This window comes from Tachypleus tridentatus, chromosome 12 (assembly GCF_004210375.1).
Source record: "Tachypleus tridentatus isolate NWPU-2018 chromosome 12, ASM421037v1, whole genome shotgun sequence".
In the NCBI taxonomy this organism is placed as follows: domain Eukaryota; kingdom Metazoa; phylum Arthropoda; class Merostomata; order Xiphosura; family Limulidae; genus Tachypleus; species Tachypleus tridentatus.
Window position 1 is genome coordinate 122,387,362 of NC_134836.1, and position 144,179 is coordinate 122,531,540.

The following is a 144,179-nucleotide window of genomic DNA, read 5'->3' on the forward strand; positions in this document are numbered from 1 at the left end:
ACCAAAGAAAGATTGTTGTTTATTTGATGGTGAACTAAAAGTCAAACAATATTTCTTCAGCGCAGGCTAGGAACGCAACAACAAATGTCTCTACATCTTTAAATTTGGTCATTGTTGGTTTCCATGCCAACCGTTAAGAATGAGCTGGCGCTGATGTGTATCTTAGCAACAGTTACTTATGGAGAGTGGGTATTGATATATTTATTTTAGATCTTATAGATTTTTAGAAAATTATTGCCTTTAAGGGGTGGATCGTGGATGTGAAAAGGAAAGCATGATCATGAATAATGGAAGCTCAACTCGGTGAAGGCACCCTTCGTTATTAGGTGGAAAAACACCTATTTGTCAACAATCATATTTATCGAATAGAAAATTCGTTATTCTGGATTTAATAGTAGTGAAATATGGTGAATAGGTCGGAAAATAACTTGTATAATTGAAAGACTGACATGGAAAAAAAACTGTTTTTTATGTTTTAATAATGCCAGCAATCAACGAGTATCAAAACCCGGATTTTAGCATTATAAGCCGTCCAACTTTAGTCTTACACTCTACAACAGTGTGGTCCAATATTTTACTTATGGTAGCTGGATTGTATGGGGTGGAACTATTGAATGTTTTTAGCTTGTGGCTCATGTGACTGGAATTTAAGTTTCTAATTAGCATTTATTTAAGAGTGACTTTTTAATGAGTAAACTAGAAACTTTAAAATTTCATTAATACCACAGGCCTGACATGGCCTTACTGTCTTGAAGTATTTATATGTTCTACAGTAATAAATGTACGTATATTTCATAAAACGTGATATGTATTTTTACATGAGTGAATCAATGTTATTGAAATTGAGTCACACTTTATTATGTTTAAAATACTGACAACCAATGGCTACAGATTTCTCCAGACCAATCGCAACGTAATTGTCTTATCGATGGTTCTAGAACCTAAACATACCAAATATAATAATAAAATGTGTTCTTTGTGGTAAATTAAATAATAATTTGATCTAAGTAAGAGTTTTTCTTCACAATTTCTAAACTCTCCTTACGTGAAACAAAATATGAATGTTATTTTCGCAAACTGCTTGAATTAGTAGAACCAAAACGACTTTTAATGAAGTTTAAATTCGCAACCGTGTCTACTTATGATCGGAGGTCACGAGGCTTAGACCGCTAGTTACATACTGACTTTCTTCATATGATTATGCATTGAAATTATATCATTTTCGCTTTGGGTGTAATTACACTCGAAGTAATTATTGTTATCTATTGAGATGATGCCAACAAAATTAGAATTACTCTTGGTTTACCTGAGAGTACTTAAACAATGTTTAGCATTAGAAGACTGCTGTTTTTCCAAAGTGCTACTTCGAGAACAAATGTAGCTTGTGCTTGGTGCTTATGTTCTTGTAATCAAATAATTTAGATTTCGAGTGAGCGCCACTTGCGAGGTAAAAATTGTATCGTTCAGATAATTTACGACATGAGCTACGAACTAAACATATGTTTCCTCTTACCATAACACCAAACGCGCATTAATTGTTCAAACCTTAGAAAAGGAATCATTAATGTTCACATTTCTGTCATATCTTTAGAAAACTCACATCAGTGCAACGTTACGTGGGATGGAGTATCCTGCTGGCCTCCGACCAAGGCAGGATCCGAAGCTGAGATCTCGTGTTTTCCCGAACTGAAAGGGATCAGTTACGACACAACTCGTAAGTTTTGTATCGACAAGTTTCAACTTCTACTGGACCAATGTAATTTGACCAAAGATCTTTCATAGCAATGGTTCATATTTCCTAAATTATAGCGATCGTTGCAAACACATAGTTGTCGTTAGGGTGAATCGTATTACTATTTTATACCAAGTCTTTAAAACAGTAACTACGTTAGCTAAGCACTGTGAGTATGGGAGTTATGTTAGCTAAGTTCTGTGAGTATAAGAGTTACGTTATCTAAGCACTGTGAGTAATGGAGTTACGTTAGCTGAGAACTGTGAGTATAGGAGTTACGTTAGCTGAGAACTGTGAGTATAGGAGTTACGTTAGCTAAGCACTGTGAGTATGGGAGTTACGTTAGCTAAGCACTGTGAGTACAGGAGTTACGTTATCTAAGCATTGTGAGTAATGGAGTTATGTTAGCTGAGAACTGTGAGTAATGGAGTTACGTTAGCTAAGCACTGTGAGTATAGGAGTTACGTTAGCTAAGCACTGTGAGTATAGGAGTTACGCTAGCTAAGCACTGTGAGTAATGGAATTACGTTAGCTAAGCACTGTGAGTATAGGAGTTACGTTATCTAAGCACTGTGAATAATGGAGTTACGTTAGCTGAGAACTGTGAGTATAGGAGTTACGCTAGCTAAGCACTGTGAGTAATGGAGTTACGTTAGCTAAGCACTGTGAGTATAGGAGTTACGTTAGCTAAGCACTGTGAGTATAGGAGTTACGTTAGCTAAGCACTGTGAGTACAGGAGTTACGTTAGCTAAGCACTGTGAGTATAGGAGTTACGTTAGCTAAGCACTGTGAGTATAGGAGTTACGTTAGCTAAGCACTGTGAGTATAGGAGTTACGTTAGCTAAGCACTGTGAGTATGGGAGTTACGTTAGCTAAGCACTGTGAGTATAGGAGTTACGTTAGCTAAGCACTGTGAGTATAGGAGTTACGTTAGCTAAGCACTGTGAGTATAGGAGTTACGTTAGCTAAGCACTGTGAGTACAGGAGTTACGTTAGCTAAGCACTGTGAGTACGGGAGTTACGTTAGCTAAGCACTTGAGTAATGGAGTTACGTTAGCTAAGCACTGTGAGTATAGGAGTTACGTTAGCTAAGCACTGTGATTAATGGAGTTACGTTAGCTAAGCACTGTGAGTATAGGAGTTACGTTAGCTAAGCACTGTGAGTATGGGAGTTACGTTAGCTAAGCACTGTGAGTATGGGAGTTACGTTAGCTAAGCACTGTGAGTATAGGAGTTACGTTAGCTAAGCACTGTGAGTAATGGAGTTACGTTAGCTAAGCACTGTGAGTATAGGAGTTACGCTAGCTAAGCACTGTGAGTAATGGAATTACGTTAGCTAAGCACTGTGAGTATAGGAGTTACGTTAGCTAAGCACTGTGAGTATAGGAGTTACGCTAGCTAAGCACTGTGAGTAATGGAATTACGTTAGCTAAGCACTGTGAGTAATGGAATTACGTTAGCTAAGCACTGTGAGTATAGGAGTTACGTTAGCTAAGCACTGTGAGTATAGGAGTTACGTTAGCTAAGCACTGTGAGTAATGGAGTTATGTTAGCTAAGCACTGTGAGTATAGGAGTTACGCTAGCTAAGCACTGTGAGTATAGGAGTTACGTTAGCTAAGCACTGTGAGTACAGGAGTTACGTTAGCTAAGCACTGTGAGTACGGGAGTTACATTAGCTAAGCACTGTGAGTACAGGAGTTACGTTATCTAAGCATTGTGAGTAATGGAGTTATGTTAGCTAAGCACTATGAATATGGGAGTTACGTTAGCTAAGCACTGTGAGTATAGGAGTTACGTTAGCTAAGCACTGTGAGTGATGGAGTTATGTTAGCTGAGCACTGTGAGTATAGGAGTTACGTCAGCTAAGCACTGTGAGTATAGGAGTTACGTTAGCTAAGCACTGTGAGTATAGGAGTTACGTTAGCTAAGCACTGTGAGTATAGGAGTTACGTTAGCTGAGAACTGTGAGTATAGGAGTTACGTCAGCTAAGCACTGTGAGTATAGGAGTTACGTTAGCTAAGTACTGTGAGCATAGCATTACACTTCTAGAACACTGAATAGTTATAGCTTTTAAAAACAGATGTGTTAAAGATAGAGTTAAAAACACATAGAATATGAAAGTGAACTGAACCATAAAACACAGATATATATGGACTTCGACGTTTTTAAACGACGTAAAAAGAACTGTAAAAAATTAAGCCTTTTTTCAAATAAAACAATGTGTTTGTTTGTTTGTTCTGAAGTAAGTACAAAGCTACACAACAGGGTATCTGTATTCTGCCCACCGGTATCGAAACCCGATTTTTAGCGGTGTGAGTCTCCAGACATGCCGCTGTGCCACTAGGGAGCAAAATTATGTGAACGATCTTTACTTTTTTAATAAACAAGTTTGATTTTTAAATACTTTCTCGACTTTGAGTCCAAACTATGTTTTAATTCAAATTTGATGACGATGAACTCACTTGTTTTTTTTTATATATAAAAGAAAGATTCGAGCCTGCTTGAATTGGTAGTAGAAAAAACATTATTACGAACCTACAACGTTTCATCATCTAATAAGATTGTCGAAACGTTGTATAAATCGTCTCTAAACTTTCATGTTTTATTTCTTTAGATATAAAATTTCGAAACTGCTCCATTCTACTTACGGAAAAGGCTTAAACACGGGCAATTCATAAACAAAAGTAAAAAAAGAAAAGGAAAAGCCTAAAAATATGTGTAAAATTGTTTGTACGTTGTGTAATAAAATATGCTCATTTCTTACTGATTAAGAAACATCAATCTATTCGACATCTTGATTCTACGACGCGGCCCTGTTGTAGAGCTCCAGATTTCTTATCTTAGCGGTAGATGATAGGGTGATTGCTGTTAATTAGTTGCTTTATTTTTGGCTGATAATTCAGAATTAGGACAGCGGTAGATAAGATAGTCTTCGTATCTGTGACGTAACTACAAAACACTAATATCCTTACTTCTCTTTGATAAAAAAAATCACTGATTCTATTCGTGGACGTTGAATTGGAAAAACAGATTTCAAATATTTACTTAATAATCACAGTGATTTATATACATTTTTTATCCTTTGTTTTAAAATTTATAAAAAAAATATCTATTGTTTTTCCTTAAAAATAACCTTATCTTAGCTAATTGGTCATTTTCGTAATATAATAATGGTTTCTATTGTATTCGATACTATAAATGCATATTTTAGTATTATTGCGAACAACCAACTTTGCTCTTGCTAAGAAGCCAGTTATTTTCCTGCTGTTTCTATGTAATGTAAAAACACACGAATTACGTATAACCAGAGTTCTTTGATAATCACCATTTAAGGTTATGGCGAGCTGAAACATTGTACTGACCTACGTTCTGTGAGCATGACAAATAAGATACGATGTATCTTAATCTTCTGTCATAACGGTGGGGTATTAAGTGATGGGGCGTTAAGTGACGGGTATTAAGCAGATCTGAGAAGAAAACATTTCTTATTAAATCCACGATGTGATCTGACAGTCTGTTTGTCTGATTGTCTTTCTATAATTGTTCGTTTGTTTAGAATTTCGCGCAAAGCTACAGAAGGACTATCTGTGCTAGCCGTCCCTAATTTAGCAGTATAAAACTGGAGGAAAGGCAGCTAGTTATCACCACCCACCGCCAACTTTTGGGCTACGTATTTACCTATAAATAGTGGGATTGCCAGTCACATTTCTTATGCTAAAGCCACATCGGGCTATCTGCTGTGTCCACCAAGGGAAGTCGAGCCCCTGATTTAGTGTTGCAAACCTGTAGACTTAACACTGTCCCAGCGGGAGACATTACATATTGTGATTTAACCTCTCGTTGCTATCTTCTTACTCACGTGTAACAAACGTCGATGACTGTATCAGTTAATCAAATTTATGTCAAATTAGATTTTGGAACTTCGACTTTCTCTGACTTTCCACCCCTAGTTTTATAACATCAGGTCTCTCTATCCCTTTATCAGTGATGACCGTTTCATTTAATTTAAGACATTTTTCAAAACATGCACATACGTATAAGTTTAATTACTTTTATGTTTATTACACTGGTTTATAAGTAAACCCATTTAGAGTAAAAGAATCTTCAATAATAAAACTTCGAAAAAATAAGAAAGAATATAAAGTAGGACTGTTGAAATGAATAGATTAAAAGAGGTTAAGGTCAGTGCTAAAACATTAATACAACGTTTATTTTCTAAAAATGGTTTATAAGAACCTATACTATTTTGGGCATCTGAGTAAAAAAACCAACATGGACGCGACTGGGAATAAACAGGCAATAATGTTCATCGTTTAAACCGTATATTGTCTGCATCAGTTTTCGATTTTGGTCTTTATAATATTCAAAGAAATGTAAACTAGAGCAAGATATCAAAATGATTATTGTGGTAGGTGAAGGATTGATAAAGATACAAAACTAGATTATGATGTCAGAATGATTATAGTGGTAGGTGAAGGTTTGATAAATATACAAAACTAGATCAAGATGTCAGAATGATTATTGTGGTAGGTGAACGTTTGATAAAGGTACAAAACTAGATCAAGATGTCAGAATGATTATTATGGTAGGTGAACGTTTGATAAAGGTACAAAACTAGATCAAGATATCAGAATGATTATAATGGTAGGTGAACGTTTGATAAAGGTACAAAACTAGATCAAGATATCAGAATGATTATAGAGGTAAATGAACGTTTGATAAAGGTACAAAACTAGATCAAGATGTCAGAATGATTATAGTGGTAGGTGAACGTTTGATAAAGGTACAAAACTAGATCAAGATGTCAGAATGATTATTGTGGTAGGTGAACGTTTGATAAAGGTACAAAACTAGATCAAGATATCAGAGTATTTAATATCAAGGCTAACAACACTCTATAAAACGCCATCCCAGGTTCAGTGTTTCTCTTTTTGTTTCTGTTGTGACAAGTTTCAGCGAAGATGGCAAACTTTCCCTTGTACGTGGACGTCGTGTTCCAAAGCAACGTTTGAACAGATCAAAGATAAACTAGTTTATTGGTTCCCTGAGTCTGAACATTAAAAAGAAATGCAGTGATTCCAGTTTCTTTCGCCATCTTTCTCACAAAAGGAACCGTTAATTTATAGGTGTTATTTTGATAGCTTCAGTATCTGTATCAAGTTCAAACACGTTTTTACTTCTTGTTCAGAATATGAGAGTCGGAAGGTTCTTTTTCGTAACTATGACTTTTGCATGCAGGTTATGATGACTTGAGGAAGATTTCGGAGCCCATCGTCTTCCTAAAACTCTGATTTATGACTTTTTTCTACCACAGAGAACACAGATACCTCGTTCTTCAATATGTTGTAGCTTTGTGTTTCAACATTATAATTAAATGAATATTTATTTTGGAAAAGGCTTCTCAAAACCTATCAAGTCATGTTCTGTATATTTCCCCGTGAATCAAACTTATTGGTGCTAATTTCGCTCGTGGCACAGTAATTGTCATCACCACTGATCTCCACTGTACAATATACGAATAGTTTAAACAACATGTGATTAATTCTCCGTTCTTAAAAAAAAACGTTTTAATTATACTTAATATATATACAGGTCTTTCAATTTAAAACTCCAATTAAACATGTTTTATTTAATACAAACAGTCAATGTTAAGTCCTACGCATTTTAATTTCGAGTTCTGTTTAATAATCTTCAAACAGCCAAGTATATACGTTAGTCAGGAAATGGTAAAGGCGTGACAGTATTAGACAATTAAAATACTTACAAAATGATGTATCCCAAAACCAAATAATGATACATACCAAAACTGAATAATGATGCATACCAAAACTGAATAATAATGCATACCAAAACCGAATAATGATGCATACCAAAACTGAATAATAATGCATACCAAAACTGAATAATGATGCATACCAAAACCGAATAATGATGCATACCAAAACTGAATAATGACGCATACCAAAACCGAATAATGATGCATACCAAAACTGAATAATGATGCATACCAAAACTGAATAATGATGCATACCAAAACCGAATAATGATGCATACCAAAACCGAATAATGATGCATACCAAAACCGAATAATGATGCATACCTAAACCGAATAATGATGCATACCAAAACCGAATAATGATGCATACCAAAACCGAATAATGACGCATACCAAAACCGAACAATGATGCATACCAAAACCGAATAATGATGCATACCTAAACCGAATAATGATGCATACCAAAACCGAATAATGATGCATACCAAAACCGAATAATGATGCATACCAAAACCGAATAATGATGCATACCAAAATCGAATAATGATGCATACCAAAACCGAATAATGATGCATACCTAAACCGAATAATGATGCATACCAAAACCGAATAATGATGCATACCAAAACTGAATAATGATGCATACCAAAACTGAATAATGATGCATACCAAAACTGAATAATGATGCATACCAAAACTGAATAATGATGCATACCAAAACCGAATAATGATGCATACCAAAACTGAATAATGATGCATACCAAAACCGAATAATGATGCATACCAAAACCGAATAATGATTTATTTACGACCAACATCAACATTACATCATCTCAGCTAGGTTCATGAAGACGTGTCATCTTCATTTATGATAGATTTACATTTGAATAAGTGTACATAGAGCTCTTCAATATTCAAATTACTGGCTGATACAACACACATAAAGCTCCTTAATATCCACCTAACTGGTTGATGTAACACATATATAGCTCCTTAATATCCACTTAAATGGCTGATACAACACACATAAAGCTAATTAATATCCACTTAAATGGCTGATACAACACACATAAAGCTAATTAATATCGACATAACTGGTTGATATAACACACATAAAGCTAATTGATATCGACATAACTGGTTGATACAACACACATAAAGCTAATTAATATCGACATAACTGGTTGATATAACACACATAAAGCTAATTAATATCGACATAACTGGTTGATATAACACACATAAAGCTAATTAATATCGACATAACTGGTTGATACAACACACATATAGCTGTTTAATATCGACATAACATGTTGATATAACACACATATAGCTAATTAATATCGACATAACTGGTTGATATAACACACATAAAACTAATTAATATCGACATAACTGGTTGATATAACACACATAAAGCTAATTAATATCGACATAACTGGTTGATATAACACACATAAAGCTAATTAATATCGACATAACTGGTTGATATAACACACATAAAGCTAATTAATATCGACATAACTGGTTGATACAACACACATAAAACTAATTAATATCGACATAACTGGTTGATATAACACACATAAAGCTAATTAATATCGACATAACTGGTTGATACAATACACATAAAACTAATTAATATCGACATAACTGGTTGATACAACACACATAAAGCTAATTAATATCGACATAACTGGTTGATATAACACACATAAAGCTAATTAATATCGACATAACTGGTTGATACAACACACATAAAGCTAATTAATATCGACATAACTGGTTGATATAACACACATAAAGCTAATTAATATCGACATAACTGGTTGATATAACACACATAAAGCTAATTAATATCGACATAACTGGTTGATACAACACACATATAGCTGTTTAATATCGACATAACATGTTGATATAACACACATATAGCTAATTAATATCGACATAACTGGTTGATATAACACACATAAAACTAATTAATATCGACATAACTGGTTGATATAACACACATAAAGCTAATTAATATCGACATAACTGGTTGATATAACACACATAAAGCTAATTAATATCGACATAACTGGTTGATATAACACACATAAAGCTAATTAATATCGACATAACTGGTTGATACAACACACATAAAACTAATTAATATCGACATAACTGGTTGATATAACACACATAAAGCTAATTAATATCGACATAACTGGTTGATATAACACACATAAAACTAATTAATATCGACATAACTGGTTGATATAACACACATAAAGCTAATTAATATCGACATAACTGGTTGATATAACACACATAAAACTAATTAATATCGACATAACTGGTTGATATAACACACATATAGCTAATTAATATCGACATAACTGGTTGATATAACACACATAAAGCTAATTAATATCGACATAACTGGTTGATATAACACATATATAGCTGTTTAATATCGACTTAACTGGTTCCTCGCCTCAAAATCGCGCTCCGCATTTTGGGGCCGTAGATTCACTATACGAGCGGTATTCAAGTTCCACTCTTTGACTGGAGTAAACGCAAGATTTGTTGTCAGGTGTAGATGCTTTTCTGTTGTTTATCAGTTCAAAATTAGGGACAACGAGTGCAAATAGGCCTCTTGTATCATTGCGACAATGTGTGAAACAAATTATGAAATACACAACTTTTATCTCACCTAATCTCTTACAATTACAAACATTGCACACTTCGCTTTTGACAATTTTTATTTTGCATAATTGTTTATAGTTACATACATCGCATAAACTGTTATTTTACAGAATTTTCTAAAGTTATGTACTTAGCTGAGGACTAATTTCTTTATCGAATTTTTACAGAGAACGCTACTCGGTTGTGCTATGAAAATGGATCTTGGGCAGAGAAATCCAACTACTCACAGTGTAAACCAGTGTTAAGTGAAAACGAAATGCTACAGGTGAGTTTGTATTTTGTCTTTCTTGTGTTCTGAAAATATAAACACGCTGACACGTTATAAATTTTTTTAAAAAGTTACTAATTACTCTTCTGATTGGTTCCTGAGTGATTTGTTAACAATCAAAGCAAGAACAAACAAGAGATGATTGGATTTCAAAATACGAATCTTGGAACGTTGGGAAGGAATGCGTCTCTTTTTATACTATACTGTAATCTCTTTATAAACCAGTTAGTGCTCTAAAATATATTTTTCACACACGTTAATTCATTACAGGCTTGATCAGTTTTCATTGCCTTTTCAGAGTTTTCTTTCGTCTCTCTGTTTGAAAATAAGTTTTCTTTTTGAAACATAACTGAATGTAAGAGACTGTTGTCAGTGATAGTTCTGTAACAAAACCAATTACACCCTGGGTTCTTTGAGGGAATATAATACCACACTTTTAACAGAAAACAACAACACGTAAAAACAAACGAATAATTAATCCTCGCAGGAGAAAGTAATCTATAAAATAACTTTCTTTTTCTTAAATCTTTCAGGGTAACAACTAAAAAACAATGTTGAAAACGATCGAAATAAAACCGACATATACTGAGTTATTGTAGGAAAATAAAACAAGCATTCGGTTACTTCTTTGTTTTGGAAAGTTCGCGAAAGTCTCCAGGAAAGTCAATCTGCGCTAGCCGTCTCTAATTTAGAAATGATAGGCTAGAGGGAAAACAGCTAGTCAAAACCACCTACTGCCACTCTTGGCCTACTCTTTTATTGAGGAAGATTGTGATTGACTGTAACGTTATAACGCTCTAACGGCTCAAAGGGCGAGAATGTTCGGTGTGATGGAGATTCAAACCCGCATCCCCCAGACTGGAATTTGGGTGTCTTAACCACTGTTATGTCTTTGGGTTCTCATAAAACACTTGTTATCGAGTAACAACAAAACTCAGACGTGCCGCAGCTTCCTGTACTTTATTTAGAATAGCCTCGCACATACAAAATACTAAGTGCTGATTGGCTAATAATGTCACATACATAACATCTCCCCTTTTTATTTTTTTTAACAATTAAGACAATTAACTATTGTTACATAAATTTGGATTTACATATCTTATAGTTATAACATCAAAAGACATAATAAACTATGTTGTTATTAATGTCTATTTTGGTAATATGATAAATGTATTTTTCTTTTAATATGATAAGTGTAAATACACAGAAAATTAAATTTTTCTTTAACATTAAAAACAGGGCCTTTTTTTTTTACTAACTACATAACACATTATATCAGTCAGATATAACAAATAATAATATATAAAATGAAGTAAAAAAAATTCTACCCAATTTCTACACAAATACAAGAGTATTTTAACTCTTACAAATACAAAAGTATTCTTTCTTTTACAACTCTTATTCTCAATCATTAAGTATTACATTTTTCTTGTAACATTCTTGCTCATTTTAACAATTCACATAACAAAATCTCTTAGTTTTGTAGGAGCTTTAGAAATTCTACCTGTTATTGTTACAATTTTACTCTTTTGAGCAGGAGCAATATTTTGCATTTGATTTTTATTTTTAGCATGTGTAATACTTTGTTTCAATTGTGGAGATTCACATATATGGCTAGCTGTGGGTGACCCTGATTGAGACATATTTTGTCTTGGGGTGTTTTAGGGATATTTGGCACATTTTCTGGGACAGACTCTTCTGCAATCAAATCATCTTGTGATTTTCTTCTAAGATATCTCTGTCGAGCACTGTGATAGACATCATCTTCATTTGTTTGCAATAAATGTCTACGATTTCTACAAATCATCCTGCCTGCTGGTGTTTGTAATGTGTAGTTTCGGGGTTTCTCAGCTTGCCCTAATAACTGAGCTGGCATCCACTTGTTTTCATGTCTGTATCTTACACATTTTTCAAGATCCAGTGGTTTTGAATTCTGATCATATCTTGATTTACTTTTCTGTTTCTGAATGTCGATTTCTGATGTCACTTTATCACTTGTGGAATAAGCAACTTCTCATTTGTCGGTAACCTCGTTCTGGTTCTACGACTCGTGCACTGGTGATCCAATGTTTGCATCTTTTGGTGTATTTCGGTAGTCTAACAATACTAAACAACTAGAAATTAAATTTTTCTTCCTTTCTGACCTGATAAAGTAGTTTAGTTCCTTATAATAACAATAAAGTAGTTTAGTTCCTAGTAATAACAATAAAGTAGTTTATTTCCTGGTGATAACAATAAAGTAGTTTAGTTCCTTGTAACAACAATAAAGTAGTTTATTTCCTAGTAATAACAATAAAGTAGTTTATTTCCTGGTGATAACAATAAAGTAGTTTAGTTCCTGGTGATAACAATAAAGTAGTTTAGTTCCTTGTAACAACAATAAAGTAGTTTAGTTCCTAGTAATAACAATAAAGTAGTTTATTTCCTGGTAATAACAATAAAGTAGTTTAGTTCCTAGTAATAACAATAAAGTAGTTTATTCTGGTAATAACAATAAAGTAGTTTATTCCTGGTGATAACAATAAAGTAGTTTATTTCCTGATAATAACAATAAAGGAGTTTAGTTCCTGGTAATAACAATAAAGTAGTTTAGTTCCTGGTAATAACAATAAAGTAGTTTAGTTCCTGGTGATAACAATAAAGTAGTTTAGTTCCTGGTGATAACAACAAAGTAGTTTATTTCCTAGTAATAACAATAAAGTAGTTTAGTTCCTAGTAATAACAATAAAGTAGTTTATTCCTGGTAATAACAATAAAGTAGTTTATTCTGGTGATAACAATAAAGTAGTTTATTCTGATAATAACAATAAAGTAGTTTAGTTCCTGGTAATAACAATAAAGTAGTTTAGTTCCTGGTAATAACAATAAAGTAGTTTAGTTCCTGGTGAGAACAATAAAGTAGTTTAGTTCCTGGTGATAACAACAAAGTAGTTTATTTCCTGGTAATAACAATAAAGTAGTTTAGTTCCTGGTAATAACAATAAAGTAGTTTATTCCTGGTGATAACAACAAAGTAGTTTAGTTCCTGGTAATAACAATAAAGTAGTTTATTCCTGATAATAACAATAAAGTAGTTTAGTTCCTAGTAATAACAATAAAGTAGTTTATTCCTGGTAATAACAATAAAGTAGTTTATTCCTGGTGATAACAATAAAGTAGTTTATTTCCTGATAATAACAATAAAGTAGTTTATTTCCTGGTAATAACAATAAAGTAGTTTAGTTCCTTGTAACAACAATAAAGTAGTTTAGTTCCTAGTAATAACAATAAAGTAGTTTATTCTGGTAATAACAATAAAGTAGTTTAGTTCCTAGTAATAACAATAAAGTAGTTTATTCTGGTAATAACAATAAAGTAGTTTATTCCTGGTGATAACAATAAAGTAGTTTATTTCCTGATAATAACAATAAAGTAGTTTATTTCCTGGTAATAACAATAAAGTAGTTTAGTTCCTAGTTATAACAACAAAGTAGTTTATTTCCTGGTGATAATAATAAAGTAGTTTAGTTCCTAGTAATAACAATAAAGTAGTTTATTTCCTGGTAATAACAATAAAGTAGTTTAGTTCCTAGTAATAACAATAAAGTAGTTTATTCTGGTAATAACAATAAAGTAGTTTATTCCTGGTGATAACAATAAAGTAGTTTATTTCCTGGTGATAACAATAAAGTAGTTTAGTTCCTTGTAACAACAATAAAGTAGTTTAGTTCCTAGTAATAACAATAAAGTAGTTTATTTCCTGGTAATAACAATAAAGTAGTTTAGTTCCTAGTAATAACAATAAAGTAGTTTATTCTGGTAATAACAATAAAGTAGTTTATTTCCTGGTGATAACAATAAAGTAGTTTATTTCCTGATAATAACAATAAAGTAGTTTATTTCCTGGTAATAACAATAAAGTAGTTTAGTTCCTAGTTATAACAACAAAGTAGTTTATGTCCTGGTGATAATAATAAAGTAGTTTAGTTCCTAGTAATAACAATAAAGTAGTTTATTCTGGTAATAACAATAAAGTAGTTTAGTTCCTAGTAATAACAATAAAGTAGTTTATTCCTGGTAATAACAATAAAGTAGTTTATTCTGGTGATAACAATAAAGTAGTTTATTTCCTGATAATAACAATAAAGTAGTTTATTTCCTGGTAATAACAATAAAGTAGTTTAGTTCCTAGTAATAACAATAAAGTAGTTTATTTCCTGGTGATAACAATAAAGTAGTTTAGTTCCTTGTAACAACAATAAAGTAGTTTAGTTCCTAGTAATAACAATAAAGTAGTTTATTCCTGGTAATAACAATAAAGTAGTTTAGTTCCTAGTAATAACAATAAAGTAGTTTATTCCTGGTAATAACAATAAAGTAGTTTAGTTTCTGGTGATAACAATAAAGTAGTTTATTTCCTGATAATAACAATAAAGTAGTTTATTTCCTGGTAATAACAATAAAGTAGTTTAGTTCCTAGTTATAACAACAAAGTAGTTTATTTCCTGGTGATAATAATAAAGTAGTTTAGTTCCTAGTAATAACAATAAAGTAGTTTATTTCTGGTAATAACAATAAAGTAGTTTAGTTCCTAGTAATAACAATAAAGTAGTTTATTCTGGTAATAACAATAAAGTAGTTTATTCTGGTGATAACAATAAAGTAGTTTATTTCCTGATAATAACAATAAAGTAGTTTATTTCCTGGTAATAACAATAAAGTAGTTTAGTTCCTAGTTATAACAACAAAGTAGTTTATTTCCTGGTGATAATAATAAAGTAGTTTAGTTCCTTGTAACAACAATAAAGTAGTTTAGTTCCTAGTAATAACAATAAAGTAGTTTATTTCCTGGTAATAACAATAAAGTAGTTTAGTTCCTAGTAATAACAATAAAGTAGTTTATTCTGGTAATAACAATAAAGTAGTTTATTCCTGGTGATAACAATAAAGTAGTTTATTCCTGATAATAACAATAAAGTAGTTTATTCTGATAATAACAATAAAGTAGTTTATTTCCTGGTAATAACAATAAAGTAGTTTAGTTCCTAGTTATAACAACAAAGTAGTTTATTTCCTGGTGATAATAATAAAGTAGTTTAGTTCCTAGTAATAACAATAAAGTAGTTTATTTCCTGGTAATAACAATAAAGTAGTTTAGTTCCTAGTAATAACAATAAAGTAGTTTATTCTGGTAATAACAATAAAGTAGTTTATTCTGGTGATAACAATAAAGTAGTTTATTCTGATAATAACAATAAAGTAGTTTAGTTCCTAGTAATAACAATAAAGTAGTTTAGTTCCTGGTGATAACAACAAAGTAGTTTATTCCTGGTGATAACAATAAAGTAGTTTAGTTCCTAGTAATAACAATAAAGTAGTTTATTCTGGTGATAATAATAAAGTAGTTTAGTTCCTTATAATAACAATAAAGTAGTTTAGTTCCTAGTAATAACAATAAAGTAGTTTAGTTCCTTGTAACAACAATAAAGTAGTTTAGTTCCTAGTAATAACAATAAAGTAGTTTATTTCCTCGTAATAACAATAAAGTAGTTTAGTTCCTAGTAATAACAATAAAGTAGTTTATTCTGGTAATAACAATAAAGTAGTTTATTCTGGTGATAACAATAAAGTAGTTTATTCTGATAATAACAATAAAGGAGTTTAGTTCCTAGTAATAACAATAAAGTAGTTTAGTTCCTGGTGATAACAACAAAGTAGTTTATTCTGGTGATAATAATAAAGTAGTTTAGTTCCTAGTAATAACAATAAAGTAGTTTATTTCCTGGTGATAATAATAAAGTAGTTTAGTTCCTTATAATAACAATAAAGTAGTTTAGTTCCTAGTAATAACAATAAAGTAGTTTAGTTCCTTGTAACAACAATAAAGTAGTTTAGTTCCTAGTAATAACAATAAAGTAGTTTATTCCTGGTAATAACAATAAAGTAGTTTAGTTCCTAGTAATAACAATAAAGTAGTTTATTCCTGGTAATAACAATAAAGTAGTTTATTCCTGGTGATAACAATAAAGTAGTTTATTCTGATAATAACAATAAAGGAGTTTAGTTCCTGGTAATAACAATAAAGTAGTTTAGTTCCTGGTAATAACAATAAAGTAGTTTAGTTCCTGGTGATAACAATAAAGTAGTTTAGTTCCTGGTGATAACAACAAAGTAGTTTATTCTAGTAATAACAATAAAGTAGTTTAGTTCCTAGTAATAACAATAAAGTAGTTTAGTTCCTGGTAATAACAATAAAGTAGTTTATTCCTGGTGATAACAATAAAGTAGTTTATTTCCTGATAATAACAATAAAGGAGTTTAGTTCCTGGTAATAACAATAAAGTAGTTTAGTTCCTGGTAATAACAATAAAGTAGTTTAGTTCCTGGTGAGAACAATAAAGTAGTTTAGTTCCTGGTGATAACAACAAAGTAGTTTATTTCCTGGTAATAACAATAAAGTAGTTTAGTTCCTGGTAATAACAATAAAGTAGTTTATTTCCTGGTGATAACAACAAAGTAGTTTAGTTCCTGGTAATAACAATAAAGTAGTTTATTTCCTGATAATAACAATAAAGTAGTTTAGTTCCTAGTAATAACAATAAAGTAATTTAGTTCCTTGTAATAACAATAAAGTAGTTTAGTTCCTAGTAATAACAATAAAGTAGTTTAGTTCCTGGTAATAACAATAAAGTAGTTTAGTTCCTGGAAATAACAACAAAGTAGTTTAGTTCCTGATGATAACAATAAAGTAGTTTAGTTCCTGGTAATAACAATAAAGTAGTTTAGTTCCTTGTAATAACAATAAAGTAGTTTAGTTCCTGGTAATAACAGTAAAGTAGTTTAGTTCCTAGTATAACAATAAAGTAGTTTAATTCATGGTAATAACAATATAGTAATTTATTTCCTGGTGATAACAATAAAGTAGTTTAGTTCCTGGTGATAACAATAAAGTAGTTTAGCTCCTGGTAATAAACAATAAAGTAGTTTAGTTCCTGGTGATAACAATAAAGTAGATTAGGTCCTGTTAATAACAATAAAGTAGGTTAGTTCCTGGTAATAACAGTAAAGTAGTTTAGTTTCTGGTAATAACAATAAGGCCTGGCATGGCCAAGCGCGTAAGGCGTGCGACTCGTAATCAGAGAGTCGCGGGTTCGCTCCCGCGTCGCGCTAAACATGCTCGCTCCCCCCCCCAGCCGTGGGGGTGTATAATGTGACGGTCAATCCCACTATTCGTTGGTAAAAGGGTAGCCCAAGAGTTGGCGGTGGGTAGTGATGACTAGTTGCCTTCCCTCTAGTCTTACACTGCTAAATTAGGGACGGCTAGCACAGATAGCCCTCGAGTAGCTAGTAATAACAATAAAGTAGTTTATTTCCTGGTAATAACAATAAAGTAGTTTATTCCTGGTGATAACAATAAAGTAGTTTATTTCTGATAATAACAATAAAGGAGTTTAGTTCCTAGTAATAACAATAAAGTAGTTTATTTCCTGATAATAACAATAAAGTAGTTTAGTTCCTGGTGATTACAATAAAGTGGTTTAGTTCCTGGTGATAACAACAAAGTAGTTTATTCCTGGTAATAACAATAAAGTAGTTTAGTTCCTGGTAATAACAATAAAGTAGTTTATTTCCTGGTGATAACAACAAAGTAGTTTAGTTCCTGGTAATAACAATAAAGTAGTTTATTCTGATAATAACAATAAAGTAGTTTAGTTCCTGGTAATAACAATAAAGTAGTTTATTCTGATAATAACAATAAAGTAGTTTAGTTCCTGGTAATAACAATAAAGTAGTTTATTCTGATAATAACAATAAAGGAGTTTAGTTCCTGGTAATAACAATAAAGTAGTTTATTCCTGATAATAACAATAAAGTAGTTTAGTTCCTGGTAATAACAATAAAGTAGTTTATTTCTGATAATAACAATAAAGTAGTTTAGTTCCTAGTAATAACAATAAAGTAATTTAGTTCCTAGTAATAACAATAAAGTAGTTTAGTTCCTGCTGATAACAACAAAGTAGTTTATTTCCTGGTGATAATAATAAAGTAGTTTAGTTCCTAGTAATAACAATAAAGTAGTTTATTTCCTGGTAATAACAATAAAGTAGTTTAGTTCCTAGTAATAACAATAAAGTAGTATATTCTGGTAATAACAATAAAGTAGTTTATTCCTGGTGATAACAATAAAGTAGTTTATTCTGATAATAACAATAAAGGAGTTTAGTTCCTAGTAATAACAATAAAGTAGTATAGTTCCTGGTGATAACAACAAAGTAGTATATTTCCTGGTGATAATAATAAAGTAGTTTAGTTCCTAGTAATAACAATAAAGTAGTTTATTTCCTGGTAATAACAATAAAGTAGTTTAGTTCCTAGTAATAACAATAAAGTAGTTTATTTCCTGGTAATAACAAAAGTAGTTTATTTCTGGTGATAACAATAAAGTAGTTTATTCTGATAATAACAATAAAGGAGTTTAGTTCCTGGTAATAACAATAAAGTAGTTTAGTTCCTGGTAATAACAATAAAGTAGTTTAGTTCCTGGTGATAACAACAAAGTAGTTTATTTCCTGGTAATAACAATAAAGTAGTTTAGTTCCTGGTAATAACAATAAAGTAGTTTATTTCTGGTGATAACAACAAAGTAGTTTAGTCCTGGTAATAACAATAAAGTAGTTTATTCTGATAATAACAATAAAGTAGTTTAGTCTCTAGTAATAACAATAAAGTAATTTAGTTCCTTGTAATAACAATAAAGTAGTTTAGTTCCTAGTAATAACAATAAAGTAGTTTAGTTCCTGGTAATAACAATAAAGTAGTTTAGTTCCTGGAAATAACAACAAAGTAGTTTAGTTCCTGATGATAACAATAAAGTAGTTTAGTTCCTGGTAATAACAATAAAGTAGTTTAGTTCCTTGTAATAACAATAAAGTAGTTTAGTTCCTGGTAATAACAGTAAAGTAGTTTAGTTCCTAGTAATAACAATAAAGTAGTTTAATTCCTGGTAATAACAATAAAGTAATTTATTTCTGGTGATAACAATAAAGTAGTTTAGTTCCTGGTGATAACAATAAAGTAGTTTAGCTCCTGGTAATAAACAATAAAGTAGTTTAGTTCCTGGTGATAACAATAAAGTAGATTAGGTCCTGGTAATAACAGTAAAGTAGTTTAGTTTCTGGTAATAACAATAAGGCCTGGCATGGCCAAGGCGTAAGGCGTGCGACCTGTAATCAGAGAGTCGCGGGTTCGCCCCGCGTCGCGCTAAACATGCTCGCTCCCCCCCCCAGCCGTGGGGGTGTATAATGTGACGGTCAATCCCACTATTCGTTGGTAAAAGGGTAGCCCAAGAGTTGGCGGTGGGTAGTGATGACTAGTTGCCTTCCCTCTAGTCTTACACTGCTAAATTAGACGCGGCTAGCACAGATAGCCCTCGAGTAGCTAGTAATAACAATAAAGTAATTTATTTCCTGGTAATAACAATAAAGTAGTTTATTTCCTGGTGATAACAATAAAGTAGTTTATTTCCTGATAATAACAATAAAGGAGTTTAGTTCTAGTAATAACAATAAAGTAGTTTATTCTGATAATAACAATAAAGTAGTTTAGTTCCTGGTGATAACAATAAAGTAGTTTAGTTCCTGGTGATAACAACAAAGTAGTTTATTTCCTGGTAATAACAATAAAGTAGTTTAGTTCCTGGTAATAACAATAAAGTAGTTTATTTCCTGGTGATAACAACAAAGTAGTTTAGTTCCTGGTAATAACAATAAAGTAGTTTATTTCCTGATAATAACAATAAAGTAGTTTAGTTCCTGGCAATAACAATAAAGTAGTTTATTCTGATAATAACAATAAAGTAGTTTAGTTCCTGGTAATAACAATAAAGTAGTTTATTCTGATAATAACAATAAAGTAGTTTAGTTCCTGGTAATAACAATAAAGTAGTTTATTCTGATAATAACAATAAAGTAGTTTATTTCCTGATAATAACAATAAAGTAGTTTAGTTCTGGTGATAACAACAAAGTAGTTTATTCCTGGTAATAACAATAAAGTAGTTTAGTTCCTGGTAATAACAATAAAGTAGTTTATTTCCTGGTGAGAACAACAAAGTAGTTTAGTTCCTGGTAATAACAATAAAGTAGTTTATTCTGATAATAACAATAAAGTAGTTTAGTTCCTGGTAATAACAATAAAGTAGTTTATTTCTGGTGATAATAATAAAGTAGTTTAGTTCCTTATAATAACAATAAAGTAGTTTAGTTCCTAGTAATAACAATAAAGTAATTTAGTTCCTTGTAACAACAATAAAGTAGTTTAGTTCCTAGTAATAACAATAAAGTAGTTTATTTCCTCGTAATAACAATAAAGTAGTTTAGTTCCTAGTAATAACAATAAAGTAGTTTATTCTGGTAATAACAATAAAGTAGTTTATTCTGGTGATAACAATAAAGTAGTTTATTCCTGATAATAACAATAAAGGAGTTTAGTTCCTAGTAATAACAATAAAGTAGTTTAGTTCCTGGTGATAACAACAAAGTAGTTTATTTCCTGGTGATAATAATAAAGTAGTTTAGTTCCTAGTAATAACAATAAAGTAGTTTATTTCCTGGTGATAATAATAAAGTAGTTTAGTTCCTTATAATAACAATAAAGTAGTTTAGTTCCTAGTAATAACAATAAAGTAATTTAGTTCCTTGTAACAACAATAAAGTAGTTTAGTTCCTAGTAATAACAATAAAGTAGTTTATTCTGGTAATAACAATAAAGTAGTTTAGTCTCTAGTAATAACAATAAAGTAGTTTATTTCCTGGTAATAACAATAAACTAGTTTATTTCCTGGTGATAACAATAAAGTAGTTTATTCTGATAATAACAATAAAGGAGTTTAGTTCCTGGTAATAACAATAAAGTAGTTTAGTTCCTGGTAATAACAATAAAGTAGTTTAGTTCCTGGTGATAACAATAAAGTAGTTTAGTTCCTGGTGATAACAACAAAGTAGTTTATTTCTAGTAATAACAATAAAGTAGTTTAGTTCCTAGTAATAACAATAAAGTAGTTTATTCCTGGTAATAACAATAAAGTAGTTTATTCTGGTAATAACAATAAAGTAGTTTAGTTCCTGGTAATAACAATAAAGTAGTTTATTTCTGGTGAGAACAACAAAGTAGTTTAGTTCCTGGTAATAACAATAAAGTAGTTTATTCTGATAATAACAATAAAGTAGTTTAGTTCCTGGTAATAACAATAAAGTAGTTTATTCCTGGTGATAATAATAAAGTAGTTTAGTTCCTTATAATAACAATAAAGTAGTTTAGTTCCTAGTAATAACAATAAAGTAATTTAGTTCCTTGTAACAACAATAAAGTAGTTTATTCCTGGTAATAACAATAAAGTAGTTTATTTCCTGGTAATAACAATAAAGTAGTTTAGTTCCTGGTAATAACAATAAAGTAGTTTATTCCTAGTAATAACAATAAAGTAGTTTAGTTCCTGGTGATAACAACAAAGTAGTTTATTTCCTGGTGATAATAATAAAGTAGTTTAGTTCCTAGTAATAACAATAAAGTAGTTTATTCTGGTGATAATAATAAAGTAGTTTAGTTCCTTATCATAACAATAAAGTAGTTTAGTTCCTAGTAATAACAATAAAGTAATTTAGTTCCTTGTAACAACAATAAAGTAGTTTAGTTCCTAGTAATAACAATAAAGTAGTTTATTCTGGTAATAACAATAAAGTAGTTTAGTTCCTAGTAATAACAATAAAGTAGTTTATTCTGGTAATAACAATAAAGTAGTTTATTCCTGGTGATAACAATAAAGTAGTTTATTCTGATAATAACAATAAAGGAGTTTCTGTTCCTGGTAATAACAATAAAGTAGTTTAGTTCCTGGTAATAACAATAAAGTAGTTTAGTTCCTAGTAATAACAATAAAGTAGTTTATTCCTGGTAATAACAATAAAGTAGTTTATTCCTGGTGATAACAATAAAGTAGTTTATTTCCTGATAATAACAATAAAGGAGTTTAGTTCCTAGTAATAACAATAAAGTAGTTTAGTTCCTGGTGATAACAACAAAGTAGTTTATTTCTGGTGATAATAATAAAGTAGTTTAGTTCCTAGTAATAACAATAAAGTAGTTTATTCCTGGTGATAATAATAAAGTAGTTTAGTTCCTTATAATAACAATAAAGTAGTTTAGTTCCTAGTAATAACAATAAAGTAATTTAGTTCCTTGTAACAACAATAAAGTAGTTTAGTTCCTAGTAATAACAATAAAGTAGTTTATTCTCGTAATAACAATAAAGTAGTTTAGTTCCTAGTAATAACAATAAAGTAGTTTATTCCTGGTAATAACAATAAAGTAGTTTATTCCTGGTGATAACAATAAAGTAGTTTATTCCTGATAATAACAATAAAGGAGTTTAGTTCCTAGTAATAACAATAAAGTAGTTTAGTTCCTGGTGATAACAACAAAGTAGTTTATTTCCTGGTGATAATAATAAAGTAGTTTAGTTCCTAGTAATAACAATAAAGTAGTTTATTCTGGTGATAATAATAAAGTAGTTTAGTTCCTTATAATAACAATAAAGTAGTTTAGTTCCTAGTAATAACAATAAAGTAATTTAGTTCCTTGTAACAACAATAAAGTAGTTTAGTTCCTAGTAATAACAATAAAGTAGTTTATTCTGGTAATAACAATAAAGTAGTTTAGTTCCTAGTAATAACAATAAAGTAGTTTATTCCTGGTAATAACAATAAAGTAGTTTATTTCTGGTGATAACAATAAAGTAGTTTTATTCTGATAATAACAATAAAGGAGTTTAGTCCTGGTAATAACAATAAAGTAGTTTAGTTCCTGGTAATAACAATAAAGTAGTTTAGTTCCTGGTGATAACAATAAAGTAGTTTAGTTCTGGTGATAACAACAAAGTAGTTTATTCTAGTAATAACAATAAAGTAGTTTAGTTCCTAGTAATAACAATAAAGTAGTTTATTTCCTGGTAATAACAATAAAGTAGTTTATTCCTGGTGATAACAATAAAGTAGTTTATTCTGATAATAACAATAAAGGAGTTTAGTTCCTGGTAATAACAATAAAGTAGTTTAGTTCCTGGTAATAACAATAAAGTAGTTTAGTTCCTGCTGAGAACAATAAAGTAGTTTAGTTCCTGGTGATAACAACAAAGTAGTTTATTCTGGTAATAACAATAAAGTAGTTTAGTCCTGGTAATAACAATAAAGTAGTTTATTCTGGTGATAACAAAGTAGTTTAGTTCCTGGTAATAACAATAAAGTAGTTTATTCTGATAATAACAATAAAGTAGTTTAGTTCCTAGTAATAACAATAAAGTAATTTAGTTCCTTGTAATAACAATAAAGTAGTTTAGTTCCTAGTAATAACAATAAAGTAGTTTAGTTCCTGGTAATAACAATAAAGTAGTTTAGTTCCTGGAAATAACAACAAAGTAGTTTAGTTCCTGATGATAACAATAAAGTAGTTTAGTTCCTGGTAATAACAATAAAGTAGTTTAGTTCCTTGTAATAACAATAAAGTAGTTTAGTTCCTGGTAATAACAGTAAAGTAGTTTAGTTCCTAGTATAACAATAAAGTAGTTTATTTCCTGGTGATAACAACAAAGTAGTTTAGTTCCTGGTAATAACAATAAAGTAGTTTATTTCCTGATAATAACAATAAAGTAGTTTAGTTCCTAGTAATAACAATAAAGTAATTTAGTTCCTTGTAATAACAATAAAGTAGTTTAGTTCTAGTAATAACAATAAAGTAGTTTAGTTCCTGGTAATAACAATATAGTAATTTATTTCCTGGTGATAACAATAAAGTAGTTTAGTTCCTGGTGATAACAATAAAGTAGTTTAGCCCTGGTAATAAACAATAAAGTAGTTTAGTTCCTGGTGATAACAATAAAGTAGATTAGGTCCTGTTAATAACAATAAAGTAGGTTAGTTCCTGGTAATAACAGTAAAGTAGTTTAGTTTCTGGTAATAACAATAAGGTCTGGCATGGCCAAGCGCGTAAGGCGTGCGACTCGTAATCAGAGAGTCGCGGGTTCGCTCCCGCGTCGCGCTAAACATGTTGCCCTCTCCCGCCGTGGGGTGTATAATGTGACGGTCAATCCCACTATTCGTTGGTAAAAGGGTAGCCCAAGAGTTGGCGGTGGGTAGTGATGACCAGTTGCCTCCCCCAGTCTTACACTGCTAAATTAGGGACGGCTAGCACAGATAGCCCCTGAGTAGCTAGTAATAACAATAAAGTAGTTTATTCCTGGTAATAACAATAAAGTAGTTTATTTCCTGGTGATAACAATAAAGTAGTTTATTTCTGATAATAACAATAAAGGAGTTTAGTTCCTAGTAATAACAATAAAGTAGTTTATTCCTGATAATAACAATAAAGTAGTTTAGTTCCTGGTGATTACAATAAAGTAGTTTAGTTCCTGGTGATAACAACAAAGTAGTTTATTTCTGGTAATAACAATAAAGTAGTTTAGTTCCTGGTAATAACAATAAAGTAGTTTATTTCCTGGTGATAACAACAAAGTAGTTTAGTTCCTGGTAATAACAATAAAGTAGTTTATTCTGATAATAACAATAAAGTAGTTTAGTTCCTGGTAATAACAATAAAGTAGTTTATTTCCTGATAATAACAATAAAGTAGTTTAGTTCCTGGTAATAACAATAAAGTAGTTTATTTCCTGATAATAACAATAAAGGAGTTTAGTTCCTGGTAATACAATAAAGTAGTTTATTTCCTGATAATAACAATAAAGTAGTTTAGTTCCTGGTAATAACAATAAAGTAGTTTATTTCCTGATAATAACAATAAAGTAGTTTAGTTCCTAGTAATAACAATAAAGTAATTTAGTTCCTAGTAATAACAATAAAGTAGTTTAGTTCCTGCTGATAACAACAAAGTAGTTTATTTCCTGGTGATAATAATAAAGTAGTTTAGTTCCTAGTAATAACAATAAAGTAGTTTATTTCCTGGTAATAACAATAAAGTAGTTTAGTTCCTAGTAATAACAATAAAGTAGTATATTTCCTGGTAATAACAATAAAGTAGTTTATTTCCTGGTGATAACAATAAAGTAGTTTATTTCCTGATAATAACAATAAAGGAGTTTAGTTCCTAGTAATAACAATAAAGTAGTATAGTTCCTGGTGATAACAACAAAGTAGTATATTTCCTGGTGATAATAATAAAGTAGTTTAGTTCCTAGTAATAACAATAAAGTAGTTTATTTCCTGGTAATAACAATAAAGTAGTTTAGTTCCTAGTAATAACAATAAAGTAGTTTATTCCTGGTAATAACAAAAAAGTAGTTTATTTCCTGGTGATAACAATAAAGTAGTTTATTTCCTGATAATAACAATAAAGGAGTTTAGTTCCTGGTAATAACAATAAAGTAGTTTAGTTCCTGGTAATAACAATAAAGTAGTTTAGTTCCTGGTGATAACAACAAAGTAGTTTATTCTGGTAATAACAATAAAGTAGTTTAGTTCCTGGTAATAACAATAAAGTAGTTTATTTCCTGGTGATAACAACAAAGTAGTTTAGTTCCTGGTAATAACAATAAAGTAGTTTATTTCCTGATAATAACAATAAAGTAGTTTAGTTCCTAGTAATAACAATAAAGTAATTTAGTTCCTTGTAATAACAATAAAGTAGTTTAGTTCCTAGTAATAACAATAAAGTAGTTTAGTTCCTGGTAATAACAATAAAGTAGTTTAGTTCCTGGAAATAACAACAAAGTAGTTTAGTTCCTGATGATAACAATAAAGTAGTTTAGTTCCTGGTAATAACAATAAAGTAGTTTAGTTCCTTGTAATAACAATAAAGTAGTTTAGTTCCTGGTAATAACAGTAAAGTAGTTTAGTTCCTAGTAATAACAATAAAGTAGTTTAATTCCTGGTAATAACAATAAAGTAATTTATTTCCTGGTGATAACAATAAAGTAGTTTAGTTCCTGGTGATAACAATAAAGTAGTTTAGCTCCTGGTAATAAACAATAAAGTAGTTTAGTTCCTGGTGATAACAATAAAGTAGATTAGGTCCTGGTAATAACAGTAAAGTAGTTTAGTTTCTGGTAATAACAATAAGGCCTGGCATGGCCAAGCGCGTAAGGCGTGCGACTCGTAATCAGAGAGTCGCGGGTTCGCTCCCGCGTCGCGCTAAACATGCTCGCTCCCGCCCCCAGCCGTGGGGGTGTATAATGTGACGGTCAATCCCACTATTCGTTGGTAAAAGGGTAGCCCAAGAGTTGGCGGTGGGTAGTGATGACTAGTTGCCTTCCCTCTAGTCTTACACTGCTAAATTAGGGACGGCTAGCACAGATAGCCCTCGAGTAGCTAGTAATAACAATAAAGTAATTTATTTCCTGGTAATAACAATAAAGTAGTTTATTTCCTGGTGATAACAATAAAGTAGTTTATTTCCTGATAATAACAATAAAGGAGTTTAGTTCCTAGTAATAACAATAAAGTAGTTTATTTCCTGATAATAACAATAAAGTAGTTTAGTTCCTGGTGATAACAATAAAGTAGTTTAGTTCCTGGTGATAACAACAAAGTAGTTTATTTCCTGGTAATAACAATAAAGTAGTTTAGTTCCTGGTAATAACAATAAAGTAGTTTATTTCTGGTGATAACAACAAAGTAGTTTAGTTCCTGGTAATAACAATAAAGTAGTTTATTTCCTGATAATAACAATAAAGTAGTTTAGTTCCTGGCAATAACAATAAAGTAGTTTATTTCCTGATAATAACAATAAAGTAGTTTAGTTCCTGGTAATAACAATAAAGTAGTTTATTTCCTGATAATAACAATAAAGTAGTTTAGTTCCTGGTAATAACAATAAAGTAGTTTATTTCCTGATAATAACAATAAAGTAGTTTATTTCCTGATAATAACAATAAAGTAGTTTAGTTCCTGGTGATAACAACAAAGTAGTTTATTTCCTGGTAATAACAATAAAGTAGTTTAGTTCCTGGTAATAACAATAAAGTAGTTTATTTCCTGGTGAGAACAACAAAGTAGTTTAGTTCCTGGTAATAACAATAAAGTAGTTTATTTCCTGATAATAACAATAAAGTAGTTTAGTTCCTGGTAATAACAATAAAGTAGTTTATTTCCTGGTGATAATAATAAAGTAGTTTAGTTCCTTATAATAACAATAAAGTAGTTTAGTTCCTAGTAATAACAATAAAGTAATTTAGTTCCTTGTAACAACAATAAAGTAGTTTAGTTCCTAGTAATAACAATAAAGTAGTTTATTTCCTCGTAATAACAATAAAGTAGTTTAGTTCCTAGTAATAACAATAAAGTAGTTTATTTCCTGGTAATAACAATAAAGTAGTTTATTTCCTGGTGATAACAATAAAGTAGTTTATTTCTGATAATAACAATAAAGGAGTTTAGTTCTAGTAATAACAATAAAGTAGTTTAGTTCCTGGTGATAACAACAAAGTAGTTTATTTCTGATAATAATAATAAAGTAGTTTAGTTCCTAGTAATAACAATAAAGTAGTTTATTTCCTGGTGATAATAATAAAGTAGTTTAGTTCCTTATAATAACAATAAAGTAGTTTAGTTCCTAGTAATAACAATAAAGTAATTTAGTTCCTTGTAACAACAATAAAGTAGTTTAGTTCCTAGTAATAACAATAAAGTAGTTTATTTCCTGGTAATAACAATAAAGTAGTTTAGTTCCTAGTAATAACAATAAAGTAGTTTATTTCCTGGTAATAACAATAAAGTAGTTTATTTCCTGGTGATAACAATAAAGTAGTTTATTTCCTGATAATAACAATAAAGGAGTTTAGTTCCTGGTAATAACAATAAAGTAGTTTAGTTCCTGGTAATAACAATAAAGTAGTTTAGTTCCTGGTGATAACAATAAAGTAGTTTAGTTCCTGGTGATAACAACAAAGTAGTTTATTTCCTAGTAATAACAATAAAGTAGTTTAGTTCCTAGTAATAACAATAAAGTAGTTTATTTCCTGGTAATAACAATAAAGTAGTTTATTTCCTGGTAATAACAATAAAGTAGTTTAGTTCCTGGTAATAACAATAAAGTAGTTTATTTCCTGGTGAGAACAACAAAGTAGTTTAGTTCCTGGTAATAACAATAAAGTAGTTTATTTCCTGATAATAACAATAAAGTAGTTTAGTTCCTGGTAATAACAATAAAGTAGTTTATTTCCTGGTGATAATAATAAAGTAGTTTAGTTCCTTATAATAACAATAAAGTAGTTTAGTTCCTAGTAATAACAATAAAGTAATTTAGTTCCTTGTAACAACAATAAAGTAGTTTAGTTCCTAGTAATAACAATAAAGTAGTTTATTTCCTCGTAATAACAATAAAGTAGTTTAGTTCCTAGTAATAACAATAAAGTAGTTTATTTCCTGGTAATAACAATAAAGTAGTTTATTTCTTGGTGATAACAATAAAGTAGTTTATTTCCTGATAATAACAATAAAGGAGTTTAGTTCCTAGTAATAACAATAAAGTAGTTTAGTTCCTGGTGATAACAACAAAGTAGTTTATTTCCTGGTGATAATAATAAAGTAGTTTAGTTCCTAGTAATAACAATAAAGTAGTTTATTTCCTGGTGATAATAATAAAGTAGTTTAGTTCCTTATCATAACAATAAAGTAGTTTAGTTCCTAGTAATAACAATAAAGTAATTTAGTTCCTTGTAACAACAATAAAGTAGTTTAGTTCCTAGTAATAACAATAAAGTAGTTTATTTCCTGGTAATAACAATAAAGTAGTTTAGTTCCTAGTAATAACAATAAAGTAGTTTATTTCCTGGTAATAACAATAAAGTAGTTTATTTCCTGGTGATAACAATAAAGTAGTTTATTTCCTGATAATAACAATAAAGGAGTTTCGTTCCTGGTAATAACAATAAAGTAGTTTAGTTCCTGGTAATAACAATAAAGTAGTTTAGTTCCTGGTGATAACAATAAAGTAGTTTAGTTCCTGGTGATAACAACAAAGTAGTTTAGTTCCTGGTAATAACAATAAAGTAGTTTATTTCCTGATAATAACAATAAAGTAGTTTAGTTCCTCGCAATAACAATAAAGTAGTTTATTTCCTGATAATAACAATAAAGTAGTTTAGTTCCTGGTAATAACAATAAAGTAGTTTATTTCCTGATAATAACAATAAAGTAGTTTAGTTCCTAGTAATAACAATAAAGTAATTTAGTTCCTTGTAATAACAATAAAGTAGTTTAGTTCCTAGTAATAACAATAAAGTAGTTTAGTTCCTGGTAATAACAATGAAGTAGTTTAGTTCCTGGAAATAACAACAAAGTAGTTTAGTTCCTGATGATAACAATAAAGTAGTTTAGTTCCTGGTAATAACAATAAAGTAGTTTAGTTCCTTGTAATAACAATAAAGTAGTTTAGTTCCTGGTAATAACAGTAAGGTAGTTTAGTTCCTAGTAATAACAATAAAGTAGTTTAATTCCTGGTAATAACAATAAAGTAATTTATTTCCTGGTGATAACAATAAAGTAGTTTAGTTCCTGGTGATAACAATAAAGTAGTTTAGCTCCTGGTAATAAACAATAAAGTAGTTTAGTTCCTGGTGATAACAATAAAGTAGATTAGGTCCTGGTAATAACAATAAAGTAGGTTAGTTCCTGGTAATAACAGTAAAGTAGTTTAGTTTCTGGTAATAACAATAAGGCCTGGCATGGCCAAGCGTGTAAGGCGTGCGACTCGTAATCAGAGAGTCGCGGGTTCGCTCCCGCGTCGCGCTAAACATGTTCGCCCCCCCCAGCCGTGGGGGTGTATAATGTGACGGTCAATCCCACTATTCGTTGGTAAAAGGGTAGCCCAAGAGTTGGCGGTGGGTAGTGATGACTAGTTGCCTTCCCTCTAGTCTTACACTGCTAAATTAGGGACGGCTAGCACAGATAGCCCTCGAGTGGCTAGTAATAACAATAAAGTAGTTTATTTCCTGGTAATAACAATAAAGTAGTTTATTTCCTGGTGATAACAATAAAGTAGTTTATTTCCTGATAATAACAATAAAGGAGTTTAGTTCCTAGTAATAACAATAAAGTAGTTTATTTCCTGATAATAACAATAAAGTAGTTTAGTTCCTGGTGATAACAATAAAGTAGTTTAGTTCCTGGTGATAACAACAAAGTAGTTTATTTCCTGGTAATAACAATAAAGTAGTTTAGTTCCTGGTAATAACAATAAAGTAGTTTATTTCCTGGTGATAACAACAAAGTAGTTTAGTTCCTGGTAATAACAATAAAGTAGTTTATTTCCTGATAATAACAATAAAGTAGTTTAGTTCCTCGCAATAACAATAAAGTAGTTTATTTCCTGATAATAACAATAAAGTAGTTTAGTTCCTGGTAATAACAATAAAGTAGTTTATTTCCTGATAATAACAATAAAGTAGTTTAGTTCCTGGTAATAACAATAAAGTAGTTTATTTCCTGATAATAACAATAAAGTAGTTTATTTCCTGATAATAACAATAAAGTAGTTTAGTTCCTGGTGATAACAACAAAGTAGTTTATTTCCTGGTAATAACAATAAAGTAGTTTAGTTCCTGGTAATAACAATAAAGTAGTTTATTTCCTGGTGATAACAACAAAGTAGTTTAGTTCCTGGTAATAACAATAAAGTAGTTTATTTCCTGATAATAACAATAAAGTAGTTTAGTTCCTGGTAATAACAATAAAGTAGTTTATTTCCTGATAATAACAATAAAGTAGTTTAGTTCCTAGTAATAACAATAAAGTAATTTAGTTCCTTGTAATAACAATAAAGTAGTTTAGTTCCTAGTAATAACAATAAAGTAGTTTAGTTCCTGGTAATAACAATAAAGTAGTTTAGTTCCTGGAAATAACAACAAAGTAGTTTAGTTCCTGATGATAACAATAAAGTAGTTTAGTTCCTGGTGATAACAATAAAGTAGTTTAGCTCCTGGTAATAAACAATAAAGTAGTTTAGTTCCTGGTGATAACAATAAAGTAGTTTAGCTCCTGGTAATAAACAATAAAGTAGTTTAGTTCCTGGTGATAACAATAAAGTAGATTAGGTCCTGGTAATAACAATAAAGTAGTTTATTTCCTGATAATAACAATAAACTAGTTTAGTTCCTGGTAATAACAATAAAGTAGTTTATTTCCTGATAATAACAATAAAGTAGTTTAGTTCCTGGTGATAACAACAAAGTAGTTTATTTCCTGGTAATAACAATAAAGTAGTTTAGTTCCTGGTAATAACAATAAAGTAGTTTATTTCCTGGTGATAACAACAAAGTAGTTTAGTTCCTGGTAATAACAATAAAGTAGTTTATTTCCTGATAATAACAATAAAGTAGTTTAGTTCCTGGTAATAACAATAAAGTAGTTTATTTCCTGATAATAACAATAAAGTAGTTTAGTTCCTAGTAATAACAATAAAGTAATTTAGTTCCTTGTAATAACAATAAAGTAGTTTAGTTCCTAGTAATAACAATAAAGTAGTTTAGTTCCTGGTAATAACAATAAAGTAGTTTAGTTCCTGGAAATAACAACAAAGTAGTTTAGTTCCTGGTGATAACAACAAAGTAGTTTATTTCCTGGTAATAACAATAAAGTAGTTTAGTTCCTGGTAATAACAATAAAGTAGTTTATTTCCTGGTGATAACAACAAAGTAGTTTAGTTCCTGGTAATAACAATAAAGTAGTTTATTTCCTGATAATAACAATAAAGTAGTTTAGTTCCTGGTAATAACAATAAAGTAGTTTATTTCCTGATAATAACAATAAAGTAGTTTAGTTCCTAGTAATAACAATAAAGTAATTTAGTTCCTTGTAATAACAATAAAGTAGTTTAGTTCCTAGTAATAACAATAAAGTAGTTTAGTTCTTGGTGATAACAATAAAGTAGTTTACTTCCTGATAATAACAATAAAGTAATATAGTTCCTGGTGATAACAATAAAGTAGTTTAGTTCCTGGTGATAACAATAAAGTAGTTTACTTCCTGGTGATAACAATAAAGTAGTTTAGTTTCTGGTGATAACAATAAAGTAGTTGAGGTCCTGGTAATAGCAATAAAGTAGATTAGGTCCTAGTGATAACAATAAAGTACATTAGTTCCTGGTAATAACAATAAAGTAGGTTAGTTTCTGGTAATAACAATAAAGTAGTTTAGGTCCTGGTAATAGCAATAAAGTAGATTAGGTCCTAGTGATAACAATAAAGTACATTAGTTCCTGGTAATAACAATAAAGTAGGTTAGTTTCTGGTAATAACAATAAAGTAGTTTAGTTCCTGGTAATAACAATAAAGTAATTTAGTTCCTGGTGATAACAATAAAGTAGTTTAGTTCCTAGTGATAACAACAAAGTAGTTTATTTCCTTGTGATAACAATAAAGTAGTTTATTTCCTGGTGATAACAATAAAGTAGTTTATTTCCTGGTGATAACAACAAAGTAGTTTAGTTCCTGGTGATAACAATAAAGTAGTTTAGTTCCTGGTGATAACAATAAAGTAGTTTAGTTCCTGATAATAACAATAAAGTAGTTTAGTTCCTGATAATAACAATAAAGTAGTTTAGTTCCTAGTAATAACAATAAAGTAATTTAGTTCCTTGTAATAACAATAAAGTAGTTTAGTTCCTAGTAATAACAATAAAGTAGTTTATTTCCTGGTAATAACAATAAAGTAGTTTAGTTCCTAGTTATAACAACAAAGTAGTTTAGTTCCTAGTAATAACAATAAAGTAGTTTAGTTCCTAGTTATAACAATAAAGTAGTTGAGTTCCTGATAATAACAATAAAGGAGTTTAGTTCCTGGTGATAACAATAAAGTAGTTTAGTTCCTGGTAATAACAATAAAGTAGTTTAGTTCCTGGTGATAACAACAAAGTAGTTTATTTCCTGGTAATAACAATAAAGTAGTTTAGTTCCTGGTAATAACAATAAAGTAGTTTATTTCCTGGTGATAACAACAAAGTAGTTTAGTTCCTGGTAATAACAATAAAGTAGTTTATTTCCTGATAATAACAATAAAGTAGTTTAGTTCCTAGTAATAACAATAAAGTAATTTAGTTCCTTGTAATAACAATAAAGTAGTTTAGTTCCTAGTAATAACAATAAAGTAGTTTAGTTCCTGGTAATAACAATAAAGTAGTTTAGTTCCTGGAAATAACAACAAAGTAGTTTAGTTCCTGATGATAACAATAAAGTAGTTTAGTTCCTGGTAATAACAATAAAGTAGTTTAGTTCCTTGTAATAACAATAAAGTAGTTTAATTCCTGGTAATAACAATAAAGTAATTTATTTCCTGGTGATAACAATAAAGTAGTTTAGTTCCTGGTGATAACAATAAAGTAGTTTAGCTCCTGGTAATAAACAATAAAGTAGTTTAGTTCCTGGTGATAACAATAAAGTAGATTAGGTCCTGGTAATAACAATAAAGTAGGTTAGTTCCTGGTAATAACAGTAAAGTAATTTAGTTTCTGGTAATAACAATAAGGCCTGGCATGGCCAAGCGCGTAAGGCGTGGGACTCGTAATCAGAGAGTCGCGGGTTCGCTCCCGCGTCGCGCTAAACATGCTCGCCCCCCCCAGCCGTGGGGGTGTATAATGTGACGGTCAATCCCACTATTCGTTGGTAAAAGGGTAGCCCAAGAGTTGGCGGTGGGTAGTGATGACTAGTTGCCTTCCCTCTAGTCTTACACTGCTAAATTAGGGACGGCTAGCACAGATAGCCCTCGAGTAGCTAGTAATAACAATAAAGTAGTTTATTTCCTGGTAATAACAATAAAGTTGTTTATTTCCTGGTGATAACAATAAAGTAGTTTATTTCCTGATAATAACAATAAAGTAGTTTAGTTCCTGGTGATAACAATAAAGTAGTTTAGTTCCTGGTGATAACAACAAAGTAGTTTATTTCCTGGTAATAACAATAAAGTAGTTTAGTTCCTGGTAATAACAATAAAGTAGTTTATTTCCTGGTGATAACAACAAAGTAGTTTAGTTCCTGGTAATAACAATAAAGTAGTTTATTTCCTGATAATAACAATAAAGTAGTTTAGTTCCTGGCAATAACAATAAAGTAGTTTATTTCCTGATAATAACAATAAAGTAGTTTAGTTCCTGGTAATAACAATAAAGTAGTTTATTTCCTGGTAATAACAATAAAGTAGTTTAGTTCCTGGTAATAACAATAAAGTAGTTTAGTTCCTGGTAATAACAATAAAGTAGTTTATTTCCTGATAATAACAATAAAGTAGTTTAGTTCCTAGTAATAACAATAAAGTAATTTAGTTCCTTGTAATAACAATAAAGTAGTTTAGTTCCTAGTAATAACAATAAAGTAGTTTAGTTCCTGGTAATAACAATAAAGTAGTTTAGTTCCTGGAAATAACAACAAAGTAGTTTAGTTCCTGATGATAACAATAAAGTAGTTTAGTTCCTGGTAATAACAATAAAGTAGTTTAGTTCCTTGTAATAACAATAAAGTAGTTTAATTCCTGGTAATAACAATAAAGTAATTTATTTCCTGGTGATAACAATAAAGTAGTTTAGTTCCTGGTGATAACAATAAAGTAGTTTAGCTCCTGGTAATAAACAATAAAGTAGTTTAGTTCCTGGTGATAACAATAAAGTAGATTAGGTCCTGGTAATAACAATAAAGTAGGTTAGTTCCTGGTAATAACAGTAAAGTAGTTTAGTTTCTGGTAATAACAATAAGGCCTGGCATGGCCAAGCGCGTAAGGCGTGCGACTCGTAATCAGAGAGTCGCGGGTTCGCTCCCGCGTCGCGCTAAACATGCTCGCCCCCCCCAGCCGTGGGGGTGTATAATGTGACGGTCAATCCCACTATTCGTTGGTAAAAGGGTAGCCCAAGAGTTGGCGGTGGGTAGTGATGACTAGTTGCCTTCCCTCTAGTCTTACACTGCTAAATTAGGGACGGCTAGCACAGATAGCCCTCAGTAGCTAGTAATAACAATAAAGTAGTTTATTTCCTGGTAATAACAATAAAGTAGTTTATTTCCTGGTGATAACAATAAAGTAGTTTATTTCCTGATAATAACAATAAAGGAGTTTAGTTCCTAGTAATAACAATAAAGTAGTTTATTTCCTGATAATAACAATAAAGTAGTTTAGTTCCTGGTGATAACAATAAAGTAGTTTAGTTCCTGGTGATAACAACAAAGTAGTTTATTTCCTGGTAATAACAATAAAGTAGTTTAGTTCCTGGTAATAACAATAAAGTAGTTTATTTCCTGGTGATAACAACAAAGTAGTTTAGTTCCTGGTAATAACAATAAAGTAGTTTATTTCCTGATAATAACAATAAAGTAGTTTAGTTCCTGGCAATAACAATAAAGTAGTTTATTTCCTGATAATAACAATAAAGTAGTTTAGTTCCTGGTAATAACAATAAAGTAGTTTATTTCCTGATAATAACAATAAAGTAGTTTAGTTCCTGGTAATAACAATAAAGTAGTTTATTTCCTGATAATAACAATAAAGTAGTTTATTTCCTGATAATAACAATAAAGTAGTTTAGTTCCTGGTGATAACAACAAAGTAGTTTATTTCCTGGTAATAACAAGAAAGTAGTTTAGTTCCTGGTAATAACAATAAAGTAGTTTATTTCCTGGTGATAACAACAAAGTAGTTTAGTTCCTGGTAATAACAATAAAGTAGTTTATTTCCTGATAATAACAATAAAGTAGTTTAGTTCCTGGTAATAACAATAAAGTAGTTTATTTCCTGATAATAACAATAAAGTAGTTTAGTTCCTAGTAATAACAATAAAGTAATTTAGTTCCTTGTAATAACAATAAAGTAGTTTAGTTCCTAGTAATAACAATAAAGTAGTTTAGTTCCTGGTAATAACAATAAAGTAGTTTAGTTCCTGGAAATAACAACAAAGTAGTTTAGTTCCTGATGATAACAATAAAGTAGTTTAGTTCCTGGTGATAACAATAAAGTAGTTTAGCTCCTGGTAATAACAATAAAGTAGTTTAGTTCCTGGTAATAACAATAAAGTAATTTAGTTCCTGGTGATAACAATAAAGTAGTTTAGTTCCTAGTGATAACAACAAAGTAGTTTATTTCCTTGTGATAACAATAAAGTAGTTTATTTCCTGGTGATAACAATAAAGTAGTTTATTTCCTGGTGATAACAACAAAGTAGTTTAGTTCCTGGTGATAACAATAAAGTAGTTTAGTTCCTGGTGATAACAATAAAGTAGTTTAGTTCCTGATAATAACAATAAAGTAGTTTAGTTCCTGATAATAACAATAAAGTAGTTTAGTTCCTAGTAATAACAATAAAGTAATTTAGTTCCTTGTAATAACAATAAAGTAGTTTAGTTCCTAGTAATAACAATAAAGTAGTTTATTTCCTGGTAATAACAATAAAGTAGTTTAGTTCCTAGTTATAACAACAAAGTAGTTTAGTTCCTAGTAATAACAATAAAGTAGTTTAGTTCCTAGTTATAACAATAAAGTAGTTGAGTTCCTGATAATAACAATAAAGTAGTTTAGTTCCTGGTGATAACAATAAAGTAGTTTAGTTCCTTGTAATAACAATAAAGTAGTTTTGTTCCTGATAATAACAATAAGTTTAAGTTTTATTAAACTGTTGTTCAGTTGCTTTCGAAAAGAAGAAACGAGAGAAAGTATTTTTTTTCTTTGTGTCAATTTCACTTAGAATAAAGATTTTCAGAGGATTTAAACTGAGAAAAATCACGTGATGAACATACAGACTGGCTTATATAATATCGATTTAACATTTCAACTATTGAGTTAACATACTTGTTGTTAATATTTTATGGTAATGAGAGGAGGACACGAATTACTTCTTCTTGGTAAGCTTGTAACCTCGCCCCGAAGAAAATATTAATATTTTATCTATAAAACAATGTTCCGAGAAGCTACTGTCGCTGGTGGTTCGATATATTCATGTGACTTTGCATTACGAGCGGATCATCTTTCTAAGCAGTTTATTTGTTTGTTTTTGAATTTCGCACAAAGCTACTCGAGGGCTATCCGTCCCTAATTTAGCAGTGTAAAACTAGAGGGAAGGCAGCTAGTCATCACCACCCACCGCCAACTCTTGGGCTACTCTTTTACCAACGAATAGTGGGATTGATCGTCACGCTTTAACACGCTTGGCTTTCTGGGCCCCATCTAAACAGATAAAGAAATTCGTTTAGGAATTTTGGAAAGAAAATGACCTTTTCTTTAAATTGGGTCGGTAGAAGGACAGGAGGATGAATGAATATGTTAACAAGGCAGGCTACAGCTTTATGTTTTTAAAACATGTGTCTTCTTGGATTCGTCTAAATTGGATTTCAGTATGATGTTTTGAAATGCCAAAATGGTTAGTTCCAAAGTCATAAAAACTGTTGTGTTGATCAGTGTTGATCCAAATTTGGGTTACGATGTAACATTTTAAAATGCTGGATTCATAAGTTAAGGAGACATAAAGCTTCATACATTGTTTAAAGTTAATCTGATGTTGGATCAGAATGTAACATCACAGAATGCTGGATTGATAAGTTAAGGAACCATAAATCTTGCTCCATTGTTCAAGATTCATCAGGATATATTTATGGACCATGGCTTATTCACAGTATATTCTATTTATTAACAACGCTCTTCAGTTAAAGTCTGATTGTTAAAACCATTTGGTAATCATCATTAACAGGTGTTATGGGACGTTAAGGAAGCGACCACAGTCTACTATGTTGGTTATGGAGTGTCTCTCTTGGCTTTACTACTAGCTCTTGGTATATTCTTGTACTTCAAGTAAGTGTTTTCTATTATGTTTTTACACCTTACATTACTGACTTGTTCTATTATGCAAGTCCCTAGTAGCCCTTACAGTAAAGGATTGATCAAATCATTTATTTCTAGGTATAATACACAGGGAACCAGGCAGTAAATAGTGGAATGTTATTTTGTTATGTAGTATTTGTTTCACCCACTGCTAGAGTCCACTAACCCTTTGATTATTATTTTCTTTTTCGTGTTGTTTGTAGAGATCTCCGATGCCATCGAAATACCATTCACACCAATTTAATCATAACGTATATATTATTGGACTTAACGTGGGTCATTACAGCTATACTTCAACTCCAGCCAAACCCAACTACAGCAGGGACCAAGGTAAGGTTTCCAGAACATAACTTATTCATATATTTTTTTAATTTGAATTTCATACGTTGATTTCTCTTGTGTAAAGTCTGATATATTATATCTATAATTTTCCTATTTTAAAACACGAAGAAATGGAATTTCACTTTTTTTAAATGAAAACTGCAACTTGTTATAGAAAAATATAATTTTTGTTTTGTTTTTTTCTTCATTTCGCGCCAAGCTACACGAGGGCTATCTGTGCTAGCTGTCCCTAATTTAGCAGTGTAAGACTAGAGGGAAGGCAGCTAGTCAATCCTTGGGCTACTCTTTTACCAACGAGTAGTGGGATTAACCGTAACGTTATAATGCCCCACGGCTGAAAGGATGAGCATGTTTGGTGCGACGGGGATTCGAACCCGCGACTCTCAGATTGGAAAAATATAAAGTATAAAGGAGAGTTTTTTTGTGTGCAACATTATATGTCAAGTTATTGTCGTTTGGACTTCGAAATAATGTTGTTGTTGTTGTGTGTGTGTGTGTCGAAGAAAAACTGAAATTAAGAACGTTGATCCAGGTTTTGAAAACATGGATTTTTTTAGAATAAAATCCTGATCCAGTAGAAATATTTAACGAACTGAAAAACGTTTGCATGCTACTTTGCGGCTTCAATTAGGAACTACTTTTTTGGATTAAAACCTGGTCAAGGTATTCACAAATCTGAATCCTGGTCTACCTTCTTTTAATGAAATGGCCTGAATTACTTATATCAATCCTCGATCTGAATCAAGCACTACTTTTGTTAGCGGAACAACTTGAAAAACATATGCTAATTCTTGACCTGAATCAAGAACTACTTTTTTAGTGAAATAACCTGAATAACACATGTCAATCCTCGACTTGAATCCAGGACTACTTCTTAGTAGAATAACCAGAATAACATATGTCAAACCTAGACACGAATCAAGCACTACTTTTTAGTACAATAACCTGAATAACATATGTCAGTCCTCAACATGAATCAAGCACTACTTTTTAGTACAATAACCTGAATAACATATGTCAATCCTAGACTTGAATCAAGCACTACTTTTTAGTACAATAACCTGAATAACATATGTCAGTCCTCAACATGAATCAAGCACTACTTTTTAGTAGAATAACTAGAATAACATATGTCAAACCTAGATACGAATCAAGCACTACTTTTTAGTACAATAACCTGAATAACATATGTCAGTCCTCAACATGAATCAAGCACTACTTTTTAGTACAATAACCTGAATAACATATGTCAGTCCTCAACATGAATCAAGCACTACTTTTTAGTAGAATAACTAGAATAACATATGTCAAACCTAGACACGAATCAAGCAGTACTCTTTAGTACAATAACCTGAATAACATATGTCAATCCTAGACTTGAATCAAGCACTACTTTTTAGTAGAATAACCAGAATAACATATGTCAGTCCTCAACATGAATCAAGCACTACTTTTTAGTAGAATAACCTGAATAACATATGTCAATCCTAGACTTGAATCAAGAACTACTTTTTCTGTCACTCTAAATCACGTTGAAGTAAGGAACGTCTTGAACAATAATAATTGCTTCTTTTCTTTTTGTAAACACAGTAAAAACAATAAAACTTTGGCTTTTTTACTGCAACGAAGAATTGGAGAGTTTGTTTGTTTTGAATATCGCGCAAGGCTACAAGAGGGCTATCTGTGCTAGCCGTCCCTAATTTAATAGTGTAAGACTAGAAAAAAGGCAACTAGTTATCACCACCCACCGCCAACTCTTGGGCTACTCTTTTACCAATATAACGCCATTATAATTTCATGAAACGGGGATTTGAACCCACTCCCCTTGAAATGCAAGTTAAGCTCCCTAATCACCTGAAAAGAGCATTAATTCTTGAAAAAGAAATGAAACACCTTGATAAAACAGTCCTTTATGAAATAACAATTAGAGAGTTCGCCGTCTTAATAGGCTTAGGATATTATGAGTAGGATTGTTATACTGGTACGAATAAGGTGTTTACTTCTCTTTTAACATGCGAGGGTTCTAATTAAGTTTTACAGATTTTAGTTTCAACATGGTGACGTAAAATAATAACAGCACAAAATTAGGAACGAACCTAATCTTTAAACTCACACACCGTCCTAAAACCAACAATCGTTCACAGGCAGCCTGTATCCTGACTATTTTTAATCTTTTCACACGTCCTAACACTAACAACCGTTCACAGGCAGCCTGTATCCTGATTATTTGTAATCTTTTCACACGTCCTAACACTAACAACCGTTCACAGGCAGTCTGTATCCTAACTATTTTTAATATTTCCAAAACTAACACACGCCCTAACACTAACAACCGTTCACAGGCAGCCTGTATCCTGACTATTTCTCTCACATACCTGATGGGTACCAACTTCTTCTGGATGTTCGTCGAAGGTCTCTACCTCTACGTTCTGGTAGTGAAGACGTTCTCTGTTGAACTTAGGAAAGTCAACGTCTATGCTCTTATTGGTTGGGGTAAGTACTTACGTAGACTAGTTTTAAATTCATAAGTAACTGTTTGAGGTAAGTACTTACTTAGACTAGTTTTAAATTCGGAAGTAACTGTTTGAGGTAAGTACTTACTTAGACTAGTTTTAAATTCGGAAGTAACTGTTTGAGGTAAGTACTTACTTAGACTAGTTTTAAATTCGGAAGTAACTGTTTGAGGTAAGTACTTACTTAGACTAGTTTTAATTCAGAAGTAACTGCTTGTGAGGTAAGTACTTACTTAGACTAGTTTTAATTCAGAAGTAACTGCTTGTGAAGTAAGTAACTAGGCTAGTTTTAATTCGGAAGTAAGTGCTTGTGAAGTAAGTAACTAGGCTAGTTTTAATTCAGAAGTAACTGCTTGTGAAGTAAGTAACTAGGCTAGTTTTAATTCAGAAGTAACTGCTTGTGAGATAAGTAACTAGGCTAGTTTTAATTCAGAAGTAACTGCTTGTGAGATAAGTACCTAGGCTAGTTTTAATTCAGAAGTAACTGCTTGTGAGGTAAGTACCTAGGCTAGTTTTAATTCAGAAGTAACTGCTTGTGAAGTAAGTAACTAGGCTAGTTTTAATTCAGAAGTAACTGCTTGTGAAGTAAGTACCTAGGCTAGTTTTAATTCAGAAGTAAGTGCTTGTGAAGTAAGTAACTAGGCTAGTTTTAATTCAGAAGTAACTGCTTGTGAAGTAAGTACCTAGGCTAGTTTTAATTCAGAAGTAAGTGCTTGTGAAGTAAGTAACTAGGCTAGTTTTAATTCAGAAGTAACTGCTTGTGAAGTAAGTACCTAGGCTAGTTTTAATTCAGAAGTAACTGCTTGTGAGGTAAGTACCTAGGCTAGTTTTAATTCAGAAGTAACTGCTTGTGAGATAAGTACCTAGGCTAGTTTTAATTCAGAAGTAACTGCTTGTGAAGTAAGTACCTAGGCTAGTTTTAATTCAGAAGTAACTGCTTGTGAAGTAAGTAACTAGGCTAGTTTTAATTCAGAAGTAACTGCTTGTGAAGTAAGTAACTAGGCTAGTTTTAATTCAGAAGTAACTGCTTGTGAAGTAAGTACCTAGGCTAGTTTTAATTCAGAAGTAACTGCTTGTGAAGTAAGTACCTAGGCTAGTTTTAATTCAGAAGTAACTGCTTGTGAGTAAGTAACTAGGCTAGTTTTAATTCAGAAGTAACTGCTTGTGAAGTAAGTAACTAGAGTAGTTTTAATTCAGAAGTAACTGCTTGTGAAGTAAGTACCTAGGCTAGTTTTAATTCAGAAGTAACTGCTTGTGAAGTAAGTAACTGGACTAGTTTTAATTCAGAAGTAACGTGAGATAAGTACCTAGGCTAGTTTTAATTCAGAAGTAACTGCTTGTGAAGTAAGTAACTAGGCTAGTTTTAATTCAGAAGTAACTGCTTGTGAAGTAAGTAACTAGGCTAGTTTTAATTCAGAAGTAACTGCTTGTGAGGTAAGTAACTAGGCTAGTTTTAATTCAGAAGTAACTGCTTGTGAGATATGTACCTAGGCTAGTTTTAATTCAGAAGTAACTGCTTGTGAGGTAAGTACCTAGGCTAGTTTTAATTCAGAAGTAACTGCTTGTGAGGTAAGTACCTAGGCTAATTTAAATTCAGAAGTAAGTGTTTGAGATAAGACTAGTTTTATTTTGGAACAGTTATATTAAGTAACTTTTTCAAATTTGTTTTTTGATTTTTTCACAAATAATAAAGACTGATAAATTATTATTTCAAGATTTTGTCAGTCGACAGCTAATAAAAGAACTTCAAGTGTGTTAACAGTTGATAACTGTCTAGCAGTTGGTTAAAACTGTTTCGAGACGTTGATATGTAGCCAGGCACAGTTAGAAGTTAAAAGCAAACAATGTATAATTAATTGTTTTTGTATACATTTGGAAGGCGAGTATCTGAGAATCCAAGACAGTTATTTGCATAAGTTACACAATTAGGCATTTTTCTCATTATCACAAAGGCCGATTATAAGAGGTTCAAAATGATGTATATTTTATGTCTCTTAGGAATTAATACCAGGTTAAAATAAATACTGGGAGCTTAGTCGGCGAGTTGATATATTAATTAAGCCTCCCTATGTATTACGATTTGGAGTCAATGCATTAAGCTCTGAGTAATTAGTCGCTCATTTGTGCAACTGTTTGTTTTATAACAGACCCTTCAAAGAATAGTTATGTGCGAGGCATCCTGAGTTTGTTAACGGTTACTCGGAAGCACGTAATATTAACACAAAACAATAACGTATCACAATAAAGACGAGAACATATCGTTTAGACTGAGAAGCACAATTTAAAGCTGAAGCAATGTAGATAAGAAATATGTTATAAACCGAGGATCAAGTCAAGGTTTTATTTATCACAGCTACGCCCACGTGGATGTTCATTTTATGATTATTGTTAAGTAATCTGATTCTAACTTTAGGAATGAATTGCTTTTAAACCATAGTTCACAAAAACATAGTTAATAAACATGAATGATAATCACATGTCTGATATAACTATAAACATGAATGATAATCAGATATCTGATGTGACAATAAACATGAATGATAATCAGATATCTGATGTGACAATAAACATGAATGGTAATCAGATATCTGATGTAACTTTAAACATGAATAATAATCAGATGTCTGATGTAACTATAAAGATGAATGACAATCAGATGTCTGATGTAACTATAAACATGAATGATAATCAGATGTCTGATGTAACTATAAACATGAATGACAATCAGATGTCTGATGTAACTTTAAACATGAATGATAATCAGATATCTGATGTGACAATAAACATGAATGTTAATCAGGTGTCTAATATGACAATAAACATGAATGATAATCAGATATCTGATGTGACAATAAACATGAATGTTAATCAGATATCTAATGTGACAATAAACATGAATGTTAATCAGATATCTGATGTGACAATAAACATGAATGTTAATCAGGTGTCTAATATGACAATAAACATGAATGATAATCAGATATCTGATGTGACAATAAACATGAATGTTAATCAGATATCTGATGTGACAATAAACATGAATGTTAATCAGGTGTCTAATATGACAATAAACATGAATGATAATCAGATATCTGATGTGACAATAAACATGAATGTTAATCAGATATCTAATGTGACAATAAACATGAATGTTAATCAGATATCTGATGTGACAATAAACATGAATGTTAATCAGATATCTGATGTGACAATAAACATGAATGTTAATCAGATATCTGATGTGACAATAAACATGAATGGTAATCAGATATCTGATGTGACAATAAACATGAATGTTAATCAGGTGTCTAATATGACAATAAACATGAATGATAATCAGATGTCTGATGTGATAATAAACATAAATGGTAATCAGATGTCTGATGTGACAATAAACATGAAAAACAATAAGATGTCTGATATAACAATAAACATGAATGATAATCAGATGTCTGATGTAACTATAAATTTAAGAGACCACTGATATTTTAAGGCAATTTGTCCTAGATTATAGTTATTATATTATACACATACTAACAATAGCAATAATGTTTCATTGTTATTAATTATGTGTTATACCTGTTACACATACTAACAATAGCAGTAATGTTTTATTGTTATTAATTATGTATTATACCTGTTACACATACTAACAATAGCAGTAATGTTTCATTGTTATTAATTATGTATTATACCTGTTACACATACTAACAATAGCAGTAATGTTTCATTGTTATTAATTATGTATTATACCTGTTACACATACTAACAATAGCAGTAATGTTTCATTGTTATTAATTATGTATTATACCTGTTACACATACTAACAATAGCAGTAATGTTTCATTGTTATTAATTATGTATTATACCTGTTACACATACTAACAATAGCAGTAATGTTTCATTGTTATTAATTATGTATTATACCTGTTACACATACTAACAATAGCAGTAATGTTTCATTGTTATTAATTATGTATTATGCCTGTTACACATACTAACAATAGCAGTAATGTTTCATTGTTATTAATTATGTATTATGCCTGTTACACATACTAACAATAGCAGTAATGTTTCATTGTTATTAATTATGTATTATGCCTGTTACACATACTAACAATAGCAGTAATGTTTCATTGTTATTAATTATGTATTATGCCTGTTACACATACTAACAATAGCAGTAATGTTTCATTGTTATTAATTATGTCATGATATTTTAGTATTGTTGCTACATTAAAAGAAACAACTTTAATATAATTACAAACTTCTTGGTGGCCCTTAGCAATGATTACGTTTTATTGATACTTGTCAAACCAGTAAATTCAATATTAATACGTGCAGCCAATTTGTTGAAATAAAACACACAGGAATATTGAAATCACCAATTTTGTAATTTCAATTACTTAGTGTCTGTTTCTTTCTGTGTTGATGTTTTTACAGATCAATTTTCCACCTAACTCTATCTCTTCACCAGGACAATGATTGCAGTCAATGTTTTTGTTTTTTGTATCTAGGTTTGCCAGGTATCGTGGTTCTCATCTGGGCTCCCAGCAAGGCTTTCTTTTCCCCACTTTCTAGTGAGACTTTCTTACTGTTGGGGTAAGAAGTCTGCTGTTTTCACAGAATTTCTGAACAAATTAATTTAAGAAATTGGCCGTAGTTTTTCACGTGATATTTCCATGTAAAATTAACCAATATAAACATTTTTAACGTACCGATAATTTGTACAATTCGAGTCCATAAGTCAAAACTAACATTAAGTGTAAAATATAAATATACTGGTGAAATTGGTTGTCCAGTTTGGACAGAGTAAACTTACATGTTCTTAATCAAGAGTTTCTTTTAAATTCCGAAGTACAAAAAATCTATTTAAGGATATCGTAAAGCACACCGTGGTAAAAAGTAATAACCTTAATATTTTGTAACAAGTGTGAAACCTGTTTTGTCTTTGAGTAACGTTAAAACATTGTTATTTTGTGTGAGTCTTAATACTGTTATTATTACTATTAGCCTCCTGTGGCAAAGAGTTGTGTCTATGGACTTACAAAACTGGAAAACAGAAGCACAGATAACTAATTGTATAGCTTTGACCTTAAGTTGAAACGTTAAAGTGTCCTTTAAACTTGTAAGGGACAATATGATCGCTGTGATTGGTTAAAACCACAATTGAAAATGTACCCTTTATGGTAAATAAGTAACAGCACGTGGTTCTTGATGACAAGAAACTCACTTGAAATAAAAATGTATCTCAGAACGGCTGGTATGGGTGATAACACTTTTATTGATAAAGAGAGAACAACGTTTTGACCTTCCCAGGTCATCTTCTTAACCTAAAAATGATAGGAAGGTCGAAACGTTGTTCTCTCTTTATCAATAAAAGTAGTAATACCCATACCAGCCGTTCTGAGATACCACTAACAATACGATCTCTCTGATTGGTTAAAACCACAATTAGAAAGTACCATTTAACCTTTTAACGTAAGTAATACTGTAATACGATCGCTGTGACTGGCTAATACTACAATTATGAATTGTGATTGGCTTAACTACAAGTTCTGTACTGATTTAGAGAATATTTAAAAACTAAAATTATTTTAAATTCTCCACGCCTCATATTTCTATTTAAAAACAGTTTTAACTTCGATAATCAAAAGCCTTGTGAAACGAAGTTATACGTGTATTTACTAATAATCTGATATCCTCTTAGTATGACTGGTTGGTTTACTAAACGTTATCTGATATCCTCTTAGTATGAATGGTTGGTATACTAAGCGTTATCTGATATCTGTTTAGTATGACTGGTTGGTATACTAAGCATTATCTGATATCGTGTTGGTATGACTGGTTGCTATACTAAGAGTTATTTGATATTTTGTTAGTATGACTGGTTGGTATACTAAACATTATCTGATAACTTGTTAGTATGACTGGTTGGTATACTAAGCGTTATCTGATATTTCATTAGTATTACTGGTTGGTATACTAAGCCTTATCTGATATCTTGTTAGTATGACTGGTTGGTATACTAAGCATTATTTGATATCTTGTTAATATAACTGGTTGGTATACTAAGCCTTATCTGATATCTTGTTAGTATTACTGGTTGGTATACTAAGCATTATCTGATATCTTGTTAATATAACTGTTTGGTATACTAAGCGTTATCTGATATCCTCTTAGTATGACGGGTTGGTATACTAAGCGTTATCTGATATCTTGTTAGTATGACTGGTTGGTTTACTAAGCGTTATCAGATCTCTTGTTAGTATGACTGGTTGGTTTACTAAGCGTTATCTGATATCTTGTTAGTATGACTGGTTGGTATACTAAGCATTATCTGATATCGTGTTGGTATGACTGGTTGCTATACTAAGAGTTATTTGATATTTTGTTAGTATGACTGGTTGGTATACTAAACATTATCTGATAACTTGTTAGTATGACTGGTTGGTATACTAAGCGTTATCTGATATTTTATTAGTATTACTGGTTGGTATACTAAGCCTTATCTGATATCTTGTTAGTATGACTGGTTGGTATACTAAGCATTATCTGATATCTTGTTAATATAACTGGTTGGTATACTAAGCGTTATCTGATATCTTATTAGTATTACTGGTTGGTATACTAAGCATTATCTGATATTTTGTTAGTATGACGGGTTGGTTTACTAAACGTTATCTGATATCCTCTTAGTATGACGGGTTGGTATACTAAGCGTTATCTGATATCTTGTTAGTATTACTGGTTGGTATACTAAACATTATCTGATATCTTGTTAGTATGACTGGTTGGTATACTAAACATTATCTGATATCTTGTTAGTATGACTGGTTGGTATACTAAACATTATCTGATATCTTGTTAGTATGACTGGTTGGTATACTAAGCGTTCGTTATCTGATATTTTCTTAGTATTATTGGTTGGTTTACTAAGCGTTGTTTAATATCTTGCTAGTATGACTGGTTGATATACTAAGCGTTATTTAATATATTGTTAGTATGACTGGTTGGTAGGCTAAGCGTTATTTGAGATCTTGTTAGTATGACTGGTTGGTATACTACATCCTATACAGCGTAGTAGGACTTTACCTATGGCTGCCACATGCCCATATCGTTGGTAGTTGTAACACTGAATTACAACTATCACTGGTATTTTGATAGACTCTCCTGTGTATTTATGATACCAGAGAATGATACCATTAGATATCATCCTCGCGTTACCAAGTGATTTGAGTGCTATCTGCACTAGCCATCTCTAATTTAGAAGTGATCCACTAGAGGGACAGCAGATTGCCAATACCATTCACCGCCAATTATAATTATTAGACTACTCTTTACAAACGAATATTGGGATTGACAATTACATTATTACACTTCGATGACTGAAAAGACGAGCATAGTTGGTGATGAGAATCGAATCCTCTTTTTACATGTTGCGACCTAATCACCAGGTCATGCCAGGCGATTTAAACATCAAGTTTAGAGTGAATAACAATGGGAAAGCATCACGTGGCACGATGAATCTACTTCTACATGTCTGTATTTTATTACAATATGGAGAAAGCTGTGGTCTCTATCGTGTCATATCAACAATAAGAAAGGGCGAAGATAATTGATATCATATGTATCTATTTTAACTGCCTAAATCCCTTATTGAACTTGTATTCTGAACAATGCCACTCTGATATAAGGGAGTGGCGCTCCATTACATCAAATGAGCATCATAGGTTGATTGTAAAGAGTTTGCGTTTAGATGAACAACAAAAGTGACACGACATCTTATAGAAATGGAACTCTAGCGGCGAAACACGAAACCTCGAATTTTAGAGTGTTGTCATTCTAATAAATGCTGGTAGTACAGTATGTATATTTATACACTATTGTTAAGCGAAGTTATGGGTCTTTAGAAATATATTTGAAATCCAAGATTTGTGAATAATGTTTTAGCTCCCCAGTTTCTTTTCTTGTTTAAACAGTGTTCTATGTATCAGTAACGGTGAGAAAGGATGAATGGGGAGAGAGAAAAAGTCTCGAAACACTAAATTGAATTTTCTTTTGCATTTTATGTTAAGCCTGTTTTGCTGTCCATTCTCAAAGCTAATGTTTGAAGCCTTCAATACAAAAGATAATAATCCAAATAACTGCGGGCGAATCAATTTATATTAATCATGTTGTATAAATGTTTATCATTCCTTAACTATTTAACTTATTTTATATTTTTCTCTTTAGTTGTCCGTGGCAAAACAGAGACAGTTATGACTATATATTTATCATCCCAGTCATCATTGTTTTAGTGGTAAGAATTTTAACTCCTAAATTTACATTATTCGGTTGGTTTTCATTATCATTGGATTTATTCAGTTAATAAGTTTAAAACTTTTAATTGCCTTGTCACATGATTAAGTTTATATTCGTTGGGATCACGCTTTTAAAATTCAGCCGCGGCATAGTGGCTCGGAGAATGGTTCTGATTCTTTTTCTTCAAGTAAAAACTTTTAGCTCGTATTTCCGTTATCTATTGACCGATTTGTGATTTAGTTACAGTTTGGGGCTCAAAAGGTCAAACCCTTTCTATTTATGTATTTGATCAAGTTAAGTGTCTAGTAAACTAATTTGCTCTAATCATGCTTTAAAAAATTTGATTCGAGGGAAGGCTATTAAAGACCTTAATGAGCAATAAGATAGCTGATTTACAAAAATGTAGCCAATAAAATTAAGACAAAAAGTCTCTTAGATTAAATAGATTAGTTTACTTTAGTCCTGCCTGAAAATATTTCAATTACCACGGTTATTGAGGAGCCCTTTTTGTTTGTTAGGTAGTCTCCAAAGTTTTTCATTATGTGAAAGAATTTAGGCCCAAAAATATCAAAACGATATTATCAAAAGTAATAAACCATACCCTATAATAACATATCAATGTTACCATGACAACCTGTAGAAATAATATGTTTAATTTTTAATGAAATGTTTATGATAACTTAATAGAAGGCGTGTCAACACTGTCAATAATACTCTACCATGATGACCTAAGGAAATATTGTTTACAATCCGCAGGTAATAATTTCTTTTAAAATGTCCACTTTTGAGTAATTTATTGTCACAAGAAACTGCAAAAGTATTGTGTACAATTTTGAAATAATCAGTTAACTGAGTGGATGACCTTACGTTAGGTTAAAAACAACATGTTTTTATTATGTATAAAGTTTATCCCCGTGCTGTGGCTGTCACGTGCACGTGATCCAGCCGCTGTCTCACGTGGAAATAATGACGTAACAATGTTCGGAAACAATAAAACTAAGAAATTCAAAACGGAACAATCAACAACAAAAATGAAACATAAGTACGGTTATTGGCAGTCACAAGAATGCCGTGAAAGATTTTTAATTTTCAGCTTTGTTTCATGATGAAAAGTGTTGAAACTGTTACGACCATGTTTGTTTTTGAATTTCGCGCAAAGTTACAAAGGGCTATCCGCGCTAACCGTCCTTAATTTTGCAGTATAAGAATAGAAGGAAAACAGCTGGTCATCACCACCAACTCTTGGTATACTCTTTTACCAACCAATAGTGGGATTGACCGTAACAATATAACGCCCCCACGGCTGATATGGCAAGCATGATTGGTGTGATGGGGATTCGAACCTGCGACCCTCAGATTATGAGTCAAGTGTCTTAACCACCTGCCTATGTTGGGCCACAACCATGTTGCTTATAATATTAAGTATAGACAGTTACTTGTAATCTAATTAAACACTGTTTCTTTCTCTAGCTTCAATATCCAAATATAACTCATGAAATGTTGACTGTTCAAAAGGTGCATTTGTATTAGTAAAGTTTTATTAGAAGTAAGGATAGATATATGTTTTATACCAATGCGTTATTATAACAAAGAGTTAATACATTCTATGTTCAAGGTAAATATCTTCTTCCTGGGTCAGATTATGTGGGTTCTGATTACCAAACTGAGAGCGTCCACAACGGTGGAGCAGAAGCAATACCGGTAAGATTTAGTTGTTGTGGATACCACATTCAATTTGTTAATAATTAAAATATTATGAAAAATTCTGATAAATAGTCTTACACTTGAATTTATGGTTTGTTTTATGTTCTTAGGTAATTAGTGTTGGAAAGTAATAAATATCAAATAAAGAGGGTTTATTACGTTATGCTAAAGCGATTCTGAATAAGCAAATCATTAAAGCCTTCGATAGTTACAGCCGCCATAAAGTCGCGGTGAAATGACATGTATAAGAACTACATTTTCACATTGTTTGGTGTTAAGCTGGTAGTGTATGTAACAGCCCTTTTCTGATGTAAAATATTCACAACTCAAATCATAAAGATGTGTTTAGACTGGAGATTTAGAATTTTCAGAAATAAATATCCTCTGTACTTGATGGTAGTGTGAAACAAATGAATATAGATCATCTTGAGGTACCAGGACTATCCAGAAAGAGACCTGTAACAAGTGGTACCCAATTCGTTGTAAGTATAAATGCCGAGAATCAGTGATGTCGAGAAACCCACTTGTTGAGAAATTTATATGCAAAAACGGCTCGTTTGGGTTGAGAAAATATTTTACATTTAAATTTATATGCAAAAACGAGCCGTTTTTGCATATAAAAATGCCGAGAATAATACGTTGCTCAAGTTATGTGCACACAAGCTGCTTTCAGGACATATTTGCTTACCTTCTTATTAATTTAAGCATATGTTGAATGAATGAGTATTCGTGCTATTCCTTACGAACATATACTGACCAAATCGTCAGCTGCAGTATCTATGGATTTCTATGGATTTAAACTGTTAAAACTGGGGTTAGAAAACTTCATTCTCTTAAACTAGTAGGTACGCAGAGAGGAGTATAACGTGCTTTTAACATAACAGCCTTAAAACGAGGCCTTTTGCAGTAGAACTACACTTCTATGCTGTTTTCAAAATACGAGATCGTTGGATAAAGTATGACTGGACGTGGCGACATGATCTATAACATCGTGGTGAGAACCCAAAATACTTTTAAATTACAGTAATTAACCTTTGACAATTGTTGTTGTTTTTTTAAATGAAAATTTTCAGAATGCTAAAATATAAGGGATATACGTTTAGATAGACCACATTGAGCAGTTTTTGTCTAACAAAACCATTTAACTTATCAAAGTGTTATAAATTTACTTAACAGATGCCAGCTTCAATTTAGTGAAAGTGGCATTCAGGGTTTGCAGACTGAGCTATAAGTTTCAATATTTGTCATAACAAGTTACAGTAGTTGGGTGGTTTATAATAAATCTGTCGAGATCTTCTTTATTAAACAACATTTGTCGAATAATATAGTTGATCCATTATACAGTTTACTGAAAAAAGTAACAATGCCTTACAATTTAGGACAATGGTATTTAGGTTTGGTTTTGTTGTTGTTGTTAAAAACACTATAATTTATTTTGAGAAATCGTAACCTGAAATATTATAAAACAAAAGCTACACTTCTTAGAAAGAGGTGGGACAACAAGTAATATATATATAAACTTATAACTTCGGTAAAATTACAACTAGCTTTATATTAATATTTATTGATTATTTTATTATTTTTTATTTATAACCTATTAAACAATAATAATATTTTGTGGCTTTTCCTGATTTGACAACAGCATTGTGATTGTTGAGCAGTTTGGAAGTGTATAAAAACCTTAAGTTTAACCCTAATTACATGAGATAAAATATAGAAAGTGTTTAGTGTGCTTAATAAAAAAAATGATATTTCGAAATTTACATTAAGCTGTTAATTTTGTTAATTATTAGAAAATGCTAGTTCCATCTGAAACTTTGAAACAGGAAAATAGTGTAGTTGTGAAATGAAACGTTGGCTGCAGTTAGATGAGCTTTATTATATAATTTACGTGTAACACATATAAATGAGCTTTATTATATAATTTACGTGTAACACATATGAAAAAATGTTTAAATTGGCAGATAAAGGAGAGAAATGTATTATATTATCTATGAAAGATATTTAAACTGGCAAATCAGGAAAATAAATTTATTACATTACATTCTTTATGAAAATTATTATACTCGAATCAGAATGAGGAATTTAAAAATATAACTGATTTAAGCTGACGAATCAAAAAGAGAAATGTATCACATTATCTACGAAAAATATTTAAATTGACAAATCAGAATGATAAATTAAATAATGTAACATTTTAAGCTTACAAATTAGAATAGAAATTTGTTATATTATTTATGAAAATTATTTAAGCTCAAATCAGGGTGAGATATTAAATAATGTAAGGTGTTTTAGCTGACAAAGTAAAAAGAGAAATGTATCACATTATCTACGACAAATATTTAAACTGTCAAGTCAGGATAAGAAACATGTTATATTATCTATGAAAATATTAGCAAACTTTATATCTAATCATAATGTTAATTCCATTTGAAACTTTAAAATATTTAAAAAAAATATATTTATTTCTGTTACATGTTAAACTGACTGATTAGGATCAGAAATGTATTTCAATATTTATAACATATGTTTAAACTGACTGATTAGGATCAGAAATTCATTACATAAAGTTTGAAATGCATTTGAACCAACAAATCAAAAGAAGGAACAATGTTAGTTGGCTTGAGTTCATAAGTATGTGTTTTATTTATCCTGACAGCTTCTAGAATAATCGTCACGTTAAGTTTCCCTCTTCTTACAGGAAAGCAGCCAAAGCTCTCCTAGTCCTGATACCTCTCCTGGGTGTGACCTACGTTCTGGTTCTCGTAACTCCGACTCATAGAACTGCTCGAGTGATCTTCACCTACATCCAGGCTACGCTACTCTCCACCCAGGTATGTTTCATGTGTTTTATGAAACTGATGTGAGAAGTTTGTTTGTTTTGTTTTGGAATTTCGCACAAAGCTACTCGAGGGCTAATCGTGCTAGCCGTCCCTAATTTAGCAGTGTAAGACTAGAGGGAAGGCAGCTAGTCATCACCACCCACCGCCAACTCTTGGGCTACTCTTTTTACCAACGAATAGTGGGATTGACCGTACATTATACACCCCCACGGCTGGGAGGGCGAGCATGTTTAGCGCGACGCGGGCGCGAACCCGCAACCCTCGGATTACGAGTCACACGCCTTACGTAAGACTAGCTGTCTTCCCTCTAGTCTTACACTCCTAAACTAGGGACGGCTAGCACAGATAGCCCTTGAGTAGCTTTGTGCGAAATTCCAAAACAAACAAACAAACAAACGTATTACGTGAAAAAACAACAATTGTTTATGTTGAAAATATCATAAAAATAACACAATTTCGTCTCGGTTTCCTTAAATTCTTGAATAAAGACTCCATGTTTGTTCATGTTTTGTTTTTGTGTTTAAACGTTGAATCTTCCATTTTTATTTTCATTAACAGGGTCTGACGGTTTCTATTTTATACTGTTTCCTGAATGGAGAGGTAGGGATATTTTTAGAATTTCGATATATTGGTATAAAAAGCAGTTTATTTCTGCATTTGTTCTCTGATATTTCCTCATATTGATAGAAGTTTTTTGCCAAGTGTGAAACTGAAAGATATATTGTTAAACAAAGGCTAGCGTATGTTTCGTTCATATTCTTTAAAAACTTAGATCAGAAGTTACCTATTTGTAGTAGTATATATATATTTAAGTTTGAAGATGAAATCATTTCTTTATATGCCAGAGATTTCTTGGAATAGACAATTTATTATCCTTTAAAAATTCATCAATAGAACGTACTAGAGGTTTTTCGAGAACATTTAATGTCATGTTAATTCAGACAACCTCGTGATTAATGTGCCCAGACTCTGGATCGAGGAGTTCATAAATTGTGTTTCGTTGCCTATCAAAATGATCCTCACTTTTGGGACCAGAGAATGGTAACAGTGAAGGTCAAATTTCATTACTGCGTTAGGCAAGTGTAAACACTGTAAACTATCAAAGTTACAAGTAGAATATTAGACAACTTGTCTTAGTCTTCTCACTTTATTGAAAAACCAAGTCAGATTCAGTGAGCATTCTGCCTGACTATGGATCTTTAGGTCCACCATTTGGGTTCATTACGGTTAAAACAACAACAAAAAAGACAGAGGGAAATCGTGCTTCGTACTTTGGGGTTACTGACGCGTTGTAAGAATGAAGTTATAAGTAGGTCACAAGTGCTAAATGTTAATATGTAAAGATGAGCAAATAGGCTGGTTGGACTTGTGGAATCAGTTCAGTGGTGTAAGAAATTGTTTTTTAGAGGTATGTTTTACATTTAAATATGGTAGGGACTAAGGTTAGCTGTAAGGGAAGTTTTAAAATTGAGGGTCAGGATAAATACAAAAATAATAAGAAAGAAGCAGAAGAAAGTTTAACATATAAATTAATGATTATAGTAGTAATTATAAAAATAGGCTTAACTGTTACTATTGTAATGTTAGAAATAAAACAGATTACTTTAGAGCACTGGTAGGATTGGAGAATTTTGATATAATGTGAATAACTGACATGTGTTTAAATTTTGATATAATGTGAATAACTGACATGTGTTTAAATTTTGATATAATGTGAATAACTGACATGTGTTTAAATTTTGATATAATGTGAATAACTGACATGTGTTTAAATTTTGATATAATGTGAATAACTGACATGTGTTTAAATTTTGATATAATGTGAATAACTGACATGTGTTTAAATTTTGATATAATGTGAATAACTGACATGTGTTTAAATTTTGATATAATGTGAATAACTGACATGTGTTTAAATTTTGATATAATGTGAATAACTGACATGTGTTTAAATTTTGATATAATGTGAATAACTGACATGTGTTTAAATTTTGATATAAAGTGAATAACTGACATGTGTTTAAATTTTGATATAATGTGAATAACTGACATGTGTTTAAATTTTGATATAATGTGAATAACTGACATGTGTTTAAATTTTGATATAATGTGAATAACTGACATGTGTTTAAATTTTGATATAATGTGAATAACTGACATGTGTTTAAATTTTGATATAATGTGAATAACTGACATGTGTTTAAATTTTGATATAATGTGAATAACTGACATGTGTTTAAATTTTGATATAATGTGAATAACTGACATGTGTTTAAATTTTGATATAATGTGAATAACTGACATGTGTTTAAATTTTGATATAATGTGAATAACTGACATGTGTTTAAATTTTGATATAATGTGAATAACTGACATGTGTTTAAATTTTGATATAATGTGAATAACTGACATGTGTTTAAATTTTGATATAATGTGAATAACTGACATGTGTTTAAATTTTGATATAATGTGAATAACTGACATGTGTTTAAATTTTGATATAATGTGAATAACTGACATGTGTTTAAATTTTGATATAATGTGAATAACTGACATGTGTTTAAATTTTGATATAATGTGAATAACTGACATGTGTTTAAATTTTGATATAATGTGAATAACTGACATGTGTTTAAATTTTGATATAATGTGAATAACTGACATGTGTTTAAATTTTGATATAATGTGAATAACTGACATGTGTTTAAATTTTGATATAATGTGAATAACTGACATGTGTTTAAATTTTGATATAATGTGAATAACTGACATGTGTTTAAATTTTGATATAATGTGAATAACTGACATGTGTTTAAATTTTGATATAATGTGAATAACTGACATGTGTTTAAATTTTGATATAATGTGAATAACTGACATGTGTTTAAATTTTGATATAATGTGAATAACTGACATGTGTTTAAATTTTGATATAATGTGAATAACTGACATGTGTTTAAATTTTGATATAATGTGAATAACTGACATGTGTTTAAATTTTGATATAATGTGAATAACTGACATGTGTTTAAATTTTGATATAATGTGAATAACTGACATGTGTTTAAATTTTGATATAATGTGAATAACTGACATGTGTTTAAATTTTGATATAATGTGAATAACTGACATGTGTTTAAATTTTGATATAATGTGAATAACTGACATGTGTTTAAATTTTGATATAATGTGAATAACTGACATGTGTTTAAATTTTGATATAATGTGAATAACTGACATGTGTTTAAATTTTGATATAATGTGAATAACTGACATGTGTTTAAATTTTGATATAATGTGAATAACTGACATGTGTTTAAATTTTGATATAATGTGAATAACTGACATGTGTTTAAATTTTGATATAATGTGAATAACTGACATGTGTTTAAATTTTGATATAATGTGAATAACTGACATGTGTTTAAATTTTGATATAATGTGAATAACTGACATGTGTTTAAATTTTGATATAATGTGAATAACTGACATGTGTTTAAATTTTGATATAATGTGAATAACTGACATGTGTTTAAATTTTGATATAATGTGAATAACTGACATGTGTTTAAATTTTGATATAATGTGAATAACTGACATGTGTTTAAATTTTGATATAATGTGAATAACTGACATGTGTTTAAATTTTGATATAATGTGAATAACTGACATGTGTTTAAATTTTGATATAATGTGAATAACTGACATGTGTTTAAATTTTGATATAATGTGAATAACTGACATGTGTTTAAATTTTGATATAATGTGAATAACTGACATGTGTTTAAATTTTGATATAATGTGAATAACTGACATGTGTTTAAATTTTGATATAATGTGAATAACTGACATGTGTTTAAATTTTGATATAATGTGAATAACTGACATGTGTTTAAATTTTGATATAATGTGAATAACTGACATGTGTTTAAATTTTGATATAATGTGAATAACTGACATGTGTTTAAATTTTGATATAATGTGAATAACTGACATGTGTTTAAATTTTGATATAATGTGAATAACTGACATGTGTTTAAATTTTGATATAATGTGAATAACTGACATGTGTTTAAATTTTGATATAATGTGAATAACTGACATGTGTTTAAATTTTGATATAATGTGAATAACTGACATGTGTTTAAATTTTGATATAATGTGAATAACTGACATGTGTTTAAATTTTGATATAATGTGAATAACTGACATGTGTTTAAATTTTGATATAATGTGAATAACTGACATGTGTTTAAATTTTGATATAATGTGAATAACTGACATGTGTTTAAATTTTGATATAATGTGAATAACTGACATGTGTTTAAATTTTGATATAATGTGAATAACTGACATGTGTTTAAATTTTGATATAATGTGAATAACTGACATGTGTTTAAATTTTGATATAATGTGAATAACTGACATGTGTTTAAATTTTGATATAATGTGAATAACTGACATGTGTTTAAATTTTGATATAATGTGAATAACTGACATGTGTTTAAATTTTGATATAATGTGAATAACTGACATGTGTTTAAATTTTGATATAATGTGAATAACTGACATGTGTTTAAATTTTGATATAATGTGAATAACTGACATGTGTTTAAATTTTGATATAATGTGAATAACTGACATGTGTTTAAATTTTGATATAATGTGAATAACTGACATGTGTTTAAATTTTGATATAATGTGAATAACTGACATGTGTTTAAATTTTGATATAATGTGAATAACTGACATGTGTTTAAATTTTGATATAATGTGAATAACTGACATGTGTTTAAATTTTGATATAATGTGAATAACTGACATGTGTTTAAATTTTGATATAATGTGAATAACTGACATGTGTTTAAATTTTGATATAATGTGAATAACTGACATGTGTTTAAATTTTGATATAATGTGAATAACTGACATGTGTTTAAATTTTGATATAATGTGAATAACTGACATAACTGACATGTGTTTAAATTTTGATATAATGTGAATAACTGACATGTGTTTAAATTTTGATATAATGTGAATAACTGACATGTGTTTAAATTTTGATATAATGTGAATAACTGACATGTGTTTAAATTTTGATATAATGTGAATAACTGACATGTGTTTAAATTTTGATATAATGTGAATAACTGACATGTGTTTAAATTTTGATATAATGTGAATAACTGACATGTGTTTAAATTTTGATATAATGTGAATAACTGACATGTGTTTAAATTTTGATATAATGTGAATAACTGACATGTGTTTAAATTTTGATATAATGTGAATAACTGACATGTGTTTAAATTTTGATATAATGTGAATAACTGACATGTGTTTAAATTTTGATATAATGTGAATAACTGACATGTGTTTAAATTTTGATATAATGTGAATAACTGACATGTGTTTAAATTTTGATATAATGTGAATAACTGACATGTGTTTAAATTTTGATATAATGTGAATAACTGACATGTGTTTAAATTTTGATATAATGTGAATAACTGACATGTGTTTAAATTTTGATATAATGTGAATAACTGACATGTGTTTAAATTTTGATATAATGTGAATAACTGACATGTGTTTAAATTTTGATATAATGTGAATAACTGACATGTGTTTAATGTGTTTAAATTTTGATATAATGTGAATAACTGACATGTGTTTAAATTTTGATATAATGTGAATAACTGACATGTGTTTAAATTTTGATATAATGTGAATAACTGACATGTGTTTAAATTTTGATATAATGTGAATAACTGACATGTGTTTAAATTTTGATATAATGTGAATAACTGACATGTGTTTAAATTTTGATATAATGTGAATAACTGACATGTGTTTAAATTTTGATATAATGTGAATAACTGACATGTGTTTAAATTTTGATATAATGTGAATAACTGACATGTGTTTAAATTTTGATATAATGTGAATAACTGACATGTGTTTAAATTTTGATATAATGTGAATAACTGACATGTGTTTAAATTTTGATATAATGTGAATAACTGACATGTGTTTAAATTTTGATATAATGTGAATAACTGAAATGTGTTTAAATTTTGATATAATGTGAATAACTGACATGTGTTTAAATTTTGATATAATGTGAATAACTGAAATGTGTTTAAATTTTGATATAATGTGAATAACTGACATGTGTTTAAATTTTGATATAATGTGAATAACTAAATGTGTTTAAATTTTGATATAATGTGAATAACTGACATGTGTTTAAATTTTGATATAATGTGAATAACTGAAATGTGTTTAAATTTTGATATAATGTGAATAACTGACATGTGTTTAAATTTTGATATAATGTGAATAACTGAAATGTGTTTAAATTTTGATATAATGTGAATAACTGACATGTGTTTAAATTTTGATATAATGTGAATAACTGACATGTGTTTAAATTTTGATATAATGTGAATAACTGACATGTGTTTAAATTTTGATATAATGTGAATAACTGACATGTGTTTAAATTTTGATATAATGTGAATAACTGACATGTGTTTAAATTTTGATATAATGTGAATAACTGACATGTGTTTAAATTTTGATATAATGTGAATAACTGACATGTGTTTAAATTTTGATATAATGTGAATAACTGACATGTGTTTAAATTTTGATATAATGTGAATAACTGACATGTGTTTAAATTTTGATATAATGTGAATAACTGACATGTGTTTAAATTTTGATATAATGTGAATAACTGACATGTGTTTAAATTTTGATATAATGTGAATAACTGAAATGTGTTTAAATTTTGATATAATGTGAATAACTGACATGTGTTTAAATTTTGATATAATGTGAATAACTGAAATGTGTTTAAATTTTGATATAATGTGAATAACTGACATGTGTTTAAATTTTGATATAATGTGAATAACTGAAATGTGTTTAAATTTTGATATAATGTGAATAACTGACATGTGTTTAAATTTTGATATAATGTGAATAACTGACATGTGTTTAAATTTTGATATAATGTGAATAACTGACATGTGTTTAAATTTTGATATAATGTGAATAACTGACTGAAATGTGTTTAAATTTTGATATAATGTGAATAACTGACATGTGTTTAAATTTTGATATAATGTGAATAACTGAAATGTGTTTAAATTTTGATATAATGTGAATAACTGACATGTGTTTAAATTTTGATATAATGTGAATAACTGACATGTGTTTAAATTTTGATATAATGTGAATAACTGACATGTGTTTAAATTTTGATATAATGTGAATAACTGACATGTGTTTAAATTTTGATATAATGTGAATAACTGACATGTGTTTAAATTTTGATATAATGTGAATAACTGACATGTGTTTAAATTTTGATATAATGTGAATAACTGACATGTGTTTAAATTTTGATATAATGTGAATAACTGACATGTGTTTAAATTTTGATATAATGTGAATAACTGACATGTGTTTAAATTTTGATATAATGTGAATAACTGACATGTGTTTAAATTTTGATATAATGTGAATAACTGACATGTGTTTAAATTTTGATATAATGTGAATAACTGACATGTGTTTAAATTTTGATATAATGTGAATAACTGATAATGAAATATGTTTAAATTTTGATATAATGTGAATAACTGACATGTGTTTAAATTTTGATATAATGTGAATAACTGACATGTGTTTAAATTTTGATATAATGTGAATAACTGACATGTGTTTAAATTTTGATATAATGTGAATAACTGACATGTGTTTAAATTTTGATATAATGTGAATAACTGACATGTGTTTAAATTTTGATATAATGTGAATAACTGACATGTGTTTAAATTTTGATATAATGTGAATAACTGACATGTGTTTAAATTTTGATATAATGTGAATAACTGACATGTGTTTAAATTTTGATATAATGTGAATAACTGACATGTGTTTAAATTTTGATATAATGTGAATAACTGACATGTGTTTAAATTTTGATATAATGTGAATAACTGACACTGAAATGTTTAAATTTTGATATAATGTGAATAACTGACATGTGTTTAAATTTTGATATAATGTGAATAACTGACATGTGTTTAAATTTTGATATAATGTGAATAACTGACATGTGTTTAAATTTTGATATAATGTGAATAACTGACATGTGTTTAAATTTTGATATAATGTGAATAACTGACATGTGTTTAAATTTTGATATAATGTGAATAACTGACATGTGTTTAAATTTTGATATAATGTGAATAACTGACATGTGTTTAAATTTTGATATAATGTGAATAACTGACATGTGTTTAAATTTTGATATAATGTGAATAACTGACATGTGTTTAAATTTTGATATAATGTGAATAACTGACATGTGTTTAAATTTTGATATAATGTGAATAACTGACATGTGTTTAAATTTTGATATAATGTGAATAACTGACATGTGTTTAAATTTTGATATAATGTGAATAACTGACATGTGTTTAAATTTTGATATAATGTGAATAACTGACATGTGTTTAAATTTTGATATAATGTGAATAACTGACATGTGTTTAAATTTTGATATAATGTGAATAACTGACATGTGTTTAAATTTTGATATAATGTGAATAACTGACATGTGTTTAAATTTTGATATAATGTGAATAACTGACATGTGTTTAAATTTTGATATAATGTGAATAACTGACATGTGTTTAAATTTTGATATAATGTGAATAACTGACATGTGTTTAAATTTTGATATAATGTGAATAACTGACATGTGTTTAAATTTTGATATAATGTGAATAACTGACATGTGTTTAAATTTTGATATAATGTGAATAACTGACATGTGTTTAAATTTTGATATAATGTGAATAACTGACATGTGTTTAAATTTTGATATAATGTGAATAACTGACATGTGTTTAAATTTTGATATAATGTGAATAACTGACATGTGTTTAAATTTTGATATAATGTGAATAACTGACATGTGTTTAAATTTTGATATAATGTGAATAACTGACATGTGTTTAAATTTTGATATAATGTGAATAACTGTGTTTAAATTTTGATATAATGTGAATAACTGACATGTGTTTAAATTTTGATATAATGTGAATAACTGACATGTGTTTAAATTTTGATATAATGTGAATAACTGACATGTGTTTAAATTTTGATATAATGTGAATAACTGACATGTGTTTAAATTTTGATATAATGTGAATAACTGACATGTGTTTAAATTTTGATATAATGTGAATAACTGACATGTGTTTAAATTTTGATATAATGTGAATAACTGACATGTGTTTAAATTTTGAATATAATGTGTGAATAACTGACATGTGTTTAAATTTTGATATAATGTGAATAACTGACATGTGTTTAAATTTTGATATAATGTGAATAACTGACATGTGTTTAAATTTTGATATAATGTGAATAACTGACATGTGTTTAAATTTTGATATAATGTGAATAACTGACATGTGTTTAAATTTTGATATAATGTGAATAACTGACATGTGTTTAAATTTTGATATAATGTGAATAACTGACATGTGTTTAAATTTTGATATAATGTGAATAACTGACATGTGTTTAAATTTTGATATAATGTGAATAACTGACATGTGTTTAAATTTTGATATAATGTGAATAACTGACATGTGTTTAAATTTTGATATAATGTGAATAACTGACATGTGTTTAAATTTTGATATAATGTGAATAACTGACATGTGTTTAAATTTTGATATAATGTGAATAACTGACATGTGTTTAAATTTTGATATAATGTGAATAACTGACATGTGTTTAAATTTTGATATAATGTGAATAACTGACATGTGTTTAAATTTTGATATAATGTGAATAACTGACATGTGTTTAAATTTTGATATAATGTGAATAACTGACATGTGTTTAAATTTTGATATAATGTGAATAACTGACATGTGTTTAAATTTTGATATAATGTGAATAACTGACATGTGTTTAAATTTTGATATAATGTGAATAACTGACATGTGTTTAAATTTTGATATAATGTGAATAACTGACATGTGTTTAAATTTTGATATAATGTGAATAACTGACATGTGTTTAAATTTTGATATAATGTGAATAACTGACATGTGTTTAAATTTTGATATAATGTGAATAACTGACATGTGTTTAAATTTTGATATAATGTGAATAACTGACATGTGTTTAAATTTTGATATAATGTGAATAACTGACATGTGTTTAAATTTTGATATAATGTGAATAACTGACATGTGTTTAAATATTGTGATATAATGTGAATAACTGACATGTGTTTAAATTTTGATATAATGTGAATAACTGACATGTGTTTAAATTTTGATATAATGTGAATAACTGACATGTGTTTAAATTTTGATATAATGTGAATAACTGACATGTGTTTAAATTTTGATATAATGTGAATAACTGACATGTGTTTAAATTTTGATATAATGTGAATAACTGACATGTGTTTAAATTTTGATATAATGTGAATAACTGACATGTGTTTAAATTTTGATATAATGTGAATAACTGACATGTGTTTAAATTTTGATATAATGTGAATAACTGACATGTGTTTAAATTTTGATATAATGTGAATAACTGACATGTGTTTAAATTTTGATATAATGTGAATAACTGACATGTGTTTAAATTTTGATATAATGTGAATAACTGACATGTGTTTAAATTTTGATATAATGTGAATAACTGACATGTGTTTAAATTTTGATATAATGTGAATAACTGACATGTGTTTAAATTTTGATATAATGTGAATAACTGACATGTGTTTAAATTTTGATATAATGTGAATAACTGACATGTGTTTAAATTTTGATATAATGTGAATAACTGACATGTGTTTAAATTTTGATATAATGTGAATAACTGACATGTGTTTAAATTTTGATATAATGTGAATAACTGACATGTGTTTAAATTTTGATATAATGTGAATAACTGACATGTGTTTAAATTTTGATATAATGTGAATAACTGACATGTGTTTAAATTTTGATATAATGTGAATAACTGAAATGTGTTTAAATTTTGATATAATGTGAATAACTGACATGTGTTTAAATTTTGATATAATGTGAATAACTGACATGTGTTTAAATTTTGATATAATGTGAATAACTGACATGTGTTTAAATTTTGATATAATGTGAATAACTGACATGTGTTTAAATTTTGATATAATGTGAATAACTGACATGTGTTTAAATTTTGATATAATGTGAATAACTGACATGTGTTTAAATTTTGATATAATGTGAATAACTGACATGTGTTTAAATTTTGATATAATGTGAATAACTGACATGTGTTTAAATTTTGATATAATGTGAATAACTGACATGTGTTTAAATTTTGATATAATGTGAATAACTGACATGTGTTTAAATTTTGATATAATGTGAATAACTGACATGTGTTTAAATTTTGATATAATGTGAATAACTGACATGTGTTTAAATTTTGATATAATGTGAATAACTGACATGTGTTTAAATTTTGATATAATGTGAATAACTGACATGTGTTTAAATTTTGATATAATGTGAATAACTGACATGTGTTTAAATTTTGATATAATGTGAATAACTGAAATGTGTTTAAATTTTGATATAATGTGAATAACTGACATGTGTTTAAATTTTGATATAATGTGAATAACTGACATGTGTTTAAATTTTGATATAATGTGAATAACTGACATGTGTTTAAATTTTGATATAATGTGAATAACTGAAATGTGTTTAAATTTTGATATAATGTGAATAACTGACATGTGTTTAAATTTTGATATAATGTGAATAACTGACATGTGTTTAAATTTTGATATAATGTGAATAACTGACATGTGTTTAAATTTTGATATAATGTGAATAACTGACATGTGTTTAAATTTTGATATAATGTGAATAACTGAAATGTGTTTAAATTTTGATATAATGTGAATAACTGACATGTGTTTAAATTTTGATATAATGTGAATAACTGACATGTGTTTAAATTTTGATATAATGTGAATAACTGACATGTGTTTAAATTTTGATATAATGTGAATAACTGACATGTGTTTAAATTTTGATATAATGTGAATAACTGACATGTGTTTAAATTTTGATATAATGTGAATAACTGACATGTGTTTAAATTTTGATATAATGTGAATAACTGACATGTGTTTAAATTTTGATATAATGTGAATAACTGACATGTGTTTAAATTTTGATATAATGTGAATAACTGACATGTGTTTAAATTTTGATATAATGTGAATAAACATGTGTTTAAATTTTGATATAATGTGTTTAAATTTAAATTTTGATATAATGTGAATAACTGACATGTGTTTAAATTTTGATATAATGTGAATAACTGACATGTGTTTAAATTTTGATATAATGTGAATAAACTGAATATGTGTTTAAATTTTGATATAATGTGAATAACTGAAATGTGTTTAAATTTTGATATAATGTGAATAACTGAAATGTGTTTAAATTTTGATATAATGTGAATAACTGAAATGTGTTTAAATTTTGATATAATGTGAATAACTGACATGTGTTTAAATTTTGATATAATGTGAATAACTGACATGTGTTTAAATTTTGATATAATGTGAATAACTGACATGTGTTTAAATTTTGATATAATGTGAATAACTGACATGTGTTTAAATTTTGATATAATGTGAATAACTGACATGTGTTTAAATTTTGATATAATGTGAATAACTAATGTGTTTAAATTTTGATATAATGTGACTGATGTGTTTAAATTTTGATATAATGTGAATAACTGAAATGTGTTTAAATTTTGATATAATGTGAATAACTGACATGTGTTTAAATTTTGATATAATGTGAATAACTGAAATGTGTTTAAATTTTGATATAATGTGAATAACTGACATGTGTTTAAATTTTGATATAATGTGAATAACTGACATGTGTTTAAATTTTGATATAATGTGAATAACTGACATGTGTTTAAATTTTGATATAATGTGAATAACTGACATGTGTTTAAATTTTGATATAATGTGAATAACTGACATATGTTTAAATTTTGATATAATGTGAATAACTGACATGTGTTTAAATTTTGATATAATGTGAATAACTGACATGTGTTTAAATTTTGATATAATGTGAATAACTGAAATGTGTTTAAATTTTGATATAATGTGAATAACTGACATGTGTTTAAATTTTGATATAATGTGAATAACTGAAATGTGTTTAAATTTTGATATAATGTGAATAACTGACATGTGTTTAAATTTTGATATAATGTGAATAACTGAAATGTGTTTAAATTTTGATATAATGTGAATAACTGACATGTGTTTAAATTTTGATATAATGTGAATAACTGAAATGTGTTTAAATTTTGATATAATGTGAATAACTGAAATGTGTTTAAATTTTGATATAATGTGAATAACTGACATGTGTTTAAATTTTGATATAATGTGAATAACTGACATGTGTTTAAATTTTGATATAATGTGAATAACTGACATGTGTTTAAATTTTGATATAATGTGAATAACTGACATGTGTTTAAATTTTGATATAATGTGAATAACTGACATGTGTTTAAATTTTGATATAATGTGAATAACTGACATGTGTTTAAATTTTGATATAATGTGAATAACTGACATGTGTTTAAATTTTGATATAATGTGAATAACTGACATGTGTTTAAATTTTGATATAATGTGAATAACTGACATGTGTTTAAATTTTGATATAATGTGAATAACTGACATGTGTTTAAATTTTGATATAATGTGAATAACTGACATGTGTTTAAATTTTGATATAATGTGAATAACTGACATGTGTTTAAATTTTGATATAATGTGAATAACTGACATGTGTTTAAATTTTGATATAATGTGAATAACTGACATGTGTTTAAATTTTGATATAATGTGAATAACTGACATGTGTTTAAATTTTGATATAATGTGAATAACTGACATGTGTTTAAATTTTGATATAATGTGAATAACTGACATGTGTTTAAATTTTGATATAATGTGAATAACTGACATGTGTTTAAATTTTGATATAATGTGAATAACTGAAATGTGTTTAAATTTTGATATAATGTGAATAACTGACATGTGTTTAAATTTTGATATAATGTGAATAACTGAAATGTGTTTAAATTTTGATATAATGTGAATAACTGACATGTGTTTAAATTTTGATATAATGTGAATAACTGACATGTGTTTAAATGTGTTTAAATTTTGATATAATGTGAATAACTGACATGTGTTTAAATTTTGATATAATGTGAATAACTGAAATGTGTTTAAATTTTGATATAATGTGAATAACTGACATGTGTTTAAATTTTGATATAATGTGAATAACTGACATGTGTTTAAATTTTGATATAATGTGAATAACTGACATGTTTAAATTTTGATATAATTTAAATGTGTTTAAATTTTGATATAATGTGAATAACTGACATGTGTTTAAATTTTGATATAATGTGAATAACTGACATGTGTTTAAATTTTGATATAATGTGAATAACTGAAATGTGTTTAAATTTTGATATAATGTGAATAACTGACATGTGTTTAAATTTTGATATAATGTGAATAACTGAAATGTGTTTAAATTTTGATATAATGTGAATAACTGACATGTGTTTAAATTTTGATATAATGTGAATAACTGAAATGTGTTTAAATTTTGATATAATGTGAATAACTGACATGTGTTTAAATTTTGATATAATGTGAATAACTGAAATGTGTTTAAATTTTGATATAATGTGAATAACTGACATGTGTTTAAATTTTGATATAATGTGAATAACTGAATGTGTTTAAATTTTGATATAATGAATAACTGACATGTGTTTAAATTTTGATATAATGTGAATAACTGACATGTGTTTAAATTTTGATATAATGTGAATAACTGACATGTGTTTAAATTTTGATATAATGTGAATAACTGACATGTGTTTAAATTTTGATATAATGTGAATAACTGACATGTGTTTAAATTTTGATATAATGTGAATAACTGAAATGTGTTTAAATTTTGATATAATGTGAATAACTGACATGTGTTTAAATTTTGATATAATGTGAATAACTGACATGTGTTTAAATTTTGATATAATGTGAATAACTGACATGTGTTTAAATTTTGATATAATGTGAATAACTGACATGTGTTTAAATTTTGATATAATGTGAATAACTGAACATGTGTTTAAATTTTGATATAATGTGAATAACTGACATGTGTTTAAATTTTGATATAATGTGAATAACTGAAATGTGTTTAAATTTTGATATAATGTGAATAACTGACATGTGTTTAAATTTTGATATAATGTGAATAACTGACATGTGTTTAAATTTTGATATAATGTGAATAACTGAAATGTGTTTAAATTTTGATATAATGTGAATAACTGACATGTGTTTAAATTTTGATATAATGTGAATAACTGACATGTGTTTAAATTTTGATATAATGTGAATAACTGACATGTGTTTAAATTTTGATATAATGTGAATAACTGAAATGTGTTTAAATTTTGATATAATGTGAATAACTGACATGTGTTTAAATTTTGATATAATGTGAATAACTGACATGTGTTTAAATTTTGATATAATGTGAATAACTGACATGTGTTTAAATTTTGATATAATGTGAATAACTGACATGTGTTTAAATTTTGATATAATGTGAATAACTGACATGTGTTTAAATTTTGATATAATGTGAATAACTGACATGTGTTTAAATTTTGATATAATGTGAATAACTGAAATGTGTTTAAATTTTGATATAATGTGAATAACTGACATGTGTTTAAATTTTGATATAATGAATAACTGACATGTGTTTAAATTTTGATATAATGTGAATAACTTGTTTAAATTTTGATATAATGTGAATAACTGAAATGTGTTTAAATTTTGATATAATGTGAATAACTGACATGTGTTTAAATTTTGATATAATGTGAATAACTGAAATGTGTTTAAATTTTGATATAATGTGAATAACTGACATGTGTTTAAATTTTGATATAATGTGAATAACTGACATGTGTTTAAATTTTGATATAATGTGAATAACTGAAATGTGTTTAAATTTTGATATAATGTGAATAACTGACATGTGTTTAAATTTTGATATAATGTGAATAACTGAAATGTTTAAATTTTGATATAATGTGAATAACTGAATGTGTTTAAATTTTGATATAATGTGAATAACTGACATGTGTTTAAATTTTGATATAATGTGAATAACTGAAATGTGTTTAAATTTTGATATAATGTGAATAACTGAAATGTGTTTAAATTTTGATATAATGTTTGAAATGTTTAAATATAATGTGAATAACTGACATGTGTTTAAATTTTGATATAATGTGAATAACTGACATGTGTTTAAATTTTGATATAATGTGAATAACTGACATGTGTTTAAATTTTGATATAATGTGAATAACTGACATGTGTTTAAATTTTGATATAATGTGAATAACTGACATATGTTTAAATGTGTTTAAATTTTGATATAATGTGAATAACTGACATGTGTTTAAATTTTGATATAATGTGAATAACTGACATGTGTTTAAATTTTGATATAATGTGAATAACTGAAATGTGTTTAAATTTTGATATAATGTGAATAACTGACATGTGTTTAAATTTTGATATAATGTGAATAACTGAAATGTGTTTAAATTTTGATATAATGTGAATAACTGACATGTGTTTAAATTTTGATATAATGTGAATAACTGAAATGTGTTTAAATTTTGATATAATGTGAATAACTGACATGTGTTTAAATTTTGATATAATGTGAATAACTGACATGTGTTTAAATTTTGATATAATGTGAATAACTGACATGTGTTTAAATTTTGATATAATGTGAATAACTGACATGTGTTTAAATTTTGATATAATGTGAATAACTGACATGTGTTTAAATTTTGATATAATGTGAATAACTGACATATGTTTAAATTTTGATATAATGTGAATAACTGAAATGTGTTTAAATTTTGATATAATGTGAATAACTGACATGTGTTTAAATTTTGATATAATGTGAATAACTGAAATGTGTTTAAATTTTGATATAATGTGAATAACTGACATGTGTTTAAATTTTGATATAATGTGAATAACTGAAATGTGTTTAAATTTTGATATAATGTGAATAACTGACATGTGTTTAAATTTTGATATAATGTGAATAACTGAAATGTGTTTAAATTTTGATATAATGTGAATAACTGACATGTGTTTAAATTTTGATATAATGTGAATAACTGAAATGTGTTTAAATTTTGATATAATGTGAATAACTGACATGTGTTTAAATTTTGATATAATGTGAATAACTGAAATGTGTTTAAATTTTGATATAATGTGAATAACTGACATGTGTTTAAATTTTGATATAATGTGAATAATGTGTTTAAATTTTGATATAATGTGAATAACTGACATGTGTTTAAATTTTGATATAATGTGAATAACTGACATATGTTTAAATTTTGATATAATGTGAATAACTGAAATGTGTTTAAATTTTGATATAATGTGAATAACTGACATGTGTTTAAATTTTGATATAATGTGAATAACTGAAATGTGTTTAAATTTTGATATAATGTGAATAACTGACATGTGTTTAAATTTTGATATAATGTGAATAACTGACATATGTTTAAATTTTGATATAATGTGAATAACTGAAATGTGTTTAAATTTTGATATAATGTGAATAACTGACATGTGTTTAAATTTTGATATAATGTGAATAACTGAAATGTGTTTAAATTTTGATATAATGTGAATAACTGACATGTGTTTAAATTTTGATATAATGTGAATAACTGAAATGTGTTTAAATTTTGATATAATGTGAATAACTGACATGTGTTTAAATTTTGATATAATGTGAATAACTGAAATGTGTTTAAATTTTGATATAATGTGAATAACTGACATGTGTTTAAATTTTGATATAATGTGAATAACTGAAATGTGTTTAAATTTTGATATAATGTGAATAACTGACATGTGTTTAAATTTTGATATAATGTGAATAACTGAAATATGTTTAAATTTTGATATAATGTGAATAACTGAAATATGTTTAAATTTTGATATAATGTGAATAACTGACATGTGTTTAAATTTTGATATAATGTGAATAACTGAAATGTGTTTAAATTTTGATATAATGTGAATAACTGACATGTGTTTAAATTTTGATATAATGTGAATAACTGAAATATGTTTAAATTTTGATATAATGTGAATAACTGAAATATGTTTAAATTTTGATATAATGTGAATAACTGACATGTGTTTAAATTTTGATATAATGTGAATAACTGAAATGTGTTTAAATTTTGATATAATGTGAATAACTGACATGTGTTTAAATTTTGATATAATGTGAATAACTGACGTGTTTAAATTTTGATATAATGTGAATAACTGACATGTGTTTAAATTTTGATATAATGTGAATAACTGAAATGTGTTTAAATTTTGATATAATGTGAATAACTGACATGTGTTTAAATTTTGATATAATGTGAATAACTGACATATGTTTAAATTTTGATATAATGTGAATAACTGACATGTGTTTAAATTTTGATATAATGTGAATAACTGACATGTGTTTAAATTTTGATATAATGTGAATAACTGACATGTGTTTAAATTTTGATATAATGTGAATAACTGACATGTGTTTAAATTTTGATGACAGAAGTTTCTTTGAAATACACGGTTACAGGTTATTTAATATGGATAAAGTGTTAGAGTGGTTACATGTGTAAACTATGAGTTACAAACTGTTGAAGTCAAAGATAATAGCAAGGAAATTGAATCCTCTTGGGTTTCTATTAGTGGATATAAAAGCAAAAGGCTTTCAGTGGGAACTTGTTAGAGGCCATCAAATAATACCAATGAAATTAGTGAGAAACTTTACAATAATATTAAGATTTCAACTGTTAATGATGTCATAGTTATGGTTGCTTTCAAATTCAAGCACATATATTGGGAAATTCTACAGTCCAACCTTGAGGGAGAAAGGTTTTGGAAACTGTTCAAGATGGTTTTCTTCACCAATTAGTCAAGGAATATACTATAAACAAACTAGAATTATTGTTAACTACAAATATAGAAATAATTAAGAGGATAGAAATTGGGGAACATGTGGTTGCAAGTGATAATTTCTTCATTAGGTTCGATGTTTTGCTGCATTTGGAGATGAGGAATATTTTGGTTACAAATTTCGAAAAAGAAAATTTGGAAGGGAAGCAACAAGAATTGCCTGTTGTGAATAAGGTACCTGTGTTATCTGGAGACTCAGATCTGATGTGGAAACTTTTATATATACACGATAAATATATTCCTTATAGAAACAAGGGGAAGCGGCAAGTGAAAACCAGATTGGCTCAACAAAGAGTACAAGAGATAAACTTAAAGAAAAGCAGAAGGAATTTAAATTGACATAGGAATTATATATAAATATATATATAAAAATATATAAATTGTGATAGGAAACTTAGAAGATAAGAAAATATCAGTAAAGTTGATGAAACAGAAAATTATGACATCAAATAAGACGCATGAAGAACGGTTGGCTGAAGATGTAAAAATTAATAGTAAGAATTTCTTTAAATAAATGTAAACAAAATATTGTGGTAGGGATAAGACCCTTGATGGATTGTTAAAGAAGGTGTGTATGATGATTATAAGATGGCTGGATTAATAAAGTTTGCTTTTTCTTTAGTACTTACTATTGAAAATTTAAGCACATCTTAAATGGAAATAAAAATCAGACAAGATGACTGCAGTAATTATGAACTTGCTGAGAAAAAACATTGGAAGATTAAATAATGATAAGGCTTCTGGGCCAGATTTTCTCAAGGGTTTCGAAAGAGGCTGAGGATTGAATATTGAGCTATGTGCTACTAACTTTTGGATGTTAGCTGATGTAACTTCTTTCTTTCGTAGTTTAATATAAATATTCATCCCAAAACACAACGACATCGTAAAAGAATTGTCATTTATTTGGATTTATTTTTTTAAAATAAAGAAAGAAAAACAAAAGAACAAGAAAGTAAAGAGTAAATGTGAACTTTCAAAATTTCGAGTTATTTATAAACATCGTTGAAAATATTGATCTATGTAGCACTAAATACACTATTTCAGTGTTCAAAGTTAACGTTCCACACAGATCGTCAATTAATTAGGAAATTGTGTAACCCTGATGTATGCATTAAACGTAAAAATTTCGTACTTAATAGTTTTAGTTCAGTTCAGAGGATAGGACAGACGAGATGGATCAGTAGGTCCAATGTTGTTCTAAAACATAAGTCACCAAGTTGTATACTTTATATTATTTACTTCATAATTGTTTTCAATTTAGTTACGTAACTATTGTTACTGTCTTTCAAATTTTATATTTGGTAATTATTTTCAATTTATTTTATGTAACTATTGTTGCTGTCTTTCAAATTTTATATTTTGTAATTATTTTCAATTTATTTTATGTAACTATTGTTGCTGTCTTTCAAATTTTATATTTTGTAATTATTTTCAATTTATTTTATGTATCTATTGTTGCTGTCTTTAAAATTTCAAACATAGTAATTGTTTTCAATTTACTTTGTGTATCTATTGCTCCTGGCTTACAAATATTATATATTGAGTAATTATTTTCAATTTAATTTGTGTATCTATTGTTAGTGCCTTTTAAATTTTATATTTAGTAATGATTTTCAATCCACTTTCTGTATCTATTGTTACTGTCTTTAATATTTTATATTTAAAATTATTTTCATTTTACTTTGTGTATATGTTGTTGCTCTCTATCAAATTTTATATTTCGTAATTATTTTCATTTTACTTTGTGTATCTATTATAACTGTCTTGAAATTTTATATTTAGTAATTATTTTCAATTACATTGTGTATTTCTTTCTGCTGTCTCTCAATTTTTTCTTTAGTAATTATTTTCAATTTACTTTATATAACTATTAATCAGTGATGTCGAGAAACCCACTTGTTGAGAAATTTATATGCAAAAACGGCTTGTTTGGGTTGAGAAAATATTTTACATAGAAGAGCGAACAACGTTTCGACCTTCTTCGGTCATCGTCAGGTTCACTTGGACATTGCTCTGAAAAGGGTCGGAACTATTCAGCTCACTTTCACCCTAAAGCAGTAACTGATACCAACCAACACTGGACGGGTATACATATGATACCCAAAACCCGAGAGAGAGAGACTAATTTCAACCCTTTTATACTTTATCTGAGTGTTAATTAAAATTGAAATATAGTTTACTTCTTTATCTATATAACATATTTAGATTATTAAATTACGTAAACTAATTTGTTTGTTTATTTTCTGGTCATTTCGTTGGTCCAGGTCCAAAACACGCTCCGACAACATCTGGAGCGATGGAGAACATCCAGATCCGTAGGAGGTTGCTCTACCCGCTGTTCCATTACCCACAATCGACTAACTGACCGCAGGAGAGTGGCCAGTTTGGACTTGAGCGAGAATGGGCCAATCACTCTCAAGCAAGTGAGAACGTGCACAAGTGATCTTAAAGACGAATCAGTTTAGGATCCTTGTTTTCAAGGAACTACAAACGACGATGTTTTATAGTCACAAACACAACTGAATAAAATAACAGTTTATTATTTTGTTAAAAATGTTTCAAAACAAAGTAAAGAGAAAAACGTAATTAGGAAACGTCGTTTAGATAGTTTCATATTTTGTTTCTTGACTTTTCCTTTATTCAGGCAGTTACACGATAAATAAACTAAAAGTAAATTACCTCCTTTTCAGAACAGAAATAGATGATGACATGGATAATAATTAAAGTAGACACTGTTGTTTTACTGTCTTCACACTGTTGACTTAAGTGTTACTGTCTTCACACTGTTGTTTTCAGTTTTACTGTCTTCACACTGTTGTTTCCAGTGTTACTGTCTTCACACTGTTGTTTTCAGCGTCACTGTCTTCACACTGTTGTTTTCAGAGTTACTGTCTTCACACTGTTGTTTTCAGTGTTACTGTCTTCACACTGTTGTTTTCAGTGTCACTGTTTTCACACTGTTGGCTTAAGTGTTATTGTCTTCACACTGTTGTTTTCAGTGTCACTGTCTTCACACTGTTGTTTTCAGTTTTACTGTCTTCACACTGTTGTTTTTAGTGTCACTGTCTTCACACTGTTGTTTTCAGTTTTACTGTCTTCACACTGTTGTTTTTAGTGTCACTGTCTTCACACTGTTGGCTTAAGTGTCACTGTCTTCACACTGTTGTTTTCAGTGTCACTGTCTTCACACTGTTGGCTTAAGTGTTACTGTCTTCACACTGTTGTTTTCAGTGTCACTGTCTTCATACTATTGGCTTAAGTGTTACTGTCTCCACACTGTTGTTTTCAGTGTTACTGTCTTCACACTGTTGTTTTCAGTGTCACTGTCTTCACACTGTTGTTTTCAGTGTCACTGTCTTCACACTGTTGTTTTCAGTGTTACTGTCTTCACACTGTTGTTTTCAGTTTTACTGTCTTCACACTGTTGGCTTAAGTGTTACTGTCTTCACACTGTTGGCTTAAGTGTCACTGTCTTCACACTGTTGGCTTAAGTGTTACTGTCTTCACACTGTTGTTTTCAGTGTCACTGTCTTCACACTGTTGGCTTAAGTGTTACTGTCTTCACACTGTTGGCTTAAGTGTTACTGTCTTCACACTGTTGGCTTAAGTGTTACTGTCTTCACACTGTTGTTTTCAGTGTCACTGTCTTCATACTATTGGCTTAAGTGTTACTGTCTCCACACTGTTGTTTTCAGTGTCACTGTCTTCACACTGTTGTTTTCAGCGTCACTGTCTTCACACTGTTGTTTTCAGTGTCACTGTCTTCACACTGTTGTTTTCAGTGTTACTGTCTTCACACTGTTGTTTTCAGTGTCACTGTCTTCACACTGTTGTTTTCAGTTTTACTGTCTTCACACTGTTGTTTTCAGTGTTACTGTCTTCACACTGTTGTTTTCAGTGTTACTGTCTTCACACTGTTGTTTTCAGTGTCACTGTCTTCACACTGTTGTTTTCAGTGTTACTGTCTTCACACTGTTGTTTTCAGTGTTACTGTCTTCACACTGTTGTTTTCAGTGTTACTGTCTTCACACTGTTGTTTTCAGTTTTACTGTCTTCACACTGTTGTTTTCAGTGTTACTGTCTTCACACTGTTGTTTTCAGTTTTACTGTCTTCACACTGTTGTTTTCAGTTTTACTGTCTTCACACTGTTGTTTTCAGTGTTACTGTCTTTACACTGTTGTTTTCAGTTTTACTGTCTTCACACTGTTGGCTTAAGTGTCACTGTCTTCACACTGTTGTTTTCAGTGTCACTGTCTTCACACTGTTGTTTTCAGTGTCACTGTCTTCACACTGTTGTTTTCAGTGTTACTGTCTTCACACTGTTGTTTTCAGTGTTACTGTCTTCACACTGTTGTTTTCAGTGTTACTGTCTTCACACTGTTGTTTTACTGTCTTCACACTGTTGTTTTCAGTGTCACTGTCTTCACACTGTTGTTTTCAGTGTCACTGTCTTCACACTGTTGTTTTCAGTGTTACTGTCTTCACACTGTTGTTTTCAGTTTTACTGTCTTCACACTGTTGGCTTAAGTGTTACTGTCTTCACACTGTTGGCTTAAGTGTCACTGTCTTCACACTGTTGTTTTCAGTGTCACTGTCTTCACACTGTTGGCTTAAGTGTTACTGTCTTCACACTGTTGTTTTCAGTGTCACTGTCTTCATACTATTGGCTTAAGTGTTACTGTCTCCACACTGTTGTTTTCAGTGTCACTGTCTTCACACTGTTGTTTTCAGCGTCACTGTCTTCACACTGTTGTTTTCAGTGTCACTGTCTTCACACTGTTGTTTTCAGTGTTACTGTCTTTTATATAAGTAATATATTATTATGATTATAATTATTATTATATTTATCCAATGTTATGATACTGTTCAATGGCTGGTAATAGTTCTATAAAATAAGAGACCTCAGGCCAATTTTGGCCGATTAAGGCTGATAATAGTTCTACAAGATAAGAGACCTAAAGCTAACTTTGGTCAAGGTTAGTTAATAATAGTTTCACAAGATAAAAGGCCTACTGTTAGTTTGGTCAACGTTAGCTGATAATAGTTCTACAAGATAAGAGACCTAAGGTTAACTTTTGTCAATGTTGGCTAATAATAGTTCTACAGGATAAGAGACCTAAGGTTAACTTTGGTCGACATTAGCTGATAGCACTATGTAACACAAATATTGTTCCTGAATAGTATGTGTTATTACACTATATAACACAAATATTGTTCCTGAATAGTATGTGTTATTACACTATATAACACAAATATTGTTCCTGGATAGTATGTGTTATTACACTATGTAACACAAATATTGTTCCTGGATAGTATGTGTTATTACACTATGTAACACAAATATTGTTCCTGGATAGTATGTGTTATTACACTATGTAACACAAATATTGTTCCTGGATAGTATGTGTTATTACACTATGTAATACAAATATTGTTCCTGGATAGTATGTGTTATTACACTATGTAACACAAATATTGTTCCTGGATAGTATGTGTTATTACACTACGTAACACACACTGTGTTCCTGGATAGTATGTGTTATTTCTTAATTGCTTATGTTGTAAAAGTACAGAAAATGGACATTATTCCCTTCAAACTTTGCTTTTGTGACCTGGATAATGAAATTTAGAAATTAATCTATTTTCTATGTAAAAACAGGCAAATTTGCACATTTTCATTTACATAAGATCTGAATAAAACAACATATGAATCAAGATTTACATGTATTTATACTAAAGTTATACAAAAATGTTTAGAAGTGAGTAGTTTTTCAAGATTTGCGACTGTAATGTAAATCACTTTCACGTATCAGCCCCCAAATATAGTCTTCCATCATGTTTTCGTTATACGCTCCTTGGTAGTGGTTTTCAAAGTCCAGTATAACTTGGTGGAAGTGCTTGCCTTGCTCCTCTAAGTATGCTGCCATGTTCTCCTTGAATTTATCAAGATGAGCGTCAAATATATGGACTTTCAGGGACATCCTGCGGCCCATTTTTGCTGTAGTTTTTCACCAGAGCCTCAACCAGTTCCATATAATTTTCAGCCTTGTGATTGCCCAAGAAGCCCCGAACCACTGCGACAAAACTGTCCCACGCATTTTATCCCTTCCTACTGAGCTTCTTGTGGAATTCTGTGAACTCCAGAATCTTCTTTATTTGTGGTCCAACGAAGAAACCAATTTTGACCTTTGCCTCAGACAACTTAAGAAAGAAGTCTGAAAGGTGCTTGAAAGGAGCAAAGGAGGGAACAACACCTCCTGGAGGTCCACTAGTGGCTCACACTTGACATTGTACCTCCCCACAGAGAACTCGGTCCATTGTGGCCAGTGCTTCCTGTTGTAGTGCTCTGCAGTGTCCCTGCTGTCCCAAAGGCAAAGATAACAGGGAAACTTGGTAAAGCCTCCTTGGAGACCCATCAGGAATGCCACCATTTTGAAGTATCTGATAACCTCCCAGCCATACTTATCATACTTCAAGGCTTCTAGCAAGGTCTTGACTTTGTTGTATTCCTCTTTGAGGTGCACAGAATGAACCAGGAAAGAGACGGATATTTATTCCGTTATGGAGCAGCACAGCTTTGAGGCGCCATTTGTTCGGGTTACAGACAATTCCAATTGCCTCGCACAGACCGGATACATTGTGGCAGAAGTAGAGTCCATCTTGATGAGTGAAAAAGCTTGAAACATGTCGGTGACGCTTCTTCTGACTTGCGTCTTGCAAACTTTCATCTAACAAATCCAACTTCTTGAGTCTAGATGTCAAAAGCTCGACATTGGACTTTGTTAGACCAAGATCTCAAATCAAGTCATTGAGGTATCTTTGGTTGGGGTAGTATGGGTTTCTCTCACCAGCTGCACCTCTGAAATCTGGATCTTCAATGTCTATCTCCTCTTCTACAACATTCTAGAAAGTTCGAGAACATTCTCTATCAGCACTGAATCTACCTGAAATGTTCTGGAAAATGGGTAAATTTGAAAATTTCATTACCCAGGTCACAAAAGCAAAGTTTGAAGAGAAAAATACGTATTTTTCCATTTACTTTAGGCATAAACAATTGGGAAATAACACTTTCTGCCCAGGAACATGAAAAAGTAAAAATTTTGTTGCATAGTGTTATAGTTCTACAAGATAAAAGGCCTAAGGCTAGTTTGGTCAACGTTAGCTGATAATAGTTCTACAAGATAAGATACCTCAGGCTAATTTTTGTCGACATTGACTGGTAAAAGTTCTACAAGATAAGAGACCCAAGGCTAATTTTTGTCAACATTGACTGGTAATAGTTCTACAAGATAAGCGACCTCAGGCTAATTTTTGTCGACATTGACTGGTAATTGTTCTACAAGATAAAAGATACAAGATACGATGCTCTACAAGATACAATGTTCTACAAGATAAAAGATACAAGATACAATGCTCTACAAGATAAAAGATACAAGATACAATGTTCTACAAGATAAAAAGTCTAAGGCTAGATTGTAAAACAAGTTTAGATGTTTTAGGAACCGTTTAATCAGGCGATAAACATAAGTAAACAACTTTAACACAACTCAGTCTTCCGGTGAAATGTATAAATAGTAATAAATATAAATGAATAAAGTATGACTATTAATAAGTATGACTGTTAATAAGTATTAATAAGTATGACTGTTAATAAGTATTAATAAGTATGACTATTAATAAGGATTAATAAGTATTAATAAGTATGACTATTAATAAGGATTAATAAGTGTGACTATTAATAAGTATGACTATTAATAAGGATTAATAAGTATGACTGTTAATAAGTATTAATAAGTATGACTATTAATAAGGATTAATAAGTATTAATAAGTATGACTATTAATAAGTATGACTATTAATAAGTATGACTATTAATAAGGATTAATAAGTATGACTATTAATAAGGATTAATAAGTATGACTGTTAATAAGTATTAATAAGTATGACTGTTAATAAGTATTAATAAGTATGACTATTAATAAGTATTAATAAGTATGACTGTTAATAAGTATTAATAAGTATGACTATTAATAAGGATTAATAAGTATTAATAAGTATGACTATTAATAAGGATTAATAAGTATGACTATTAATAAGGATTAATAAGTATGACTGTTAATAAGTATTAATAAGTATGACTATTAATAAGTATTAATAAGTATGACTATTAATAAGTATTGATAAGTATGACTGTTAATAAGGATTGATAAGTATGACTATTAATAAGTATGACTATTAATAAGTATTAATAAGTATGACTGTTAATAAGTATTAATAAGTATGACTATTAATAAGTATTAATAAGTATGACTATTAATAAGTATTAATAAGTATGACTATTAATAAGTATCACTATTAATAAGGATTAATAAGTATGACTGTTAATAAGTATTAATAAGTATGACTATTAATAAGTATGACTGTTAATAAGTATTAATAAGTATGACTATTAATAAGTATTAATAAGGATTAATAAGTGTGACTATTAATAAGTATGACTATTAATAAGGATTAATAAGTATGACTATTAATAAGGATTAATAAGTATGACTGTTAATAAGTATTAATAAGTATGACTATTAATAAGTATTAATAAGTATGATTATTAATAAGTATTAATAAATATGACTATTAATAAGTATTAATAAGTATTAATAAATATGACTATTAATAAGGATTAATAAGTATTAATAAGTATTAATAAGTATGACTATTAATAAGTATTAATAAGTATGACTATTAATAAGTATTAATAAGTATGACTATTAATAAGGATTAATAAGTATGACTATTAATAAGGATTAATAAGTATTAATAAGTATGACTATTAATAGGTATCAATAAGTATGACTATTAATAAGGATTAATAAGTATGACTGTTAATAAGTATTAATAAGTATGACTTAATAAGTATTGATAAGTATGACTATTAATAAGTATTAATAAATATGACTGTTAATAAGGATTAATAAGTATGACTATTAAAAAGTATTAATAAGTATGACTATTAATAAGTATTGATAAGTATGACTGTTAATAAGGATTAATAAGTATGACTATTAATAAGTATTAATAAGTATGACTGTTAATAAGTATTAATAAGTATGACTATTAATAAGTATTGATAAGTATGACTGTTAATAAGGATTAATAAGTATGACTATTAATAAGTATTAATAAGTATCACTATTAATAAGGATTAATAAGTGTGACTATTAATAAGGATTAATAAGTGTGACTATTAATAAGTATGACTATTAATAAGGATTAATAAGTATGACTGTTAATAAGGATTAATAAGTATGACTGTTAATAAGGATTAATAAGTATGACTGTTAATAAGTATTAATAAGTATGACTATTAATAAGTATTAATAAGTATGACTGTTAATAAGTATTAATAAGTATGACTATTAATAAGTATTAATAAGTATGACTATTAATAAGTATTAATAAGTATGACTATTAATAAGGATTAATAAGTATGACTGTTAATAAGTATTAATAAGTATGACTGTTAATAAGTATTAATAAGTATGACTATTAATAAGTATTGATAAGTATGACTGTTAATAAGGATTAATAAGTATGACTATTAATAAGTATTAATAAATATGACTATTAATAAGTATTAATAAGTATGACTATTAATAAGGATTAATAAGTGTGACTCTTAATAAGTATGACTATTAATAAGGATTAATAAGTATTAATAAGTATGACTATTAATAAGGATTAATAAGTGTGACTATTAATAAGTATGACTATTAATAAGGATTAATAAGTATTAATAAGTATGACTATTAATAAGGATTAATAAGTGTGACTATTAATAAGTATGACTATTAATAAGGATTAATAAGTATGACTGTTAATAAGTATGAATAAGTATGACTATTAATAAGTATTAATAAGTATGACTGTTAATAAGGATTAATAAGTATGACTATTAATAAGTATTAATAAGTATGACTATTAATAAGGATTAATAAGTATTAATAAGTATGACTATTAATAAGGATTAATAAGTGTGACTATTAATAAGGATTAATAAGTGTGACTATTAATAAGGATTAATAAGTATGACTGTTAATAAGGATTAATAAGTATGACTATTAATAAGTATTAATAAGTATGACTATTAATAAGGATTAATAAGTATTAATAAGTATGACTATTAATAAGGATTAATAAGTGTGACTATTAATAAGTGTGACTATTAATAAGGATTAATAAGTGTGACTATTAATAAGTATGACTATTAATAAGGATTAATAAGTATGACTGTTAATAAGTATTATAAGTATGACTATTAATAAGGATTAATAAGTATGACTGTTAATAAGGATTAATAAGTATGACTATTAATAAGTATTAATAAGTATGAATATTAATAAGGATTAATAAGTATTAATAAGTATGACTGTTAATAAGGATTAATAAGTATGACTGTTAATAAGGATTAATAAGTATGACTGTTAATAAGTATTAATAAGTATGACTATTAATAAGTATTAATAAGTATGAATATTAATAAGGATTAATAAGTATTAATAAGTATGACTGTTAATAAGGATTAATAAGTATGACTGTTAATAAGGATTAATAAGTATGACTATTAATAAGTATTAATAAGTGTGACTATTAATAAGTATGACTATTAATAAGGATTAATAAGTATGACTGTTAATAAGTATTAATAAGTATGACTATTAATAAGTATGACTGTTAATAAGTATTAATAAGTATGACTATTAATAAGTATTAATAAGGATTAATAAGTGTGACTATTAATAAGTATGACTATTAATAAGGATTAATAAGTATGACTATTAATAAGGATTAATAAGTATGACTGTTAATAAGTATTAATAAGTATGACTATTAATAAGTATTAATAAGTATGACTATTAATAAGTATTAATAAATATGACTATTAATAAGTATTAATAAATATGACTATTAATAAGGATTAATAAGTATTAATAAGTATTAATAAGTATGACTATTAATAAGTATTAATAAGTATGACTATTAATAAGTATGACTATTAATAAGGATTAATAAGTATGACTATTAATAAGTATTAATAAGTATGACTATTAATAAGGATTAATAAGTATTAATAAGTATGACTATTAATAGGTATCAATAAGTATGACTATTAATAAGGATTAATAAGTATGACTGTTAATAAGTATTAATAAGTATGACTTAATAAGTATTGATAAGTATGACTATTAATAAGTATTAATAAGTATGACTATTAATAAGTATTAATAAGTATGACTGTTAATAAGGATTAATAAGTATGACTATTAATAAGTATTAATAAGTATGACTATTAATAAGTATTAATAAGTATGACTATTAATAAGGATTAATAAGTATTAATAAGTATGACTATTAATAAGGATTAATAAGTGTGACTATTAATAAGGATTAATAAGTATGACTGTTAATAAGTATTAATAAGTATGACTATTAATAAGTATTAATAAGTATGACTGTTAATAAGGATTAATAAGTATGACTGTTAATAAGTATTAATAAGTATGACTGTTAATAAGTATTAATAAGTATGACAGTTAATAAGTATTAATAAGTATGACTGTTAATAAGGATTAATAAGTATTAATAAGTATGACTATTAATAAGGATTAATAAGTATGACTGTTAATAAGTATTAATAAGTATGACTGTTAATAAGTATTAATAAGTATGACTGTTAATAGGTATTAATAAGTATGACTGTTAATAAGTATTAATAAGTATGACTATTAATAAGGATTAATAAGTATGACTATTAATAAGTATTAATAAGTATGACTGTTAATAAGTATTAATAAGTATGACTATTAATAAGTATTAATAAGTATGACTATTAATAAGTATTAATAAGTATGACTATTAATAAGTATTGATAAGTATGACTGTTAATAGGATTAATAAGTATGACTATTAATAAGTATTAATAAATATGACTATTAATAAGTATTAATAAGTATGACTATTAATAAGGATTAATAAGTGTGACTCTTAATAAGTATGACTATTAATAAGGATTAATAAGTATTAATAAGTATGACTATTAATAAGGATTAATAAGTGTGACTATTAATAAGTATGACTATTAATAAGGATTAATAAGTATTAATAAGTATGACTATTAATAAGGATTAATAAGTGTGACTATTAATAAGTATGACTATTAATAAGGATTAATAAGTATGACTGTTAATAAGTATGAACAAGTATGACTATTAATAAGTATTAATAAGTATGACTGTTAATAAGGATTAATAAGTATGACTATTAATAAGTATTAATAAGTATGACTATTAATAAGGATTAATAAGTATTAATAAGTATGACTATTAATAAGGATTAATAAGTGTGACTATTAATAAGGATTAATAAGTATGACTATTAATAAGGATTAATAAGTATGACTGTTAATAAGTATTAATAAGTATGACTATTAATAAGTATTAATAAGTATGACTGTTAATAAGGATTAATAAGTATGACTGTTAATAAGTATTAATAAGTATGACTGTTAATAAGTATTAATAAGTATGACAGTTAATAAGTATTAATAAGTATGACTGTTAATAAGGATTAATAAGTATTAATAAGTATGACTATTAATAAGGATTAATAAGTATGACTGTTAATAAGTATTAATAAGTATGACTGTTAATAAGTATTAATAAGTATGACTGTTAATAGGTATTAATAAGTATGACTGTTAATAAGTATTAATAAGTATGACTATTAATAAGGATTAATAAGTATGACTATTAATAAGTATTAATAAGTATGACTGTTAATAAGTATTAATAAGTATGACTATTAATAAGTATTAATAAGTATGACTATTAATAAGTATTAATAAGTATGACTATTAATAAGTATTGATAAGTATGACTGTTAATAAGGATTAATAAGTATGACTATTAATAAGTATTAATAAATATGACTATTAATAAGTATTAATAAGTATGACTATTAATAAGGATTAATAAGTGTGACTCTTAATAAGTATGACTATTAATAAGGATTAATAAGTATTAATAAGTATGACTATTAATAAGGATTAATAAGTGTGACTATTAATAAGTATGACTATTAATAAGGATTAATAAGTATTAATAAGTATGACTATTAATAAGGATTAATAAGTGTGACTATTAATAAGTATGACTATTAATAAGGATTAATAAGTATGACTGTTAATAAGTATGAACAAGTATGACTATTAATAAGTATTAATAAGTATGACTGTTAATAAGGATTAATAAGTATGACTATTAATAAGTATTAATAAGTATGACTATTAATAAGGATTAATAAGTATTAATAAGTATGACTATTAATAAGGATTAATAAGTGTGACTATTAATAAGGATTAATAAGTATGACTATTAATAAGGATTAATAAGTATGACTGTTAATAAGGATTAATAAGTATGACTATTAATAAGTATTAATAAGTATGACTATTAATAAGGATTAATAAGTATTAATAAGTATGACTATTAATAAGGATTAATAAGTGTGACTATTAATAAGTGTGACTATTAATAAGGATTAATAAGTGTGACTATTAATAAGTATGACTATTAATAAGGATTAATAAGTATGACTGTTAATAAGTATTATAAGTATGACTATTAATAAGTATTAATAAGTATGACTGTTAATAAGGATTAATAAGTATGACTGTTAATAAGGATTAATAAGTATGACTGTTAATAAGTATTAATAAGTATGACTATTAATAAGTATTAATAAGTATGAATATTAATAAGGATTAATAAGTATTAATAAGTATGACTGTTAATAAGGATTAATAAGTATGACTGTTAATAAGGATTAATAAGTATGACTGTTAATAAGTATTAATAAGTATGACTATTAATAAGTATTAATAAGTATGAATATTAATAAGGATTAATAAGTATTAATAAGTATGACTGTTAATAAGGATTAATAAGTATGACTGTTAATAAGGATTAATAAGTATGACTGTTAATAAGGATCAATAAGTATGACTATTAATAAGTATTAATAAGTGTGACTATTAATAAGTATGACTATTAATAAGGATTAATAAGTATGACTGTTAATAAGTATTAATAAGTATGACTGTTAATAAGTATTAATAAGTATGACTATTAATAAGTATTAATAAGGATTAATAAGTGTGACTATTAATAAGTATGACTATTAATAAGGATCAATAAGTATTAATAAGTATGACTATTAATAAGGATTAATAAGTATGACTATTAATAAGTATTAATAAGTATGACTGTTAATAAGGATTAATAAGTATGACTATTAATAAGTATTAATAAGTATGACTATTAATAAGGATTAATAAGTGTGACTATTAATAAGGATTAATAAGTATGACTATTAATAAGGATTAATAAGTATGACTGTTAATAAGGATTAATAAGTATGACTATTAATAAGTATTAATAAGTATGACTATTAATAAGGATTAATAAGTATTAATAAGTATGACTATTAATAAGGATTAATAAGTGTGACTATTAATAAGTGTGACTATTAATAAGGATTAATAAGTGTGACTATTAATAAGTATGACTATTAATAAGGATTAATAAGTATGACTGTTAATAAGTATTATAAGTATGACTATTAATAAGTATTAATAAGTATGACTGTTAATAAGGATTAATAAGTATGACTGTTAATAAGGATTAATAAGTATGACTGTTAATAAGTATTAATAAGTATGACTATTAATAAGTATTAATAAGTATGAATATTAATAAGGATTAATAAGTATTAATAAGTATGACTGTTAATAAGGATTAATAAGTATGACTGTTAATAAGTATTAATAAGTATGACTATTAATAAGTATTAATAAGTATGAATATTAATAAGGATTAATAAGTATTAATAAGTATGACTGTTAATAAGGATTAATAAGTATGACTGTTAATAAGGATTAATAAGTATGACTATTAATAAGTATTAATAAGTGTGACTATTAATAAGTATGACTGTTAATAAGTATTAATAAGTATGACTATTAATAAGTATTAATAAGGATTAATAAGTGTGACTATTAATAAGTATGACTATTAATAAGGATTAATAAGTATGACTATTAATAAGGATTAATAAGTATGACTGTTAATAAGTATTAATAAGTATGACTGTTAATAAGTATTAATAAGTATGACTATTAATAAGTATTAATAAATATGACTATTAATAAGTATTAATAAATATGACTATTAATAAGGATTAATAAGTATTAATAAGTATTAATAAGTATGACTATTAATAAGTATTAATAAGTATGACTATTAATAAGTATGACTATTAATAAGGATTAATAAGTATGACTATTAATAAGTATTAATAAGTATGACTATTAATAAGGATTAATAAGTATTAATAAGTATGACTATTAATAGGTATCAATAAGTATGACTATTAATAAGGATTAATAAGTATGACTGTTAATAAGTATTAATAAGTATGACTTAATAAGTATTGATAAGTATGACTATTAATAAGTATTAATAAGTATGACTATTAATAAGTATTAATAAGTATGACTGTTAATAAGGATTAATAAGTATGACTATTAATAAGTATTAATAAGTATGACTATTAATAAGGATTAATAAGTATTAATAAGTATGACTATTAATAAGGATTAATAAGTGTGACTATTAATAAGGATTAATAAGTATGACTGTTAATAAGTATTAATAAGTATGACTATTAATAAGTATTAATAAGTATGACTGTTAATAAGGATTAATAAGTATGACTGTTAATAAGTATTAATAAGTATGACTGTTAATAAGTATTAATAAGTATTAATAAGTATGACTATTAATAAGTATTAATAAGTATGACTATTAATAAGGATTAATAAGTATGACTGTTAATAAGTATTAATAAGTATGACTGTTAATAAGTATTAATAAGTATGACTATTAATAAGGATTAATAAGTATGACTATTAATAAGTATTAATAAGTATGACTATTAATAAGTATTAATAAGTATGACTATTAATAAGTATTGATAAGTATGACTGTTAATAAGGATTAATAAGTATGACTATTAATAAGTATTAATAAATATGACTATTAATAAGTATTAATAAGTATGACTATTAATAAGGATTAATAAGTGTGACTCTTAATAAGTATGACTATTAATAAGGATTAATAAGTATTAATAAGTATGACTATTAATAAGGATTAATAAGTGTGACTATTAATAAGTATGACTATTAATAAGGATTAATAAGTATTAATAAGTATGACTATTAATAAGGATTAATAAGTGTGACTATTAATAAGTATGACTATTAATAAGGATTAATAAGTATGACTGTTAATAAGTATGAATAAGTATGACTATTAATAAGTATTAATAAGTATGACTGTTAATAAGGATTAATAAGTATGACTATTAATAAGTATTAATAAGTATGACTATTAATAAGTATGACTATTAATAAGGATTAATAAGTGTGACTATTAATAAGGATTAATAAGTATGACTATTAATAAGTATTAATAAGTATGACTATTAATAAGGATTAATAAGTATTAATAAGTATGACTATTAATAAGGATTAATAAGTGTGACTATTAATAAGTGTGACTATTAATAAGTGTGACTATTAATAAGGATTAATAAGTGTGACTATTAATAAGTATGACTATTAATAAGGATTAATAAGTATGACTGTTAATAAGTATTATAAGTATGACTATTAATAAGTATTAATAAGTATGACTGTTAATAAGGATTAATAAGTATGACTGTTAATAAGTATTAATAAGTATGACTATTAATAAGTATTAATAAGTATGAATATTAATAAGGATTAATAAGTATTAATAAGTATGACTGTTAATAAGGATTAATAAGTATGACTGTTAATAAGGATTAATAAGTATGACTGTTAATAAGGATTAATAAGTATGAATATTAATAAGGATTAATAAGGATTAATAAGTATGACTGTTAATAAGGATTAATAAGTATGACTGTTAATAAGGATTAATAAGTATGACTGTTAATAAGGATTAATAAGTATGACTATTAATAAGTATTAATAAGTATGACTATTAATAAGTATGAATATTAATAAGGATTAATAAGTATTAATAAGTATGACTATTAATAAGTATTAATAAGTATGACTATTAATAAGTATTAATAAGTATGACTATTAATAAGTATTAATAAGTATGACTATTAATAAGGATTAATAAGTATGACTGTTAATAAGTATTAATAAGTATGACTGTTAATAAGTATTAATAAGTATGACTATTAATAAGTATTACTATTAATAAGTATTAATAAGTATGACTATTAATAAGTATGACTATTAATAAGTATTAATAATAATGACTATTAATAAGGATTAATAAGTATGACTGTTAATAAGGATTAATAAGTATGACTGTTAATAAGGATTAATAAGTATGACTGTTAATAAGTATTAATAAGTATGGCTATTAATAAGTATTAATAAGTATGACTATTAATAAGTATTAATAAGTATAACTATTAATAAGTATTAATAAGTATGACTATTAATAAGGATTAATAAGTATGACTATTAATAAGTATTGATAAGTATGACTATTAATAAGGATTAATAAGTATGACTATTAATAAGTATTAATAAGTATGACTATTAATAAGTATGACTATTAATAAGGATTAATAAGTATGACTATTAATAAGTATTAATAAGTATGACTATTAATAAGGATTAATAAGTATTAATAAGTATGACTATTAATAGGTATCAATAAGTATGACTGTTAATAAGTATTAATAAGTATGACTTAATAAGTATTGATAAGTATGACTATTAATAAGTATTAAGTATGACTATTAATAAGTATTAATAAGTATGACTGTTAATAAGGATTAATAAATATGACTATTAATAAGTATTAATAAGTATGACTATTAATAAGTATTAATAAGTATGACTATTAATAAGGATTAATAAGGATTAATAAGTATGACTATTAATAAGGATTAATAAGTGTGACTATTAATAAGTATGACTATTAATAAGGATTAATAAGTGTGACTATTAATAAGTATGACTATTAATAAGGATTAATAAGTGTGACTATTAATAAGTATGACTATTAATAAGGATTAATAAGTATGACTGTTAATAAGTATGAATAAGTATGACTATTAATAAGTATTAATAAGTATGACTGTTAATAAGGATTAATAAGTATGACTATTAATAAGTATTAATAAGTATGACTATTAATAAGTATGACTATTAATAAGGATTAATAAGTGTGACTATTAATAAGGATTAATAAGTATGACTATTAATAAGTATTAATAAGTATGACTATTAATAAGGATTAATAAGTATTAATAAGTATGACTATTAATAAGGATTAATAAGTGTGACTATTAATAAGTGTGACTATTAATAAGGATTAATAAGTGTGACTATTAATAAGTATGACTATTAATAAGGATTAATAAGTATGACTGTTAATAAGTATTATAAGTATGACTATTAATAAGTATTAATAAGTATGACTGTTAATAAGGATTAATAAGTATGACTGTTAATAAGTATTAATAAGTATGACTATTAATAAGTATTAAGAAGTATGAATATTAATAAGGATTAATAAGTATTAATAAGTATGACTGTTAATAAGGATTAATAAGTATGACTGTTAATAAGGATTAATAAGTATGACTGTTAATAAGGATTAATAAGTATGACTGTTAATAAGGATTAATAAGTATGAATATTAATAAGGATTAATAAGTATTAATAAGTATGACTGTTAATAAGGATTAATAAGTATGACTGTTAATAAGGATTAATAAGTATGACTGTTAATAAGGATTAATAAGTATGACTGTTAATAAGGATTAATAAGTATGACTATTAATAAGTATTAATAAGTATGACTATTAATAAGTATGAATATTAATAAGGATTAATAAGTATTAATAAGTATGACTATTAATAAGTATTAATAAGTATGACTATTAATAAGGATTAATAAGTATGACTGTTAATAAGTATTAATAAGTATGACTGTTAATAAGTATTAATAAGTATGACTATTAATAAGGATTAATAAGTATTAATAAGTATGACTATTAATAAGTATTAATAAGTATGACTATTAATAAGGATTAATAAGTATGACTGTTAATAAGTATTAATAAGTATGACTGTTAATAAGTATTAATAAGTATGACTGTTAATAAGTATTAATAAGTATGACTATTAATAAGTATTGATAAGTATGACTATTAATAAGGATTAATAAGTATGACTATTAATAAGTATTAATAAGTATGACTGTTAATAAGTATTAATAAGTATGGCTATTAATAAGTATTAATAAGTATGACTATTAATAAGTATTAATAAGTATGACTGTTAATAAGTATTAATAAGTATGACTATTAATAAGTATTAATAAGTATGACTATTAATAAGTATTAATAAGTATGACTGTTAATAAGGATTAATAAGTATGACTATTAATAAGTATTAATAAGGATTAATAAGTATGACTGTTAATAAGTATTGATAAGTATGACTATTAATAAGGATTAATAAGTATGACTATTAATAAGTATTGATAAGTATGACTATTAATAAGTATTAATAAGGATTAATAAGTATGACTATTAATAAGTATTGATAAGTATGACTATTAATAAGTATTAATAAGGATTAATAAGTATGACTATTAATAAGTATTGATAAGTATGACTATTAATAAGTATTAATAAGTATGACTATTAATAAGTATTAATAATAATGACTATTAATAAGGATTAATAAGTATGACTGTTAATAAGGATTAATAAGTATGACTGTTAATAAGTATTAATAAGTATGGCTATTAATAAGTATTAATAAGTATGACTATTAATAAGTATGACTATTAATAAGTATTAATAAGTATGACTGTTAATAAGGATTAATAAGTATGACTATTAATAAGTATTAATAAGTATGACTGTTAATAAGTATTAATAAGTATGACTATTAATAAGTATGACTATTAATAAGTATTGATAAGTATGACTATTAATAAGGATTAATAAGTATGACTATTAATAAGTATTAATAAGGATTAATAAGTATGACTATTAATAAGTATTGATAAGTATGACTATTAATAAGTATTAATAAGGATTAATAAGTATGACTGTTAATAAGTATTAATAAGTATGACTATTAATAAGTATTAATAAGGATTAATAAGTATGACTATTAATAAGTATTGATAAGTATGACTATTAATAAGTATTAATAAGGATTAATAAGTATGACTGTTAATAAGTATTAATAAGTATGACTATTAATAAGTATTAATAAGTATAACTATTAATAAGTATTAATAAGTATGACTGTTAATAAGGATTAATAAGTATGACTATTAATAAGGATTAATAAGTATGACTATTAATAAGTATTGATAAGTATGACTATTAATAAGTATTAATAAGTATGACTGTTAATAAGGATTAATAAGTATGACTATTAATAAGGATTAATAAGTATTGATAAGTATGACTATTAATAAGGATTAATAAGTATGACTATTAATAAGTATTAATAAGTATGACTGTTAATAAGGATTAATAAGTATGACTATTAATAAGTATTAATAAGTATGACTGTTAATAAGGATTAATAAGTATGACTATTAATAAGGATTAATAAGGATTAATAAGTATGACTATTAATAAGTATTGATAAGTATGACTATTAATAAGTATTAATAAGGATTAATAAGTATGACTATTAATAAGTATTGATAAGTATGACTATTAATAAGTATTAATAAGGATTAATAAGTATGACTATTAATAAGTATTGATAAGTATGACTATTAATAAGTATTAATAAGTATGACTATTAATAAGTATTAATAATAATGACTATAATAAGGATTAATAAGTATGATTGTTAATAAGGATTAATAAGTATGACTGTTAATAAGGATTAATAAGTATGACTATTAATAAGTATTAATAAGTATGACTATTAATAAGTATTAATAAGTATGGCTATTAATAAGTATTAATAAGTATGACTATTAATAAGTATTAATAAGTATGGCTATTAATAAGTATTAATAAGTATGACTATTAATAAGTATTAATAAGTATGACTGTTAATAAGGATTAATAAGTATGACTATTAATAAGTATTAATAAGTATGACTGTTAATAAGGATTAATAACTATGACTATTAATAAGGATTAATAAGTATGACTATTAATAAGTATTGATAAGTATGACTATTAATAAGGATTAATAAGTATGACTATTAATAAGTATTAATAAGGATTAATAAGTATGACTATTAATAAGTATTAATAAGTATGACTGTTAATAAGTATTAATAAGTATGGCTATTAATAGGTATGACTATTAATAAGTATTAATAAGTATGACTATTAATAAGTATTAATAAGTATGACTGTTAATAAGTATTAATAAGTATGACTGTTAATAAGGATTAATAAGTATGACTATTAATAAGTATTGATAAGTATGACTATTAATAAGGATTAATAAGTATGACTATTAATAAGTATTAATAAGGATTAATAAGTATGACTATTAATAAGTATTGATAAGTATGACTATTAATAAGTATTAATAAGGATTAATAAGTATGACCATTAATGTTAGACTTAAGAAACTCTTAATAAGGATAAACCGTAAACTGTTTCAAGTAGTAATTATTAGACATTAAGCAGGTTAAAACTGTAACAATATTTTAATAAGTCCTAAAAAGGAGTTAAGCAGGCTAAAGTTTCCTTTTAATATCGCGCAAAGCTACACGAGGCCTATCAGCGCTAGCCATCCCTGATTGAGCATTGAAGAATTAGGGGGAAGGCAGCTAGTTATCAACACCCACCGCCAACTCTTGGGTACTCTTTTAACAACGAATAGTAGGATTGAACGGGGCATTCTAACATTCCCACAGCAGAAAGTGTGAGTATGTATGATGTGACGGGGATTCGAATCCGCGCCCTCAGATCTCGAGTCGAACGTTCTAACCATCAGGTCATGCTAGAGCCCGCTAACCAGATCAGGTTAAATATCACACGGTTCGCAGATATTGACCACGTTTTAAACAGTTTCGTAGTAATAACTAAACATGATAACTACAGGACGAGCGAGCATCTCTTAGTATTCCATAAATTGTCTCATTTCGAAGTCTAGATTGAAAAGTAGATCCAGTTCAATCTACATTTTTATCAACGTGTGTTATTGTGTTATATTAGTTTTGAAGACATCCATTCCTCATCAGTAACCCTAAACACGAGTTAACCAAAGATAGATAAGCTGGACCAATATCATAGAGAAAATTATCAAATGTACTGTTGGTGTGAAACGTACAGTACTTTATCCGTAGTAGGTGTTTCGTGAATTATTCTAAATATTTGAAGTCGAAAAAAATCTGAGTTAGGTTTGTCGATAGTTGTAGTACAGTGTATCGTTGCTATATATCATATCTATTATGTAATTAACATGTTAAAACTGTAACCGACAAATTGGGGTTTAAATGATTAACTCAACTAAGTGTTCCATTAACAAATACGACGTAAATTGTACGTTTCAACTTAAATATATGTTTATCTCCTGGACAGATGTTACTACAGTTTTACTGTTAAGAACGTGTTTATCTCCTGAACAGATGTTACTCCAGTTTTACTGTTAATGATCTGTTTATCTCCTGAACAGATGTTACTACAGTTCTACTGTTAATGATCTGTTTATCTCCTGAACAGATGTTACTACAGTTTTACTGTTAATGATCTGTTTATCTCCTGAACAGGTGTTACTACAGTTTTACTGTTAAGAACGTGTTTATCTCCTGAACCGATGTTACTAAGGTTTTACTGTTAAGAACGTGTTTATATCCTGAACAGATGTTACTACAGTTCTACTGTTAATGATCTGTTTATCTCCTGAACAGATGTTACTACAGTTTTACTGTTAAGAACGTGTTTATCTCCTGAACAGATGTTACTACAGTTTTACCGTTAATGATCTGTTTATCTCCTGAACAGATGTTACTACAGTTCTACTGTCAAGAACGTGTTTATCTCCTGAACAGATGTTACTACAGGTTTACTATCAAGAACGTGTTTATCTCCTGAACAGATGTTACTCCAGTTTTACTGTTAAGAACGTGTTTATCTCCTGAACAGATGTTACTAAGGTTTTACTGTTAAGAACGTGTTTATCTCCTGAACAGATGTTACTACAGTTCTACTGTTAAGAACGTGTTTATCTTTTGAACAGATGTTACTACAGTTTTACTGTTAAGAACGTGTTTATCTCCTGAACAGATGTTACTACAGTTTTACTGTTAATGATCTGTTTATCTCCTGAACAGATGTTACTACAGTTCTACTGTCAAGAACGTGTTTATCTCCTGAACAGATGTTACTCCAGTTTTACTGTTAAGAACGTGTTTATCTCCTGAACAGATGTTACTACAGTTCTACTGTTAATGATCTGTTTATCTCCTGAACAGATGTTACTCCAGTTTTACTGTTAATGATCTGTTTATCTCCTGAACAGATGTTACTACAGTTTTACTGTTAATGATCTGTTTATCTCCTGAACAGGTGTTACTACAGTTTTACTGTTAATAACGTGTTTATCTCCTGAACAGATGTTACTACAGTTTAACTGTTAAGAACGTGTTTATCTCCTGAACAGATGTTACTACAGTTTTACCGTTAATGATCTGTTTATCTCCTGAACAGATGTTACTACAGTTCTACTGTCAAGAACGTGTTTATCTCCTGAACAGATGTTACTACAGTTTTACTATCAAGAACGTGTTTATCTCCTGAACAGATGTTACTCCAGTTTTACTGTTAAGAACGTGTTTATCTCCTGAACAGATGTTACTAAGGTTTTACTGTTAAGAACGTGTTTATCTCCTGAACAGATGTTACTACAGTTTTACTGTTAAGAACGTGTTTATCTCCTGAACAGATGTTACTACAGTTTTACTGTTAATGATCTGTTTATCTCCTGAACAGATGTTACTACAGTTCTACTGTCAAGAACGTGTTTATCTCCTGAACAGATGTTACTCCAGTTTTACTGTTAAGAACGTGTTTATCTCCTGAACAGATGTTACTACAGTTCTGCTGTTAATGATCTCTTTATCTCCTGGACAGATAATACTGTGAAGTGAGACTCGACTGAGTCACTACTGGTACTTGGTAACTGTGAAATGAAACCCGACTGTCTGAGTCACTACTGGTACTTGGTACCTGTGAAATGAAACCCGACTGTCTGAGTCACTACTGGTACTTGGTAACTGTGAAATGAAACCCGACTGTCTGAGTCACTACTGGTACTTGGTAACTGTGAAATGAGACCCGACTGTCTGAGTTACTACTGGTACTTGGTAACTGTGAAATGAAACCTGACTGTCTGAGTTACTACTGGTACTTGGTAACTGTGAAATGAGACCCGACTGTCTGAGTCACTACTGGTACTTGGTAACTGTGAAATGAGACCCGACTATCTGAGTTACTACTGGTACTTGGTAACTGTGAAATGAGACCTGACTGTCTGAGTTACAACTGGTACTTGGTAACTGTGAAGTGAGACTCGACTGAGTCACTACTGGTACTTGGTAACTGTGAAAGGAAACCCGACTGTCTGAGTCACTACTGGTACTTGGTAACTGTGAAATGAAACCCGACTGTCTGAGTTACTACTGGTACTTGGTAATTATATTAACGACAATGTTCCCTTCTGGACTCAGAATTAAAACATTTAATAATAACTGTCCAAAATCGTTCTAAACATCTGTTTTATTTTTAAGTTCAGAAATTGTCCATAGGAATATTGAAACCTTGTTCAGAATACCTTGATGGTTTTATTTAATTAGAAGGTGTAATACAACAATACTTTGAATACTCACTATATTTCAATTCCTTACCGATAATATATAGAGTATAAAACGTTTCTGCTTAAATATTATTGTAAGTTAATACAACTAGAGGAACAGCAAAACACAAATGTTAAATGTCTCGAAAATCAACCAATAATTCTAAGTGTAACTTTCCCGAGCAGAATTTGTTTTCTACATTTTTATTTACTCTTCATGAGAAGAACTCCGACGTTTTCAAGGGTATTTTTTTTTTCAAATTCTTGTAAATATTGATTTCATAAGGGTCACGGCATAGTTTTGTTTTCAAACTAATTTTAGTGACTTAGTTTTAACGAAGTGACGAGAACTAGATCGATCTTGTGTTCGAAGACTAACAACACTATCTATGTGTTAGCACTGTGTGTAAATATGTTGTTCATTGGTTTAATAAAGTATTCCTAATCACGTGCCTCGAGCTAACGAATTTATTGTGGACGACTCGTGACAAAGTTACCTACTTTATATTGACCTTTTTATCATATTTTTAGTTTATTTATTATTGAGAAAAAAGTCTTTGATAATATTCTTTGCCCAGGTGGCGTTACCTCTCAACACTCCTAGTGGGAAAAAAATAAAAAGAATTTCTACTACTTATTCACGAAGATGTCGCCATTTTGGATACTACTGGTGACGTCACAACCTTTATATATATATAGACTGCTGACCAAAATCTTAAGGCCAATGAACGTACAGAAAAAATATGCATTTTGCGTTGTTAGACTCAACTACTTATTTTATTAGACCTTCGAAAGATGAAAATAAGAAAATGGAAAATAAATAAAAAAAAACTTTTTTAGCATTTAATTTGGAAAATGTGAACACCATGAAATTAGTATAAATACTAGCTGGTCTAAAGTTTAAGACCATACCAAAAAAGAAGTCCTAAACAGGGTAGGAAATGCCCAACAAGAGGTCTCATTAGTGAGTTGCACGGCCGTCAGTGCGAATAATTGCACTGCGAATAACTGCAAACATTCGCTTTGGCATGGTGTATAAGTGTTTACAGAAGGCTGGCTGGAATGTTATTCCAAGTGGTGAGAATGGCTTCACAAAGATCGTGCACTGTCTGGAATTGACGTCCATTTCTACAGACTTCCCTTGCCATCCACCCCCAAACCTTTTCAATGGAGTTCAGTTCGGGCGAACACGCTGGATGGTGCGAAAGAATCACGTTATTCGGCATGAAAAAGTCCTTTATTCTGCGGGCATTGTGGATTGCAGCGTTGTCCTGCTGAAAGATACAGTCATTTCCACACAAGCGAGAGCCTTCAGTCAATAAGGATGCTCTCTCCAACATGCCAATGTAACCAGCTGCTGTTTGACGTCCCTGTATAACCTGAAGCTCCATTGTTCCACGGAAGGAGAAAGCATCCCAGATCATGATGGAACCTCCTCCACTGTATCGTGTAGAAAATGTCTATCCTTATCGCGTGGGATATCCTTATCGTGGCAGTAACGTTGGAAGCCATCTGGATCATCCAAGTTAATTTTTTTCTTATTAGAGAACAAAATCTTCATCCAGTGATGACGAGAAACCCACTTGTTGAGAAATTTATATGCAAAAACGGCTCATTTGGGCTGAGAAAACACTTTACATAGAAGAACAACGTTTCGACCTTCTTCGGTCATCGTCATCGTGAACTGACGATGACCGAAAGAAACTTCTCTGTTTTCAGCCAAACGATGCTTTTCTTCATCCACTTCTCTACATCCCATGTTTGGTGCTTCTCAGCAATGTTTAACCGAGCTGTTTCATGGTGTAGAAGGAGGCGTGGCCTTTAAAGACGTTTACGATTTTTAAAGCTTTTCTCTCGTAGATGCCGTTTTATTGTTCTTGAGCTGCATTCTACGTCCGTAAGGACCTTAATCTGGTTCGACAATCAGCTGGTATCTTGCCGGACAACCCGTCGAATCCTCCCGCTCAACGTCGGCGAAATTTTATTGGTCCAACTACTTGAAATTCTCGTTTCGTATCCCTCATGGTCTTTTAATAAATTTGCAACAGCAGTTTTACTAAGCCTAATCTCACCAGCGATGGCACGTTGAGAGACCTTGCTTTTGCAGCTCGACAATTCTGCCACGTTCAAACTGTCAACCTTTTAGCCTCTGCCATGTTTTAACACAATGTAATACAGGAGATGTCAGTGGGAGATGTTGACAACGCTAATGCTTGAACACAAATTACTAAATTTCGTTACGAGTTTACCGTTAACTCTTCGTTTCAATATGGTCTTAAACTTTTGACCAGCTAGTATTTAGGCTAATTTCATAGTGTTCACATTTTACCTGTTAAATGCTAAAAAAGTTTTTTTTTTATTTTTATTTCCAATTTACTTGATTTCATCTTTCTAAACTCTACTCAAATAAGTGGTTAAGTCTAACAACGCAAAATGCACATTTTTTCTTTATGTTCATTGGTCTTAAGATTTTGGCCAGCACTGTGTATATATATACACATAAATTGATCCTCTGACCATAAACAAAATTCGTTCTAGCTCAAACAGAAAGTTCGAAGAAATCCAAATAATCGAAGCCTAATAACAAACTGGCGGTAATTTTTTGTAGAAGACTGAAATGTGTGGTTACCCTAAATTTCTGTTTGTATGATTTCTGTTGAGGTGTTTTAAAACTTATTTAAAACATGGAGATTTCTATTCGGGTATTTAAAACTTATTTAAAACATGGAGATTTCTATTCGGGTATTTAAAACTTATTTAAAACATGGAGATTTCTGTTGAGGTGTTTTAAAACTTATTTAAAACATGGAGATTTCTATTCGGGTATTTAAAACTTATTTAAAACATGGAGATTTCTATTCGGGTATTTAAAACTTATTTAAAACATGGAGATTTCTATTCGGGTATTTAAAACAGGGAGATTTCTATTCGGGTATTTAAAATCCCCCCACAGTGGCTCAGCGGTATGTCTGCGGACTTACAACGCTACAAACCGGGTTTCGATACCCGTAGTGGGCAGAGCACACATAGCCCATTGTGTAGTTTTGTGCTTAATTTAAAAAACAACAACAAAACAAACAAAATTTAAAACCTATTTAAAACAAGAGGATTTCTATTCGGGTATTTTAAACATGGAGAAACATGGCGGGTAAAAGCGTTCAGAATTACGAAATTTCATTTAACAATGACGTGTTACAAATTGTTTCCTTTATAATACGATATGATTTGATTAGTGTTAAATCATATAAACATTGTGAGAAACTCTGTTTAGGACTGTAGCTTTTCCTGTACATTATCTGAAAAACAGCTTATCATTTTTATGTCCTAAACAAGATTACTATATTAACTTTTATTATGTGTTTCTTCTTAAAGTTTCATGATTATTGTAATGAGTTTTGTCTTTTGTTTCCTTCGTGATTTTAACTGTGCTGCATGGAAAAGGTAGTTACATATAAGCTCTTATAAACTTTATTTCTGAGTAGCAGAACTAATCGTGTTATAATATGTTTATGGATGGTGTGGTATTAATAAATAAAACTTCTGAACAAATAAATATAACATTGAATTATAATCTGACACAGTTCCTGAAACAAATAAATATAACATTGAATTATAATCTGACACAGTTCCTGAAACAAATAAATATAACATTGAATTATAATCTGACACAGTTCCTGAAACAAATAAATATAACATTGAATTATAATCTGACACAGTTCCTGAAACAAATAAATATTACATTGAATTATAATCTGACACAGTTCCTGAAACAAATAAATATAACATTGAATTATAATCTGACACAGTTCCTGAAACAAATAAATATAACATTGAATTATAATCTGACACAGTTCCTGAAACAAATAATTATAACATTGAATTATAATCTGACACAGTTCCTGAAACAAATAATTATAACATTGAATTATAATCTGACACAGTTCCTGAAACAAATAAATATAACATTGAATTATAATCTGACACAGTTCCTGAGACAAATAAATATAACATTGAATTATAATCTGACACAGTTCCTGAAACAAATAAATATAACATTGAATTATAATCTGACACAGTTCCTGAAACAAATAAATATAACATTGAATTATAATCTGACACAGTTCCTGAAACAAATAAATATAACATTGAATTATAATCTGACACAGTTCCTGAAACAAATAAATATAACATTGAATTATAATCTGACACAGTTCCTGAAACAATGGAAACAAAATCCGAGTACGTATGATGGAAATATAATACGGTAACATACCCTAGGAGCATGTTGTTGTAAGGTATCCTGAAATATTGTGACAAAGTACTCTGGTAATATACCCGAGGAGCATATTGTTGTAAGGTATCCTGAAAACATAATGTGATATAATACTCTAAAATAATAATCTAACAACATATCCTAGAAACATAATGTGATATAATACTCTAAAATAATAATCTAACAACATATTCTAGAAACATAATGTGATGACACTGTACTTTGAAATAATATTCTAAAAACATAAATTGTAACCACGTATTCTAGAAACATAATGTGATGACACTGTACTTTGAAATAATATTCTAAAAACATAAATTGTAACCACGTATTCTAGAAACATAATGTCCCATATATATAACCTAGTAGCATGTATTTGACAATTTATCCAAAATCAAACCCTGGAAATGTAATCAGAAGCCAGACCTTTGGAAGATCAGTGTATCATGAATACCCAGAAATCTAATCTGATACCTCAATAACAGAACCAAACCACAATCTGGAACAACATACAATGAATACGTCATATATAACCGTCCTGCTAAACCGTCAACAGAAGCCGTCTCTTAGAAACCATCTTAAACCCCATCTTGGAAGTGAATTTTAGAACCAAACTTGGAAACACAAACTGGAATAATAAACCATGCGTATTTAATCAATAAATATCTCCTTGAAGATGTACCCTTCTAACGTAAACCATATCCTGGATACATGATATGGAACCATATCAGAGTTGTGAGACTTTCTTCAGTTTACTGTGTAAAAGAAATGAGGCTTCTGATGAGTGAAATCATATATTCAACTCGTCATGTTTACCTGTTTATACTGTTAAACACAATATCACAGCTATCAGAACTAATTTCACACTGTTAAACACAATATCACAGCTATCAGAACTAATTTCACACTGTTAAACACAATATCACAGCTATCAGAACTAATTTCACACTGTTACAATTCTGCATACAATTCAAGGGAAACTTGTATGAACATTTAAAATATATTAAACCACCCTGATAAATATAATGGATAAAACTCATAGTTATAAAATGGAATGTCAATGTTGTGATGCTTACATTGATTAAACTAGAAAAAATAAAAAAATAGATAATAAATATAAGTGAAATATTTGAAATAAAAGCGAAAACTGTGCACGAGATAAACGCGTGAATTATACTGCTCCTGTTTTCCTTTTAAAAAGAAAGCTTATTTCGGCTCAACCGAATTATGTAATGGTTATCAAAATTAGGAAAACCATAGCAATAATGTAGCAGATTAAAAATAATTCCATTAAGGATGAATGGTTAGAAAAAGAGACAGTAGATGGCGCGATATTTTTAAATATGTAAACTAGCAGTCACGAATCATGTATTTGTTTTTATTATTTTACTTATTTATTTACTTTTTCTTCTTATACTTTGCACAGCAGGTATTTCGTGACGACAACATGGACGAAGGGTAAAGTCCAAAACTTTAATCAAGTCACAAATCAAGAGATGACAAATATATGAACTAATAGTTTGTACTTAAAATGAAAAACAAACTCGGAGGCAGTCTATGAGCCGTTATGCCGCAGCTGAAATAGCAGTTCTTTGAATTACCTATTCATCAGAAAAAAGTTACAGGTGGTAAGAAATTATGCCTTATATTGTTGGCAGCTTTTATCGTTCTTTAAAAGACTTGAGCCAGATTAAGTCATTTCATCAGACCGAGTTATTGAAGTAGAATTAATTTAGTCACATTTAAAGCTTAAAAATTTGCAGTTTTTTATAGGAGATCTTACAATCACGTACAAGTTTTTATGCGGAAGAGTTTTTTTTTACAGTTACATATTTTCATGTTGTAAGATAACCTTTAAGGATAGGCCCGCCATCTAGCGGGGCGAATAGTATAAATGTCAGCAGTATAAATGAACAAAAATACCTTTCAGATTTTTAGTTACTTTCACTGTCTCCAATAAACAGTTTGTTGCTGTTTTTTTAAGCGCTATGGACTATTTGATTTCTTACCATCGTGAGGAATCGCAGTTCGGAATATAACTTTATGAATGCGCAAACTTACCACTGGTCAACCGGAAAAATGCGAGAAATGTTGACACAGCTTTCATTGTTTGTTGTTCTGTATTCAGAGTTTCCGTCGAAATGGAGATAAAAAATTTATTTAGGCCAAGCATGACCCTGTGGTTGGGGCACGAATCGTGAATCCACGGGTCCACGGTTTGCGCTCACTTGCGCAAAAAAAGCGTTCTGCATTCTATGAGCGTGGGAGAATACACGACAGTAAAATCATACAATTAAATTAAAACAATACAAGAGTTAACACTGGGTGCTGTTAACAAACTGCCTTGAGAGAAAGCTGAAGGCAAGTGTCAAAGTAGAATTAAACGCCGAATACCAGATAATATACAGTTGTCTTGGAAACAGAAATAACACTAAATTTAAAATAAATAACACAAGGAAAACATTATACATTTCAGGTTACATATTATTGAACTCTACATTTCAGCTTACATATTATTGAAGTCTACATTTCGGGTTATATATTGTTGAACTCTACATTTCAGGCTACATATTATTGAAGTCTACATTTCGGGTTATATATTATTGAACTCTACATTTCGGGTTACATATTGTTGAACTCTACATTTCGGGTTACATATTGTTGAACTCTACATTTCAGGCTACATATTATTGAACTCTACATTTCGGGTTACATATTGTTGAACTCTACATTTCAGGCTACATATTATTGAACTCTACATTTCGGGATACACATTGTTGAACTCAACATTTCAGACTACATATTGTTGAACTCTACATTTCAGGCTACATATTGTTGAGCTCTACATTTCGGGTTACATATTATTGAACTCTACATTTCGGGTTACATATTGTTGAACTCTACATTTCAGACTACACATTGTTGAGCTTTACATTTCAGGCTACATATTATTGAACTCTACATTTCAGGCTACATATTGTTGAACTCTACATTTCAGGCTACATATTGTTGAACTCTACATTTCAGGCTACATATTATTGAACTCTATATTTCGGATTACATATTGTTGAACTCTACATTTCAGGCTACATATTATTGAACTCTACATTTCAGGTTACATATTATTGAAGTCTACATTTCGGGTTATATATTGTTGAACTCTACATTTCAGGCTACATATTGTTGAACTCAACATTTCAGACTACATATTGTTGAACTCTACATTTCAGGCTACATATTGTTGAACTCTACATTTCGGGTTACATATTATTGAACTCTACATTTCGGGTTACATATTGTTGAACTCTACATTTCAGGCTACATATTGTTGAGCTTTACATTTTGGGTTACATATTGTTGAACTCTACATTTCAGACTACACATTGTTGAGCTTTACATTTCAGGCTACATATTATTGAACTCTACATTTCAGGCTACATATTATTGAACTCTACATTTCGGGTTATATATTGTTGAACTCTACATTTCTGGCTACATATTATTGAACTCTACATTTCGGGTTACATATTGTTGAACTCTACATTTCAGGCTACATATTATTGAACTCTACATTTCGGGATACACATTGTTGAACTCAACATTTCAGACTACATATTGTTGAACTCTACATTTCAGGCTACATATTATTGAACTCTACATTTCGGGATACACATTGTTGAACTCTACATTTCAGGCTACATATTGTTGAGCTCTACATTTCAGGCTACATATTATTGAACTCTACATTTCGGGATACACATTGTTGAACTCAACATTTCAGACTACATATTGTTGAACTCTACATTTCAGGCTACATATTGTTGAACTCTACATTTCAGGCTACATATTGTTGAACTCTACATTTCGGGTTACATATTATTGAACTCTACATTTCGGGTTACATATTGTTGAACTCTAAATTTCAGGCTACATATTATTGAACTCTACATTTCAGGTTACATATTATTGAACTCTACATTTCGGGTTACATATTGTTGAACTCTACATTTCAGGCTACATATTGGTGAACTTTACATTTCAGGCTACATATTATTTTACTCTAAAACTAATATCTTAGGACTATCTCCTGAACCACCTTTTTTTTAGTATTTTGGTTGCTGTATGTAAAATTTAAAAGTTCTTAGTTAAACAGTTGAACATATTGTGTTCGTTGTACAAATTCACGCTCACATACTTTTGTTTGTTTTGAATTTCGTGCAAAGTTACACGAGAGCTATCTGCATTAGTCATCTCTAATATTGCAGTGTAAGACTAGAGGGAAGGGAACTAGTCATCACCACTCACTGCAAACTCTTGGGCTACTCTTATACCAAAAAATAATGGGATTGACCAACACATTATAACACCTCCACGGCTGAAAGGGCGAGCATGTTTGGTGTGACGGGGATTCGAACCCGTGACCCTGAGATACGAGTCGAGTGCCTCATCCACCTGACTATGCCGAGCCCCGCATATATTTAGAGAATAGAAAGACAGGCCTGTAATGTAACTAACTTGCTAATTATCATAGGTTATTTTTTTTTAGTGTTACTGAACAGTATATATTAGCACTGTTAATATTATGCATTTTTCCTATTTATATCAACTTCTCAGAGGTTTATTTAGAAGACTTGGAAATCTTGTTTCTAACTTACTAGATTACTTGTTGATGATAGCGAGAATTGACCCTACTTACAGTATTTATTATTAGACTTCTCTGTGTAAACACACTTATTATCAAGGTGTTTGGTAGCTCTCTGTAGGGTCCGCTCGACTCGTAATCTGAGGGTCGCAGGTTCGAATCCCTGTCTCAATAACATGCTCGCCATTTCAGTATTTATAATGTAACAGACAATCCCACTGTTCGTTGGTAAAAGAGTAGGACAAGCGTTGGAGGTGGGTGGTGATTACTATCAGTCTTCCCTCCAGTCTCGTACTATTAAATTAGAGACGGCTATCGCAAATAGCCCTGGTGTAGCTTTGCGCGAAATTCAAAAACAAAACAAACAAATCACTCTCTTTCTTGAAATCAACCTGGTCGGAAATTTAGTTTTAATTCTGCAAAACATTTCCTGTCATTCCTCCTGTTATTACTGTTACTAGTTTTATTTGTGGATTACCACAGAGCCATTTAATTGATTAGTCTTCACAACATAATTTTGCTTGTTATTAATAGTTACAGAATAGTTTTGGTGGTCTAACTACGATTATTTATTACCACTTCCATGCGTGTGTGTGTATATATATACACATCGAAACTTGTGAAGAATTTTATGACTACAACGCGAATAAAGGTGCTGAATTGGCCTGGAAACTCTCTGGACTTAAATCCTATTGAAAATCTTTGGGCGATTTGTAAAGAAAGACTGCGGGGAAAAGACTGTACTACGAAAGATAAACTAATTGAGGCCATAATTGATGTGTGGTACCGCGATCAAAAAATTAGTAAAGATTGCAGTCAACTCGTGGACTCGATGCCAAAGGGGATTAATGATCTTCTGAAAAATAAAGGCAGTCATATCATGTACTAATTTGTGAGTAATTTTTGGATTCTCAGAAATAAAACGCAAAAAATTGAAAAAAAATCGTAATTTTCCGTCTTGTTTCAATTAATTTGCACAAGAGCGTATGTTGTGCCTTACATTACGTTACAGTCAGTCATTTGGTTCAAGTCGTTTCACTAAATCCTTCAGCCATTTAAGTTCTGATTTCAATTCTCCCCCTGCATTTTAACATATCGAAAGCTACAGATTCCTGCCTCCGAATTTTCGTTATAAAAGAAGAACAAGAAATAAACCTGGTAGTATACTATCAGAACCATCTCGAAGGTAGGCCTGTGGTCAGTGAAATGTCCTCTTCGTAATGTTTCTTAACATTGCTTCACGCTTTGTTAACCAATAAACGTCCGGGTACCAGGTTTAATCACGTGGTGAGATAATCGTGTTATGCCAGACGTTGGTTTTTCTTTTTCTTTTATAACTAGTTGATGAAGCACTTCTTCTATTTATTGTAGTTTGTTTGTTTTACTTGGAATACTTTGGGAAATATTTAGATACACACAATAAGTTGGGACAGATACCTTTCTGTATTGACTCTCTCAAGGCTTAACAAAACTGTTTAAAAATTCAAAGAGAGACAGGTACACGATTAAAACAACAAGATGAATAAATAAAGTGACAGAAAATTATTATTTGACAAAGTTATGGTAAATAGTCAAATTTCTTGAGGTATTTTATGATTCTTTAGAATAAATAAAGTACAAAAAAAAAAGAAAAACAGCAAAAATTGATATAGAAGACTCATATAAACAACTTTGATGTTAAGTGGTTATTTTATGTTCCGTGTATTGTTGACGCCTGCTTTATTTATTTCACAAAGTGATCGAATCAGTTCAGTTTGTTCACATATTATAATACACTTATGTAAGTAATTACATGTAAGTAATTAATGAAGAAATATTAATAATATACATACATAATTTATTGGACATTAGTCCCCTGTTTTTTAAAAAGTGTTACGTGTAAATAAATAATAATTTTTGTATCATTACTACCAGTACCGTTCTTAATTTTAAAGACGTGTTGGCGGTGAGTTATGTTAATTAGCTGCCTTTTCTCTAATCTACACCTAAATTATTGTGTATTTAATGGTGAAATTCAACAAACGAACAAAACCTATTAAGTAATATTTTATTTTTATGAACTAACTGATACGTAGAAGCTTGATAGCTTAATTACTTAAGCCTAAATTTGTTCCTTCTTCCAAAAATAAAACTAAAAACTGTGAACGATTTATTTTTAATATCAGCTGCCAAATTCATATCATTATTACAACGACACTTCTTTCAATACAGGATTTCTATAATAACAAAGAAGAATTCTGACCGCACACAGAAATCTGTATGTTCACTTGCTTTAGGCCTAACAGTAGTTAAGCCTTTATTAAGTATCGTCTATATTACATAAATAAAGAAATTAATACTAACTTCTTCGGTTTTGTTTTCTAACACCTTTTGAAAGATAAACAGATTATAAACAAACATATTACTTGGGTTATCCGCAAAGAAAAATTTAAACTTCATGTCATAAATTTTTCCTTCAGCTCTTTTCGAGGTTATTTTTTTTTTCATGAACAAGTCATGAAAAAACTTTCAATCATCACCTTCTGACGTTCAAAATTGAATGGCTAACATCAGGCTTTAATGGTTTTTACTCAATACGAAACAAAATTACAATCCTTAACGCATAAAATTATCTAATATTAATAATATTTTAATCTCTCTTTTAAGAACGTTTTATGTAATAACTAAAGAAGATTATAACACTGTTATTCACGCCAATTAACTCGTAAGTGTTAAAACAACTTTCACATACTGTTTTGAACATGCCAACTAAATACAAACGTTTGCGTATTTTAATGCACTTTGAGAAGTTGCACTTCAGTGTTTTGATGGATTTGAAAGTTACTTTGGATATTTTAATGTATTTCACTAAATAACATTTCAGTATTTTGATGTATTTTACCAAGTTGTATTTGAGTATTTTGGTTTAAGAAGCCCCAGTGTGTCATTAACACATTTTTCTTAACTTTTGATTAACTATTGAAAATTCTAAAAGGACCGAGAAACAAGTTATTGTTTATCTCATTTTCGTATGATTAGTGACTGTATTCGTTGAATTTCTTTTAAAATCCTAAGTTTATAACTTTGAAGTGGTCTGAAATTAAGCTTTCTCAATAGATAAAAATTCAGTAAAAATAAACTAATTTTGGTTTCACTTTTCTTTAGTGTTTGTTTGCTTCCAGAGCAAAGCCACATTGGGCTATTTAAAATGACCACCAGGGGAGATCGGATTTTAGCATTATAAGTCCCTAAACTCACTGTTGTCCAAACGGCGGACTTCGCTTAATCAAGTCCTAGTGTTTGTTCTTAAACAAAGATGGCGCTTCATGTGTGAAATTTAAAATATCTCGTGTGCATTTATTTTTAAACAAAACAAGGCAGACGGTTAGGCGGTCACAACAATGGAACTACCCCCGCTACTGGTGCCACATCTCAAAATTTGACGATTCACCGAACCAGTAAACTAGTCAATGAGTACAAGGAGGACAAGTAAACAGAAATGGCTTCATTATCCACGTTCAACAGATCGGATAAGACCTTGTCTAAGTAAACACACTCTCATAGTTCAAAATTATTTTTCTAACTGCTTGGTAAAAGACCGTTCTCCAGAAATGGGATAATCCCTGATGGAATCACATGTGGATGCAGACATTTCTAACAAGATGGAGTCCGTTACATTTTCAAATACAGTCAAACACACAAATAGTTTTAGTTATAAAATTACTATGTCATTATAATTTTTTCTTTCATTATGTAAAACCAACTGGAAATCGTTTAGAAAATGTTGTTGTTGTTGACCACAAACTTCAAGATTTATGTTAAGAGCAATTCTTGATGAGGAAATAAAAATATATCTCAGAACGGCTGGTATGAGTATTAACACTTTTACTATTAAAGCAAAGAGCAACGTTTCGACCTTCTTAGGTCATCTTCAGGTTAACAAAGAGGTTATCAAGGTTTGTGTCTAGAGTAACGTACACAAATGCTGTTATATGTATAAAAAGTCGGCCCGCCGTAGCCAGGTGGTTAAAGCACTCCACGCGTAATCCAAGGGTTGGGGGTTCGAATTCCCATCATACAAAACACGCTCCCCTTTCAGCCGTTGGGGTGTTAAAAAGTGACGGTCAATCTCACTATTCGTTGGTAAAAGAGTAACCCAAGAGTTGGTGATGACTAGCTGCCTTCCCTATAGTCTTACACTGCTAAATTATGGACGGCTAGCGCAGATAGCCTTCGTGTAGGTTTGCGCGAAATTTTAAGACAAACCAAAAGCAAGCTATTCGTTGATAAAATAGTAGCCCAAGAGATGGCGGTGTTCTTTTTTCTTAACACAGTAAACATTAAAAGTGCAGTACAAATACATAAAGATACCAATACTGAGAAGAAAGACAATGTTTTCAAATTCTACCAGCATGAAATTTAAAATTAGATAGAGGTTCAACCTCAACCATATTTATGATCTTCCTCGTGGCGTCCTGTTTTGTTGTTTTGTTTTATTTCGCGCAAAGCTACACGAGGTATATCTGCGCTAGCTGTCCCTAATGTAGCAGATGGAAGGAAGCTAGTCATCCTCACCCACTACCAATTCTTGGACTACTCTTTTACCAACAAATAGTGGTATTATCTGTCACATTATAATGCCCCACGGCTGGGCTGAAAGAGTGAGCATGTGCGGTGTGATGGGGATTCGAACCTGAACTTATTAGGAACAGATGACTGAAAGGTGCGAACAAACATACACAAACTTGGATTAGCTTAGATTTTAGGTTTCTTGTAAATGAATGTAATAAAGAACAAACTGTTTTAAAATAAGAGAAATCGAAAGTAAACATATGAATACTTAAATAATTTGAAATATTTTCTTTCCATCCCCCCCTGGTTTGAAAAGCATTTAGGAATAATTTTCTTATTAGAAAGAAATTTTTAAAGTTAGTAACAGTTACGTAATGCACCCACGAAAAAAACCAAACATTAATTTCTATAATGAACGTAAGCAACTATGAAATACTAAATGTCGTGTTTTTCTGAATTTTAATCTAATTGGCACTTCTTGAGACACGTGACCAAGCAAACGATTCCTAGAAGTTCAATAATTTAAAACTATTGGTCAGAAGCACGACATTCAATCAGTAGCAGCAGTTAATGAGCTAAATATGACTTAATAGTGGGATATACTGTAAGTTACAAGTGTCCTTATAGTAAAGTAGTGTATTCTGTAGAAAATCGTGGTTTTAACCTTAGACCTAGTGATAACAATGTTGGCTAGTATGTCACACACGACCTAACATCACTGGAATATGCTGGCAATTCTTTCTTATTAGCAACACACATTCATGTATATCACGTTATAATTACAGATGTATCTAAATTAGGTGATTAGATTAGATTTCAGACATCAATCACAGACCAAAACCGGCATGGCCAGATGGGTTAAGGCGTTCGACTCGTAAGCTGCGGGTCGAGAGTTCGAATTCCCATCTCATCAAACGTACTCGCCCTTTCATCCGTGGAGGCGTTATAATTTTCCGATCAATCCCACTAGTCGTTGGTAAAAAGAGTAGCCCAACAATTGGCGGTGGGTGGTGATGAATAGCTGCCTTCCCTATAGTCTTACACTGCAAAATTAGGAACGGCTAGCGCAGATAGCCCTCGAGTACCTTTGCGCGAATTTCAAAAAAACAAACCAAAGCCATTACTTTTCTGCCATCTGTCGAACGATATTAAAACTATACATTATATTTATCAAGAGAATGTTATTTGAAGGGCAGTACTTTAAAATTGCAGCTTTACAGATGTCACTTTTGTTAACAAACTCGTTACTTTAATACATCCAAAATATGACTGGTGTTTTAACACTATTTTAGTAACAGAAGTTTTTTTTGTAAGTGCAAATATACTGACTTTTATTCACATAAACGATTACAAATTGTTAAAGAAAATATAAAAAATATTCTAATAAAGCTCCTCTTTCACATGAAACGTTATTAATAATACTTAGGACTAATTTTTAGACAGTTTATCATGACTTCATCTATGATCGAGCATCCATCCAACGGAAATCTGGAACAATTTCCTTTCTTATCTCAGAACCAGGTTACCTATAAACTAAACAAATCAAATAAAATTTATAATTCTTTGTATTTTTAATTAAAACGTCAGTGTAAACAGTTCTTACAAATATCGATTTAAACAATTTCAGGAAGGAATGTTGTTGTTGTTTTGAATTAAACACAATGGGCTATCTGTGTCCTGCCCACCACAGCTATCGAAATCCGGATTCTAGCGTTGTGAGTCCACAGACTTACCGCTGTGTCCCTGGAAGGGGCAGAAATGGATATACACTATTAAGTGATTTTTATCACGATGACATACAATGATCGTACCTTAGTGACTGTCATGGTTACTAGTCTACACCATTACCTAGGTCTCATTACTAATTAGTTACTAAATTTTTATTTATCAATTACCAACTAGTTTTATTCTATTTATTGGCTAATAACCTTCTACCGCTTTTACAGAATTTATTAGAAAGTTTTTTCGATGTTGTAAGGTCACGATTCGAATCTGGGTCTTCATTTGACAACATTGTAATATGTTATCCATCCAAGTGTGGTCTTTTCCACTTGAGATTTCAAAAAATAGGGGATATCCATGTTTTATTCTGACTTCTATACTGGATAAACCTGTTGGGTTATCAGTTGATTGGATGTTGTTAGCTTCCTATTTTCACACTTCTCGTGCGTGTACCTTATTATTTTCGTATTATTTCAATTTATCCACTATGATGGACCACTGAAAATATATCGGCACAATCAAGCCTTGTATGGCTGTTATATACTCTTGAATTATAATTTTTATTGAACTTTTTTCTTTTACATTCATTCAAATTCATACCAACAGAGGGTGTCGTAATTTTTTCTCTCTCTCCATCGGATCTTCAGCTGATATGCGATAGACTATGATCGTATAGCAGTGTGATCTCTAAATACTGTTTTCATGTTATCTTACTTACATATCCTCTGTATTTTTTCAGAGACTTCTAACAAAAATGAAAATTACTGTAATTTATTTTTTCTTTGCCGTTTGGAGTATCTGTTCTTAAAGTATCTAATGTTAAAGTTTGGAGTATCTGTTCTTAAAGTATCTGATGTTAAAGTTTGGAGTATCTGTTGTTAAAGTATCTAATGTTAAAATTTGGAGTATCTGTTGTTAAAGTACCTGATGTTAAAGTTTGGAGTATCTGTTGTTAAAGTATCTAATGTTAAAGTTTGGAGTATCTGTTCTTAAACAGGTGTGATGTGATTTGCTTGTCTCGCCTTTTCTTTGTCATTACAAATCTTGTTATGGAAACTGATGATTCTGTGATGTCTGTTTATAGTCGTAGTATTTTATGGTATATGAGTGACGTTTATATGTAACCAACCTTTCAAGGAATGAATAGATTTTTTGTTTCCTTTATATATTGTTATCAACAACCTTGGTCAAATCTTCTTGTGGAGTGCCTGTGTGAAGATATTAACTTCTAAATCTTTCTCTTTACGAAAAAATCATTAAGTCCCGACATGGCCACATGGTTAAGGCACTCGACTCCTAATCTGAGGATCGCGTGTTCGAATCCCCATTACATCAAATATGTTCGACCTTTCAGCCTTGGGGGCGTTATAATGCGACGGTCAATCCCACTATTCGTTGGTAAAAGAGTAGCCCAACTGTTGGCGGTAGGTGGTGATGACTAGCTGTCTTCCCTCTAATTTTACACTGCTAAATTAGGGACGGCTAGTGTAGATAGCCCTCGTATAGCTTTGCGTGAAATTCAAACATAACCAAGAAACCATCAAAATATGGTTAACTCTTCTTAAAAACATTCAAATAGTCCATTTCTTCAGGTTATAAATGTGTAACAACATAATACCTAGTTAAAGTCAGAAAAACTTTGACCTTCCTAAAAATATTAAAACTGTTAATTGACTGAAATGGTAAGGTGAGAAAAGGCAGTCGAGTAGATAAATTAAGAACTTCCGTCACGAGCCCGAGAATCGAATCCATATCACAGCGAAAAGAGAAATGCTTCTTATGATTTCACTGTTTATTTTTTACCAATACCACTGGCTGTGCACCACGGCTGATTAAATCTGAATTTTACTGTTATAAGTCCTCGAACCTGTCGCTAAGCCGTCGACGTGTGTGTGTTACAAGTCCATAGTACCAACCACTAGAGATAGCTCGAGTATCACAGAAGTAAAATACAAATTTGTAACTGTTACAAAATCACTCTAAGTGATTATTAATATTAATGAACGCCGTATTAAGAAAACAACTGATACATGCTATAACCATTGGAAAATGAAACTAGTGTTCATAGTCATTTGTCCCCTTGTTGATAAGCGGTAATCTTAAAGTCCGTGGTTAGATTTCCTGAGGTTATCGGAAATGTGACTTTGCTTTCAAACAGAAAGTAAGATTCAGTGCCACTTCTAGTGGATACGGTATCATCAGAAATCTGCAAACTGCTGAAACATGCACTGGTTGTTATTATCTGGCTTGGTTCTTGTGTTAGATGTAATTAGTTAATTAAGCCATTTACCCAATGAGCTCATCCCAAACTATTCAAATGAAATACAGATAAATGTAAACATTTAACTTCCACACCTTTGTGATGTAAAATTCAATACCTGAATTGACGATTCGGAGTTCGCTTTCTCCACAAAATCTCTCGCACTCTGAAAGAGTCTTGAAGTTGTTATTGTTACCTCCGCAGCCACTGTAAGTGAATTTAAGACACCTTTGGTAAGTTGGACTGTAGAAGTATCGCTGAAGGTTTCCTGCACAAGGCCCTTTTTCCTTACGTTGGCTACATACTTTATTACGAAGAGCTGTATAATAAAACAACAGTTAGACGCTACCAACGACAAAACTTACTGTTAAGAATGGAACTGAGCTGAGCTCAATAGTTCTGCACAGCGTTATTGAATATCTATATTAGGCCTAACCCGAAATTAAAAAAAAAACTCTTGTTCATCGTGAATGTTGATACAAATGTTAAGCCTAATATAAAAAATTAGGCCATATCAAAAAGAAAACTATCCGTTGAAAAATAACCTACTCTAATATAAAGATTGTCGTTTAATATGGCTGAATATATATATAACACCTAATATGAAAATCAAATATCGTGCTCAACAAGTCCGTTAATACGATGTTAGGCCTAGATGAAGTCAGAAGACACCAATGTTACCTTTACCTTTAACTAATTTCTAATGAACGTATTTTACGTTTCATCAAGCGTGTTTGCTATGACAAATTAAAAATTATGTAACGCACAGCAACAGAACTAAATTGTTAAATACAAAAAAAATGAAATGAACATAACTTTAACCAATAGCTAACAACATACGCGTGTACAATTTCAAGTTACAGACCGGTTTTCAATATAATATCCTATATACGAAATATACGGCCAAAAATAATAATAATTAATTTAAGCGTAAAGCAGTGTTTACATGTTGTAACAGCCTCCCTCTCAGTAGCAGAATGGTATGTTTGCGGAATTATAACGCTGAAAACCGGGTTACGTTGTGTAGCTTTGTTTTTAATTACAAACACACATTTTATACGAAGTTTTATTTAAAGAAATGCACTATATTTCACAGTTTTGTTTGTTTGTTTTAAATTTCGCGAAAAGCTACACGAGTGCTATCTGCGCTACTTGTCCCTAATTTAGCAGTGTAAGACTAGATGGAAGGCAAGTAGTCATCATCACCCACCGCCAACTCTTGAGCTACTGTTTTACCAACAAATAGTGGAATTTACCGTCACTTTATAACGCCCCCACGACTGAAAGAGCGAGCAGGTTGGGTGCGACCGGGATTCGAACCCGCGACCCTTAGATTACAAGTCGAACGCCTTAACTTACCTGGCCATGCCGGACTAAATTTCGCAGTTGGTTAGTGCATTTGTTTACGATTTCAACCTGCTTCATCAGCTAGCAGAACATCGATAATAATAATCCGAAAAAATTTGTCAGTGGTTCACTGGCCAGGTGGGTTAAGGCGTTCGACTCGTATGCTGAGGGTCGCGGCTTCGAATCCCCGTCGCACCAAACATGCTTGACCTTTCTGCTGTGGGGGCATTATAATGTAACGGTCAATCCCACTATTTGTTGGTAAAAGAATAGCTCAAGAGTTGGCGGTGGGTGGTGATGACTTCCCTCTAGTCTTACACTCCTAAATTAGGGAGGGCTAGCGCAGAGAGTTCCCGTGTAGCTTTGCGCGAAATTAAAAAATAAACAATAGTTCATTTATTTATCCAAATTCGATTATTCTATTCATTAAATTTATCTCTCAACACTTAACTTTAATCTAAATTCATTTCCGCGTATACATTACAATTCTACATGATTTGAAGTTCAGATGGTTTAAAACTACATTTGGGACACATTAATTTACGTTTGCAAATGAGTAAATATATTTATACTAAATTAAAAGATATATTTATATCAAAGATTCGTATCTGTAAAGTTGTTCTTAGAAAAAAATTTAATGGCAGTTCTATATACTTAGTGCCATTCACTAATCGCATTCGAATATATTCAGAAAGAGTGAATATCCAAAAACTGTGAAAATGTCAAGTTTTAATTTGTTTAGTATCGCGCAAAGCTACACAATGGTTATCTGCGTTAATCGTCCCTCATTATGAAATGTAGCACTAGAGACGACAGTTAGTGAATGCCACCCGCCATCAAGTTACAGGTTGCTTATGCGTACCGAACAGAGGGATTTTACTGTCACTCTTATAGCAAACCCATGACCACAAAGTGTAAAGTTCAGTCCCATAATCGGACACTACAACCACTTAAGTACACTCGGCTCCGAATTAGTTCATTAATTATATACACAATTCATTAAATTTGTTAAGTTTTACAATATTTTTAATTTGGTAACATACTTACCAAAACAACAAAAGAATTCGTGTACTATAAATTTTATTATCTGTCTTAACTTTATAAAAATCGGAAAATTTAATAATAAAAAACCGAACAAAAAACAAACTGAAACGTTATTTTGTAATACTAAATAAATTATTAATATATATATATATATATATTAGTTGGATATGGAATGATGTTTTTATCACCAAAAAATCCTACAATATTAAAAATCACACAAGTAATTTCACAGTATGGCATATTGCTTTTCAAATACAATAAAAACACATTATACAAATATTCCCTTCCGCAATTGGTTCACAGTTTATAATTTCATTAAAACTGAACACTGAAATTTACCTTTATCACATAAAACTATTCCTTGTAATATCTCAAAAATATCCTACCAATACCTACAAATGAAAACAAAACCTATATTTGAAGCAAAAACAAAACAAAAATCGATAATTAAGTTTTGGTATCTTGAATGAATCTCTAAAAAAACATAACGATATTTACGTTGATTCTCAAGTGTTTTAATCACTTCACTCCATAGTAAATTAGGTTTTAAGGCTATTGTAATTTTTTTCCGCCAAAAATGAATTTATCTGGTTCGATGAAACTTTATTGTTGTGCTCGTTCTCTTTGTTACTTAATTTTATATTATATATATTTTTAAAGTTTACCAGTGTAAGGATCTTCGGTAGAATAATAAAAAAATTCTCTTGGCAACCGACAGATGTCACTGTCTGTGATGTCGAGAAACCCACTTGTTGAGAAATTTATATGCAAAAACGGCTCGTTTGGGTTGAGAAAATATTTTACATAGAAGAGCGAACAACGTTTCGACCTTCTTCGGTCATCGTCAGGTTCACAAAGAAAGAGGTAACTGACCGGAAGCTGACCACATGTTTGAAAAAGGTTGTGTAACTGTGTGTCGAAATGTAGAGGGCGGTATTAGATGTTTGAATATATAATTTTATTTATTTTATTATATTAATATAGGTATAAAGGCGTTCCTTTATATTGGTTTATTTTGGGTTTAAGTTGTTGTATAAGTAAGGCTTCTTTAATTTTGCGTTTGTTTATGTTTGTTTCTTTATTTAGTATTTGAGTGTTTTCTATGGTTATGTTGTGTTTACTTGACTTGCAGTGTTCGAAAACGTGTGAAGGTGACTTTTTATGTTCTTTGAATCTGGTTTCCATTTTCTACTTGTTTCTCAATATAGAAGTCGTGGCAGTTATCACATTGTATTTTATAAATAATGTTGGTGTTGTGTTTGTCAGTGTAGTTTTTACATAGTATAGACCTCAGTTTTGTGCCTGGTTTTTGAATAAATTTGGTATTAACTGGAATGTCATATTTTGTTACTAATTTTTGCCAAATGTTGGTTATTTGTTTGCTGATGTCAGGAATATATGGTATACAGCAGTATATGGTTTCGTGGTTTTGATTCGTGAGCTGTATTTACTTTAGTTGGTGGTTGATTTTGCTTTTTTGTCTAGGTGTGTGCGTATAATGTTTTCTACGGTTTGTGGAGGAAACTTATTGATGTTGATGAAGTATTGTTTTATTTTGTCTAATTCATCGTTAATTTTATCTGGTGAGCATAGTTTTATGGCTGTGTTTATTTGGTTTCTTAGTATGTTGAGTTTTGTTTTGTTTCATGTGCTGAGTCCCAAGGAATGTATAGTCCAGTATGGGTGATTTTTCGGTGGATTTCTGTTTTGAATTGTGTGTCAGTTCTTGTAATTTTGAGGTTAAGAAATGATATTTGATTGCTTTCTTCCTGTTCACATGTGAAGTTAATGTTGGGATGTATAGAGTTAATGTGATTGAAAAAATTAAGTATGTGTTCTGTAGATTTGAATCCCGCAACCGTGTCATCTACATATCTGTACCAGTATAGTGGTGGATGTAATGCTGTGTTAATTGCTTGTGTTTCAACTTGTGTCATAAAAATATTGGCTAGAACTGGTGATACTGGGTTGCCCATGCTTAGGCCATTTGTTTGTATATAGTTTTGGTTGTTGAACATGAAGTTGGTCTTTATCGTGGTGAATTCTATGAGGGTTGCTAACTGGTTACTGGGAATTTCTATAGTTGGGTTAGGGTCTCGGATATAGAGTTCTAAGGCTATCTTGCAGGCTTCAGTGGTTGGAACTTCTGTAAAGAGGGATATAACATCGAAACTGGCCATTAAGGCTTTATGATTAAGTTGATTTAGATTAGACTTGAAATTAAAAGAGTCTTTGATGAATGAGCTGGCTGATGTTACATATTTAGAGAATGCCCATGCTATGTATTTACCAAGATTGTAATTAAACGATTCATATGTGGACATTATTGGTCGTAATGGACAATCTGATTTATGAGGTTTGGGGATGCCGTATATTTGCGGTGTGCGTGAGTCGGTTTTACGTAGGTAGGAATAAAGTGTTTGTGAAATTGTGTTGGCTTTTTTCATTTGTAGTAGTAATTTGTTCAGTTGCGTCTCGTGTGTCTTTGATGTTCATTATGACTATAATGAACATGAATGAATACATCCAAAAAATGAATAACATCTTTTCAGACACGAACAAATTTAAACCAATACACACAAATCCAACAAATATAATATAATATAATTATATAATTAATATAATAAAATAAATAAAATTATATATTCAAACATCTAATACCGCCCTCTACATTTCGACACACAGTTACACAACCTTTTTCAAACATGTGGTCAGCTTCCGGTCAGTTACCTCTTTCTTTGTGAACCTGACGATGACCGAAGAAGGTCGAAACGTTGTTCGCTCTTCTATGTAAAATATTTTCTCAACCCAAACGAGCCGTTTTTGCATATAAAGATGTCACTGTCTGCATTGATTAAATAACTAAATTACTCAAATTCTCGAACTATTTAACCTTACAGAAAAATCGAAAGTTTAATAAACATCGTTTTTAACGTAATTTAGTCAAAACGTTTAATTTTTTTCACACAGTCCAATGATTTTAACCTACATTTATACCAAGCATTTCATACGGGAACAGTACAAAAAAAATCAACTTTTCCGAATTTATTTATTTATTTTTAAGTACTAAATTACATAACGAGTTGTTCCTACACCGTCCACCATAGATATTTTAAACACTTACATATTGAGTTATTCGTGCTCTGTCCACCACGGGTATCTAAAACATTTACATGTTGAGTTGTTCCTGCTCTGACCACCACGGGTATCTAAGACATTTACATATTGAGTTGTTCGTGCTCTGACCACCACGGGTATCTTAAACACTTACATATTGAGTTGAACGTGCTCTTTCCACCACGGATATCTAAAACACATAATGAGTTGTTCGTGCTCTGTCCACCACGGGTGTCTAAACCCAATATTGTCTTTTACAGGCCTATGACTTATTGGGGAAACCACCAAGGGTAACATTTGGTTAAAAAATAAGAAAATTAATGTGCAAGTCTATATCCAACTACAGAGAACATTACCTAGGCCAATAAATATTACACAACCTTCAAATATTAATATAAAACTATACCAATGTTAGGATTCCCTTCTCCACATCTAGTCTCACATTCCTCACGAGTTTCAAAATTGTTGGCGTTTCCTCCACATCCACCATATATGAAAGACACACAACTTTGGTGGATTTGACTGTAATGATACCGCTGTAAGTACTCACTACAAGGTCCATGTTCTCCTGGCATCAGACAGATGTCTAAATGGTTTAATTAACAAAAGTATAATCTGGATAACATCCTACATCTTTAAAGTTTTGTTTCCTCATAACTTAATCGAGAGAAAACACTTAAATTACAAGAATATAAACAGTTGTCAAGTAAAAATAGAAAATACAATTGTAAAAAATAAAAATAAAATTGAAATCACTGACGTAAAAATAAACTGAAACATTCAATTCAATGTGAATTAAAATAACTTATGAAAATTGAGCCATGGACTGAATTTATTTACATAAATATGTCTCGTAAAAATTTCATCCATCACAAGAATTCTTATATATAAGGAAAACTTAACAAACAGATAAGAATTACAATAGAAACTATTGCCGATAGTTTCAATAGTGTAACACCTCTCTTCTTGCAACTTAGAGTCAGTCTAAAGTACCTAAAAGCCAAGATCATACTCATAATGATAACCGAGTCAAAAATTCCCTTGACAATTAGAAACTTTCGCCTATAGACTAATCAAGTTGACCGACGTCGTATGAAACTTATATGAATATCACGCGATTCAACGAAGAAACATTCTTTACATATTCAGTACTTCTGTTCAGCTAAACGTTCACAACACATCAGAGAAGGAACAAACATAATAAAACAGGAAACTCTGCTCTTTATCATCACTTTTATTAGTAGAATTCCTAATTGTATTTAATAGATGTATTTTGTTATTTCACATTTTATGTTTTTGTATTTCCAGACCTCAGTGGGTCACCAATGGGTGTGTAAAATTTCTACGGTAAAAACCGGTTTTGATATCTATAATGGCTAAAGTACATATATCTCAGACTAGGGTTTTCCACTTAAAATCTGCCAAACTAAAATCATGTTTTTAGTTTAGAGATTATTTTGTTCACATATTACAGACGAAGATCGACTTGTTCATCAAAACACCACTCTCAGAATAGTAAACCAAATTTTGCGTTGATTTGCACAGCGAAAACTGTACCAAACACTGGATCAAAGTAAGAAATAAAAAATAATATAAGAATAAAACAAGGATGATTTACCAAGCAGTTAGTTTTTGTTTGTTTGTTTTGGAATTTCGCACAAAGCTACTCGAGGGCTATCTGTGCTAGCCGTCCCTAATTTAGCAGTGTAAGACTAGAGGGAAGGCACCTAGTCATCACCACCCACGGTCAACTCTTGGGCTACTCTTTTACCAACGAATAGTGGAATTGACCGACACATTATAACGCCTCCACACCTGAGAGGGCGAGCATGTTTAACGCGACACGGGCACGAACCCGCAACCCTCGGATTACGAGTCACACGCCTTACGCGCTTGGCCATACCAGGCCACAATCAGTTAGCATTGACGACAAAGTCATAAGAAGAGGATACTTTAATTCAAAAGTACTGTGTACAATTCATATTTCAAAACATAACACCATACCAATGTTAGGATTCCTTCCTCCACATCTGATCACTGGAGACAGAAAATGAATTTACCTCCCAATATGCCGCTTATTAAAGCTTTATCCGTCAGGAGAGCTCAAAATAAGGTAACGACTCTAGAAACTAGTTTTAACTACCATGTACAATATGCATAAAAATTTGAATAATCTAAATTCCAAATGAAGGAAACTCAAACAATAAAAATCCCAGATACTAATTAAAGCCTTAACTCTTCTGATGATGTAAAAATTCTTCAGATGATTTGATCTTACCTCTACTTCATAAATGTAGATTTTTTAAACGCATATCTCAATTACAGTATTCCAATGTTTTAGACAATTCATTGTATCTTGCAATATTATTGAAATATATCTTAGAGTTTACAAAATATTATTTAGAGTTAACTAAAATTATAGTATTATGTTTATTAAACATAGGTAAAATATTAAGCTTTTTAAATGTAAATTTTGAAAAATTCTATTTAATAAACAATTTTCATTTTCTTTCCTAGGTTACAAATTAATGTCGTAAAAATGCATAGTTTTAGACCAACAAAATATCCTATCAAATTCTACATATGTAATGAGGAAAATCAATTAAACTTATTTACAAGAGTGTAAAGTGTATGTATTTCAGATACGTCAGTGAAGTATAAAATAAATGAACAACAAAATATAAAAACCAAGTGTTTGAAAATCTGTGAAAGAAACAGTTCAGTTAAATATAAATTAAAAATGAAAGTCTGAGAAATATAAAATACGACACAGAAACAAAAAATATTGAAATTTTAAAATGTGGTTGACTACTAGAAATTAATGTAAAAAGTGTGTTTCCGATAGGATGCCCAATACATTAAGAAGTACCTCATTAAAAGTACTTAATACAAAAGCATAAATTATTGAGAAAATAATTATATTGTTATTAAAAATATTAAAATCATTTAGTACACAATGGACAGAGCTCTTCTTGCAACTTAGAGTCAGTCTAAAGTACCTAAAAGCCAAGATCATACTCATAATGATAAACGAGTCAAAAATTCCCTTGACAATTAGAAACTTTCGCCTATAGACTAATCAAGTTGACCGACGTCGTAACCATTATGAAATTTGTATGAATATCACGCGATTCAACGCAGAAACAAACCTTATATATTCAGCACTAAATTCGTACAGTTCTTCCTTTCAGTACTGTTCACTACTCAAGCTAAACGTTCTCAACACATCAGAGAAGGAACAAACATAATAAAACAGGAAACTCTGCTCTTTATGATCAATTTTATTAGTAGAATTCGTTATTATATTTAATAGATGTATTGTGTTATTTCACATTTTCTGTTTTTGTATTTCCAGTCCTCAGTGGGTCACCAATGAGTGTGTAGAATTTATACGGTAAAAACCGGTTTTAATATCTATAATGGCTAAAGTACATATATCTCAGACTAAGGTTTTCCAATTAGTAACTGTCAAACTAAAATCATGTTTTTATTTTAAAGATTATTTTGTTCACATATTACAGACGAAGATCGACTTGTTCATCAAAACACCACTCTCAGAATAGTAAACCAAAATTTACGTTGATTTGCACAGCGAAAACTGTACCAAACACTGGATCAAAGTAAGGAATAAGATGATAATACAAGAATGAAAGAACGATGATTTACCAGTCAGTTAGTATTGACGACAAATATATAAGAAGAGGATACTTTAATTTAAATATTTTTTGTACAATTCATAATTCAAAACATAACACTATACCAGTGTTAGGATTCGCTCTTCCACATCTAGTCTCACATTCCTCACGTGTTTCGAAATTGTTAGCGTTTCCTCCACATCCACCATATATGAAAGATACACAACTTTGGTGGCTAGGACTGTAATGATACCGCTGTATGGATTCATGACAGGGTCCGTGTTCTCTTGGCAACTGACATATATCTAAATGGGTTAATTAACAATGGTTTAACCTGGATAACATCCTACAAGTATACATCTTTCAAGTTTTGTTTCCTCGTAACTTAAGGGAAAGCAAACACTTAAGTAGCAAGAATAGAAGCAGTTGTGAAAGAAAAATAGCAAATACCATTTGAGGAAAATAAAAATAAAATCGAAATCATTGGCGTGAAAATAAACTAAAAAATTAAATTAAATGTGAAGTAAAGTAAGAAATGAAAAATTAATCATTGACAATGATCTTGTTAATATAAATATGTCTCATAAAAATTTCATTCATCACAAGAATTTCAACGCAAATGGAAGACATAACAAACAGTTAGGAATTACAATATAAACTATTGATGATAGTTTCAATACTGTAACACTCATATTTTTGTAACTCAGACGTCAGTCTGTGTAACTAAGAGCCTAGATCTTACACAAAATAAAAACCAAGTCAAAAATTCCCTTGACAATTAGAAACTTTCGCCTATAGACTAATCAAGTTGACCGACGTCGTAACCATTATGAAACTTATATGAATATCACTCGATTCAACGCAGAAACAAACCTTACATATTCAGTACTTCTGTTCAGTATATTCACTACTGAAGCTAAACGTTCTCAACACATCAGAGAAGGAACAAACATAAAAAAACAGGAAACTCTGCTCTTTATCATCACTTTTATTAGTATAATTCGTTATTATATTTAATAGATGTATTGTGTTATTTCACATTTTCTGTTTTTGTATTTCCAGACCTCATGGGGTCACCAATGGGTGTGTAGAATTTCTACGGTAAAAACCGGTTTTGATATCTATAATGGCTAAAGTACATATATCTCAGACTAGGGTTTTCCACTTAATAACTGACAAGCAAAAATCTTGTTTTTATTTTAAAGATTATTTTGTTCACATATTATATACGAAGATCGACTTGTTCATCAAAAAAACACTCTCAAAATAGTAAACCAAAATTTGCGTTGATTTGTACAGCGGAAATTGTACCAAACACTGGATCAAAGTAAGAAATAAAATTATAATACAAGAATGAAACAACGATGATTTACCAATCAGTTAGTATAGACGACAAATACACAAGAAGAGGATATTTTAATTCAAAAATATTGTGTACAATTCATATTTCAAAACGTAACACAATACCAATGTTAGGATTCCCTCCTCCACATCTGGTCTCACATTTCTCTCGAGTTTCGAAATTGTTGGCGTTTCCTCCACATCCACCATATATAAAAGATACACAACTTTGATGGCTAGGACTGTAATGATACCGCTGTATGGATTCACGACAAGGTCCGTGTTCTCTTGGCAACTGACAGATGTCTAAATGTATTAGGTAACAACAGCTTAATTTCGAAATAACTTATCCTACAAAATATGCTTCATCGTTAAATTAATGACAGCAAATATATAAGTAGAAAGATTGAAAAAAGCTGTAAAACACAAATGAAAGAATAATGTTCTTAAAAAGGTAAAATTTAAATCAAAATAATCTATAGAGTTAAATTAATTTTTTCATAAAATAACATATAGGAAATTAAACAACTGAAATGAATATTTTTTGTTAGTATTGTGCACAAAGGTACACAATAAGGTATCTCTGTTCTGCCCACCACTAGTATCCAAACTCGATTTCTATATGTGCGAGACGGCAGAAATACCGCGGTGCCACTGGAGACAGAAAATGAATTTACCTCCCAATATGCCGCTTATTAAAGCTTTATCCGTCAGGAGAGTGCAAAATAATTTAACGACTCTAGAAACTAGTTTTAACTACCATGTACACTATGCATAAAAATTTGAATAATCTAAATTCCAAATGAAGGAAACTCAAACCATAAAAATCCCAAATACTAATTAAAGCCTTAACTCTTCTGATGATGTAAAAATTCTTCAGATGATTTGATCTTACCTCTACTTCATAAATGTAGATTTTTTAAACGCATATCACAATTACAGTATTCCAATGTTTTAGACAATTCATTGTATCTTGCAATATTATTGAAATATATCTTAGAGTTTACAAAATATTAATTAGAGTTAACTAAAATTATAGTATTATGATTATTAAACATAGGTAAAATATTAATCTTTTTTAAATATAAATTTTGAAAAATTCTATTTAATAAACAATTTTCATTTTCTTTCCTAGGTTACAAATTAATGTCGTAAAAATGCATAGTTTTAGACCAACAAAATATCCTATTAAATTCTACATATGTAATGAGGAAAATCAATTAAACTTATTTACAAGAGTGGAAGTGTATGTATTTCAGATACGTCAGTGAAGTATAAAATAAATGAACAACAAAATATAAAAACCAAGTGTTTGAAAATCTGTGAAAGAAACAGTTCAGTTAAATATAAATTATAAATGAAAGTCTGAGAAATATAAAATACGACACAGAAACAAAAAATATTCAAAATTTAAAATGTGGTTCACTACTAGAAATTAATGTAAAAAGTGTGTTTCCGATAGGATGCCCAATACATTAAGAAGTACCTCATTAAAATTACTTAATACTATAGCATAAATTATTGAGAAAATAATTATATTGTTATTAAAAATATTAAAATCTTTTAGTACACAATGGACAGAACTTGGGAAACAAATAAGAAAGATATCAGAAATAGATCCTTTAAAAGTAAACGAATTATTAAAGCCCTCATATCTTATGCTAATTTTACACATTTTTATTATTAACCTATTTCTAATAATTTACCAACAAAACGATGTTCAGTATAGATCTGAGGATTACCTCTCACACATCTAGCTTCACATTCTTCACGACTTTCGAAATTGTTGGCATTTCCTCCACATCCACCATATATGAAAGACACACAACTTTGGTGGAGTTGACTGTAATGATATCGCTGTAAGTACTCACTACAAGGTCCATGTTCTCCTGGCATCAGACAGATGTCTAAATGGTTTAATTAACAATAGTATAATCTGGATAACATCCTACATCTTTAAAGTTTTGTTTCCTCATAACTTAATCGAGAGAAAACACTTAAATTACAAGAATATAAACAGTTGTCAAGTAAAAATAGAAAATACAATTGTAAAAAATAAAAATAAAATTGAAATCATTGACGTGAAAATAAACTAAAAATTAAATTCAATGTGAATTAAAATAGCTTATCAAAATTGAGCCAGGGATTGAATTTATTGACAGAATATATGTCTCGTAAAAATTTCATCTCTCACAAGAATTCTTATATATAAGAAAGACTTAACAAACAGATAAGAATTACAATAGAAACTATTGCCGATAGTTTCAATAGTGTAACACCTCTCTTCTTGCAACTTAGAGTCAGTCTAAAGTACCTAAAAGCCAAGATCATACTCATAATGATAACCGAGTCAAAAATTCCCTTGACAATTAGAAACTGTTGCCTATAGACTAATCAAGTTGACCGACGTCGTAACCATTATGAAATTTATATGAATATCACGCGATTCAACGCAGAAACAAACCTTACATATTCAGCACTAACTTCGTACAGTTCTTCTGTTCAGTATTGTTCACTACTCAAGCTAAACGTTCTCAACACATCAGAGAAGGAACAAACATAATAAAACAGGAAACTCTGCTCTTTATGATCAATTTTATTAGTAGAATTCGTTATTATATTTAATAGATGTATTGTGTTATTTCACATTTTCTGTTTTTGTATTTCCAGTCCTCAGTGGGTCACCAATGGGTGTGTAGAATTTATACGGTAAAAACCGGTTTTAATATCTATAATGGCTAAAGTACATATATCTCAGACTAAGGTTTTCCAATTAGTAACTGTCAAACTAAAATCATGTTTTTATTTTAAAGATTATTTTGTTCACATATTACAGACGAAGATCGACTTGTTCATCAAAACACCACTCTCAGAATAGTAAACCAAAATTTACGTTGATTTGCACAGCGAAAACTGTACCAAACACTGGATCAAAGTAAGGAATAAGATGATAATACAAGAATGAAAGAACGATGATTTACCAGTCAGTTAGTATTGACGACAAATATATAAGAAGAGGATACTTTAATTTAAATATTTTTTGTACAATTCATAATTCAAAACATAACACTATACCAGTGTTAGGATTCGCTCTTCCACATCTAGTCTCACATTCCTCACGTGTTTCGAAATTGTTAGCGTTTCCTCCACATCCACCATATATGAAAGATACACAACTTTGGTGGCTAGGACTGTAATGATACCGCTGTATGGATTCATGACAGGGTCCGTGTTCTCTTGGCAACTGACATATATCTAAATGGGTTAATTAACAATGGTTTAACCTGGATAACATCCTACAAGTATACATCTTTCAAGTTTTGTTTCCTCATAACTTAAGGGAAAGCAAACACTTAAGTAGCAAGAATAGAAGCAGTTGTGAAAGAAAAATAGCAAATACCATTTGAGGAAAATAAAAATAAAATCGAAATCATTGGCGTGAAAATAAACTAAAAAATTAAATTAAATGTGAAGTAAAGTAAGAAATGAAAAATTAATCATTGACAATGATCTTGTTAATATAAATATGTCTCATAAAAATTTCATTCATCACAAGAATTTCAACGCAAATGGAAGACATAACAAACAGTTAGGAATTACAATATAAACTATTGATGATAGTTTCAATACTGTAACACTCATATTTTTGTAACTCAGACGTCAGTCTGTGTAACTAAGAGCCTAGATCTTACACAAAATAAAAACCAAGTCAAAAATTCCCTTGACAATTAGAAACTTTCGCCTATAGACTAATCAAGTTGACCGACGTCGTAACCATTATGAAACTTATATGAATATCACTCGATTCAACGCAGAAACAAACCTTACATATTCAGTACTTCTGTTCAGTATGTTCACTACTGAAGCTAAACGTTCTCAACACATCAGAGAAGGAACAAACATAATAAAACAGGAAACTCTGCTCTTTATCATCACTTTTATAGTATAATTCGTTATGATATTTAATAGATGTATTGTGTTATTTCACATTTTCTGTTTTCTATTTTCAGACCTCAGAGGGTCACCAATGGGTGTGTAGAATTTCTACGGTAAAAACCGGTTTTGATATCTATAATGGCTAAAGTACATATATCTCAGACTAGGGTTTTCCACTTAATAACTGACAAGCAAAAATCTTGTTTTTATTTTAAAGATTATTTTGTTCACAAAATATATACGAAGATCGACTTGTTCATCAAAAAAAACACTCTCAAAATAGTAAACCAAAATTTGCGTTGATTTGTACAGCGGAAATTGTACCAAACACTGGATCAAAGTAAGAAATAAAATTATAATACAAGAATGAAACAACGATGATTTACCAATCAGTTAGTATAGACGACAAATACACAAGAAGAGGATATTTTAATTCAAAAATATTGTGTACAATTCATATTTCAAAACGTAACACAATACCAATGTTAGGATTCCCTCCTCCACATCTGGTCTCACATTTCTCTCGAGTTTCGAAATTGTTGGCGTTTCCTCCACATCCACCATATATAAAAGATACACAACTTTGATGGCTAGGACTGTAATGATACCGCTGTATGGATTCACGACAAGGTCCGTGTTCTCTTGGCAACTGACAGATGTCTAAATGTATTAGGTAACAACAGCTTAATTTCGAAATAACTTATCCTACAAAATATGCTTCATCGTTAAATTAATGACAGCAAATATATAAGTAGAAAGATTGAAAAAAGCTGTAAAACACAAATGAAAGAATAATGTTCTTAAAAAGGTAAAATTTAAATCAAAATAATCTATAGAGTTAAATTAATTTTTTCATAAAATAACATATAGGAAATTAAACAACTGAAATGAATATTTTTGTTAGTATTGTGCACAAAGGTACACAATAAGGTATCTCTGTTCTGCCCACCACTAGTATCCAAACTCGATTTCTATATGTGCGAGACGGCAGAAATACCGCGGTGCCACTGGAGACAGAAAATGAATTTACCTCCCAATATGCCGCTTATTAAAGCTTTATCCGTCAGGAGAGTGCAAAATAATTTAACGACTCTAGAAACTAGTTTTAACTACCATGTACACTATGCATAAAATTTGAATAATCTAAATTCCAAATGAAGGAAACTCAAACCATAAAATCCCAAATACTAATTAAAGCCTTAACTCTTCTGATGATGTAAAATTCTTCAGATGATTTGATCTTACCTCTACTTCATAAATGTAGATTTTTAAACGCATATCAGAATTACAGTATTCCAATGTTTTAGACAATTCATTGTATCTTGCAATATTATTGAAATTTATCTTAGAGTTTACAAAATATTAATTAGAGTTAACTAAAATTATAGTATTATGATTATTAAACATAGGTAAAATATTAATCTTTTTAAATATAAATTTTGAAAAATTCTATTTAATAAACCATTTTCATTTTCTTTCCTAGGTTACAAATTAATGTCGTAAAAATGCATAGTTTTAGACCAACAAAATATCCTATCAAATTCTACATATGTAATGAGGAAAATCAATTAAACTTATTTACAAGAGTGGAAGTGTATGTATTTCAGATACGTCAGTGAAGTATAAAATAAATGAACAACAAAATATAAAACCAAGTGTTTGAAAATCTGTGAAAGAAACAGTTCAGTTAAATATAAATTATAAATGAAAGTCTGAGAAATATAAAATACGATACAGAAACAAAAAATATTCAAAATTTAAAATGTGGTTCACTACTAGAAATTAATGTAAAAAGTGTGTTTCCGATAGGATGCCCAATACATTAAGAAGTACCTCATTAAAAGTACTTAATACTATAGCATAAATTATTGAGAAAATAATTATATTGTTATTAAAAATATTAAAATCTTTTAGTACACAATGGACAGAACTTGGAAAACAAATAAGAAAGATATCAGAAATAGATCCTTTAAAAGTAAACGAATTATTAAAGCCCTCATATCTTATGCTAATTTTACACATTTTTATTATTAACCTATTTCTAATAATTTACCAACAAAACGATGTTCAGTATAGATCTGAGGATTACCTCTCACACATCTAGCTTCACATTCTTCACGACTTTCGAAATTGTTGGCATTTCCTCCACATCCACCATATATGAAAGACACACAACTTTGGTGGAGTTGACTGTAATGATATCGCTGTAAGTACTCACTACAAGGTCCATGTTCTCCTGGCATCAGACAGATGTCTAAATGGTTTAATTAACAATAGTATAATCTGGATAACATCCTACATCTTTAAAGTTTTGTTTCCTCATAACTTAATCGAGAGAAAACTCTTAAATTACAAGAATATAAACAGTTGTCAAGTAAAAATAGAAAATACAATTGTAAAAAATAAAAATAAAATTGAAATCATTGACGTGAAAATAAACTAAAAATTAAATTCAATGTGAATTAAAATAGCTTATCAAAATTGAGCCAGGGATTGAATTTATTGACAGAATATATGTCTCGTAAAAATTTCATCTCTCACAAGAATTCTTATATATAAGAAAGACTTAACAAACAGATAAGAATTACAATAGAAACTATTGCCGATAGTTTCAATAGTGTAACACCTCTCTTCTTGCAACTTAGAGTCAGTCTAAAGTACCTAAAAGCCAAGATCATACTCATAATGATAACCGAGTCAAAAATTCCCTTGACAATTAGAAACTGTTGCCTATAGACTAATCAAGTTGACCGACGTCGTAACCATTATGAAATTTATATGAATATCACGCGATTCAACGCAGAAACAAACCTTACATATTCAGCACTAACTTCGTACAGTTCTTCTGTTCAGTATTGTTCACTACTCAAGCTAAACGTTCTCAACACATCAGAGAAGGAACAAACATAATAAAACAGGAAACTCTGCTCTTTATGATCAATTTTATTAGTAGAATTCGTTATTATATTTAATAGATGTATTGTGTTATTTCACATTTTCTGTTTTTGTATTTCCAGTCCTCAGTGGGTCACCAATGGGTGTGTAGAATTTATACGGTAAAAACCGGTTTTAATATCTATAATGGCTAAAGTACATATATCTCAGACTAAGGTTTTCCAATTAGTAACTGTCAAACTAAAATCATGTTTTTATTTTAAAGATTATTTTGTTCACATATTACAGACGAAGATCGACTTGTTCATCAAAACACCACTCTCAGAATAGTAAACCAAAATTTACGTTGATTTGCACAGCGAAAACTGTACCAAACACTGGATCAAAGTAAGGAATAAGATGATAATACAAGAATGAAAGAACGATGATTTACCAGTCAGTTAGTATTGACGACAAATATATAAGAAGAGGATACTTTAATTTAAATATTTTTTGTACAATTCATAATTCAAAACATAACACTATACCAGTGTTAGGATTCGCTCTTCCACATCTAGTCTCACATTCCTCACGTGTTTCGAAATTGTTAGCGTTTCCTCCACATCCACCATATATGAAAGATACACAACTTTGGTGGCTAGGACTGTAATGATACCGCTGTATGGATTCATGACAGGGTCCGTGTTCTCTTGGCAACTGACATATATCTAAATGGGTTAATTAACAATGGTTTAACCTGGATAACATCCTACAAGTATACATCTTTCAAGTTTTGTTTCCTCATAACTTAAGGGAAAGCAAACACTTAAGTAGCAAGAATAGAAGCAGTTGTGAAAGAAAAATAGCAAATACCATTTGAGGAAAATAAAAATAAAATCGAAATCATTGGCGTGAAAATAAACTAAAAAATTAAATTAAATGTGAAGTAAAGTAAGAAATGAAAAATTAATCATTGACAATGATCTTGTTAATATAAATATGTCTCATAAAAATTTCATTCATCACAAGAATTGCAACGCAAATGGAAGACATAACAAACAGTTAGGAATTACAATATAAACTATTGATGATAGTTTCAATACTGTAACACTCATATTTTTGTAACTCAGACGTCAGTCTGTGTAACTAAGAGCCTAGATCTTACACAAAATAAAAACCAAGTCAAAAATTCCCTTGACAATTAGAAACTTTCGCCTATAGACTAATCAAGTTGACCGACGTCGTAACCATTATGAAACTTATATGAATATCACTCGATTCAACGCAGAAACAAACCTTACATATTCAGTACTTCTGTTCAGTATGTTCACTACTGAAGCTAAACGTTCTCAACACATCAGAGAAGGAACAAACATAATAAAACAGGAAACTCTGCTCTTTATCATCACTTTTATAGTATAATTCGTTATGATATTTAATAGATGTATTGTGTTATTTCACATTTTCTGTTTTCTATTTTCAGACCTCAGAGGGTCACCAATGGGTGTGTAGAATTTCTACGGTAAAAACCGGTTTTGATATCTATAATGGCTAAAGTACATATATCTCAGACTAGGGTTTTCCACTTAATAACTGACAAGCAAAAATCTTGTTTTTATTTTAAAGATTATTTTGTTCACAAAATATATACGAAGATCGACTTGTTCATCAAAAAAAACACTCTCAAAATAGTAAACCAAAATTTGCGTTGATTTGTACAGCGGAAATTGTACCAAACACTGGATCAAAGTAAGAAATAAAATTATAATACAAGAATGAAACAACGATGATTTACCAATCAGTTAGTATAGACGACAAATACACAAGAAGAGGATATTTTAATTCAAAAATATTGTGTACAATTCATATTTCAAAACGTAACACAATACCAATGTTAGGATTCCCTCCTCCACATCTGGTCTCACATTTCTCTCGAGTTTCGAAATTGTTGGCGTTTCCTCCACATCCACCATATATAAAAGATACACAACTTTGATGGCTAGGACTGTAATGATACCGCTGTATGGATTCACGACAAGGTCCGTGTTCTCTTGGCAACTGACAGATGTCTAAATGTATTAGGTAACAACAGCTTAATTTCGAAATAACTTATCCTACAAAATATGCTTCATCGTTAAATTAATGACAGCAAATATATAAGTAGAAAGATTGAAAAAAGCTGTAAAACACAAATGAAAGAATAATGTTCTTAAAAAGGTAAAATTTAAATCAAAATAATCTATAGAGTTAAATTAATTTTTTCATAAAATAACATATAGGAAATTAAACAACTGAAATGAATATTTTTGTTAGTATTGTGCACAAAGGTACACAATAAGGTATCTCTGTTCTGCCCACCACTAGTATCCAAACTCGATTTCTATATGTGCGAGACGGCAGAAATACCGCGGTGCCACTGGAGACAGAAAATGAATTTACCTCCCAATATGCCGCTTATTAAAGCTTTATCCGTCAGGAGAGTGCAAAATAATTTAACGACTCTAGAAACTAGTTTTAACTACCATGTACACTATGCATAAAAATTTGAATAATCTAAATTCCAAATGAAGGAAACTCAAACCATAAAAATCCCAAATACTAATTAAAGCCTTAACTCTTCTGATGATGTAAAAATTCTTCAGATGATTTGATCTTACCTCTACTTCATAAATGTAGATTTTTAAACGCATATCAGAATTACAGTATTCCAATGTTTTAGACAATTCATTGTATCTTGCAATATTATTGAAATTTATCTTAGAGTTTACAAAATATTAATTAGAGTTAACTAAAATTATAGTATTATGATTATTAAACATAGGTAAAATATTAAGCTTTTAAATATAAATTTTGAAAAATTCTATTTAATAAACAATTTTCATTTTCTTTCCTAGGTTACAAATTAATGTCGTAAAAAATGCATAGTTTTAGACCAACAAAATATCCTATCAAATTCTACATATGTAATGAGGAAAATCAATTAAACTTATTTACAAGAGTGGAAGTGTATGTATTTCAGATACGTCAGTGAAGTATAAAATAAATGAACAACAAAATATAAAAACCAAGTGTTTGAAAATCTGTGAAAGAAACAGTTCAGTTAAATATAAATTATAAATGAAAGTCTGAGAAATATAAAATACGACACAGAAACAAAAAATATTCAAAATTTAAAATGTGGTTCACTACTAGAAATTAATGTAAAAAAGTGTGTTTCCGATAGGATGCCCAATACATTAAGAAGTACCTCATTAAAAGTACTTAATACTATAGCATAAATTATTGAGAAAATAATTATATTGTTATTAAAAATATTAAAATCTTTTAGTACACAATGGACAGAACTTGGGAAACAAATAAGAAAGATATCAGAAATAGATCCTTTAAAAGTAAACGAATTATTAAAGCCCTCATATCTTATGCTAATTTTACACATTTTTATTATTAACCTATTTCTAATAATTTACCAACAAAACGATGTTCAGTATAGATCTGAGGATTACCTCTCACACATCTAGCTTCACATTCTTCACGACTTTCGAAATTGTTGGCATTTCCTCCACATCCACCATATATGAAAGACACACAACTTTGGTGGAGTTGACTGTAATGATATCGCTGTAAGTACTCACTACAAGGTCCATGTTCTCCTGGCATCAGACAGATGTCTAAATGGTTTAATTAACAATAGTATAATCTGGATAACATCCTACATCTTTAAAGTTTTGTTTCCTCATAACTTAATCGAGAGAAAACACTTAAATTACAAGAATATAAACAGTTGTCAAGTAAAAATAGAAAATACAATTGTAAAAAATAAAAATAAAATTGAAATCATTGACGTGAAAATAAACTAAAAATTAAATTCAATGTGAATTAAAATAGCTTATCAAAATTGAGCCAGGGATTGAATTTATTGACAGAATATATGTCTCGTAAAAATTTCATCTCTCACAAGAATTCTTATATATAAGAAAGACTTAACAAACAGATAAGAATTACAATAGAAACTATTGCCGATAGTTTCAATAGTGTAACACCTCTCTTCTTGCAACTTAGAGTCAGTCTAAAGTACCTAAAAGCCAAGATCATACTCATAATGATAACCGAGTCAAAAATTCCCTTGACAATTAGAAACTGTTGCCTATAGACTAATCAAGTTGACCGACGTCGTAACCATTATGAAATTTATATGAATATCACGCGATTCAACGCAGAAACAAACCTTACATATTCAGCACTAACTTCGTACAGTTCTTCTGTTCAGTATTGTTCACTACTCAAGCTAAACGTTCTCAACACATCAGAGAAGGAACAAACATAATAAAACAGGAAACTCTGCTCTTTATGATCAATTTTATTAGTAGAATTCGTTATTATATTTAATAGATGTATTGTGTTATTTCACATTTTCTGTTTTTGTATTTCCAGTCCTCAGTGGGTCACCAATGGGTGTGTAGAATTTATACGGTAAAAACCGGTTTTAATATCTATAATGGCTAAAGTACATATATCTCAGACTAAGGTTTTCCAATTAGTAACTGTCAAACTAAAATCATGTTTTTATTTTAAAGATTATTTTGTTCACATATTACAGACGAAGATCGACTTGTTCATCAAAACACCACTCTCAGAATAGTAAACCAAAATTTACGTTGATTTGCACAGCGAAAACTGTACCAAACACTGGATCAAAGTAAGGAATAAGATGATAATACAAGAATGAAAGAACGATGATTTACCAGTCAGTTAGTATTGACGACAAATATATAAGAAGAGGATACTTTAATTTAAATATTTTTTGTACAATTCATAATTCAAAACATAACACTATACCAGTGTTAGGATTCGCTCTTCCACATCTAGTCTCACATTCCTCACGTGTTTCGAAATTGTTAGCGTTTCCTCCACATCCACCATATATGAAAGATACACAACTTTGGTGGCTAGGACTGTAATGATACCGCTGTATGGATTCATGACAGGGTCCGTGTTCTCTTGGCAACTGACATATATCTAAATGGGTTAATTAACAATGGTTTAACCTGGATAACATCCTACAAGTATACATCTTTCAAGTTTTGTTTCCTCATAACTTAAGGGAAAGCAAACACTTAAGTAGCAAGAATAGAAGCAGTTGTGAAAGAAAAATAGCAAATACCATTTGAGGAAAATAAAAATAAAATCGAAATCATTGGCGTGAAAATAAACTAAAAAATTAAATTAAATGTGAAGTAAAGTAAGAAATGAAAAATTAATCATTGACAATGATCTTGTTAATATAAATATGTCTCATAAAAATTTCATTCATCACAAGAATTGCAACGCAAATGGAAGACATAACAAACAGTTAGGAATTACAATATAAACTATTGATGATAGTTTCAATACTGTAACACTCATATTTTTGTAACTCAGACGTCAGTCTGTGTAACTAAGAGCCTAGATCTTACACAAAATAAAAACCAAGTCAAAAATTCCCTTGACAATTAGAAACTTTCGCCTATAGACTAATCAAGTTGACCGACGTCGTAACCATTATGAAACTTATATGAATATCACTCGATTCAACGCAGAAACAAACCTTACATATTCAGTACTTCTGTTCAGTATGTTCACTACTGAAGCTAAACGTTCTCAACACATCAGAGAAGGAACAAACATAATAAAACAGGAAACTCTGCTCTTTATCATCACTTTTATAGTATAATTCGTTATGATATTTAATAGATGTATTGTGTTATTTCACATTTTCTGTTTTCTATTTTCAGACCTCAGAGGGTCACCAATGGGTGTGTAGAATTTCTACGGTAAAAACCGGTTTTGATATCTATAATGGCTAAAGTACATATATCTCAGACTAGGGTTTTCCACTTAATAACTGACAAGCAAAAATCTTGTTTTTATTTTAAAGATTATTTTGTTCACAAAATATATACGAAGATCGACTTGTTCATCAAAAAAAACACTCTCAAAATAGTAAACCAAAATTTGCGTTGATTTGTACAGCGGAAATTGTACCAAACACTGGATCAAAGTAAGAAATAAAATTATAATACAAGAATGAAACAACGATGATTTACCAATCAGTTAGTATAGACGACAAATACACAAGAAGAGGATATTTTAATTCAAAAATATTGTGTACAATTCATATTTCAAAACGTAACACAATACCAATGTTAGGATTCCCTCCTCCACATCTGGTCTCACATTTCTCTCGAGTTTCGAAATTGTTGGCGTTTCCTCCACATCCACCATATATAAAAGATACACAACTTTGATGGCTAGGACTGTAATGATACCGCTGTATGGATTCACGACAAGGTCCGTGTTCTCTTGGCAACTGACAGATGTCTAAATGTATTAGGTAACAACAGCTTAATTTCGAAATAACTTATCCTACAAAATATGCTTCATCGTTAAATTAATGACAGCAAATATATAAGTAGAAAGATTGAAAAAAGCTGTAAAACACAAATGAAAGAATAATGTTCTTAAAAAGGTAAAATTTAAATCAAAATAATCTATAGAGTTAAATTAATTTTTTCATAAAATAACATATAGGAAATTAAACAACTGAAATGAATATTTTTGTTAGTATTGTGCACAAAGGTACACAATAAGGTATCTCTGTTCTGCCCACCACTAGTATCCAAACTCGATTTCTATATGTGCGAGACGGCAGAAATACCGCGGTGCCACTGGAGACAGAAAATGAATTTACCTCCCAATATGCCGCTTATTAAAGCTTTATCCGTCAGGAGAGTGCAAAATAATTTAACGACTCTAGAAACTAGTTTTAACTACCATGTACACTATGCATAAAAATTTGAATAATCTAAATTCCAAATGAAGGAAACTCAAACCATAAAAATCCCAAATACTAATTAAAGCCTTAACTCTTCTGATGATGTAAAAATTCTTCAGATGATTTGATCTTACCTCTACTTCATAAATGTAGATTTTTAAACGCATATCAGAATTACAGTATTCCAATGTTTTAGACAATTCATTGTATCTTGCAATATTATTGAAATTTATCTTAGAGTTTACAAAATATTAATTAGAGTTAACTAAAATTATAGTATTATGATTATTAAACATAGGTAAAATATTAAGCTTTTTAAATATAAATTTTGAAAAATTCTATTTAATAAACAATTTTCATTTTCTTTCCTAGGTTACAAATTAATGTCGTAAAAATGCATAGTTTTAGACCAACAAAATATCCTATCAAATTCTACATATGTAATGAGGAAAATCAATTAAACTTATTTACAAGAGTGGAAGTGTATGTATTTCAGATACGTCAGTGAAGTATAAAATAAATGAACAACAAAATATAAAACCAAGTGTTTGAAAATCTGTGAAAGAAACAGTTCAGTTAAATATAAATTATAAATGAAAGTCTGAGAAATATAAAATACGATACAGAAACAAAAAATATTCAAAATTTAAAATGTGGTTCACTACTAGAAATTAATGTAAAATGTGTGTTTCCGATAGGATGCCCAATACATTAAGAAGTACCTCATTAAAAGTACTTAATACTATAGCATAAATTATTGAGAAAATAATTATATTGTTATTAAAAATATTAAAATCTTTTAGTACACAATGGACAGAACTTGGGAAACAAATAAGAAAGATATCAGAAATAGATCCTTTAAAAGTAAACGAATTATTAAAGCCCTCATATCTTATGCTAATTTTACACATTTTATTATTAACCTATTTCTAATAATTTACCAACAAAACGATGTTCAGTATAGATCTGAGGATTACCTCTCACACATCTAGCTTCACATTCTTCACGACTTTCGAAATTGTTGGCATTTCCTCCACATCCACCATATATGAAAGACACACAACTTTGGTGGAGTTGACTGTAATGATATCGCTGTAAGTACTCACTACAAGGTCCATGTTCTCCTGGCATCAGACAGATGTCTAAATGGTTTAATTAACAATAGTATAATCTGGATAACATCCTACATCTTTAAAGTTTTGTTTCCTCATAACTTAATCGAGAGAAAACACTTAAATTACAAGAATATAAACAGTTGTCAAGTAAAAATAGAAAATACAATTGTAAAAAATAAAAATAAAATTGAAATCATTGACGTGAAAATAAACTAAAAATTAAATTCAATGTGAATTAAAATAGCTTATCAAAATTGAGCCAGGGATTGAATTTATTGACAGAATATATGTCTCGTAAAAATTTCATCTCTCACAAGAATTCTTATATATAAGAAAGACTTAACAAACAGATAAGAATTACAATAGAAACTATTGCCGATAGTTTCAATAGTGTAACACCTCTCTTCTTGCAACTTAGAGTCAGTCTAAAGTACCTAAAAGCCAAGATCATACTCATAATGATAACCGAGTCAAAAATTCCCTTGACAATTAGAAACTGTTGCCTATAGACTAATCAAGTTGACCGACGTCGTAACCATTATGAAATTTATATGAATATCACGCGATTCAACGCAGAAACAAACCTTACATATTCAGCACTAACTTCGTACAGTTCTTCTGTTCAGTATTGTTCACTACTCAAGCTAAACGTTCTCAACACATCAGAGAAGGAACAAACATAATAAAACAGGAAACTCTGCTCTTTATGATCAATTTTATTAGTAGAATTCGTTATTATATTTAATAGATGTATTGTGTTATTTCACATTTTCTGTTTTTGTATTTCCAGTCCTCAGTGGGTCACCAATGGGTGTGTAGAATTTATACGGTAAAAACCGGTTTTAATATCTATAATGGCTAAAGTACATATATCTCAGACTAAGGTTTTCCAATTAGTAACTGTCAAACTAAAATCATGTTTTTATTTTAAAGATTATTTTGTTCACATATTACAGACGAAGATCGACTTGTTCATCAAAACACCACTCTCAGAATAGTAAACCAAAATTTACGTTGATTTGCACAGCGAAAACTGTACCAAACACTGGATCAAAGTAAGGAATAAGATGATAATACAAGAATGAAAGAACGATGATTTACCAGTCAGTTAGTATTGACGACAAATATATAAGAAGAGGATACTTTAATTTAAATATTTTTTGTACAATTCATAATTCAAAACATAACACTATACCAGTGTTAGGATTCGCTCTTCCACATCTAGTCTCACATTCCTCACGTGTTTCGAAATTGTTAGCGTTTCCTCCACATCCACCATATATGAAAGATACACAACTTTGGTGGCTAGGACTGTAATGATACCGCTGTATGGATTCATGACAGGGTCCGTGTTCTCTTGGCAACTGACATATATCTAAATGGGTTAATTAACAATGGTTTAACCTGGATAACATCCTACAAGTATACATCTTTCAAGTTTTGTTTCCTCATAACTTAAGGGAAAGCAAACACTTAAGTAGCAAGAATAGAAGCAGTTGTGAAAGAAAAATAGCAAATACCATTTGAGGAAAATAAAAATAAAATCGAAATCATTGGCGTGAAAATAAACTAAAAAATTAAATTAAATGTGAAGTAAAGTAAGAAATGAAAAATTAATCATTGACAATGATCTTGTTAATATAAATATGTCTCATAAAAATTTCATTCATCACAAGAATTGCAACGCAAATGGAAGACATAACAAACAGTTAGGAATTACAATATAAACTATTGATGATAGTTTCAATACTGTAACACTCATATTTTTGTAACTCAGACGTCAGTCTGTGTAACTAAGAGCCTAGATCTTACACAAAATAAAAACCAAGTCAAAAATTCCCTTGACAATTAGAAACTTTCGCCTATAGACTAATCAAGTTGACCGACGTCGTAACCATTATGAAACTTATATGAATATCACTCGATTCAACGCAGAAACAAACCTTACATATTCAGTACTTCTGTTCAGTATGTTCACTACTGAAGCTAAACGTTCTCAACACATCAGAGAAGGAACAAACATAATAAAACAGGAAACTCTGCTCTTTATCATCACTTTTATAGTATAATTCGTTATGATATTTAATAGATGTATTGTGTTATTTCACATTTTCTGTTTTCTATTTTCAGACCTCAGAGGGTCACCAATGGGTGTGTAGAATTTCTACGGTAAAAACCGGTTTTGATATCTATAATGGCTAAAGTACATATATCTCAGACTAGGGTTTTCCACTTAATAACTGACAAGCAAAAATCTTGTTTTTATTTTAAAGATTATTTTGTTCACAAAATATATACGAAGATCGACTTGTTCATCAAAAAAAACACTCTCAAAATAGTAAACCAAAATTTGCGTTGATTTGTACAGCGGAAATTGTACCAAACACTGGATCAAAGTAAGAAATAAAATTATAATACAAGAATGAAACAACGATGATTTACCAATCAGTTAGTATAGACGACAAATACACAAGAAGAGGATATTTTAATTCAAAAATATTGTGTACAATTCATATTTCAAAACGTAACACAATACCAATGTTAGGATTCCCTCCTCCACATCTGGTCTCACATTTCTCTCGAGTTTCGAAATTGTTGGCGTTTCCTCCACATCCACCATATATAAAAGATACACAACTTTGATGGCTAGGACTGTAATGATACCGCTGTATGGATTCACGACAAGGTCCGTGTTCTCTTGGCAACTGACAGATGTCTAAATGTATTAGGTAACAACAGCTTAATTTCGAAATAACTTATCCTACAAAATATGCTTCATCGTTAAATTAATGACAGCAAATATATAAGTAGAAAGATTGAAAAAAGCTGTAAAACACAAATGAAAGAATAATGTTCTTAAAAAGGTAAAATTTAAATCAAAATAATCTATAGAGTTAAATTAATTTTTTCATAAAATAACATATAGGAAATTAAACAACTGAAATGAATATTTTTGTTAGTATTGTGCACAAAGGTACACAATAAGGTATCTCTGTTCTGCCCACCACTAGTATCCAAACTCGATTTCTATATGTGCGAGACGGCAGAAATACCGCGGTGCCACTGGAGACAGAAAATGAATTTACCTCCCAATATGCCGCTTATTAAAGCTTTATCCGTCAGGAGAGTGCAAAATAATTTAACGACTCTAGAAACTAGTTTTAACTACCATGTACACTATGCATAAAAATTTGAATAATCTAAATTCCAAATGAAGGAAACTCAAACCATAAAAATC

The 144,179-nt window shown here is 29.3% G+C and overlaps 2 protein-coding genes across 19 annotated transcripts in view; one reads left to right on the top strand and one right to left on the bottom strand.

Annotated features, from left to right (window-relative positions):
• The first annotated feature begins 287 nt into the window (after positions 1–287).
• Positions 288–75,899, top strand: LOC143235752 (diuretic hormone receptor-like). The gene is made up of 12 exons (XM_076473956.1): positions 288–303; positions 1,592–1,714; positions 10,373–10,470; positions 38,169–38,269; positions 38,503–38,629; positions 40,984–41,134; positions 45,672–45,756; positions 49,390–49,456; positions 51,074–51,159; positions 53,864–53,996; positions 54,564–54,605; positions 75,549–75,899. Exons 1-12 carry the CDS (start codon positions 288–290, stop codon positions 75,747–75,749), a joined length of 1,230 nt encoding a protein of 409 aa, XP_076330071.1. The 3' UTR covers positions 75,750–75,899.
• A 37,177-nt stretch (positions 75,900–113,076) lies between these two features.
• Positions 113,077–144,179, bottom strand: part of LOC143234563 (papilin-like) — a 196,160-nt gene continuing 165,057 nt past the window's right edge. For 3 of the 18 annotated variants that reach the window (XM_076472020.1, XM_076472016.1, XM_076472012.1), the window contains 17 exons: positions 143,478–143,657; positions 142,137–142,316; positions 140,804–140,968; positions 139,193–139,372; positions 137,852–138,031; positions 136,519–136,683; positions 134,905–135,084; positions 133,564–133,743; positions 132,231–132,395; positions 130,622–130,801; positions 129,281–129,460; positions 127,948–128,112; positions 126,332–126,511; positions 124,990–125,169; positions 121,636–121,815; positions 115,840–116,040; positions 113,306–113,482 (listed from right to left, as the gene is read on the bottom strand). In XM_076472020.1, coding sequence (XP_076328135.1) covers positions 113,469–113,482; positions 115,840–116,040; positions 121,636–121,815; positions 124,990–125,169; positions 126,332–126,511; positions 127,948–128,112; positions 129,281–129,460; positions 130,622–130,801; positions 132,231–132,395; positions 133,564–133,743; positions 134,905–135,084; positions 136,519–136,683; positions 137,852–138,031; positions 139,193–139,372; positions 140,804–140,968; positions 142,137–142,316; positions 143,478–143,657 — 2,855 coding nt within the window. In that variant the 3' untranslated portion in view covers positions 113,306–113,468. Of the gene's footprint in view, positions 113,273–113,305; positions 113,483–115,839; positions 116,041–121,635; positions 121,816–124,989; positions 125,170–126,331; positions 126,512–127,947; positions 128,113–129,280; positions 129,461–130,621; positions 130,802–132,230; positions 132,396–133,563; positions 133,744–134,904; positions 135,085–136,518; positions 136,684–137,851; positions 138,032–139,192; positions 139,373–140,803; positions 140,969–142,136; positions 142,317–143,477; positions 143,658–144,179 lie in introns of those variants that run through there. The other 15 variants (XM_076472018.1, XM_076472009.1, XM_076472010.1 and 12 more) reach the window with 14 other exon arrangements.

Bases quoted from the DNA above. Each gene is read 5' to 3' on its own strand.
- LOC143235752 (XM_076473956.1), top strand. The intron at 38,270-38,502 runs GTAAGTGTTTTC...TGTTGTTTGTAG, and splicing joins GGTATATTCTTGTACTTCAA to AGATCTCCGATGCCATCGAA. The intron at 41,135-45,671 runs GTAAGTACTTAC...TTTTGTATCTAG, and splicing joins CTATGCTCTTATTGGTTGGG to GTTTGCCAGGTATCGTGGTT.